The sequence below is a fragment of the Saimiri boliviensis genome, chromosome X (genome assembly GCF_048565385.1).
Source record: "Saimiri boliviensis isolate mSaiBol1 chromosome X, mSaiBol1.pri, whole genome shotgun sequence".
In the NCBI taxonomy this organism is placed as follows: domain Eukaryota; kingdom Metazoa; phylum Chordata; class Mammalia; order Primates; family Cebidae; genus Saimiri; species Saimiri boliviensis.
Window position 1 is genome coordinate 80832906 of NC_133470.1, and position 144179 is coordinate 80977084.

Genomic DNA, 144179 nt, shown 5'->3' on the forward strand with positions numbered 1-144179 from the left:
TGATTTCGAGAATTTTAAACTGGTCTAAATTCCGGAATCTTAGCATGTATGAGTTCTAGAATACTAAAAAGGTCCGAATTCTAGAATCCTAGAATGTATGAATTCTAGAATCCTATACAGGTCTGAATTCTGGAATCCTAGAATGTATGAATTCTAAAAGCCTAACCTATATGAATTCTAGAATCCTAGAAGGTACGCACTCTAGAATCCTAAGACAGGATTGGACTTTAGAATCCTGGAATGTGTGAATTTCTGGAATCCCAAAATGTCTGTGTTCTAGAATTGTAGAAAGTCTGAAATCTGTACTCCAACCATATCTGAATTCTAGAGCTTTAGAATATCTGAATTCTAGAATCACAAAATGTCTAAATTCTAGAATACGAGAACGGTTGAATTCGGGAATTACAATAAAGGATGTATTCCAGAATCCTAGAACAGATGAACTTTAGAATCATTAGGTCTATGAATGGAAGAATGATAGAATGTCTGAATACTAGAATCCTGAAATGTATGAATCCTAGAATCTTAAAAAGGTCTGAATTCTACAGTTCTGAACTGTATGAATCCTAAAATCATAAAATGTCTGAATTCTAGAATATGAGGATGTCCATATTCTAGAATTCTACAATGATAAAATGTCTCAATTCTAAAACCCTAAAAAGTGTTAGTCCTAGAATTGTGGAAAGTGTTAATTTTAGAATCCAACGATGATGTCTGAATTCTAGAATTTTAGAATGACTGAATACTAGCATCAAGAAATGTCTGAATTCTAGAATCCTAGAGCGTGTGAATTCTGGAATCCTACAAGGCACACATTCTAGAATCCTAAAGAAGTCTGAATTCTAGCATCTTCAAAACGTCTAAACTCCAGAACCTAGAATGTATAAATTTCCGAATCCTAAAATGTCTGTATTCTAGAATCCCAGAATGTATGAATTCTAGAATCATAAAATGCCTCAATTCTAGAATCCGAAAATGTATGAATTGTGGAATCGTTAAAATGTCAAAATTTTCGAATTCTAAAATGTGTGAATTCTACCATGGAAGAAAGGCTGAATTCTAGAATGCAAGCATGTCGGAACTATCGAATGGTAGTATATCTGAATTCTAGGACCATAAAAAGTCTTAGTTCTAGAATCCTAAAATGAATGAATTCTAGAATCCTAGGGTGTATGAATTCTAGAATCTGAAAAAGGTCTCAATTCCAGAATCTTAGAATGCATGAACTCTAGAATACTAGAAAAGTCTGAATTCTAGAATCCAAGAATGTATGATTTCCAGAATCCTAAAAAGTATGAATTTTAGGTGCCTATAATGTATGAATTCTGGCATCCAAAAAAGATCCGGATTTTGGTATCTTCGAATTCATGAATTCTAGAATCCTAAAATGTCTGAATTCTAAAATTTAAAAAAAAAATGTGAGAATTCTAGAAGCTCCGGATGTCTAAATTCTAGAATTGTAGAATCATAAGACGTCTGATTCCGAGAATCTGAAAATGTGTGTGTTCTAGAATTGTAGAATGTTAAATTTCCAGAATCTAACGATGTCTGAATTCTAGAATTTTAGCAGGTGTATATTCTAGAATCTTGGAATGTATGCATTCTAGAATCTTAAACGGGTCTGCATTCTACAATGTAAAAATGTCGAAATCCTAGAATCATAACATGTCTGAATCCTAGATTCCTAGAATGTATGAATTCTAGAATCTGCAAAGAGTGCGAATTCTAGAATCCTAGAAGGTCTGAATTCTAGGATCATAAGATGTCTGAATGTGGGAATCATCGAATGTCTGAATGCAAGACTCCTAAAATGTGTGTTGTAGAGGGTCTCAATTCTAGAATCCAACAATGGCTGAATTCTAGAATTTCAGAATGTCTGAATTCTAGAAACAGAAAATGTCTGAATTCTAGAATCATAGAATGTCTGAATTCTAGTATCCTATCATGTATAAATTCTAGAATCCTAACAAGACCTGAATTCTAGAATTTTAGAATGTATGTATTCTAGTGTCTTAAATATGTCTAAATCCTAGAATCCTAGAATGCATGAATTCTACCATTGTAAAAAACGTCTGAATTTTGGAATCCTAGAAAGAATGGCTTCTACGATGTTAAGAAGGCGTGTATTCTAGAATTCTGGAATGTGTGACTTTTATAATTTGAGAATGCATGAATTCCAGAATCCTAGAATGTGTGAGTTCTAGATTCCAAGAATGTATGAATTCTAGAATCCCAAATATTTCTGAAATCTAGAATCATCGAATGTCAGATTTCTGGAATCATAAAGGGTCTGAATTCTAGAATCCAAAAATGAATGGATTGTAGAATCATAAAACGCTGGAATTCCAGAATCTGCACATGTCCAAATTACAGAATTGTAAAACGATAAAACATCTGAATTCTAGAATCAGAAAATGTGTGAGTTCTAGAATTGTAGACAGTTAGAATTCTAGAATCCAAAGATGTCTCAATTCTAGAATTTTAGTATGTGTGAATTCCAGAATCTCGGAATGTATGCATTCTAGAATCTTCAACAGGTCTGAATTCTCCAATGTGAAAATGTCGAAAACCTAGACTCAGAAGATGTCTGAATTATGGATTCCTAGAATGTATGGACTCTAGAATCTTTAAAAGGTCCGAATTCTAGAATCTTCCAATGTCTGAATTCTAGAATCCTAAAACGTCTGAATTCTAGAATCCTAAAATGTCTGAATTCTAGAGTCATAAAATGTTAGAATTCTAGAGTCTCCGGACGTCTAATTTCCGGAATGGTAGAATCAAGAAACGTCTGAGTTCTGGAATCTTAGGACAGTGTGAATTCCAGAATCCCGGAAGGAACGATTCCATGAATCATAGGATATCTGAATGCGAGATTCACAGAATGTCTGAACGCAAGACTACTAAAATGTGTGTTGCAGAATGTCTCCGTTCCAGAAACCCACGATGTCTGAATTCTAGAATTTTAGAACGTCTGAATGCCAGAAACAATGTCTGAATTCTAGACTCACAGAATGGGTGAATTCCAGTATCCCATAATGTATGCATTCTAGAATCCTAACAAGATCTGGGTTCCAGAATTTTAGAATGTATGAATTCTAGAATCTTAAATGTGTCCAAATCCTAGAATCCTAGAATCCTAGAATGTATGAATTCAAGAACTTTAAGAAGGCCTGAATTTTAGAATCCTCGAAAGAATGGATTCCACAATGTTAGAAAGGTGTGTACCCTAGAATTGTAGAATGCATAAAATTTGCAAGTTTAGAACGTATGGATTCCAGAATGCCCAAACGTATGAATTCCAGAATCCTAACTAGGTCTGAATTCTAGAATCTTAGAATGTATGAATTCTAGAATCCTAAATAGATCTGAATTCTAGAATCTTTTAATGCATGAGTTCTAGAATGAACAAAGTCTGAATTCTGGAATCCTAAAGAGGTCTGAATTCTAGAATCCGAGAAGGTGTGAATTCTAGAATCACCAAATACATGAATTTTAGAATTTTTAAATGCGAGAATGGCATAAATGAAGAAATTCGGAATTCCAGAATTCAAGCAATGTGGAAATTGTAGAATTATAGTATGTCCGAATCCCAGAACCTTAAAAAGTCTGAATTTTAGAATCCTAGAACGTAGGCATTCTAGAATTTTAGAGTGTATGAATTCTAGAATCTTAAACTGGTCTAAATTCCGGAATCTTAGCATGTATGAGTTCTAGAATCCTAAAAAGGTCCGGATTCTAGAATCCTTGAATGAATTAATTCTAGAATCCTATAAAGGTTTGAATTCTGGAATCCTAGAATGTATGAATTCTAGAACCCCAACCTGTATGAATTCCAGAATCCTAGAAGGTACGCATTCTAGAATCCTAAGACAGGATTGAACTTTAGAATCCTGGAATGTGTGAAATTCTGGAAACACAAAATATCTGAGTTCTAGAATTGTAGAAAGTCTGAAATCTGGACTCCAACCATATCTGAATTCTAGAGCTTTAGAATATCTGAATTCTAGAATCACAAAATGTCTAAATTCTAGAATACAGGAACGTTTGAAATTGGGAATTATAATATAGGATGAGTTCCAGAATCCTAGAAGAGATGAATTGTAGAATCATAAGGTCTATGAATGGAAGAATGATAGAATGTCTGAATACTAGAATCCTGAAATGTATGAATTCTAGAATCTTAAAAAGGTCTGAATTCTATAGTGCTAAACTGTATGAATCCTAAAATCATAAAATGTCTGAATTCTAGAATATGAGGATGTCCATATTCTAGAATTCTACAGTGATAAAATGTCTCAATTCTAAAACCCTAAAAAATGTTAGTCCTAGAATTGTGGAAAGTCTTAATTTCAGAATCCAGCGATGATGTCTGAATTCTAGAATTTTACAATGACTGAATTCTAGCATCAAGAAATATCTGAATTCTAGAATGCTAGAAAGTGTGAATTCTGGAATCCTACAAGGCACAAATTCTAGAATCCTAAAGAAGTCTGAATTCTAGCATCTTTAAAACGTCTAACCTCTAAAATCGTAGAATGTATAAATTTCTGAATCCTAAAAAGTCTGTATTCTAGAATTCCGGAATGTATGAATTCTAGAATCATAAAATGCCTCAATTCTAGAATCCGAAAAATGTATGAATTGTGGAATCGTTAAAATGTCAAAATTTTCGAATTCTAAAATGTGTGAATTCTACCATGGAAGAAATGCTGAATTCTAGAATGCAAGCATGTCGGAACTGTCGAATGGTAGTATGTCTGAATTCTAGGACCATAAAAAGTCTTAGTTCTAGAATCCTAAAATGAATGAATGCTAGAATCCCAGGGTGTATGAATTCTAGTATCTGAAAAAGGTCTCAATTCCAGAATATAAGAATACTTGAATTCTAGAATAATAGAAAAGTCTGAAATCTAGAATCCTAGAATGAATGAACTCCAGAATCCTCTAAAGGTCTGAATTCTGGAATTCCAGAATCCTAGAATGTATGATTTCCAGAAACCTAAAAAGTAGGAAACCTAGGTCCCTAGAATATATGAATTCTGGCATCCAAAAAAAGATCCGGATTTCAGAATCTTCAAATGCATGAATTCTAGAATCCTAAAATGTCTGAGTTCTAGAACCAAAAAAAAAAAAAAGGTGAGAATTTAGAAGTTCCGGATGTCTAAATTCTAGAATTGTAGAATCATAACACGTCTGAATTCGAGAATCTGAAAATGTGTGTGTTCTAGAATTGTAGAATGTTAAATTTCCAGAATCCAACGATGTCTGAATTCTAGAATTTTAGCAGGTTTGAATTCTAGAATCTTGGAATGTATGCATTCTAGAATCTTAAACGGCTCTGAATTCTACAATGTAAAAATGTCAAAATCCTAGAATCATAACATGACTGAATCATAGATTCCTTGAATGTATGAATTCTAGAATCTGTAAATAGTGCAAATTCTAGAATCCTAGAAGGTCTGAATTCTAGGATGATAAGATGTCTGAATATGGGAATCATGGAATGTCTGAATGCAAGACTCCTAAAATGTGTGTTGCAGAGGGTCTCAATTCTAGAATCCAACAATGGCTGAATTCCAGAATTTCAGAATGTCTGAATTCTAGAAACATAAAATGTCTGAATTCTAGAATCATAGCATATGTGAATTCTAGTATCCTATCATGTATAAATTCTAGAATCCTAACAAGACCTGAATTCTAGAATTTTAGAATGTATGTATTCTAGAGTCTTAAATATGTCTATATCCTAGAATCCTAGAACGCATGAATTCTACCATTGTAAAAACGTCTGAATTTTGGAATCCTAGAAAGAATGGCTTCTACAATGTTAAGAAGGCATGTATTCTAGAATTCTGGAATGTGTGACTTTTTTAAATTTGGGAATGCATGAATTCCAGAATCGTAGAATGTATGAATTCTAGATTTCAAGAGTGTATGAATTCTAGAATCCCAAATATTTCTGAAATCTAGAATCATCGAATGTCAGATTTCTAGAATCATAAAGGGTCTGAACTCTAGAATTCAAAAAAATGAATGGAATCTAGAATCATAAAACGCTGGAATCCTGAATCTGCACATGTCCAAATTACAGAATTGTAAAACGATAAGACATCTGAATTCTAGAATCAGAAAATGTATGAGTTCTAGAATTGTAGACAGATACAATTCTAGAATCCAAAGATGTCTCAATTCTAGAATTTTAGTATGTGTGAATTCCAGAATCTCGGAATGTATGCATTCTAGTATCTTCAACAGGTCTGAATTCTCCAATGTGAAAATGTCGAAAACCTAGACTCAGAAGATGTCTGAATTATGGATTCCTAGAATGTATGGACTCTAGAATCTTTAAAAGGTCCGAATTCTAGAATCTTCCAGTGTCTGAATTCTAGAATCCTAAAACGTCTGAATTCTAGATTCCCAAAATGTCTGAATTCTAGAGTCATAAAATTTTAGAATTCTAGAGTCTCCGGATGTATAATTTCCGGAATGGTAGAATCAAAAAACGTCTGAGTTCTGGAATCTTAGGACAGTGTGAATTCCAAAATCCCGGAAGGAACGATTCCATGAATCATAGGATATCTGAATGAGAGATTCACGGAATGTCTGAACACAAGGTGACTAAAATGTGTGTTGCAGAACGTCTCTGTTCCAGAAACCCACAATGTCTGAATTCTAGAATTTTAGAACGTCTGAATGCCAGAAACAATGTCTGAATTCTAGATTCACAGAATGCGTGAATTCCAGTATCCCATAATGTATGCATTCTAGAATGCTAACAAGATGTGGGTTCCAGAATTTTAGAATGTACGAATTCTAGGATCTTTAATGTGTCCAAATCCTAGAATCCCAGAACCTTAGAATGTATGAATTCAAGAAATTTAAGAAGGCCTGAATTTTAGAATCCTCGAAAAAATGGATTCCACAATGTTAAAAAGGTGTGTACTCCAGAATTGTAGAATGCATGAAATTTGCAAGTTTAGAAAGTATGGATTCCAGAATGCCCAAACGTATGAACTCTAGAATCCTAACTAGGTCTGAATTCCAGAATCTTAGAGTGTATGATTTCTAGAATCCTAAATAGATCCGAATTCTAGAATCTTTGAATGCATGAGTTCTAGAAGGATAAAAAGTCTGAATTCTGGAATCCTAAAGAGGTCTGAATTCTAGAATCCGAGAAGGTGTGAATTCTAGAATCACCACATACATGAATTTTAGAATTTTTGAATGCGAGAATGGTATAAATGAAGAAATTCGGAATTCCAGAATGCAAGCAATGTGGAAATTGAAGAATTATAGTATGTCCGAATCCTAGAACCTTAAAAAGTCTGAATTTTAGAATCGTAGAACGTAGGAATTCTAGAATTTTAGAGTGCATGATTTCTAGAATCTTAAACTGGTCTAAATTCCGGAATCTTAGCATGTATGAGTTCTAGAATACTAAAAAGGTCCGAATTCTAGAATCCTAGAATGTATGAATTCTAGAATCCTATACAGGTCTGAATTCTGGAATCCTAGAATGTATGAATTCTAAAAGCCTAACCTATATGAATTCTAGAATCCTAGAAGGTACGCATTCTAGAATCCTAAGACAGGATTGGACTTTAGAATCCTGGAATGTGTGAATTTCTGGAATCCCAAAATGTCTGTGTTCTAGAATTGTAGAAAGTCTGAAATCTGTACTCCAACCATATCTGAATTCTAGAGCTTTAGAATATCTGAATTCTAGAATCACAAAATGTCTAAATTCTAGAATACGAGAACGGTTGAATTCGGGAATTACAATAAAGGATGTATTCCAGAATCCTAGAACAGATGAACTTTAGAATCATAAGGTCTATGAATGGAAGAATGATAGAATGTCTGAATACTAGAATCCTGAAATGTATGAATCCTAGGATCTTAAAAAAGGTCTGAATTCTACAGTTCTGAACTGTATGAATCCTAAGATCATAAAATGTCTGAATTCTAGAATATGAGGATGTCCATATTCTAGAATTCTACAATGATAAAATGTCTCAATTCTAAAACCCTAAAAAGTGTTAGTCCTAGAATTGTGGAAAGTGTTAATTTTAGAATCCAACGATGATGTCTGAATTCTAGAATTTTAGAATGACTGAATACTAGCATCAAGAAATGTCTGAATTCTAGAATCCTAGAACGTATGACTTCTGGAATCCTACAAGGCACACATTCTAGTATCCTAAAGAAGTCTGAATTCTAGCATCTTCAAAACGTCTAAACTCCAGAACCTAGAATGTATAAATTTCCGAATCCTAAAATGTCTGTATTCTAGAATCCCAGAATGTATGAATTCTAGAATCATAAAATGCCTCAATTCTAGAATCCGAAAATGTATGAATTGTGGAATCGTTAAAATGTCAAAATTTTCGAATTCTAAAATGTGTGAATTCTACCATGGAAGAAAGGCTGAATTCTAGAATGCAAGCATGTCGGAACTATCGAATGGTAGTATAACTGAATTCTAGGACCATAAAAAGTCTTAGTTCTAGAATCCTAAAATGAATGAATTCTAGAATCCTAGGGTGTATGAATTCTAGAATCTGAAAAAGGTCTCAATTCCAGAATCTTAGAATGCATGAACTCTAGAATACTAGAAAAGTCTGAATTCTAGAATCCAAGAATGTATGATTTCCAGAATCCTAAAAAGTATGAATTTTAGGTGCCTATAATGTATGAATTCTGGCATCCAAAAAAGATCCGGATTTTGGAATCTTCGAATTCAAGAATTCTAGAATCCTAAAATGTCTGAATTCTAAAATTAAAAAAAAAAAAATGTGAGAATTCTAGAAGCTCCGGATGTCTAAATTCTAGAATTGTAGAATCATAAGACGTCTGATTCCGAGAATCTGAAAATGTGTGTGTTCAAGAATTGTAGAATGTTAAATTTCCAGAATCTAACGATGTCTGAATTCTAGAATTTTAGCAGGTGTATATTCTAGAATCTTGGAATGTATGCATTCTAGAATCTTAAACGGGTCTGCATTCTACAATGTAAAAATGTCGAAATCCTAGAATCATAACATGTCTGAATCCTAGATTCCTAGAATGTATGAATTCTAGAATCTGCAAAGAGTGCGAATTCTAGAATCCTAGAAGGTCTGAATTCTAGGATCATAAGATGTCTGAATGTGGGAATCATCGAATGTCTGAATGCAAGTCTCCTAAAATGTGTGTTGTAGAGGGTCTCAATTCTAGAATCCAACAATGGCTGAATTCTAGAATTTCAGAATGTCTGAATTCTAGAAACAGAAAATGTCTGAATTCTAGAATCATAGAATGTCTGAATTCTAGTATCCTATCATGTATAAATTCTAGAATCCTAACAAGACCTGAATTCTAGAATTTTAGAATGTATGTATTCTAGTGTCTTAAATATGTCTAAATCCTAGAATCCTAGAATGCATGAATTCTACCATTGTAAAAAACGTCTGAATTTTGGAATCCTAGAAAGAATGGCTTCTACGATGTTAAGAAGGCGTGTATTCTAGAATTCTGGAATGTGTGACTTTTATAATTTGAGAATGCATGAATTCCAGAATCCTAGAATGTGTGAGTTCTAGATTCCAAGAATGTATGAATTATAGAATCCCAAATATTTCTGAAATCTAGAATCATCGAATGTCAGATTTCTGGAATCATAAAGGGTCTGAATTCTAGAATCCAAAAATGAATGGATTGTAGAATCATAAAACGCTGGAATTCCAGAATCTGCACATGTCCAAATTACAGAATTGTAAAACGATAAAACATCTGAATTCTAGAATCAGAAAATATGTGAGTTCTAGAATTGTAGACAGTTAGAATTCTAGAATCCAAAGATGTCTCAATTCTAGAATTTTAGTATGTGTGAATTCCAGAATCTCGGAATGTATGCATTCTAGAATCTTCAACAGGTCTGAATTCTCCAATGTGAAAATGTCGAAAACCTAGACTCAGAAGATGTCTGAATTATGGATTCCTAGAATGTATGGACTCTAGAATCTTTAAAAGGTCCGAATTCTAGAATCTTCCAATGTCTGAATTCTAGAATCCTAAAACGTCTGAATTCTAGAATCCTAAAATGTCTGAATTCTAGAGTCATAAAATGTTAGAATTCTAGAGTCTCCGGACGTCTAATTTCCGGAATGGTAGAATCAAGAAACGTCTGAGTTCTGGAATCTTAGGACAGTGTGAATTCCAGAATCCCGGAAGGTACGATTCCATGAATCATAGGATATCTGAATGCGAGATTCACAGAATGTCTGAACGCAAGACTACTAAAATGTGTGTTGCAGAATGTCTCCGTTCCAGAAACCCACGATGTCTGAATTCTAGAATTTTAGAACGTCTGAATGCCAGAAACAATGTCTGAATTCTAGACTCACAGAATGGGTGAATTCCAGTATCCCATAATGTATGCATTCTAGAATCCTAACAAGATCTGGGTTCCAGAATTTTAGAATGTATGAATTCTAGAATCTTAAATGTGTCCAAATCCTAGAATCCTAGAATCCTAGAATGTATGAATTCAAGAACTTTAAGAAGGCCTGAATTTTAGAATCCTCGAAAGAATGGATTCCACAATGTTAGAAAGGTGTGTACCCTAGAATTGTAGAATGCATAAAATTTGCAAGTTTAGAACGTATGGATTCCAGAATGCCCAAACGTATGAATTCCAGAATCCTAACTAGGTCTGAATTCTAGAATCTTAGAATGTATGAATTCTAGAATCCTAAATAGATCTGAATTCTAGAATCTTTTAATGCATGAGTTCTAGAATGAACAAAGTCTGAATTCTGGAATCCTAAAGAGGTCTGAATTCTAGAATCCGAGAAGGTGTGAATTCTAGAATCACCAAATACATGAATTTTAGAATTTTTAAATGCGAGAATGGCATAAATGAAGAAATTCGGAATTCCAGAATTCAAGCAATGTGGAAATTGTAGAATTATAGTATGTCCGAATCCCAGAACCTTAAAACGTCTGAACTTTAGAATCCTAGAACGTAGGCATTCTAGAAATTTACAGTGTATGAATTCTAGAATCTTAAACTGGTCTAAATTCCGGAATCTTAGCATGTATGAGTTCTAGAATCCTAAAAAGGTCCGGATTCTAGAATCCTTGAATGAATTAATTCTAGAATCCTATAAAGGTTTGAATTCTGGAATCCTAGAATGTATGAATTCTAGAACCCCAACCTGTATGAATTCCAGAATCCTAGAAGGTACGCATTCTAGAATCCTAAGACAGGATTGAACTTTAGAATCCTGGAATGTGTGAAATTCTGGAAACACAAAATATCTGAGTTCTAGAATTGTAGAAAGTCTGAAATCTGGACTCCAACCATATCTGAATTCTAGAGCTTTAGAATATCTGAATTCTAGAATCACAAAATGTCTAAGTTCTAGAATACAGGAACGTTTGAAATTGGGAATTATAATATAGGATGAGTTCCAGAATCCTAGAAGAGATGAATTGTAGAATCATAAGGTCTATGAATGGAAGAATGATAGAATGTCTGAATACTAGAATCCTGAAATGTATGAATTCTAGAATCTTAAAAAGGTCTGAATTCTATAGTGCTAAACTGTATGAATCCTAAAATCATAAAATGTCTGAATTCTAGAATATGAGGATGTCCATATTCTAGAATTCTACAATGATAAAATGTCTCAATTCTAAAACCCTAAAAAATGTTAGTCCTAGAATTGTGGAAAGTCTTAATTTTAGAATCCAGCGATGATGTCTGAATTCTAGAATTTTACAATGACTGAATTCTAGCATCAAGAAATATCTGAATTCTAGAATGCTAGAAAGTGTGAATTCTGGAATCCTACAAGGCACAAATTCTAGAATCCTAAAGAAGTCTGAATTCTAGCATCTTTAAAACGTCTAACCTCTAAAATCGTAGAATGTATAAATTTCTGAATCCTAAAAAGTCTGTATTCTAGAATTCCGGAATGTATGAATTCTAGAATCATAAAATGCCTCAATTCTAGAATCCGAAAAATGTATGAATTGTGGAATCGTTAAAATGTCAAAATTTTCGAATTCTAAAATGTGTGAATTCTACCATGGAAGAAATGCTGAATTCTAGAATGCAAGCATGTCGGAACTGTCGAATGGTAGTATGTCTGAATTCTAGGACCATAAAAAGTCTTAGTTCTAGAATCCTAAAATGAATGAATGCTAGAATCCCAGGGTGTATGAATTCTAGAATCTGAAAAAGGTCTCAATTCCAGAATATAAGAATACATGAATTCTAGAATACTAGAAAAGTCTGAAATCTAGAATCCTAGAATGAATGAACTCCAGAATCCTCTAAAGGTCTGAATTCTGGAATTCCAGAATCCTAGAATGTATGATTTCCAGAAACCTAAAAAGTAGGAAACCTAGGTCCCTGGAATATATGAATTCTGGCATCCAAAAAAAGATCCGGATTTCAGAATCTTCAAATGCATGAATTCTAGAATCCTAAAATGTCTGAATTCTAGAACCAAAAAAAAAAAAGGTGAGAATTTAGAAGTTCCGGATGTCTAAATTCTAGAATTGTAGAATCATAACACGTCTGAATTCGAGAATCTGAAAATGTGTGTGTTCTAGAATTGTAGAATGTTAAATTTCCAGAATCCAACGATGTCTGAATTCTAGAATTTTAGCAGGTTTGAATTCTAGAATCTTGGAATGTATGCATTCTAGAATCTTAAACGGCTCTGAATTCTACAATGTAAAAATGTCAAAATCCTAGAATCATAACATGACTGAATCATAGATTCCTTGAATGTATGAATTCTAGAATCTGTAAATAGTGCAAATTCTAGAATCCTAGAAGGTCTGAATTCTAGGATGATAAGATGTCTGAATATGGGAATCATGGAATGTCTGAATGCAAGACTCCTAAAATGTGTGTTGCAGAGGGTCTCAATTCTAGAATCCAACAATGGCTGAATTCCAGAATTTCAGAATGTCTGAATTCTAGAAACATAAAATGTCTGAATTCTAGAATCATAGAATATGTGAATTCTAGTATCCTATCATGTATAAATTCTAGAATCCTAACAAGACCTGAATTCTAGAATTTTAGAATGTATGTATTCTAGAGTCTTAAATATGTCTATATCCTAGAATCCTAGAACGCATGAATTCTACCATTGTAAAAACGTCTGAATTTTGGAATCCTAGAAAGAATGGCTTCTACAATGTTAAGAAGGCATGTATTCTAGAATTCTGGAATGTGTGACTTTTTTTAATTTGAGAATGCATGAATTCCAGAATCCTAGAATGTATGAATTCTAGATTTCAAGAGTGTATGAATTCTAGAATCCCAAATATTTCTGAAATGTAGAATCATCGAATGTCAGATTTCTAGAATCCTAAAGGGTCTGTACTCTAGAATCCAAAAATGAATGGAATCTAGAATCATAAAACGCTGGAATCCTGAATCTGCACATGTCCAAATTACAGAATTGTAAAACGATAAAACATCTGAATTCTAGAATCAGAAAATGTATGAGTTCTAGAATTGTAGACAGATACAATTCTAGAATCCAAAGATGTCTCAATTCTAGAATTTTAGTATGTGTGAATTCCAGAATCTCGGAATGTATGCATTCTAGAATCTTCAACAGGTCTGAATTCTCCAATGTGAAAATGTCGAAAACCTAGACTCAGAAGATGTCTGAATTATGGATTCCTAGAATGTATGGACTCTAGAATCTTTAAAAGGTCCGAATTCTAGAATCTTCCAATGTCTGAATTCTAGAATCCTAAAACGTCTGAATTCTAGAATCCTAAAATGTCTGAATTCTAGAGTCATAAAATGTTAGAATTCTAGAGTCTCCGGACGTCTAATATCCGGAATGGTAGAATCAAGAAACGTCTGAGTTCTGGAATCTTAGGACAGTGTGAATTCCAGAATCCCGGAAGGTACGATTCCATGAATCATAGGATATCTGAATGCGAGATTCACAGAATGTCTGAACGCAAGACTACTAAAATGTGTGTTGCAGAATGTCTCCGTTCCAGAAACCCACGATGTCTGAATTCTAGAATTGTAGAACGTCTGAATGCCAGAAACAATGTCTGAATTCTAGACTCACAGAATGGGTGAATTCCAGTATCCCATAATGTATGCATTCTAGAATCCTAACAAGATCTGGGTTCCAGAATTTTAGAATGTATGAATTCTAGAATCTTAAATGTGTCCAAATCCTAGAATCCTAGAATCCTAGAATGTATGAATTCAAGAACTTTAAGAAGGCCTGAATTTTAGAATCCTCGAAAGAATGGATTCCACAATGTTAGAAAGGTGTGTAGCCTAGAATTGTAGAATGCATAAAATTTGCAAGTTTAGAACGTATGGATTCCAGAATGCCCAAACGTATGAATTCTAGAATCCTAACTAGGTTTGAATTCTAGAATCTTAGAATGTATGAATTCTAGAATCCTAAATAGATCTGAATTCTAGAATCTTTTAATGCATGAGTTCTAGAATGAACAAAGTCTGAATTCTGGAATCCTAAAGAGGTCTGAATTCTAGAATCCGAGAAGGTGTGAATTCTAGAATCACCGAATACATGAATTTTAGAATTTTTAAATGCGAGAATGGTATAAATGAAGAAATTCGGAATTCCAGAATTCAAGCAATGTGGAAATTGTAGAATTATAGTATGTCCGAATCCTAGAACCTTAAAAAGTCTGAATTTTAGAATCCTAGAACGTAGGCATTCTAGAATTTTAGAGTGTATGAATTCTAGAATCTTAAACTGGTCTAAATTCCGGAATCTTAGCATGTATGAGTTCTAGAATCCTAAAAAGGTCCGGATTCTAGAATCCTTGAATGAATTAATTCTAGAATCCTATAAAGGTTTGAATTCTGGAATCCTAGAATGTATGAATTCTAGAACCCCAACCTGTATGAATTCCAGAATCCTAGAAGGTACGCATTCTAGAATCCTAAGACAGGATTGAACATTAGAATCCTGGAATGTGTGAAATTCTGGAAACACAAAATATCTGAGTTCTAGAATTGTAGAAAGTCTGAAATCTGGACTCCAACCATATCTGAATTCTAGAGCTTTAGAATATCTGAATTCTAGAATCACAAAATGTCTAAATTCTAGAATACAGGAACGATTGAAATTGGGAATTATAATATAGGATGAGTAAATGTATGAATTCTAGAATCTTAAAAAGGTCTGAATTCTATAGTGCTAAACTGTATGAATCCTAAAATCATAAAATGTCTGAATTCTAGAATATGAGGATGTCCATATTCTAGAATTCTACAATGATAAAATGTCTCAATTCTAAAACCCTAAAAAATGTTAGTCCTAGAATTGTGGAAAATCTTAATTTCAGAATCCAGCGATGATGTCTGAATTCTAGAATTTTCCAATGACTGAATTCTAGCATCAAGAAATATCTGAATTCTAGAATGCTAGAAAGTGTGAATTCTGGAATCCTACAAGGCACAAATTCTAGAATCCTAAAGAAGTCTGAATTCTAGCATCTTTAAAACGTCTAACCTCTAAAATCGTAGAATGTATAAATTTCTGAATCCTAAAAAGTCTGTATTCTAGAATTCCGGAATGTATGAATTCTAGAATCATAAAATGCCTCAATTCTAGAATCCGAAAAATGTATGAATTGTGGAATCGTTAAAATGTCAAAATTTTCGAATTCTAAAATGTGTGAATTCTACCATGGAAGAAATGCTGAATTCTAGAATGCAAGCATGTCGGAACTGTCGAATGGTAGTATGTCTGAATTCTAGGACCATAAAAAGTCTTAGTTCTAGAATCCTAAAATGAATGAATGCTAGAATCCCAGGGTGTATGGATTCGAGAATCTGAAAAAGGTCTCAATTCCAGAATATAAGAATACATGAATTCTAGAATACTAGAAAAGTCTGAAACCTAGAAACCTAGAATGAATGAACTCCAGAATCCTCTAAAGGTCTGAATTCTGGAATTCCAGAATCCTAGAATGTATGATTTCCAGAAACCTAAAAAGTAGGAAACCTAGGTCCCTAGAATATATGAATTCTGGCATCCAAAAAAAGATCCGGATTTCAGAATCTTCAATTGCATGAATTCTAGAATCCTAAAATGTCTGAATTCTAGAACCAAAAAAAAAAAAAAGGTGAGAATTTAGAAGTTCCGGATGTCTAAATTCTAGAATTGTAGAATCATAACACGTCTGAATTCGAGAATCTGAAAATGTGTGTGTTCTAGAATTGTAGAATGTTAAATTTCCAGAATCCAACGATGTCTGAATTCTAGAATTTTAGCAGGTTTGAATTCTAGAATCTTGGAATGTATGCATTCTAGAATCTTAAACGGCTCTGAATTCTACAATGTAAAAATGTCAAAATCCTAGAATCATAACATGACTGAATCATAGATTCCTTGAATGTATGAATTCTAGAATCTGTAAATAGTGCAAATTCTAGAATCCTAGAAGGCCTGAATTCTAGGATGATAAGATGTCTGAATATGGGAATCATGGAATGTCTGAATGCAAGACTCCTAAAATGTGTGTTGCAGAGGGTCTCAATTCTAGAATCCAACAATGGCTGAATTCCAGAATTTCAGAATGTCTGAATTCTAGAAACATAAAATGTCTGAATTCTAGAATCATAGAATATGTGAATTCTAGTATCCTATCATGTATAAATTCTAGAATCCTAACAAGACCTGAATTCTAGAATTTTAGAATGTATGTATTCTAGAGTCTTAAATATGTCTATATCCTAGAATCCTAGAACGCATGAATTCTACCATTGTAAAAACGTCTGAATTTTGGAATCCTAGAAAGAATGGCTTCTACAATGTTAAGAAGGCATGTATTCTAGAATTCTGGAATGTGTGACTTTTTTAATTTGAGAATGCATGAATTCCAGAATCCTAGAATGTATGAATTCTAGATTTCAAGAGTGTCTGAATTCTAGAATCCCAAATATTTCTGAAATCTAGAATCATCGAATGTCAGATTTCTAGAATCATAAAGGGTCTGAACTCTAGAATCCAAAAATGAATGGAATCTAGAATCATAAAACGCTGGAATCCTGAATCTGCACATGTCCAAATTACAGAATTGTAAAACGATAAGACATCTGAATTCTAGAATCAGAAAATGTATGAGTTCTAGAATTGTAGACAGATACAATTCTAGAATCCAAAGATGTCTCAATTCTAGAATTTTAGTATGTGTGAATTCCAGAATCTCGGAATGTATGCATTCTAGAATCTTCAACAGGTCTGAATTCTCCAATGTGAAAATGTCGAAAACCTAGACTCAGAAGATGTCTGAATTATGGATTCCTAGAATGTATGGACTCTGGAATCTTTAAAAGGTCCGAATTCTAGAATCTTCCAATGTCTGAATTCTAGAATCCTAAAACGTCTGAATTCTAGAATCCTAAAATGTCTGAATTCTAGAGTCATAAAATGTTAGAATTCTAGAGTCTCCGGACTTCTAATTTCCGGAATGGTAGAATCAAGAAACGTCTGAGTTCTGGAATCTTAGGACAGTGTGAATTCCAGAATCCCGGAAGGTACGATTCCATGAATCATAGGATATCTGAATGCGAGATTCACAGAATGTCTGAACGCAAGACTACTAAAATGTGTGTTGCAGAATGTCTCCGTTCCAGAAACCCACGATGTCTGAATTCTAGAATTGTAGAACGTCTGAATGCCAGAAACAATGTCTGAATTCTAGACTCACAGAATGGGTGAATTCCAGTATCCCATAATGTATGCATTCTAGAATCCTAACAAGATCTGGGTTCCAGAATTTTAGAATGTATGAATTCTAGAATCTTAAATGTGTCCAAATCCTAGAATCCTAGAATCCTAGAATGTATGAATTCAAGAACTTTAAGAAGGCCTGAATTTTAGAATCCTCGAAAGAATGGATTCCACAATGTTAGAAAGGTGTGTAGCCTAGAATTGTAGAATGCATAAAATTTGCAAGTTTAGAACGTATGGATTCCAGAATGCCCAAACGTATGAATTCTAGAATCCTAACTAGGTTTGAATTCTAGAATCTTAGAATGTATGAATTCTAGAATCCTAAATAGATCTGAATTCTAGAATCTTTTAATGCATGAGTTCTAGAATGAACAAAGTCTGAATTCTGGAATCCTAAAGAGGTCTGAATTCTAGAATCCGAGAAGGTGTGAATTCTAGAATCACCGAATACATGAATTTTAGAATTTTTAAATGCGAGAATGGTATAAGTGAAGAAATTCGGAATTCCAGAATTCAAGCAATGTGGAAATTGTAGAATTATAGTATGTCCGAATCCTAGAACCTTAAAAAGTCTGAATTTTAGAATCCTAGAACGTAGGCATTCTAGAATTTTAGAGTGTATGAATTCTAGAATCTTAAACTGGTCTAAATTCCGGAATCTTAGCATGTATGAGTTCTAGAATCCTAAAAAGGTCCGGATTCTAGAATCCTTGAATGAATTAATTCTAGAATCCTATAAAGGTTTGAATTCTGGAATCCTAGAATGTATGAATTCTAGAACCCCAACCTGTATGAATTCCAGAATCCTAGAAGGTACGCATTCTAGAATCCTAAGACAGGATTGAACTTTAGAATCCTGGAATGTGTGAAATTCTGGAAACACAAAATATCTGAGTTCTAGAATTGTAGAAAGTCTGAAATCTGGACTCCAACCATATCTGAATTCTAGAGCTTTAGAATATCTGAATTCTAGAATCACAAAATGTCTAAATTCTAGAATACAGGAACGTTTGAAATTGGGAATTATAATATAGGATGAGTTCCAGAATCCTAGAAGAGATGAATTGTAGAATCATAAGGTCTATGAATGGAAGAATGATAGAATGTCTGAATACTAGAATCCTGAAATGTATGAATTCTAGAATCTTAAAAAGGTCTGAATTCTATAGTGCTAAACTGTATGAATCCTAAAATCATAAAATGTCTGAATTCTAGAATATGAGGATGTCCATATTCTAGAATTCTACAATGATAAAATGTCTCAATTCTAAAACCCTAAAAAATGTTAGTCCTAGAATTGTGGAAAGTCTTAATTTCAGAATCCAGCGATGATGTCTGAATTCTAGAATTTTACAATGACTGAATTCTAGCATCAAGAAATATCTGAATTCTAGAATGCTAGAAAGTGTGAATTCTGGAATCCTACAAGGCACAAATTCTAGAATCCTAAAGAAGTCTGAATTCTAGCATCTTTAAAACGTCTAACCTCTAAAATCGTAGAATGTATAAATTTCTGAATCCTAAAAAGTCTGTATTCTAGAATTCCGGAATGTATGAATTCTAGAATCATAAAATGCCTCAATTCTAGAATCCGAAAAATGTATGAATTGTGGAATCGTTAAAATGTCAAAATTTTCGAATTCTAAAATGTGTGAATTCTACCATGGAAGAAATGCTGAATTCTAGAATGCAAGCATGTCGGAACTGTCGAATGGTAGTATGTCTGAATTCTAGGACCATAAAAAGTCTTAGTTCTAGAATCCTAAAATGAATGAATGCTAGAATCCCAGGGTGTATGAATTCTAGAATCTGAAAAAGGTCTCAATTCCAGAATATAAGAATACATGAATTCTAGAATACTAGAAAAGTCTGAAATCTAGAATCCTAGAGTGAATGAACTCCAGAATCCTCTAAAGGTCTGAATTCTGGAATTCCAGAATCCTAGAATGTATGATTTCCAGAAACCTAAAAAGTAGGAAACCTAGGTCCCTAGAATATATGAATTCTGGCATCCAAAAAAAGATCCGGATTTCAGAATCTTCAATTGCATGAATTCTAGAATCCTAAAATGTCTGAATTCTAGAACCAAAAAAAAAAAAAAAAAGGTGAGAATTTAGAAGTTCCGGATGTCTAAATTCTAGAATTGTAGAATCATAACACGTCTGAATTCGAGAATCTGAAAATGTGTGTGTTCTAGAATTGTAGAATGTTAAATTTCCAGAATCCAACGATGTCTGAATTCTAGAATTTTAGCAGGTTTGAATTCTAGAATCTTGGAATGTATGCATTCTAGAATCTTAAACGGCTCTGAATTCTACAATGTAAAAATGTCAAAATCCTAGAATCATAACATGACTGAATCATAGATTCCTTGAATGTATGAATTCTAGAATCTGTAAATAGTGCAAATTCTAGAATCCTAGAAGGTCTGAATTCTAGGATGATAAGATGTCTGAATATGGGAATCATGGAATGTCTGAATGCAAGACTCCTAAAATGTGTGTTGCAGAGGGTCTCAATTCTAGAATCCAACAATGGCTGAATTCCAGAATTTCAGAATGTCTGAATTCTAGAAACATAAAATGTCTGAATTCTAGAATCATAGAATATGTGAATTCTAGTATCCTATCATGTATAAATTCTAGAATCCTAACAAGACCTGAATTCTAGAATTTTAGAATGTATGTATTCTAGAGTCTTAAATATGTCTATATCCTAGAATCCTAGAACGCATGAATTCTACCATTGTAAAAACGTCTGAATTTTGGAATCCTAGAAAGAATGGCTTCTACAATGTTAAGAAGGCATGTATTCTAGAATTCTGGAATGTGTGACTTTTTTTAATTTGAGAATGCATGAATTCCAGAATCCTAGAATGTATGAATTCTAGATTTCAAGAGTGTATGAATTCTAGAATCCCAAATATTTCTGAAATCTAGAATCATCGAATGTCAGATTTCTAGAATCATAAAGGGTCTGAACTCTAGAATCCAAAAATGAATGGAATCTAGAATCATAAAACGCTGGAATCCTGAATCTGCACATGTCCAAATTACAGAATTGTAAAACGATAAAACATCTGAATTCTAGAATCAGAAAATGTATGAGTTCTAGAATTGTAGACAGATACAATTCTAGAATCCAAAGATGTCTCAATTCTAGAATTTTAGTATGTGTGAATTCCAGAATCTCGGAATGTATGCATTCTAGAATCTTCAACAGGTCTGAATTCTCCAATGTGAAAATGTCGAAAACCTAGACTCAGAAGATGTCTGAATTATGGATTCCTAGAATGTATGGACTCTAGAATCTTTAAAAGGTCCGAATTCTAGAATCTTCCAATGTCTGAATTCTAGAATCCTAAAACGTCTGAATTCTAGAATCCTAAAATGTCTGAATTCTAGAGTCATAAAATGTTAGAATTCTAGAGTCTCCGGACGTCTAATTTCCGGAATGGTAGAATCAAGAAACGTCTGAGTTCTGGAATCTTAGGACAGTGTGAATTCCAGAATCCCGGAAGGTACGATTCCATGAATCATAGGATATCTGAATGCGAGATTCACAGAATGTCTGAACGCAAGACTACTAAAATGTGTGTTGCAGAATGTCTCCGTTCCAGAAACCCACGATGTCTGAATTCTAGAATTGTAGAACGTCTGAATGCCAGAAACAATGTCTGAATTCTAGACTCACAGAATGGGTGAATTCCAGTATCCCATAATGTATGCATTCTAGAATCCTAACAAGATCTGGGTTCCAGAATTTTAGAATGTATGAATTCTAGAATCTTAAATGTGTCCAAATCCTAGAATCCTAGAATCCTAGAATGTATGAATTCAAGAACTTTAAGAAGGCCTGAATTTTAGAATCCTCGAAAGAATGGATTCCACAATGTTAGAAAGGTGTGTAGCCTAGAATTGTAGAATGCATAAAATTTGCAAGTTTAGAACGTATGGATTCCAGAATGCCCAAACGTATGAATTCTAGAATCCTAACTAGGTCTGAATTCTAGAATCTTAGAATGTATGAATTCTAGAATCCTAAATAGATCTGAATTCTAGAATCTTTTAATGCATGAGTTCTAGAATGAACAAAGTCTGAATTCTGGAATCCTAAAGAGGTCTGAATTCTAGAATCCGAGAAGGTGTGAATTCTAGAATCACCGAATACATGAATTTTAGAATTTTTAAATGCGAGAATGGTATAAGTGAAGAAATTCGGAATTCCAGAATTCAAGCAATGTGGAAATTGTAGAATTATAGTATGTCCGAATCCTAGAACCTTAAAAAGTCTGAATTTTAGAATCCTAGAACGTAGGCATTCTAGAATTTTAGAGTGTATGAATTCTAGAATCTTAAACTGGTCTAAATTCCGGAATCTTAGCATGTATGAGTTCTAGAATCCTAAAAAGGTCCGGATTCTAGAATCCTTGAATGAATTAATTCTAGAATCCTATAAAGGTTTGAATTCTGGAATCCTAGAATGTATGAATTCTAGAACCCCAACCTGTATGAATTCCAGAATCCTAGAAGGTACGCATTCTAGAATCCTAAGACAGGATTGAACTTTAGAATCCTGGAATGTGTGAAATTCTGGAAACACAAAATATCTGAGTTCTAGAATTGTAGAAAGTCTGAAATCTGGACTCCAACCATATCTGAATTTTAGAGCTTTAGAATATCTGAATTCTAGAATCACAAAATGTCTAAATTCTAGAATACAGGAACGATTGAAATTGGGAATTATAATATAGGATGTGTAAATGTATGAATTCTAGAATCTTAAAAAGGTCTGAATTCTATAGTGCTAAACTGTATGAATCCTAAAATCATAAAATGTCTGAATTCTAGAATATGAGGATGTCCATATTCTAGAATTCTACAATGATAAAATGTCTCAATTCTAAAACCCTAAAAAATGTTAGTCCTAGAATTGTGGAAAGTCTTAATTTTAGAATCCAGCAATGATGTCTGAATTCTAGAATTTTACAACGACTGAATTCTAGCATCAAGAAATATCTGAATTCTAGAATGCTAGAAAGTGTGAATTCTGGAATCCTACAAGGCACAAATTCTAGAATCCTAAAGAAGTCTGAATTCTAGCATCTTTAAAACGTCTAACCTCTACAATCGTAGAATGTATAAATTTCTGAATCCTAAAAAGTCTGTATTCTAGAATTCCGGAATGTATGAATTCTAGAATCATAAAATGCCTCAATTCTAGAATCCGAAAAATGTATGAATTGTGGAATCGTTAAAATGTCAAAATTTTCGAATTCTAAAATGTGTGAATTCTACCATGGAAGAAATGCTGAATTCTAGAATGCAAGCATGTCGGAACTGTCGAATGGTAGTATGTCTGAATTCTAGGACCATAAAAAGTCTTAGTTCTAGAATCCTAAAATGAATGAATGCTAGAATCCCAGGGTGTATGAATTCTAGAATCTGAAAAAGGTCTCAATTCCAGAATATAAGAATACATGAATTCTAGAATACTAGAAAAGTCTGAAATCTAGAATCCTAGAATGAATGAACTCCAGAATCCTCTAAAGGTCTGAATTCTGGAATTCCAGAATCCTAGAATGTATGATTTCCAGAATCCTAAAAAGTAGGAAACCTAGGTCCCTAGAATATCTGAATTCTGGCATCCAAAAAAAGATCCGGATTTCAGAATCTTCAAATGCATGAATTCTAGAATCCTAAAATGTCTGAATTCCAGAACCAAAAAAAAAAAAAAAGGTGAGAATTTAGAAGTTCCGGATGTCTAAATTCTAGAATTGTAGAATCATAACACGTCTGAATTCGAGAATCTGAAAATGTGTGTGTTCTAGAATTGTAGAATGTTAAATTTCCAGAATCCAACGATGTCTGAATTCTAGAATTTTAGCAGGTGTGAATTCTAGAATCTTGGAATGTATGCATTCTAGAATCTTAAACGGCTCTGAATTCTACAATGTAAAAATGTCAAAATCCTAGAATCATAACATGACTGAATCATAGATTCCTTGAATGTATGAATTCTAGAATCTGTAAATAGTGCAAATTCTAGAATCCTAGAAGGTCTGAATTCTAGGATGATAAGATGTCTGAATATGGGAATCATGGAATGTCTGAATGCAAGACTCCTAAAATGTGTGTTGCAGAGGGTCTCAATTCTAGAATCCAACAATGGCTGAATTCCAGAATTTCGGAATGTCTGAATTCTAGAAACATAAAATGTCTGAATTCTAGAATCATAGAATATGTGAATTCTAGTATCCTATCATGTATAAATTCTAGAATCCTAACAAGACCTGAATTCTAGAATTTTAGAATGTATGTATTCTAGAGTCTTAAATATGTCTATATCCTAGAATCCTAGAACGCATGAATTCTACCATTGTAAAAACGTCTGAATTTTGGAATCCTAGAAAGAATGGCTTCTACGATGTTAAGAAGGCATGTATTCTAGAATTCTGGAATGTGTGACTTTTTTAATTTGAGAATGCATGAATTCCAGAATCCTAGAATGTATGAATTCTAGATTTCAAGAGTGTCTGAATTCTAGAATCCCAAATATTTCTGAAATCTAGAATCATCGAATGTCAGATTTCTAGAATCATAAAGGGTCTGAACTCTAGAATCCAAAAATGAATGGAATCTAGAATCATGAAACGCTGGAATCCTGAATCTGCACATGTCCAAATTACAGAATTGTGAAACGATAAGACATCTGAATTCTAGAATCAGAAAATGTATGAGTTCTAGAATTGTAGACAGATACAATTCTAGAATCCAAAGATGTCTCAATTCTAGAATTTTAGTATGTGTGAATTCCAGAATCTCGGAATGTATGCATTCTAGAATCTTCAACAGGTCTGAATTCTCCAATGTGAAAATGTCGAAAACCTAGACTCAGAAGATGTCTGAATTATGGATTCCTAGAATGTATGGACTCTGGAATCTTTAAAAGGTCCGAATTCTAGAATCTTCCAATGTCTGAATTCTAGAATCCTAAAACGTCTGAATTCTAGAATCCTAAAATGTCTGAATTCTAGAGTCATAAAATGTTAGAATTCTAGAGTCTCCGGACGTCTAATTTCCGGAATGGTAGAATCAAGAAACGTCTGAGTTCTGGAATCTTAGGACAGTGTGAATTCCAGAATCCCGGAAGGTACGATTCCATGAATCATAGGATATCTGAATGCGAGATTCACAGAATGTCTGAACGCAAGACTACTAAAATGTGTGTTGCAGAATGTCTCCGTTCCAGAAACCCACGATGTCTGAATTCTAGAATTTTAGAACGTCTGAATGCCAGAAACAATGTCTGAATTCTAGACTCACAGAATGGGTGAATTCCAGTATCCCATAATGTATGCATTCTAGAATCCTAACAAGATCTGGGTTCCAGAATTTTAGAATATATGAATTCTAGAATCTTAAATGTGTCCAAATCCTAGAATCCTAGAATCCTAGAATGTATGAATTCAAGAACTTTAAGAAGGCCTGAATTTTAGAATCCTCGAAAGAATGGATTCCACAATGTTAGAAAGGTGTGTAGCCTAGAATTGTAGAATGCATAAAATTTGCAAGTTTAGAACGTATGGATTCCAGAATGCCCAAACGTATGAATTCTAGAATCCTAACTAGGTCTGAATTCTAGAATCTTAGAATGTATGAATTCTAGAATCCTAAATAGATCTGAATTCTAGAATCTTTTAATGCATGAGTTCTAGAATGAACAAAGTCTGAATTCTGGAATCCTAAAGAGGTCTGAATTCTAGAATCCGAGAAGGTGTGAATTCTAGAATCACCGAATACATGAATTTTAGAATTTTTAAATGCGAGAATGGTATAAATGAAGAAATTCGGAATTCCAGAATTCAAGCAGTGTGGAAATTGTAGAATTATAGTATGTCCGAATCCTAGAACCTTAAAAAGTCTGAATTTTAGAATCCTAGAACGTAGGCATTCTAGAATCTAAGAGTGTATGAATTCTAGAATCTTAAACTGGTCTAAATTCCGGAATCTTAGCATGTATGAGTTCTAGAATCCTAAAAAGGTCCGGATTCCAGAATCCTTGAATGAATTAATTCTAGAATCCTATAAAGGTTTGAATTCTGGAATCCTAGAATGTATGAATTCTAGAACCCCAACCTGTATGAATTCCAGAATCCTAGAAGGTACGCATTCTAGAATCCTAAGACAGGATTGAACTTTAGAATCCTGGAATGTGTGAAATTCTGGAAACACAAAATATCTGAGTTCTAGAATTGTAGAAAGTCTGAAATCTGGACTCCAACCATATCTGAATTCTAGAGCTTTAGAATATCTGAATTCTAGAATCACAAAATGTCTAAGTTCTAGAATACAGGAACGTTTGAAATTGGGAATTATAATATAGGATGAGTTCCAGAATCCTAGAAGAGATGAATTGTAGAATCATAAGGTCTATGAATGGAAGAATGATAGAATGTCTGAATACTAGAATCCTGAAATGTATGAATTCTAGAATCTTAAAAAGGTCTGAATTCTATAGTGCTAAACTGTATGAATCCTAAAATCATAAAATGTCTGAATTCTAGAATATGAGGATGTCCATATTCTAGAATTCTACAATGATAAAATGTCTCAATTCTAAAACCCTAAAAAATGTTAGTCCTAGAATTGTGGAAAGTCTTAATTTCAGAATCCAGCGATGATGTCTGAATTCTAGAATTTTACAACGACTGAATTCTAGCATCAAGAAATATCTGAATTCTAGAATGCTAGAAAGTGTGAATTCTGGAATCCTACAAGGCACAAATTCTAGAATCCTAAAGAAGTCTGAATTCTAGCATCTTTAAAACGTCTAACCTCTAAAATCGTAGAATGTATAAATTTCTGAATCCTAAAAAGTCTGTATTCTAGAATTCCGGAATGTATGAATTCTAGAATCATAAAATGCCTCAATTCTAGAATCCGAAAAATGTATGAATTGTGGAATCGTTAAAATGTCAAAATTTTCGAATTCTAAAATGTGTGAATTCTACCATGGAAGAAATGCTGAATTCTAGAATGCAAGCATGTCGGAACTGTCGAATGGTAGTATGTCTGAATTCTAGGACCATAAAAAGTCTTAGTTCTAGAATCCTAAAATGAATGAATGCTAGAATCCCAGGGTGTATGAATTCTAGAATCTGAAAAAGGTCTCAATTCTAGAATATAAGAATACATGAATTCTAGAATACTAGAAAAGTCTGAAATCTAGAATCCTAGAGTGAATGAACTCCAGAATCCTCTAAAGGTCTGAATTCTGGAATTCCAGAATCCTAGAATGTATGATTTCCAGAAAACTAAAAAGTAGGAAACCTAGGTCCCTAGAATATATGAATTCTGGCATCCAAAAAAAGATCCGGATTTCAGAATCTTCAAATGCATGAATTCTAGAATCCTAAAATGTCTGAATTCTAGAACCAAAAAAAAAAAAAAGGTGAGAATTTAGAAGTTCAGGATGTCTAAATTCTAGAATTGTAGAATCATAACACGTCTGAATTCGAGAATCTGAAAATGTGTGTGTTCTAGAATTGTAGAATGTTAAATTTCCAGAATCCAACGATGTCTGAATTCTAGAATTTTAGCAGGTTTGAATTCTAGAATCTTGGAATGTATGCATTCTAGAATCTTAAACGGCTCTGAATTCTACAATGTAAAAATGTCAAAATCCTAGAATCATAACATGACTGAATCATAGATTCCTTGAATGTATGAATTCTAGAATCTGTAAATAGTGCAAATTCTAGAATCCTAGAAGGTCTGAATTCTAGGATGATAAGATGTCTGAATATGGGAATCATGGAATGTCTGAATGCAAGACTCCTAAAATGTGTGTTGCAGAGGGTCTCAATTCTAGAATCCAACAATGGCTGAATTCCAGAATTTCAGAATGTCTGAATTCTAGAAACATAAAATGTCTGAATTCTAGAATCATAGAATATGTGAATTCTAGTATCCTATTATGTATAAATTCTAGAATCCTAACAAGACCTGAATTCTAGAATTTTAGAATGTATGTATTCTAGAGTCTTAAATATGTCTATATCCTAGAATCCTAGAACGCATGAATTCTACCATTGTAAAAACGTCTGAATTTTGGAATCCTAGAAAGAATGGCTTCTACAATGTTAAGAAGGCATGTATTCTAGAATTCTGGAATGTGTGACTTTTTTAATTTGAGAATGCATGAATTCCAGAATCCTAGAATGTATGAATTCTAGATTTCAAGAGTGTCTGAATTCTAGAATCCCAAATATTTCTGAAATCTAGAATCATCGAATGTCAGATTTCTAGAATCATAAAGGGTCTGAACTCTAGAATCCAAAAATGAATGGAATCTAGAATCATGAAACGCTGGAATCCTGAATCTGCACATGTCCAAATTACAGAATTGTGAAACGATAAGACATCTGAATTCTAGAATCAGAAAATGTATGAGTTCTAGAATTGTAGACAGATACAATTCTAGAATCCAAAGATGTCTCAATTCTAGAATTTTAGTATGTGTGAATTCCAGAATCTCGGAATGTATGCATTCTAGAATCTTCAACAGGTCTGAATTCTCCAATGTGAAAATGTCGAAAACCTAGACTCAGAAGATGTCTGAATTATGGATTCCTAGAATGTATGGACTCTGGAATCTTTAAAAGGTCCGAATTCTAGAATCTTCCAATGTCTGAATTCTAGAATCCTAAAACGTCTGAATTCTAGAATCCTAAAATGTCTGAATTCTAGAGTCATAAAATGTTAGAATTCTAGAGTCTCCGGACGTCTAATTTCCGGAATGGTAGAATCAAGAAACGTCTGAGTTCTGGAATCTTAGGACAGTGTGAATTCCAGAATCCCGGAAGGTACGATTCCATGAATCATAGGATATCTGAATGCGAGATTCACAGAATGTCTGAACGCAAGACTACTAAAATGTGTGTTGCAGAATGTCTCCGTTCCAGAAACCCACGATGTCTGAATTCTAGAATTTTAGAACGTCTGAATGCCAGAAACAATGTCTGAATTCTAGACTCACAGAATGGGTGAATTCCAGTATCCCATAATGTATGCATTCTAGAATCCTAACAAGATCTGGGTTCCAGAATTATAGAATATATGAATTCTAGAATCTTAAATGTGTCCAAATCCTAGAATCCTAGAATCCTAGAATGTATGAATTCAAGAACTTTAAGAAGGCCTGAATTTTAGAATCCTCGAAAGAATGGATTCCACAATGTTAGAAAGGTGTGTAGCCTAGAATTGTAGAATGCATAAAATTTGCAAGTTTAGAACGTATGGATTCCAGAATGCCCAAACGTATGAATTCGAGAATCCTAACTAGGTCTGAATTCTAGAATCTTAGAATGTATGAATTCTAGAATCCTAAATAGATCTGAATTCTAGAATCTTTTAATGCATGAGTTCTAGAATGAACAAAGTCTGAATTCTGGAATCCTAAAGAGGTCTGAATTCTAGAATCCGAGAAGGTGTGAATTCTAGAATCACCAAATACATGAATTTTAGAATTTTTAAATGCGAGAATGGTATAAATGAAGAAATTCGGAATTCCAGAATTCAAGCAGTGTGGAAATTGTAGAATTATAGTATGTCCGAATCCTAGAACCTTAAAAAGTCTGAATTTTAGAATCCTAGAACGTAGGCATTCTAGAATCTAAGAGTGTATGAATTCTAGAATCTTAAACTGGTCTAAATTCCGGAATCTTAGCATGTATGAGTTCTAGAATCCTAAAAAGGTCCGGATTCCAGAATCCTTGAATGAATTAATTCTAGAATCCTATAAAGGTTTGAATTCTGGAATCCTAGAATGTATGAATTCTAGAACCCCAACCTGTATGAATTCCAGAATCCTAGAAGGTACGCATTCTAGAATCCTAAGACAGGATTGAACTTTAGAATCCTGGAATGTGTGAAATTCTGGAAACACAAAATATCTGAGTTCTAGAATTGTAGAAAGTCTGAAATCTGGACTCCAACCATATCTGAATTCTAGAGCTTTAGAATATCTGAATTCTAGAATCACAAAATGTCTAAGTTCTAGAATACAGGAACGTTTGAAATTGGGAATTATAATATAGGATGAGTTCCAGAATCCTAGAAGAGATGAATTGTAGAATCATAAGGTCTATGAATGGAAGAATGATAGAATGTCTGAATACTAGAATCCTGAAATGTATGAATTCTAGAATCTTAAAAAGGTCTGAATTCTATAGTGCTAAACTGTATGAATCCTAAAATCATAAAATGTCTGAATTCTAGAATATGAGGATGTCCATATTCTAGAATTCTACAATGATAAAATGTCTCAATTCTAAAACCCTAAAAAATGTTAGTCCTAGAATTGTGGAAAGTCTTAATTTCAGAATCCAGCGATGATGTCTGAATTCTAGAATTTTACAACGACTGAATTCTAGCATCAAGAAATATCTGAATTCTAGAATGCTAGAAAGTGTGAATTCTGGAATCCTACAAGGCACAAATTCTAGAATCCTAAAGAAGTCTGAATTCTAGCATCTTTAAAACGTCTAACCTCTAAAATCGTAGAATGTATAAATTTCTGAATCCTAAAAAGTCTGTATTCTAGAATTCCGGAATGTATGAATTCTAGAATCATAAAATGCCTCAATTCTAGAATCCGAAAAATGTATGAATTGTGGAATCGTTAAAATGTCAAAATTTTCGAATTCTAAAATGTGTGAATTCTACCATGGAAGAAATGCTGAATTCTAGAATGCAGGCATGTCGGAACTGTCGAATGGTAGTATGTCTGAATTCTAGGACCATAAAAAGTCTTAGTTCTAGAATCCTAAAATGAATGAATGCTAGAATCCCAGGGTGTATGAATTCTAGAATCTGAAAAAGGTCTCAATTCTAGAATATAAGAATACATGAATTCTAGAATACTAGAAAAGTCTGAAATCTAGAATCCTAGAGTGAATGAACTCCAGAATCCTCTAAAGGTCTGAATTCTGGAATTCCAGAATCCTAGAATGTATGATTTCCAGAAAACTAAAAAGTAGGAAACCTAGGTCCCTAGAATATATGAATTCTGGCATCCAAAAAAAGATCCGGATTTCAGAATCTTCAAATGCATGAATTCTAGAATCCTAAAATGTCTGAATTCTAGAACCAAAAAAAAAAAAAAGGTGAGAATTTAGAAGTTCCGGATGTCTAAATTCTAGAATTGTAGAATCATAACACGTCTGAATTCGAGAATCTGAAAATGTGTGTGTTCTAGAATTGTAGAATGTTAAATTTCCAGAATCCAACGATGTCTGAATTCTAGAATTTTAGCAGGTTTGAATTCTAGAATCTTGGAATGTATGCATTCTAGAATCTTAAACGGCTCTGAATTCTACAATGTAAAAATGTCAAAATCCTAGAATCATAACATGACTGAATCATAGATTCCTTGAATGTATGAATTCTAGAATCTGTAAATAGTGCAAATTCTAGAATCCTAGAAGGTCTGAATTCTAGGATGATAAGATGTCTGAATATGGGAATCATGGAATGTCTGAATGCAAGACTCCTAAAATGTGTGTTGCAGAGGGTCTCAATTCTAGAATCCAACAATGGCTGAATTCCAGAATTTCAGAATGTCTGAATTCTAGAAACATAAAATGTCTGAATTCTAGAATCATAGAATATGTGAATTCTAGTATCCTATCATGTATAAATTCTAGAATCCTAACAAGACCTGAATTCTAGAATTTTAGAATGTATGTATTCTAGAGTCTTAAATATGTCTATATCCTAGAATCCTAGAACGCATGAATTCTACCATTGTAAAAACGTCTGAATTTTGGAATCCTAGAAAGAATGGCTTCTACAATGTTAAGAAGGCATGTATTCTAGAATTCTGGAATGTGTGACTTTTTTAATTTGAGAATGCATGAATTCCAGAATCCTAGAATGTATGAATTCTAGATTTCAAGAGTGTCTGAATTCTAGAATCCCAAATATTTCTGAAATCTAGAATCATCGAATGTCAGATTTCTAGAATCATAAAGGGTCTGAACTCTAGAATCCAAAAATGAATGGAATCTAGAATCATGAAACGCTGGAATCCTGAATCTGCACATGTCCAAATTACAGAATTGTGAAACGATAAGACATCTGAATTCTAGAATCAGAAAATGTATGAGTTCTAGAATTGTAGACAGATACAATTCTAGAATCCAAAGATGTCTCAATTCTAGAATTTTAGTATGTGTGAATTCCAGAATCTCGGAATGTATGCATTCTAGAATCTTCAACAGGTCTGAATTCTCCAATGTGAAAATGTCGAAAACCTAGACTCAGAAGATGTCTGAATTATGGATTCCTAGAATGTATGGACTCTGGAATCTTTAAAAGGTCCGAATTCTAGAATCTTCCAATGTCTGAATTCTAGAATCCTAAAACGTCTGAATTCTAGAATCCTAAAATGTCTGAATTCTAGAGTCATAAAATGTTAGAATTCTAGAGTCTCCGGACGTCTAATTTCCGGAATGGTAGAATCAAGAAACGTCTGAGTTCTGGAATCTTAGGACAGTGTGAATTCCAGAATCCCGGAAGGTACGATTCCATGAATCATAGGATATCTGAATGCGAGATTCACAGAATGTCTGAACGCAAGACTACTAAAATGTGTGTTGCAGAATGTCTCCGTTCCAGAAACCCACGATGTCTGAATTCTAGAATTTTAGAACGTCTGAATGCCAGAAACAATGTCTGAATTCTAGACTCACAGAATGGGTGAATTCCAGTATCCCATAATGTATGCATTCTAGAATCCTAACAAGATCTGGGTTCCAGAATTTTAGAATGTATGAATTCTAGAATCTTAAATGTGTCCAAATCCTAGAATCCTAGAATCCTAGAATGTATGAATTCAAGAACTTTAAGAAGGCCTGAATTTTAGAATCCTCGAAAGAATGGATTCCACAATGTTAGAAAGGTGTGTAGCCTAGAATTGTAGAATGCATAAAATTTGCAAGTTTAGAACGTATGGATTCCAGAATGCCCAAACGTATGAATTCTAGAATCCTAACTAGGTATGATTTCTAGAATCTTAGAATGTATGAATTCTAGAATCCTAAATAGATCTGAATTCTAGAATCTTTTAATGCATGAGTTCTAGAATGAACAAAGTCTGAATTCTGGAATCCTAAAGAGGTCTGAATTCTAGAATCCGAGAAGGTGTGAATTCTAGAATCACCAAATACATGAATTTTAGAATTTTTAAATGCGAGAATGGTATAAATGAAGAAATTCGGAATTCCAGAATTCAAGCAATGTGGAAATTGTAGAATTATAGTATGTCCGAATCCTAGAACCTTAAAAAGTCTGAATTTTAGAATCCTAGAACGTAGGCATTCTAGAATCTAAGAGTGTATGAATTCTAGAATCTTAAACTGGTCTAAATTCCGGAATCTTAGCATGTATGAGTTCTAGAATCCTAAAAAGGTCCGGATTCCAGAATCCTTGAATGAATTAATTCTAGAATCCTATAAAGGTTTGAATTCTGGAATCCTAGAATGTATGAATTCTAGAACCCCAACCTGTATGAATTCCAGAATCCTAGAAGGTACGCATTCTAGAATCCTAAGACAGGATTGAACTTTAGAATCCTGGAATGTGTGAAATTCTGGAAACACAAAATATCTGAGTTCTAGAATTGTAGAAAGTCTGAAATCTGGACTCCAACCATATCTGAATTCTAGAGCTTTAGAATATCTGAATTCTAGAATCACAAAATGTCTAAGTTCTAGAATACAGGAACGTTTGAAATTGGGAATTATAATATAGGATGAGTTCCAGAATCCTAGAAGAGATGAATTGTAGAATCATAAGGTCTATGAATGGAAGAATGATAGAATGTCTGAATACTAGAATCCTGAAATGTATGAATTCTAGAATCTTAAAAAGGTCTGAATTCTATAGTGCTAAACTGTATGAATCCTAAAATCATAAAATGTCTGAATTCTAGAATATGAGGATGTCCATATTCTAGAATTCTACAATGATAAAATGTCTCAATTCTAAAACCCTAAAAAATGTTAGTCCTAGAATTGTGGAAAGTCTTAATTTCAGAATCCAGCGATGATATCTGAATTCTAGAATTTTACAACGACTGAATTCTAGCATCAAGAAATATCTGAATTCTAGAATGCTAGAAAGTGTGAATTCTGGAATCCTACAAGGCACAAATTCTAGAATCCTAAAGAAGTCTGAATTCTAGCATCTTTAAAACGTCTAACCTCTAAAATCGTAGAATGTATAAATTTCTGAATCCTAAAAAGTCTGTATTCTAGAATTCCGGAATGTATGAATTCTAGAATCATAAAATGCCTCAATTCTAGAATCCGAAAAATGTATGAATTGTGGAATCGTTAAAATGTCAAAATTTTCGAATTCTAAAATGTGTGAATTCTACCATGGAAGAAATGCTGAATTCTAGAATGCAAGCATGTCGGAACTGTCGAATGGTAGTATGTCTGAATTCTAGGACCATAAAAAGTCTTAGTTCTAGAATCCTAAAATGAATGAATGCTAGAATCCCAGGGTGTATGAATTCTAGAATCTGAAAAAGGTCTCAATTCTAGAATATAAGAATACATGAATTCTAGAATACTAGAAAAGTCTGAAATCTAGAATCCTAGAGTGAATGAACTCCAGAATCCTCTAAAGGTCTGAATTCTGGAATTCCAGAATCCTAGAATGTATGATTTCCAGAAAACTAAAAAGTAGGAAACCTAGGTCCCTAGAATATATGAATTCTGGCATCCAAAAAAAGATCCGGATTTCAGAATCTTCAAATGCATGAATTCTAGAATCCTAAAATGTCTGAGTTCTAGAACCAAAAAAAAAAAAAGGTGAGAATTTAGAAGTTCCGGATGTCTAAATTCTAGAATTGTAGAATCATAACACGTCTGAATTCGAGAATCTGAAAATGTGTGTGTTCTAGAATTGTAGAATGTTAAATTTCCAGAATCCAACGATGTCTGAATTCTAGAATTTTAGCAGGTTTGAATTCTAGAATCTTGGAATGTATGCATTCTAGAATCTTAAACGGCTCTGAATTCTACAATGTAAAAATGTCAAAATCCTAGAATCATAACATGACTGAATCATAGATTCCTTGAATGTATGAATTCTAGAATCTGTAAATAGTGCAAATTCTAGAATCCTAGAAGGTCTGAATTCTAGGATGATAAGATGTCTGAATATGGGAATCATGGAATGTCTGAATGCAAGACTCCTAAAATGTGTGTTGCAGAGGGTCTCAATTCTAGAATCCAACAATGGCTGAATTCCAGAATTTCAGAATGTCTGAATTCTAGAAACATAAAATGTCTGAATTCTAGAATCATAGAATATGTGAATTCTAGTATCCTATCATGTATAAATTCTAGAATCCTAACAAGACCTGAATTCTAGAATTTTAGAATGTATGTATTCTAGAGTCTTAAATATGTCTATATCCTAGAATCCTAGAACGCATGAATTCTACCATTGTAAAAACGTCTGAATTTTGGAATCCTAGAAAGAATGGCTTCTACAATGTTAAGAAGGCATGTATTCTAGAATTCTGGAATGTGTGACTTTTTTAATTTGAGAATGCATGAATTCCAGAATCCTAGAATGTATGAATTCTAGATTTCAAGAGTGTCTGAATTCTAGAATCCCAAATATTTCTGAAATCTAGAATCATCGAATGTCAGATTTCTAGAATCATAAAGGGTCTGAACTCTAGAATCCAAAAATGAATGGAATCTAGAATCATGAAACGCTGGAATCCTGAATCTGCACATGTCCAAATTACAGAATTGTGAAACGATAAGACATCTGAATTCTAGAATCAGAAAATGTATGAGTTCTAGAATTGTAGACAGATACAATTCTAGAATCCAAAGATGTCTCAATTCTAGAATTTTAGTATGTGTGAATTCCAGAATCTCGGAATGTATGCATTCTAGAATCTTCAACAGGTCTGAATTCTCCAATGTGAAAATGTCGAAAACCTAGACTCAGAAGATGTCTGAATTATGGATTCCTAGAATGTATGGACTCTGGAATCTTTAAAAGGTCCGAATTCTAGAATCTTCCAATGTCTGAATTCTAGAATCCTAAAACGTCTGAATTCTAGAATCCTAAAATGTCTGAATTCTAGAGTCATAAAATGTTAGAATTCTAGAGTCTCCGGACGTCTAATTTCCGGAATGGTAGAATCAAGAAACGTCTGAGTTCTGGAATCTTAGGACAGTGTGAATTCCAGAATCCCGGAAGGTACGATTCCATGAATCATAGGATATCTGAATGCGAGATTCACAGAATGTCTGAACGCAAGACTACTAAAATGTGTGTTGCAGAATGTCTCCGTTCCAGAAACCCACGATGTCTGAATTCTAGAATTTTAGAACGTCTGAATGCCAGAAACAATGTCTGAATTCTAGACTCACAGAATGGGTGAATTCCAGTATCCCATAATGTATGCATTCTAGAATCCTAACAAGATCTGGGTTCCAGAATTATAGAATATATGAATTCTAGAATCTTAAATGTGTCCAAATCCTAGAATCCTAGAATCCTAGAATGTATGAATTCAAGAACTTTAAGAAGGCCTGAATTTTAGAATCCTCGAAAGAATGGATTCCACAATGTTAGAAAGGTGTGTACCCTAGAATTGTAGAATGCATAAAATTTGCAAGTTTAGAACGTATGGATTCCAGAATGCCCAAACGTATGAATTCCAGAATCCTAACTAGGTCTGAATTCTAGAATCTTAGAATGTATGAATTCTAGAATCCTAAATAGATCTGAATTCTAGAATCTTTTAATGCATGAGTTCTAGAATGAACAAAGTCTGAATTCTGGAATCCTAAAGAGGTCTGAATTCTAGAATCCGAGAAGGTGTGAATTCTAGAATCACCAAATACATGAATTTTAGAATTTTTAAATGCGAGAATGGTATAAATGAAGAAATTCGGAATTCCAGAATTCAAGCAGTGTGGAAATTGTAGAATTATAGTATGTCCGAATCCTAGAACCTTAAAAAGTCTGAATTTTAGAATCCTAGAACGTAGGCATTCTAGAATCTAAGAGTGTATGAATTCTAGAATCTTAAACTGGTCTAAATTCCGGAATCTTAGCATGTATGAGTTCTAGAATCCTAAAAAGGTCCGGATTCCAGAATCCTTGAATGAATTAATTCTAGAATCCTATAAAGGTTTGAATTCTGGAATCCTAGAATGTATGAATTCTAGAACCCCAACCTGTATGAATTCCAGAATCCTAGAAGGTACGCATTCTAGAATCCTAAGACAGGATTGAACTTTAGAATCCTGGAATGTGTGAAATTCTGGAAACACAAAATATCTGAGTTCTAGAATTGTAGAAAGTCTGAAATCTGGACTCCAACCATATCTGAATTCTAGAGCTTTAGAATATCTGAATTCTAGAATCACAAAATGTCTAAGTTCTAGAATACGGGAACGTTTGAAATTGGGAATTATAATATAGGATGAGTTCCAGAATCCTAGAAGAGATGAATTGTAGAATCATAAGGTCTATGAATGGAAGAATGATAGAATGTCTGAATACTAGAATCCTGAAATGTATGAATTCTAGAATCTTAAAAAGGTCTGAATTCTATAGTGCTAAACTGTATGAATCCTAAAATCATAAAATGTCTGAATTCTAGAATATGAGGATGTCCATATTCTAGAATTCTACAATGATAAAATGTCTCAATTCTAAAACCCTAAAAAATGTTAGTCCTAGAATTGTGGAAAGTCTTAATTTCAGAATCCAGCGATGATGTCTGAATTCTAGAATTTTACAATGACTGAATTCTAGCATCAAGAAATATCTGAATTCTAGAATGCTAGAAAGTGTGAATTCTGGAATCCTACAAGGCACAAATTCTAGAATCCTAAAGAAGTCTGAATTCTAGCATCTTTAAAACGTCTAACCTCTAAAATCGTAGAATGTATAAATTTCTGAATCCTAAAAAGTCTGTATTCTAGAATTCCGGAATGTATGAATTCTAGAATCATAAAATGCCTCAATTCTAGAATCCGAAAAATGTATGAATTGTGGAATCGTTAAAATGTCAAAATTTTCGAATTCTAAAATGTGTGAATTCTACCATGGAAGAAATGCTGAATTCTAGAATGCAAGCATGTCGGAACTGTCGAATGGTAGTATGTCTGAATTCTAGGACCATAAAAAGTCTTAGTTCTAGAATCCTAAAATGAATGAATGCTAGAATCCCAGGGTGTATGAATTCTAGAATCTGAAAAAGGTCTCAATTCTAGAATATAAGAATACATGAATTCTAGAATACTAGAAAAGTCTGAAATCTAGAATCCTAGAGTGAATGAACTCCAGAATCCTCTAAAGGTCTGAATTCTGGAATTCCAGAATCCTAGAATGTATGATTTCCAGAAAACTAAAAAGTAGGAAACCTAGGTCCCTAGAATATATGAATTCTGGCATCCAAAAAAAGATCCGGATTTCAGAATCTTCAAATGCATGAATTCTAGAATCCTAAAATGTCTGAATTCTAGAACCAAAAAAAAAAAAAAAAGGTGAGAATTTAGAAGTTCCGGATGTCTAAATTCTAGAATTGTAGAATCATAACACGTCTGAATTCGAGAATCTGAAAATGTGTGTGTTCTAGAATTGTAGAATGTTAAATTTCCAGAATCCAACGATGTCTGAATTCTAGAATTTTAGCAGGTTTGAATTCTAGAATCTTGGAATGTATGCATTCTAGAATCTTAAACGGCTCTGAATTCTACAATGTAAAAATGTCAAAATCCTAGAATCATAACATGACTGAATCATAGATTCCTTGAATGTATGAATTCTAGAATCTGTAAATAGTGCAAATTCTAGAATCCTAGAAGGTCTGAATTCTAGGATGATAAGATGTCTGAATATGGGAATCATGGAATGTCTGAATGCAAGACTCCTAAAATGTGTGTTGCAGAGGGTCTCAATTCTAGAATCCAACAATGGCTGAATTCCAGAATTTCAGAATGTCTGAATTCTAGAAACATAAAATGTCTGAATTCTAGAATCATAGAATATGTGAATTCTAGTATCCTATCATGTATAAATTCTAGAATCCTAACAAGACCTGAATTCTAGAATTTTAGAATGTATGTATTCTAGAGTCTTAAATATGTCTATATCCTAGAATCCTAGAACGCATGAATTCTACCATTGTAAAAACGTCTGAATTTTGGAATCCTAGAAAGAATGGCTTCTACAATGTTAAGAAGGCATGTATTCTAGAATTCTGGAATGTGTGACTTTTTTAATTTGAGAATGCATGAATTCCAGAATCCTAGAATGTATGAATTCTAGATTTCAAGAGTGTCTGAATTCTAGAATCCCAAATATTTCTGAAATCTAGAATCATCGAATGTCAGATTTCTAGAATCATAAAGGGTCTGAACTCTAGAATCCAAAAATGAATGGAATCTAGAATCATGAAACGCTGGAATCCTGAATCTGCACATGTCCAAATTACAGAATTGTGAAACGATAAGACATCTGAATTCTAGAATCAGAAAATGTATGAGTTCTAGAATTGTAGACAGATACAATTCTAGAATCCAAAGATGTCTCAATTCTAGAATTTTAGTATGTGTGAATTCCAGAATCTCGGAATGTATGCATTCTAGAATCTTCAACAGGTCTGAATTCTCCAATGTGAAAATGTCGAAAACCTAGACTCAGAAGATGTCTGAATTATGGATTCCTAGAATGTATGGACTCTGGAATCTTTAAAAGGTCCGAATTCTAGAATCTTCCAATGTCTGAATTCTAGAATCCTAAAACGTCTGAATTCTAGAATCCTAAAATGTCTGAATTCTAGAGTCATAAAATGTTAGAATTCTAGAGTCTCCGGACGTCTAATTTCCGGAATGGTAGAATCAAGAAACGTCTGAGTTCTGGAATCTTAGGACAGTGTGAATTCCAGAATCCCGGAAGGTACGATTCCATGAATCATAGGATATCTGAATGCGAGATTCACAGAATGTCTGAACGCAAGACTACTAAAATGTGTGTTGCAGAATGTCTCCGTTCCAGAAACCCACGATGTCTGAATTCTAGAATTTTAGAACGTCTGAATGCCAGAAACAATGTCTGAATTCTAGACTCACAGAATGGGTGAATTCCAGTATCCCATAATGTATGCATTCTAGAATCCTAACAAGATCTGGGTTCCAGAATTTTAGAATGTATGAATTCTAGAATCTTAAATGTGTCCAAATCCTAGAATCCTAGAATCCTAGAATGTATGAATTCAAGAACTTTAAGAAGGCCTGAATTTTAGAATCCTCGAAAGAATGGATTCCACAATGTTAGAAAGGTGTGTAGCCTAGAATTGTAGAATGCATAAAATTTGCAAGTTTAGAACGTATGGATTCCAGAATGCCCAAACGTATGAATTCGAGAATCCTAACTAGGTCTGAATTCTAGAATCTTAGAATGTATGAATTCTAGAATCCTAAATAGATCTGAATTCTAGAATCTTTTAATGCATGAGTTCTAGAATGAACAAAGTCTGAATTCTGGAATCCTAAAGAGGTCTGAATTCTAGAATCCGAGAAGGTGTGAATTCTAGAATCACCGAATACATGAATTTTAGAATTTTTAAATGCGAGAATGGTATAAATGAAGAAATTCGGAATTCCAGAATTCAAGCAGTGTGGAAATTGTAGAATTATAGTATGTCCGAATCCTAGAACCTTAAAAAGTCTGAATTTTAGAATCCTAGAACGTAGGCATTCTAGAATCTAAGAGTGTATGAATTCTAGAATCTTAAACTGGTCTAAATTCCGGAATCTTAGCATGTATGAGTTCTAGAATCCTAAAAAGGTCCGGATTCCAGAATCCTTGAATGAATTAATTCTAGAATCCTATAAAGGTTTGAATTCTGGAATCCTAGAATGTATGAATTCTAGAACCCCAACCTGTATGAATTCCAGAATCCTAGAAGGTACGCATTCTAGAATCCTAAGACAGGATTGAACTTTAGAATCCTGGAATGTGTGAAATTCTGGAAACACAAAATATCTGAGTTCTAGAATTGTAGAAAGTCTGAAATCTGGACTCCAACCATATCTGAATTCTAGAGCTTTAGAATATCTGAATTCTAGAATCACAAAATGTCTAAGTTCTAGAATACAGGAACGTTTGAAATTGGGAATTATAATATAGGATGAGTTCCAGAATCCTAGAAGAGATGAATTGTAGAATCATAAGGTCTATGAATGGAAGAATGATAGAATGTCTGAATACTAGAATCCTGAAATGTATGAATTCTAGAATCTTAAAAAGGTCTGAATTCTATAGTGCTAAACTGTATGAATCCTAAAATCATAAAATGTCTGAATTCTAGAATATGAGGATGTCCATATTCTAGAATTCTACAATGATAAAATGTCTCAATTCTAAAACCCTAAAAAATGTTAGTCCTAGAATTGTGGAAAGTCTTAATTTCAGAATCCAGCGATGATGTCTGAATTCTAGAATTTTACAACGACTGAATTCTAGCATCAAGAAATATCTGAATTCTAGAATGCTAGAAAGTGTGAATTCTGGAATCCTACAAGGCACAAATTCTAGAATCCTAAAGAAGTCTGAATTCTAGCATCTTTAAAACGTCTAACCTCTAAAATCGTAGAATGTATAAATTTCTGAATCCTAAAAAGTCTGTATTCTAGAATTCCGGAATGTATGAATTCTAGAATCATAAAATGCCTCAATTCTAGAATCCGAAAAATGTATGAATTGTGGAATCGTTAAAATGTCAAAATTTTCGAATTCTAAAATGTGTGAATTCTACCATGGAAGAAATGCTGAATTCTAGAATGCAAGCATGTCGGAACTGTCGAATGGTAGTATGTCTGAATTCTAGGACCATAAAAAGTCTTAGTTCTAGAATCCTAAAATGAATGAATGCTAGAATCCCAGGGTGTATGAATTCTAGAATCTGAAAAAGGTCTCAATTCTAGAATATAAGAATACATGAATTCTAGAATACTAGAAAAGTCTGAAATCTAGAATCCTAGAGTGAATGAACTCCAGAATCCTCTAAAGGTCTGAATTCTGGAATTCCAGAATCCTAGAATGTATGATTTCCAGAAAACTAAAAAGTAGGAAACCTAGGTCCCTAGAATATATGAATTCTGGCATCCAAAAAAAGATCCGGATTTCAGAATCTTCAAATGCATGAATTCTAGAATCCTAAAATGTCTGAATTCTAGAACCAAAAAAAAAAAAAAGGTGAGAATTTAGAAGTTCAGGATGTCTAAATTCTAGAATTGTAGAATCATAACACGTCTGAATTCGAGAATCTGAAAATGTGTGTGTTCTAGAATTGTAGAATGTTAAATTTCCAGAATCCAACGATGTCTGAATTCTAGAATTTTAGCAGGTTTGAATTCTAGAATCTTGGAATGTATGCATTCTAGAATCTTAAACGGCTCTGAATTCTACAATGTAAAAATGTCAAAATCCTAGAATCATAACATGACTGAATCATAGATTCCTTGAATGTATGAATTCTAGAATCTGTAAATAGTGCAAATTCTAGAATCCTAGAAGGTCTGAATTCTAGGATGATAAGATGTCTGAATATGGGAATCATGGAATGTCTGAATGCAAGACTCCTAAAATGTGTGTTGCAGAGGGTCTCAATTCTAGAATCCAACAATGGCTGAATTCCAGAATTTCAGAATGTCTGAATTCTAGAAACATAAAATGTCTGAATTCTAGAATCATAGAATATGTGAATTCTAGTATCCTATTATGTATAAATTCTAGAATCCTAACAAGACCTGAATTCTAGAATTTTAGAATGTATGTATTCTAGAGTCTTAAATATGTCTATATCCTAGAATCCTAGAACGCATGAATTCTACCATTGTAAAAACGTCTGAATTTTGGAATCCTAGAAAGAATGGCTTCTACAATGTTAAGAAGGCATGTATTCTAGAATTCTGGAATGTGTGACTTTTTTAATTTGAGAATGCATGAATTCCAGAATCCTAGAATGTATGAATTCTAGATTTCAAGAGTGTCTGAATTCTAGAATCCCAAATATTTCTGAAATCTAGAATCATCGAATGTCAGATTTCTAGAATCATAAAGGGTCTGAACTCTAGAATCCAAAAATGAATGGAATCTAGAATCATGAAACGCTGGAATCCTGAATCTGCACATGTCCAAATTACAGAATTGTGAAACGATAAGACATCTGAATTCTAGAATCAGAAAATGTATGAGTTCTAGAATTGTAGACAGATACAATTCTAGAATCCAAAGATGTCTCAATTCTAGAATTTTAGTATGTGTGAATTCCAGAATCTCGGAATGTATGCATTCTAGAATCTTCAACAGGTCTGAATTCTCCAATGTGAAAATGTCGAAAACCTAGACTCAGAAGATGTCTGAATTATGGATTCCTAGAATGTATGGACTCTGGAATCTTTAAAAGGTCCGAATTCTAGAATCTTCCAATGTCTGAATTCTAGAATCCTAAAACGTCTGAATTCTAGAATCCTAAAATGTCTGAATTCTAGAGTCATAAAATGTTAGAATTCTAGAGTCTCCGGACGTCTAATTTCCGGAATGGTAGAATCAAGAAACGTCTGAGTTCTGGAATCTTAGGACAGTGTGAATTCCAGAATCCCGGAAGGTACGATTCCATGAATCATAGGATATCTGAATGCGAGATTCACAGAATGTCTGAACGCAAGACTACTAAAATGTGTGTTGCAGAATGTCTCCGTTCCAGAAACCCACGATGTCTGAATTCTAGAATTTTAGAACGTCTGAATGCCAGAAACAATGTCTGAATTCTAGACTCACAGAATGGGTGAATTCCAGTATCCCATAATGTATGCATTCTAGAATCCTAACAAGATCTGGGTTCCAGAATTATAGAATATATGAATTCTAGAATCTTAAATGTGTCCAAATCCTAGAATCCTAGAATCCTAGAATGTATGAATTCAAGAACTTTAAGAAGGCCTGAATTTTAGAATCCTCGAAAGAATGGATTCCACAATGTTAGAAAGGTGTGTAGCCTAGAATTGTAGAATGCATAAAATTTGCAAGTTTAGAACGTATGGATTCCAGAATGCCCAAACGTATGAATTCGAGAATCCTAACTAGGTCTGAATTCTAGAATCTTAGAATGTATGAATTCTAGAATCCTAAATAGATCTGAATTCTAGAATCTTTTAATGCATGAGTTCTAGAATGAACAAAGTCTGAATTCTGGAATCCTAAAGAGGTCTGAATTCTAGAATCCGAGAAGGTGTGAATTCTAGAATCACCAAATACATGAATTTTAGAATTTTTAAATGCGAGAATGGTATAAATGAAGAAATTCGGAATTCCAGAATTCAAGCAGTGTGGAAATTGTAGAATTATAGTATGTCCGAATCCTAGAACCTTAAAAAGTCTGAATTTTAGAATCCTAGAACGTAGGCATTCTAGAATCTAAGAGTGTATGAATTCTAGAATCTTAAACTGGTCTAAATTCCGGAATCTTAGCATGTATGAGTTCTAGAATCCTAAAAAGGTCCGGATTCCAGAATCCTTGAATGAATTAATTCTAGAATCCTATAAAGGTTTGAATTCTGGAATCCTAGAATGTATGAATTCTAGAACCCCAACCTGTATGAATTCCAGAATCCTAGAAGGTACGCATTCTAGAATCCTAAGACAGGATTGAACTTTAGAATCCTGGAATGTGTGAAATTCTGGAAACACAAAATATCTGAGTTCTAGAATTGTAGAAAGTCTGAAATCTGGACTCCAACCATATCTGAATTCTAGAGCTTTAGAATATCTGAATTCTAGAATCACAAAATGTCTAAGTTCTAGAATACAGGAACGTTTGAAATTGGGAATTATAATATAGGATGAGTTCCAGAATCCTAGAAGAGATGAATTGTAGAATCATAAGGTCTATGAATGGAAGAATGATAGAATGTCTGAATACTAGAATCCTGAAATGTATGAATTCTAGAATCTTAAAAAGGTCTGAATTCTATAGTGCTAAACTGTATGAATCCTAAAATCATAAAATGTCTGAATTCTAGAATATGAGGATGTCCATATTCTAGAATTCTACAATGATAAAATGTCTCAATTCTAAAACCCTAAAAAATGTTAGTCCTAGAATTGTGGAAAGTCTTAATTTCAGAATCCAGCGATGATGTCTGAATTCTAGAATTTTACAACGACTGAATTCTAGCATCAAGAAATATCTGAATTCTAGAATGCTAGAAAGTGTGAATTCTGGAATCCTACAAGGCACAAATTCTAGAATCCTAAAGAAGTCTGAATTCTAGCATCTTTAAAACGTCTAACCTCTAAAATCGTAGAATGTATAAATTTCTGAATCCTAAAAAGTCTGTATTCTAGAATTCCGGAATGTATGAATTCTAGAATCATAAAATGCCTCAATTCTAGAATCCGAAAAATGTATGAATTGTGGAATCGTTAAAATGTCAAAATTTTCGAATTCTAAAATGTGTGAATTCTACCATGGAAGAAATGCTGAATTCTAGAATGCAAGCATGTCGGAACTGTCGAATGGTAGTATGTCTGAATTCTAGGACCATAAAAAGTCTTAGTTCTAGAATCCTAAAATGAATGAATGCTAGAATCCCAGGGTGTATGAATTCTAGAATCTGAAAAAGGTCTCAATTCTAGAATATAAGAATACATGAATTCTAGAATACTAGAAAAGTCTGAAATCTAGAATCCTAGAGTGAATGAACTCCAGAATCCTCTAAAGGTCTGAATTCTGGAATTCCAGAATCCTAGAATGTATGATTTCCAGAAAACTAAAAAGTAGGAAACCTAGGTCCCTAGAATATATGAATTCTGGCATCCAAAAAAAGATCCGGATTTCAGAATCTTCAAATGCATGAATTCTAGAATCCTAAAATGTCTGAATTCTAGAACCAAAAAAAAAAAAAAGGTGAGAATTTAGAAGTTCCGGATGTCTAAATTCTAGAATTGTAGAATCATAACACGTCTGAATTCGAGAATCTGAAAATGTGTGTGTTCTAGAATTGTAGAATGTTAAATTTCCAGAATCCAACGATGTCTGAATTCTAGAATTTTAGCAGGTTTGAATTCTAGAATCTTGGAATGTATGCATTCTAGAATCTTAAACGGCTCTGAATTCTACAATGTAAAAATGTCAAAATCCTAGAATCATAACATGACTGAATCATAGATTCCTTGAATGTATGAATTCTAGAATCTGTAAATAGTGCAAATTCTAGAATCCTAGAAGGTCTGAATTCTAGGATGATAAGATGTCTGAATATGGGAATCATGGAATGTCTGAATGCAAGACTCCTAAAATGTGTGTTGCAGAGGGTCTCAATTCTAGAATCCAACAATGGCTGAATTCCAGAATTTCAGAATGTCTGAATTCTAGAAACATAAAATGTCTGAATTCTAGAATCATAGAATATGTGAATTCTAGTATCCTATCATGTATAAATTCTAGAATCCTAACAAGACCTGAATTCTAGAATTTTAGAATGTATGTATTCTAGAGTCTTAAATATGTCTATATCCTAGAATCCTAGAACGCATGAATTCTACCATTGTAAAAACGTCTGAATTTTGGAATCCTAGAAAGAATGGCTTCTACAATGTTAAGAAGGCATGTATTCTAGAATTCTGGAATGTGTGACTTTTTTAATTTGAGAATGCATGAATTCCAGAATCCTAGAATGTATGAATTCTAGATTTCAAGAGTGTCTGAATTCTAGAATCCCAAATATTTCTGAAATCTAGAATCATCGAATGTCAGATTTCTAGAATCATAAAGGGTCTGAACTCTAGAATCCAAAAATGAATGGAATCTAGAATCATGAAACGCTGGAATCCTGAATCTGCACATGTCCAAATTACAGAATTGTGAAACGATAAGACATCTGAATTCTAGAATCAGAAAATGTATGAGTTCTAGAATTGTAGACAGATACAATTCTAGAATCCAAAGATGTCTCAATTCTAGAATTTTAGTATGTGTGAATTCCAGAATCTCGGAATGTATGCATTCTAGAATCTTCAACAGGTCTGAATTCTCCAATGTGAAAATGTCGAAAACCTAGACTCAGAAGATGTCTGAATTATGGATTCCTAGAATGTATGGACTCTGGAATCTTTAAAAGGTCCGAATTCTAGAATCTTCCAATGTCTGAATTCTAGAATCCTAAAACGTCTGAATTCTAGAATCCTAAAATGTCTGAATTCTAGAGTCATAAAATGTTAGAATTCTAGAGTCTCCGGACGTCTAATTTCCGGAATGGTAGAATCAAGAAACGTCTGAGTTCTGGAATCTTAGGACAGTGTGAATTCCAGAATCCCGGAAGGTACGATTCCATGAATCATAGGATATCTGAATGCGAGATTCACAGAATGTCTGAACGCAAGACTACTAAAATGTGTGTTGCAGAATGTCTCCGTTCCAGAAACCCACGATGTCTGAATTCTAGAATTTTAGAACGTCTGAATGCCAGAAACAATGTCTGAATTCTAGACTCACAGAATGGGTGAATTCCAGTATCCCATAATGTATGCATTCTAGAATCCTAACAAGATCTGGGTTCCAGAATTTTAGAATGTATGAATTCTAGAATCTTAAATGTGTCCAAATCCTAGAATCCTAGAATCCTAGAATGTATGAATTCAAGAACTTTAAGAAGGCCTGAATTTTAGAATCCTCGAAAGAATGGATTCCACAATGTTAGAAAGGTGTGTAGCCTAGAATTGTAGAATGCATAAAATTTGCAAGTTTAGAACGTATGGATTCCAGAATGCCCAAACGTATGAATTCTAGAATCCTAACTAGGTATGATTTCTAGAATCTTAGAATGTATGAATTCTAGAATCCTAAATAGATCTGAATTCTAGAATCTTTTAATGCATGAGTTCTAGAATGAACAAAGTCTGAATTCTGGAATCCTAAAGAGGTCTGAATTCTAGAATCCGAGAAGGTGTGAATTCTAGAATCACCAAATACATGAATTTTAGAATTTTTAAATGCGAGAATGGTATAAATGAAGAAATTCGGAATTCCAGAATTCAAGCAATGTGGAAATTGTAGAATTATAGTATGTCCGAATCCTAGAACCTTAAAAAGTCTGAATTTTAGAATCCTAGAACGTAGGCATTCTAGAATCTAAGAGTGTATGAATTCTAGAATCTTAAACTGGTCTAAATTCCGGAATCTTAGCATGTATGAGTTCTAGAATCCTAAAAAGGTCCGGATTCCAGAATCCTTGAATGAATTAATTCTAGAATCCTATAAAGGTTTGAATTCTGGAATCCTAGAATGTATGAATTCTAGAACCCCAACCTGTATGAATTCCAGAATCCTAGAAGGTACGCATTCTAGAATCCTAAGACAGGATTGAACTTTAGAATCCTGGAATGTGTGAAATTCTGGAAACACAAAATATCTGAGTTCTAGAATTGTAGAAAGTCTGAAATCTGGACTCCAACCATATCTGAATTCTAGAGCTTTAGAATATCTGAATTCTAGAATCACAAAATGTCTAAGTTCTAGAATACAGGAACGTTTGAAATTGGGAATTATAATATAGGATGAGTTCCAGAATCCTAGAAGAGATGAATTGTAGAATCATAAGGTCTATGAATGGAAGAATGATAGAATGTCTGAATACTAGAATCCTGAAATGTATGAATTCTAGAATCTTAAAAAGGTCTGAATTCTATAGTGCTAAACTGTATGAATCCTAAAATCATAAAATGTCTGAATTCTAGAATATGAGGATGTCCATATTCTAGAATTCTACAATGATAAAATGTCTCAATTCTAAAACCCTAAAAAATGTTAGTCCTAGAATTGTGGAAAGTCTTAATTTCAGAATCCAGCGATGATATCTGAATTCTAGAATTTTACAACGACTGAATTCTAGCATCAAGAAATATCTGAATTCTAGAATGCTAGAAAGTGTGAATTCTGGAATCCTACAAGGCACAAATTCTAGAATCCTAAAGAAGTCTGAATTCTAGCATCTTTAAAACGTCTAACCTCTAAAATCGTAGAATGTATAAATTTCTGAATCCTAAAAAGTCTGTATTCTAGAATTCCGGAATGTATGAATTCTAGAATCATAAAATGCCTCAATTCTAGAATCCGAAAAATGTATGAATTGTGGAATCGTTAAAATGTCAAAATTTTCGAATTCTAAAATGTGTGAATTCTACCATGGAAGAAATGCTGAATTCTAGAATGCAAGCATGTCGGAACTGTCGAATGGTAGTATGTCTGAATTCTAGGACCATAAAAAGTCTTAGTTCTAGAATCCTAAAATGAATGAATGCTAGAATCCCAGGGTGTATGAATTCTAGAATCTGAAAAAGGTCTCAATTCTAGAATATAAGAATACATGAATTCTAGAATACTAGAAAAGTCTGAAATCTAGAATCCTAGAGTGAATGAACTCCAGAATCCTCTAAAGGTCTGAATTCTGGAATTCCAGAATCCTAGAATGTATGATTTCCAGAAAACTAAAAAGTAGGAAACCTAGGTCCCTAGAATATATGAATTCTGGCATCCAAAAAAAGATCCGGATTTCAGAATCTTCAAATGCATGAATTCTAGAATCCTAAAATGTCTGAGTTCTAGAACCAAAAAAAAAAAAAGGTGAGAATTTAGAAGTTCCGGATGTCTAAATTCTAGAATTGTAGAATCATAACACGTCTGAATTCGAGAATCTGAAAATGTGTGTGTTCTAGAATTGTAGAATGTTAAATTTCCAGAATCCAACGATGTCTGAATTCTAGAATTTTAGCAGGTTTGAATTCTAGAATCTTGGAATGTATGCATTCTAGAATCTTAAACGGCTCTGAATTCTACAATGTAAAAATGTCAAAATCCTAGAATCATAACATGACTGAATCATAGATTCCTTGAATGTATGAATTCTAGAATCTGTAAATAGTGCAAATTCTAGAATCCTAGAAGGTCTGAATTCTAGGATGATAAGATGTCTGAATATGGGAATCATGGAATGTCTGAATGCAAGACTCCTAAAATGTGTGTTGCAGAGGGTCTCAATTCTAGAATCCAACAATGGCTGAATTCCAGAATTTCAGAATGTCTGAATTCTAGAAACATAAAATGTCTGAATTCTAGAATCATAGAATATGTGAATTCTAGTATCCTATCATGTATAAATTCTAGAATCCTAACAAGACCTGAATTCTAGAATTTTAGAATGTATGTATTCTAGAGTCTTAAATATGTCTATATCCTAGAATCCTAGAACGCATGAATTCTACCATTGTAAAAACGTCTGAATTTTGGAATCCTAGAAAGAATGGCTTCTACAATGTTAAGAAGGCATGTATTCTAGAATTCTGGAATGTGTGACTTTTTTAATTTGAGAATGCATGAATTCCAGAATCCTAGAATGTATGAATTCTAGATTTCAAGAGTGTCTGAATTCTAGAATCCCAAATATTTCTGAAATCTAGAATCATCGAATGTCAGATTTCTAGAATCATAAAGGGTCTGAACTCTAGAATCCAAAAATGAATGGAATCTAGAATCATGAAACGCTGGAATCCTGAATCTGCACATGTCCAAATTACAGAATTGTGAAACGATAAGACATCTGAATTCTAGAATCAGAAAATGTATGAGTTCTAGAATTGTAGACAGATACAATTCTAGAATCCAAAGATGTCTCAATTCTAGAATTTTAGTATGTGTGAATTCCAGAATCTCGGAATGTATGCATTCTAGAATCTTCAACAGGTCTGAATTCTCCAATGTGAAAATGTCGAAAACCTAGACTCAGAAGATGTCTGAATTATGGATTCCTAGAATGTATGGACTCTGGAATCTTTAAAAGGTCCGAATTCTAGAATCTTCCAATGTCTGAATTCTAGAATCCTAAAACGTCTGAATTCTAGAATCCTAAAATGTCTGAATTCTAGAGTCATAAAATGTTAGAATTCTAGAGTCTCCGGACGTCTAATTTCCGGAATGGTAGAATCAAGAAACGTCTGAGTTCTGGAATCTTAGGACAGTGTGAATTCCAGAATCCCGGAAGGTACGATTCCATGAATCATAGGATATCTGAATGCGAGATTCACAGAATGTCTGAACGCAAGACTACTAAAATGTGTGTTGCAGAATGTCTCCGTTCCAGAAACCCACGATGTCTGAATTCTAGAATTTTAGAACGTCTGAATGCCAGAAACAATGTCTGAATTCTAGACTCACAGAATGGGTGAATTCCAGTATCCCATAATGTATGCATTCTAGAATCCTAACAAGATCTGGGTTCCAGAATTATAGAATATATGAATTCTAGAATCTTAAATGTGTCCAAATCCTAGAATCCTAGAATCCTAGAATGTATGAATTCAAGAACTTTAAGAAGGCCTGAATTTTAGAATCCTCGAAAGAATGGATTCCACAATGTTAGAAAGGTGTGTACCCTAGAATTGTAGAATGCATAAAATTTGCAAGTTTAGAACGTATGGATTCCAGAATGCCCAAACGTATGAATTCCAGAATCCTAACTAGGTCTGAATTCTAGAATCTTAGAATGTATGAATTCTAGAATCCTAAATAGATCTGAATTCTAGAATCTTTTAATGCATGAGTTCTAGAATGAACAAAGTCTGAATTCTGGAATCCTAAAGAGGTCTGAATTCTAGAATCCGAGAAGGTGTGAATTCTAGAATCACCAAATACATGAATTTTAGAATTTTTAAATGCGAGAATGGTATAAATGAAGAAATTCGGAATTCCAGAATTCAAGCAGTGTGGAAATTGTAGAATTATAGTATGTCCGAATCCTAGAACCTTAAAAAGTCTGAATTTTAGAATCCTAGAACGTAGGCATTCTAGAATCTAAGAGTGTATGAATTCTAGAATCTTAAACTGGTCTAAATTCCGGAATCTTAGCATGTATGAGTTCTAGAATCCTAAAAAGGTCCGGATTCCAGAATCCTTGAATGAATTAATTCTAGAATCCTATAAAGGTTTGAATTCTGGAATCCTAGAATGTATGAATTCTAGAACCCCAACCTGTATGAATTCCAGAATCCTAGAAGGTACGCATTCTAGAATCCTAAGACAGGATTGAACTTTAGAATCCTGGAATGTGTGAAATTCTGGAAACACAAAATATCTGAGTTCTAGAATTGTAGAAAGTCTGAAATCTGGACTCCAACCATATCTGAATTCTAGAGCTTTAGAATATCTGAATTCTAGAATCACAAAATGTCTAAGTTCTAGAATACGGGAACGTTTGAAATTGGGAATTATAATATAGGATGAGTTCCAGAATCCTAGAAGAGATGAATTGTAGAATCATAAGGTCTATGAATGGAAGAATGATAGAATGTCTGAATACTAGAATCCTGAAATGTATGAATTCTAGAATCTTAAAAAGGTCTGAATTCTATAGTGCTAAACTGTATGAATCCTAAAATCATAAAATGTCTGAATTCTAGAATATGAGGATGTCCATATTCTAGAATTCTACAATGATAAAATGTCTCAATTCTAAAACCCTAAAAAATGTTAGTCCTAGAATTGTGGAAAGTCTTAATTTCAGAATCCAGCGATGATGTCTGAATTCTAGAATTTTACAATGACTGAATTCTAGCATCAAGAAATATCTGAATTCTAGAATGCTAGAAAGTGTGAATTCTGGAATCCTACAAGGCACAAATTCTAGAATCCTAAAGAAGTCTGAATTCTAGCATCTTTAAAACGTCTAACCTCTAAAATCGTAGAATGTATAAATTTCTGAATCCTAAAAAGTCTGTATTCTAGAATTCCGGAATGTATGAATTCTAGAATCATAAAATGCCTCAATTCTAGAATCCGAAAAATGTATGAATTGTGGAATCGTTAAAATGTCAAAATTTTCGAATTCTAAAATGTGTGAATTCTACCATGGAAGAAATGCTGAATTCTAGAATGCAAGCATGTCGGAACTGTCGAATGGTAGTATGTCTGAATTCTAGGACCATAAAAAGTCTTAGTTCTAGAATCCTAAAATGAATGAATGCTAGAATCCCAGGGTGTATGAATTCTAGAATCTGAAAAAGGTCTCAATTCTAGAATATAAGAATACATGAATTCTAGAATACTAGAAAAGTCTGAAATCTAGAATCCTAGAGTGAATGAACTCCAGAATCCTCTAAAGGTCTGAATTCTGGAATTCCAGAATCCTAGAATGTATGATTTCCAGAAAACTAAAAAGTAGGAAACCTAGGTCCCTAGAATATATGAATTCTGGCATCCAAAAAAAGATCCGGATTTCAGAATCTTCAAATGCATGAATTCTAGAATCCTAAAATGTCTGAATTCTAGAACCAAAAAAAAAAAAAAAAGGTGAGAATTTAGAAGTTCCGGATGTCTAAATTCTAGAATTGTAGAATCATAACACGTCTGAATTCGAGAATCTGAAAATGTGTGTGTTCTAGAATTGTAGAATGTTAAATTTCCAGAATCCAACGATGTCTGAATTCTAGAATTTTAGCAGGTTTGAATTCTAGAATCTTGGAATGTATGCATTCTAGAATCTTAAACGGCTCTGAATTCTACAATGTAAAAATGTCAAAATCCTAGAATCATAACATGACTGAATCATAGATTCCTTGAATGTATGAATTCTAGAATCTGTAAATAGTGCAAATTCTAGAATCCTAGAAGGTCTGAATTCTAGGATGATAAGATGTCTGAATATGGGAATCATGGAATGTCTGAATGCAAGACTCCTAAAATGTGTGTTGCAGAGGGTCTCAATTCTAGAATCCAACAATGGCTGAATTCCAGAATTTCAGAATGTCTGAATTCTAGAAACATAAAATGTCTGAATTCTAGAATCATAGAATATGTGAATTCTAGTATCCTATCATGTATAAATTCTAGAATCCTAACAAGACCTGAATTCTAGAATTTTAGAATGTATGTATTCTAGAGTCTTAAATATGTCTATATCCTAGAATCCTAGAACGCATGAATTCTACCATTGTAAAAACGTCTGAATTTTGGAATCCTAGAAAGAATGGCTTCTACAATGTTAAGAAGGCATGTATTCTAGAATTCTGGAATGTGTGACTTTTTTAATTTGAGAATGCATGAATTCCAGAATCCTAGAATGTATGAATTCTAGATTTCAAGAGTGTCTGAATTCTAGAATCCCAAATATTTCTGAAATCTAGAATCATCGAATGTCAGATTTCTAGAATCATAAAGGGTCTGAACTCTAGAATCCAAAAATGAATGGAATCTAGAATCATGAAACGCTGGAATCCTGAATCTGCACATGTCCAAATTACAGAATTGTGAAACGATAAGACATCTGAATTCTAGAATCAGAAAATGTATGAGTTCTAGAATTGTAGACAGATACAATTCTAGAATCCAAAGATGTCTCAATTCTAGAATTTTAGTATGTGTGAATTCCAGAATCTCGGAATGTATGCATTCTAGAATCTTCAACAGGTCTGAATTCTCCAATGTGAAAATGTCGAAAACCTAGACTCAGAAGATGTCTGAATTATGGATTCCTAGAATGTATGGACTCTGGAATCTTTAAAAGGTCCGAATTCTAGAATCTTTCAATGTCTGAATTCTAGAATCCTAAAACGTCTGAATTCTAGAATCCTAAAATGTCTGAATTCTAGAGTCATAAAATGTTAGAATTCTAGAATCTCCGGACGTCTAATTTCCGGAATGGTAGAATCAAGAAACGTCTGAGTTCTGGAATCTTAGGACAGTGTGAATTCCAGAATCCCGGAAGGTACGATTCCATGAATCATAGGATATCTGAATGCGAGATTCACAGAATGTCTGAACGCAAGACTACTAAAATGTGTGTTGCAGAATGTCTCCGTTCCAGAAACCCACGATGTCTGAATTCTAGAATTTTAGAACGTCTGAATGCCAGAAACAATGTCTGAATTCTAGACTCACAGAATGGGTGAATTCCAGTATCCCATAATGTATGCATTCTAGAATCCTAACAAGATCTGGGTTCCAGAATTTTAGAATGTATGAATTCTAGAATCTTAAATGTGTCCAAATCCTAGAATCCTAGAATCCTAGAATGTATGAATTCAAGAACTTTAAGAAGGCCTGAATTTTAGAATCCTCGAAAGAATGGATTCCACAATGTTAGAAAGGTGTGTAGCCTAGAATTGTAGAATGCATAAAATTTGCAAGTTTAGAACGTATGGATTCCAGAATGCCCAAACGTATGAATTCGAGAATCCTAACTAGGTCTGAATTCTAGAATCTTAGAATGTATGAATTCTAGAATCCTAAATAGATCTGAATTCTAGAATCTTTTAATGCATGAGTTCTAGAATGAACAAAGTCTGAATTCTGGAATCCTAAAGAGGTCTGAATTCTAGAATCCGAGAAGGTTTGAATTCTAGAATCACCAAATACATGAATTTTAGAATTTTTAAATGCGAGAATGGTATAAATGAAGAAATTCGGAATTCCAGAATTCAAGCAGTGTGGAAATTGTAGAATTATAGTATGTCCGAATCCTAGAACCTTAAAAAGTCTGAATTTTAGAATCCTAGAACGTAGGCATTCTAGAATCTAAGAGTGTATGAATTCTAGAATCTTAAACTGGTCTAAATTCCGGAATCTTAGCATGTATGAGTTCTAGAATCCTAAAAAGGTCCGGATTCCAGAATCCTTGAATGAATTAATTCTAGAATCCTATAAAGGTTTGAATTCTGGAATCCTAGAATGTATGAATTCTAGAACCCCAACCTGTATGAATTCCAGAATCCTAGAAGGTACGCATTCTAGAATCCTAAGACAGGATTGAACTTTAGAATCCTGGAATGTGTGAAATTCTGGAAACACAAAATATCTGAGTTCTAGAATTGTAGAAAGTCTGAAATCTGGACTCCAACCATATCTGAATTCTAGAGCTTTAGAATATCTGAATTCTAGAATCACAAAATGTCTAAGTTCTAGAATACAGGAACGTTTGAAATTGGGAATTATAATATAGGATGAGTTCCAGAATCCTAGAAGAGATGAATTGTAGAATCATAAGGTCTATGAATGGAAGAATGATAGAATGTCTGAATACTAGAATCCTGAAATGTATGAATTCTAGAATCTTAAAAATGTCTGAATTCTATAGTGCTAAACTGTATGAATCCTAAAATCATAAAATGTCTGAATTCTAGAATATGAGGATGTCCATATTCTAGAATTCTACAATGATAAAATGTCTCAATTCTAAAACCCTAAAAAATGTTAGTCCTAGAATTGTGGAAAGTCTTAATTTCAGAATCCAGCGATGATGTCTGAATTCTAGAATTTTACAACGACTGAATTCTAGCATCAAGAAATATCTGAATTCTAGAATGCTAGAAAGTGTGAATTCTGGAATCCTACAAGGCACAAATTCTAGAATCCTAAAGAAGTCTGAATTCTAGCATCTTTAAAACGTCTAACCTCTAAAATCGTAGAATGTATAAATTTCTGAATCCTAAAAAGTCTGTATTCTAGAATTCCGGAATGTATGAATTCTAGAATCATAAAATGCCTCAATTCTAGAATCCGAAAAATGTATGAATTGTGGAATCGTTAAAATGTCAAAATTTTCGAATTCTAAAATGTGTGAATTCTACCATGGAAGAAATGCTGAATTCTAGAATGCAAGCATGTCGGAACTGTCGAATGGTAGTATGTCTGAATTCTAGGACCATAAAAAGTCTTAGTTCTAGAATCCTAAAATGAATGAATGCTAGAATCCCAGGGTGTATGAATTCTAGAATCTGAAAAAGGTCTCAATTCCAGAATATAAGAATACATGAATTCTAGAATACTAGAAAAGTCTGAAATCTAGAATCCTAGAGTGAATGAACTCCAGAATCCTCTAAAGGTCTGAATTCTGGAATTCCAGAATCCTAGAATGTATGATTTCCAGAAACCTAAAAAGTAGGAAACCTAGGTCCCTAGAATATATGAATTCTGGCATCCAAAAAAAGATCCGGATTTCAGAATCTTCAAATGCATGAATTCTAGAATCCTAAAATGTCTGAATTCTAGAACCAAAAAAAAAAAAAAAGGTGAGAATTTAGAAGTTCCGGATGTCTAAATTCTAGAATTGTAGAATCATAACACGTCTGAATTCGAGAATCTGAAAATGTGTGTGTTCTAGAATTGTAGAATGTTAAATTTCCAGAATCCAACGATGTCTGAATTCTAGAATTTTAGCAGGTTTGAATTCTAGAATCTTGGAATGTATGCATTCTAGAATCTTAAACGGCTCTGAATTCTACAATGTAAAAATGTCAAAATCCTAGAATCATAACATGACTGAATCATAGATTCCTTGAATGTATGAATTCTAGAATCTGTAAATAGTGCAAATTCTAGAATCCTAGAAGGTCTGAATTCTAGGATGATAAGATGTCTGAATATGGGAATCATGGAATGTCTGAATGCAAGACTCCTAAAATGTGTGTTGCAGAGGGTCTCAATTCTAGAATCCAACAATGGCTGAATTCCAGAATTTCGGAATGTCTGAATTCTAGAAACATAAAATGTCTGAATTCTAGAATCATAGAATATGTGAATTCTAGTATCCTATCATGTATAAATTCTAGAATCCTAACAAGACCTGAATTCTAGAATTTTAGAATGTATGTATTCTAGAGTCTTAAATATGTCTATATCCTAGAATCCTAGAACGCATGAATTCTACCATTGTAAAAACGTCTGAATTTTGGAATCCTAGAAAGAATGGCTTCTACAATGTTAAGAAGGCATGTATTCTAGAATTCTGGAATGTGTGACTTTTTTAATTTGAGAATGCATGAATTCCAGAATCCTAGAATGTATGAATTCTAGATTTCAAGAGTGTCTGAATTCTAGAATCCCAAATATTTCTGAAATCTAGAATCATCGAATGTCAGATTTCTAGAATCATAAAGGGTCTGAACTCTAGAATCCAAAAATGAATGGAATCTAGAATCATGAAACGCTGGAATCCTGAATCTGCACATGTCCAAATTACAGAATTGTAAAACGATAAGACATCTGAATTCTAGAATCAGAAAATGTATGAGTTCTAGAATTGTAGACAGATACAATTCTAGAATCCAAAGATGTCTCAATTCTAGAATTTTAGTATGTGTGAATTCCAGAATCTCGGAATGTATGCATTCTAGAATCTTCAACAGGTCTGAATTCTCCAATGTGAAAATGTCGAAAACCTAGACTCAGAAGATGTCTGAATTATGGATTCCTAGAATGTATGGACTCTGGAATCTTTAAAAGGTCCGAATTCTAGAATCTTCCAATGTCTGAATTCTAGAATCCTAAAACGTCTGAATTCTAGAATCCTAAAATGTCTGAATTCTAGAGTCATAAAATGTTAGAATTCTAGAGTCTCCGGACGTCTAATTTCCGGAATGGTAGAATCAAGAAACGTCTGATTTCTGGAATCTTAGGACAGTGTGAATTCCAGAATCCCGGAAGGTACGATTCCATGAATCATAGGATATCTGAATGCGAGATTCACTGAATGTCTGAACGCAAGACTACTAAAATGTGTGTTGCAGAATGTCTCCGTTCCAGAAACCCACGATGTCTGAATTCTAGAATTTTAGAACGTCTGAATGCCAGAAACAATGTCTGAATTCTAGACTCACAGAATGGGTGAATTCCAGTATCCCATAATGTATGCATTCTAGAATCCTAACAAGATCTGGGTTCCAGAATTTTAGAATGTATGAATTCTAGAATCTTAAATGTGTCCAAATCCTAGAATCCTAGAATCCTAGAATGTATGAATTCAAGAACTTTAAGAAGGCCTGAATTTTAGAATCCTCGAAAGAATGGATTCCACAATGTTAGAAAGGTGTGTAGCCTAGAATTGTAGAATGCATAAAATTTGCAAGTTTAGAACGTATGGATTCCAGAATGCCCAAACGTATGAATTCGAGAATCCTAACTAGGTCTGAATTCTAGAATCTTAGAATGTATGAATTCTAGAATCCTAAATAGATCTGAATTCTAGAATCTTTTAATGCATGAGTTCTAGAATGAACAAAGTCTGAATTCTGGAATCCTAAAGAGGTCTGAATTCTAGAATCCGAGAAGGTGTGAATTCTAGAATCACCAAATACATGAATTTTAGAATTTTTAAATGCGAGAATGGTATAAATGAAGAAATTCGGAATTCCAGAATTCAAGCAATGTGGAAATTGTAGAATTATAGTATGTCCGAATCCTAGAACCTTAAAAAGTCTGAATTTTAGAATCCTAGAACGTAGGCATTCTAGAATTTTAGAGTGTATGAATTCTAGAATCTTAAACTGGTCTAAATTCCGGAATCTTAGCATGTATGAGTTCTAGAATCCTAAAAAGGTCCGGATTCAAGAATCCTTGAATGAATTAATTCTAGAATCCTATAAAAGTTTGAATTCTGGAATCCTAGAATGTATGAATTCTAGAACCCCAACCTGTATGAATTCCAGAATCCTAGAAGGTACGCATTCTAGAATCCTAAGACAGGATTGAACTTTAGAATCCTGGAATGTGTGAAATTCTGGAAACACAAAATATCTGAGTTCCAGAATTGTAGAAAGTCTGAAATCTGGACTCCAATCATATCTGAATTCTAGAGCTTTAGAATATCTGAATTCTAGAATCACAAAATGTCTAAATTCTAGAATACAGGAACGTTTGAAATTGGGAATTATAATATAGGATGAGTTCCAGAATCCTAGAAGAGATGAATTGTAGAATCATAAGGTCTATGAATGGAAGAATGATAGAATGTCTGAATACTAGAATCCTGAAATGTATGAATTCTAGAATCTTAAAAAGGTCTGAATTCTATAGTGCTAAACTGTATGAATCCTAAAATCATAAAATGTCTGAATTCTAGAATATGAGGATGTCCATATTCTAGAATTCTACAATGATAAAATGTCTCAATTCTAAAACCCTAAAAAATGTTAGTCCTAGAATTGTGGAAAGTCTTAATTTTAGAATCCAGCGATGATGTCTGAATTCTAGAATTTTACAACGACTGAATTCTAGCATCAAGAAATATCTGAATTCTAGAATGCTAGAAAGTGTGAATTCTGGAATCCTACAAGGCACAAATTCTAGAATCCTAAAGAAGTCTGAATTCTAGCATCTTTAAAACGTCTAACCTCTAAAATCGTAGAATGTATAAATTTCTGAATCCTAAAAAGTCTGTATTCTAGAATTCCGGAATGTATGAATTCTAGAATCATAAAATGCCTCAATTCTAGAATCCGAAAAATGTATGAATTGTGGAATCGTTAAAATGTCAAAATTTTCGAATTCTAAAATGTGTGAATTCTACCATGGAAGAAATGCTGAATTCTAGAATGCAAGCATGTCGGAACTGTCGAATGGTAGTATGTCTGAATTCTAGGACCATAAAAAGTCTTAGTTCTAGAATCCTAAAATGAATGAATGCTAGAATCCCAGGGTGTATGAATTCTAGAATCTGAAAAAGGTCTCAATTCCAGAATATAAGAATACATGAATTCTAGAATACTAGAAAAGTCTGAAATCTAGAATCCTAGAATGAATGAACTCCAGAATCCTCTAAAGGTCTGAATTCTGGAATTCCAGAATCCTAGAATGTATGATTTCCAGAAACCTAAAAAGTAGGAAACCTAGGTCCCTAGAATATATGAATTCTGGCATCCAAAAAAAGATCCGGATTTCATAATCTTCAAATGCATGAATTCTAGAATCCTAAAATGTCTGAATTCCAGAACCAAAAAAAAAAAAAAAAGGTGAGAATTTAGAAGTTCCGGATGTCTAATTTCTAGAATTGTAGAATCATAACACGTCTGAATTCGAGAATCTGAAAATGTGTGTGTTCTAGAATTGTAGAATGCTAAATTTCCAGAATCCAACGATGTCTGAATTCTAGAATTTTAGCAGGTGTGAATTCTAGAATCTTGGAATGTATGCATTCTAGAATCTTAAACGGCTCTGAATTCTACAATGTAAAAATGTCAAAATCCTAGAATCATAACATGACTGAATCATAGATTCCTTGAATGTATGAATTCTAGAATCTGTAAATAGTGCAAATTCTAGAATCCTAGAAGGTCTGAATTCTAGGATGATAAGATGTCTTAATATGGGAATCATGGAATGTCTGAATGCAAGACTCCTAAAATGTGTGTTGCAGAGGGTCTCAATTCTAGAATCCAACAATGGCTGAATTCCAGAATTTCAGAATGTCTGAATTCTAGAAACATAAAATGTCTGAATTCTAGAATCATAGAATATGTGAATTCTAGTATCCTATCATGTATAAATTCTAGAATCCTAACAAGACCTGAATTCTAGAATTTTAGAATGTATGTATTCTAGAGTCTTAAATATGTCTATATCCTAGAATCCTAGAACGCATGAATTCTACCATTGTAAAAACGTCTGAATTTTGGAATCCTAGAAAGAATGGCTTCTACAATGTTAAGAAGGCATGTATTCTAGAATTCTGGAATGTGTGACTTTTTTAATTTGAGAATGCATGAATTCCAGAATCCTAGAATGTATGAATTCTAGATTTCAAGAGTGTATGAATTCTAGAATCCCAAATATTTCTGAAATCTAGAATCATCGAATGTCAGATTTCTAGAATCATAAAGGGTCTGAACTCTAGAATCCAAAAATGAATGGAATCTAGAATCATGAAAGGCTGGAATCCTGAATCTGCACATGTCCAAATTACAGAATTGTAAAACGATAAGACATCTGAATTCTAGAATCAGAAAATGTATGAGTTCTAGAATTGTAGACAGATACAATTCTAGAATCCAAAGATGTCTCAATTCTAGAATTTTAGTATGTGTGAATTCCAGAATCTCGGAATGTATGCATTCTAGAATCTTCAACAGGTCTGAATTCTCCAATGTGAAAATGTCGAAAACCTAGACTCAGAAGATGTCTGAATTATGGATTCCTAGAATGTATGGACTCTGGAATCTTTAAAAGGTCCGAATTCTAGAATCTTCCAATGTCTGAATTCTAGAATCCTAAAACGTCTGAATTCTAGAATCCTAAAATGTCTGAATTCTAGAGTCATAAAATGTTAGAATTCTAGAGTCTCCGGACGTCTAATTTCCGGAATGGTAGAATCAAGAAACGTCTGATTTCTGGAATCTTAGGACAGTGTGAATTCCAGAATCCCGGAAGGTACGATTCCATGAATCATAGGATATCTGAATGCGAGATTCACTGAATGTCTGAACGCAAGACTACTAAAATGTGTGTTGCAGAATGTCTCCGTTCCAGAAACCCACGATGTCTGAATTCTAGAATTTTAGAACGTCTGAATGCCAGAAACAATGTCTGAATTCTAGACTCACAGAATGGGTGAATTCCAGTATCCCATAATGTATGCATTCTAGAATCCTAACAAGATCTGGGTTCCAGAATTTTAGAATGTATGAATTCTAGAATCTTAAATGTGTCCAAATCCTAGAATCCTAGAATCCTAGAATGTATGAATTCAAGAACTTTAAGAAGGCCTGAATTTTAGAATCCTCGAAAGAATGGATTCCACAATGTTAGAAAGGTGTGTAGCCTAGAATTGTAGAATGCATAAAATTTGCAAGTTTAGAACGTATGGATTCCAGAATGCCCAAACGTATGAATTCTAGAATCCTAACTAGGTCTGAATTCTAGAATCTTAGAATGTATGAATTCTAGAATCCTAAATAGATCTGAATTCTAGAATCTTTTAATGCATGAGTTCTAGAATGAACAAAGTCTGAATTCTGGAATCCTAAAGAGGTCTGAATTCTAGAATCCGAGAAGGTGTGAATTCTAGAATCACCAAATACATGAATTTTAGAATTTTTAAATGCGAGAATGGTATAAATGAAGAAATTCGGAATTCCAGAATTCAAGCAATGTGGAAATTGTAGAATTATAGTATGTCCGAATCCTAGAACCTTAAAAAGTCTGAATTTTAGAATCCTAGAACGTAGGCATTCTAGAATTTTAGAGTGTATGAATTCTAGAATCTTAAACTGGTCTAAATTCCGGAATCTTAGCATGTATGAGTTCTAGAATCCTAAAAAGGTCCGGATTCTAGAATCCTTGAATGAATTAATTCTAGAATCCTATAAAAGTTTGAAAACTGGAATCCTAGAATGTATGAATTCTAGAACCCCAACCTGTATGAATTCCAGAATCCTAGAAGGTACGCATTCTAGAATCCTAAGACAGGATTGAACTTTAGAATCCTGGAATGTGTGAAATTCTGGAAACACAAAATATCTGAGTTCCAGAATTGTAGAAAGTCTGAAATCTGGACTCCAATCATATCTGAATTCTAGAGCTTTAGAATATCTGAATTCTAGAATCACAAAATGTCTAAATTCTAGAATACAGGAACGTTTGAAATTGGGAATTATAATATAGGATGAGTTCCAGAATCCTAGAAGAGATGAATTGTAGAATCATAAGGTCTATGAATGGAAGAATGATAGAATGTCTGAATACTAGAATCCTGAAATGTATGAATTCTAGAATCTTAAAAAGGTCTGAATTCTATAGTGCTAAACTGTATGAATCCTAAAATCATAAAATGTCTGAATTCTAGAATATGAGGATGTCCATATTCTAGAATTCTACAATGATAAAATGTCTCAATTCTAAAACCCTAAAAAATGTTAGTCCTAGAATTGTGGAAAGTCTTAATTTCAGAATCCAGCGATGATGTCTGAATTCTAGAATTTTACAACGACTGAATTCTAGCATCAAGAAATATCTGAATTCTAGAATGCTAGAAAGTGTGAATTCTGGAATCCTACAAGGCACAAATTCTAGAATCCTAAAGAAGTCTGAATTCTAGCATCTTTAAAACGTCTAACCTCTAAAATCGTAGAATGTATAAATTTCTGAATCCTAAAAAGTCTGTATTCTAGAATTCCGGAATGTATGAATTCTAGAATCATAAAATGCCTCAATTCTAGAATCCGAAAAATGTATGAATTGTGGAATCGTTAAAATGTCAAAATTTTCGAATTCTAAAATGTGTGAATTCTACCATGGAAGAAATGCTGAATTCTAGAATGCAAGCATGTCGGAACTGTCGAATGGTAGTATGTCTGAATTCTAGGACCATAAAAAGTCTTAGTTCTAGAATCCTAAAATGAATGAATGCTAGAATCCCAGGGTGTATGAATTCTAGAATCTGAAAAAGGTCTCAATTCCAGAATATAAGAATACATGAATTCTAGAATACTAGAAAAGTCTGAAATCTAGAATCCTAGAATGAATGAACTCCAGAATCCTCTAAAGGTCTGAATTCTGGAATTCCAGAATCCTAGAATGTATGATTTCCAGAAACCTAAAAAGTAGGAAACCTAGGTCCCTAGAATATATGAATTCTGGCATCCAAAAAAAGATCCGGATTTCATAATCTTCAAATGCATGAATTCTAGAATCCTAAAATGTCTGAATTCCAGAACCAAAAAAAAAAAAAAAAGGTGAGAATTTAGAAGTTCCGGATGTCTAAATTCTAGAATTGTAGAATCATAACACGTCTGAATTCGAGAAGCTGAAAATGTGTGTGTTCTAGAATTGTAGAATGTTAAATTTCCAGAATCCAACGATGTCTGAATTCTAGAATTTTAGCAGGTGTGAATTCTAGAATCTTGGAATGTATGCATTCTAGAATCTTAAACGGCTCTGAATTCTACAATGTAAAAATGTCAAAATCCTAGAATCATAACATGACTGAATCATAGATTCCTTGAATGTATGAATTCTAGAATCTGTAAATAGTGCAAATTCTAGAATCCTAGAAGGTCTGAATTCTAGGATGATAAGATGTCTGAATATGGGAATCATGGAATGTCTGAATGCAAGACTCCTAAAATGTGTGTTGCAGAGGGTCTCAATTCTAGAATCCAACAATGGCTGAATTCCAGAATTTCGGAATGTCTGAATTCTAGAAACATAAAATGTCTGAATTCTAGAATCATAGAATATGTGAATTCTAGTATCCTATCATGTATAAATTCTAGAATCCTAACAAGACCTGAATTCTAGAATTTTAGAATGTATGTATTCTAGAGTCTTAAATATGTCTATATCCTAGAATCCTAGAACGCATGAATTCTACCATTGTAAAAACGTCTGAATTTTGGAATCCTAGAAAGAATGGCTTCTACGATGTTAAGAAAGCATGTATTCTAGAATTCTGGAATGTGTGACATTTTTAATTTGGGAATGCATGAATTCCAGAATCCTAGAATGTATGAATTCTAGATTTCAAGAATGTATGAATTCTAGACTCCCAAATATTTCTGAAATCTAGAATCATCGAATGTCAGATTTCTAGAATCATAAAGGGTCTGAACTCTAGAATCCAAAAATGAATGGAATCTAGAATCATAAAACGCTGGAATCCTGAATCTGCACATGTCCAAATTACAGAATTGTAAAACGATAAAACATCTGAATTCTAGAATCAGAAAATGTATGAGTTCTAGAATTGTAGACAGATACAATTCTAGAATCCAAAGATGTCTCAATTCTAGAATTTTAGTATGTGTGAATTCCAGAATCTCGGAATGTATGCATTCTAGAATCTTCAACAGGTCTGAATTCTCCAATGTGAAAATGTCGAAAACCTAGACTCAGAAGTTGTCTGAATTATGGATTCCTAGAATGTATGGACTCTAGAATCTTTAAAAGGTCCGAATTCTAGAATCTTCCAATGTCTGAATTCTAGAATCCTAAAACGTCTGAATTCTAGGATCCTAAAATGTCTGAATTCTAGAGTCATAAAATGTTAGAATTCTAGAATCTCCGGACGTCTAATTTCCGGAATGGTAGAATCAAGAAACGTCTGATTTCTGGAATCTTAGGACAGTGTGAATTCCAGAATCCCGGAAGGTACGATTCCATGAATCATAGGATATCTGAATGCGAGATTCACAGAATGTCTGAACGCAAGACTACTAAAATGTGTGTTGCAGAATGTCTCCGTTCCAGAAACCCACGATGTCTGAATTCTAGAATTTTAGAACGTCTGAATGCCAGAAACAATGTCTGAATTCTAGACTCACAGAATGGGTGAATTCCAGTATCCCATAATGTATGCATTCTAGAATCCTAACAAGATCTGGGTTCCAGAATTTTAGAATGTATGAATTCTAGAATCTTAAATGTGTCCAAATCCTAGAATCCTAGAATCCTAGAATGTATGAATTCAAGAACTTTAAGAAGGCCTGAATTTTAGAATCCTCGAAAGAATGGATTCCACAATGTTAGAAAGGTGTGTAGCCTAGAATTGTAGAATGCATAAAATTTGCAAGTTTAGAACGTATGGATTCCAGAATGCCCAAACGTATGAATTCTAGAATCCTAACTAGGTCTGAATTCTAGAATCTTAGAATGTATGAATTCTAGAATCCTAAATAGATCTGAATTCTAGAATCTTTTAATGCATGAGTTCTAGAATGAACAAAGTCTGAATTCTGGAATCCTAAAGAGGTCTGAATTCTAGAATCCGAGAAGGTGTGAATTCTAGAATCACCAAATACATGAATTTTAGAATTTTTAAATGCGAGAATGGTATAAATGAAGAAATTTGGAATTCCAGAATTCAAGCAATGTGGAAATTGTAGAATTATAGTATGTCCGAATCCTAGAACCTTAAAAAGTCTGAATTTTAGAATCCTAGAACGTAGGCATTCTAGAATTTTAGAGTGTATGAATTCTAGAATCTTAAACTGGTCTAAATTCCGGAATCTTAGCATGTATGTGTTCTAGAATCCTAAAAAGGTCCGGATTCTAGAATCCTTGAATGAATTAATTCTAGAATCCTATAAAGGTTTGAATTCTGGAATCCTAGAATGTATGATTTCTAGAACCCCAACCTGTATGAATTCCAGAATCCTAGAAGGTACGCATTCTAGAATCCTAAGACAGGATTGAACTTTAGAATCCTGGAATGTGTGAAATTCTGGAAACACAAAATATCTGAGTTCTAGAATTGTAGAAAGTCTGAAATCTGGACTCCAACCATATCTGAATTCTAGAGCTTTAGAATATCTGAATTCTAGAATCACAAAATGTCTAAGTTCTAGAATACAGGAACGTTTGAAATTGGGAATTATAATATAGGATGAGTTCCAGAATCCTAGAAGAGATGAATTGTAGAATCATAAGGTCTATGAATGGAAGAATGATAGAATGTCTGAATACTAGAATCCTGAAATGTATGAATTCTAGAATCTTAAACAGGTCTGAATTCTATAGTGCTAAACTGTATGAATCCTAAAATCATAAAATGTCTGAATTCTAGAATATGAGGATGTCCATATTCTAGAATTCTACAACGATAAAATGTCTCAATTCTAAAACCCTAAAAAATGTTAGTCCTAGAATTGTGGAAAGTCTTAATTTCAGAACCCAGCGATGATGTCTGAATTCTAGAATTTTACAACGACTGAATTCTAGCATCAAGAAATATCTGAATTCTAGAATGCTAGAAAGTGTGAATTCTGGAATCCTACAAGGCACAAATTCTAGAATCCTAAAGAAGTCTGAATTCTAGCATCTTTAAAACGTCTAACCTCTAAAATCGTAGAATGTATAAATTTCTGAATCCTAAAAAGTCTGTATTCTAGAATTCCGGAATGTATGAATTCTAGAATCATAAAATGCCTCAATTCTAGAATCCGAAAAATGTATGAATTGTGGAATCGTTAAAATGTCAAAATTTTCGAATTCTAAAATGTGTGAATTCTACCATGGAAGAAATGCTGAATTCTAGAATGCAAGCATGTCGGAACTGTCGAATGGTAGTATGTCTGAATTCTAGGACCATAAAAAGTCTTAGTTCTAGAATCCTAAAATGAATGAATGCTAGAATCCCAGGGTGTATGAATTCTAGAATCTGAAAAAGGTCTCAATTCCAGAATATAAGAATACATGAATTCTAGAATACTAGAAAAGTCTGAAATCTAGAATCCTAGAATGAATGAACTCCAGAATCCTCTAAAGGTCTGAATTCTGGAATTCCAGAATCCTAGAATGTATGATTTCCAGAAACCTAAAAAGTAGGAAACCTAGGTCCCTAGAATATATGAATTCTGGCATCCAAAAAAAGATCCGGATTTCAGAATCTTCAAATGTATGAATTCTAGAATCCTAAAATGTCTGAATTCCAGAACCAAAAAAAAAAAAAAAAGGTGAGAATTTAGAAGTTCCGGATGTCTAAATTCTAGAATTGTAGAATCATAACACGTCTGAATTCGAGAATCTGAAAATGTGTGTGTTCTAGAATTGTAGAATGTTAAATTTCCAGAATCCAACGATGTCTGAATTCTAGAATTTTAGCAGGTGTGAATTCTAGAATCTTGGAATGTATGCATTCTAGAATCTTAAACGGCTCTGAATTCTACAATGTAAAAATGTCAAAATCCTAGAATCATAACATGACTGAATCATAGATTCCTTGAATGTATGAATTCTAGAATCTGTAAATAGTGCAAATTCTAGAATCCTAGAAGGTCTGAATTCTAGGATGATAAGATGTCTGAATATGGGAATCATGGAATGTCTGAATGCAAGACTCCTAAAATGTGTGTTGCAGAGGGTCTCAATTCTAGAATCCAACAATGGCTGAATTCCAGAATTTCGGAATGTCTGAATTCTAGAAACATAAAATGTCTGAATTCTAGAATCATAGAATATGTGAATTCTAGTATCCTATCATGTATAAATTCTAGAATCCTAACAAGACCTGAATTCTAGAATTTTAGAATGTATGTATTCTAGAGTCTTAAATATGTCTATATCCTAGAATCCTAGAACGCATGAATTCTACCATTGTAAAAACGTCTGAATTTTGGAATCCTAGAAAGAATGGCTTCTACGATGTTAAGAAGGCATGTATTCTAGAATTCTGGAATGTGTGACATTTTTAATTTGAGAATGCATGAATTCCAGAATCCTAGAATGTATGAATTCTAGATTTCAAGAATGTATGAATTCTAGACTCCCAAATATTTCTGAAATCTAGAATCATCGAATGTCAGATTTCTAGAATCATAAAGGGTCTGAACTCTAGAATCCAAAAATGAATGGAATCTAGAATCATAAAACGCTGGAATCCTGAATCTGCACATGTCCAAATTACAGAATTGTAAAACGATAAAACATCTGAATTCTAGAATCAGAAAATGTATGAGTTCTAGAATTGTAGACAGATACAATTCTAGAATCCAAAGATGTCTCAATTCTAGAATTTTAGTATGTGTGAATTCCAGAATCTCGGAATGTATGCATTCTAGAATCTTCAACAGGTCTGAATTCTCCAATGTGAAAATGTCGAAAACCTAGACTCAGAAGATGTCTGAATTATGGATTCCTAGAATGTATGGACTCTAGAATCTTTAAAAGGTCCGAATTCTAGAATCTTCCAATGTCTGAATTCTAGAATCCTAAAACGTCTGAATTCTAGGATCCTAAAATGTCTGAATTCTAGAGTCATAAAATGTTAGAATTCTAGAATCTCCGGACGTCTAATTTCCGGAATGGTAGAATCAAGAAACGTCTGATTTCTGGAATCTTAGGACAGTGTGAATTCCAGAATCCCGGAAGGTACGATTCCATGAATCATAGGATATCTGAATGCGAGATTCACAGAATGTCTGAACGCAAGACTACTAAAATGTGTGTTGCAGAATGTCTCCGTTCCAGAAACCCACGATGTCTGAATTCTAGAATTTTAGAACGTCTGAATGCCAGAAACAATGTCTGAATTCTAGACTCACAGAATGGGTGAATTCCAGTATCCCATAATGTATGCATTCTAGAATCCTAACAAGATCTGGGTTCCAGAATTTTAGAATGTATGAATTCTAGAATCTTAAATGTGTCCAAATCCTAGAATCCTAGAATCCTAGAATGTATGAATTCAAGAACTTTAAGAAGGCCTGAATTTTAGAATCCTCGAAAGAATGGATTCCACAATGTTAGAAAGGTGTGTAGCCTAGAATTGTAGAATGCATAAAATTTGCAAGTTTAGAACGTATGGATTCCAGAATGCCCAAACGTATGAATTCTAGAATCCTAACTAGGTCTGAATTCTAGAATCTTAGAATGTATGAATTCTAGAATCCTAAATAGATCTGAATTCTAGAATCTTTAAATGCATGAGTTCTAGAATGAACAAAGTCTGAATTCTGGAATCCTAAAGAGGTCTGAATTCTAGAATCCGAGAAGGTGTGAATTCTAGAATCACCAAATACATGAATTTTAGAATTTTTAAATGCGAGAATGGTATAAATGAAGAAATTCGGAATTCCAGAATTCAAGCAATGTGGAAATTGTAGAATTATAGTATGTCCGAATCCTAGAACCTTAAAAAGTCTGAATTTTAGAATCCTAGAACGTAGGCATTCTAGAATTTTAGAGTGTATGAATTCTAGAATCTTAAACTGGTCTAAATTCCGGAATCTTAGCATGAATGAGTTCTAGAATCCTAAAAAGGTCCGGATTCTAGAATCCTTGAATGAATTAATTCTAGAATCCTATAAAGGTTTGAATTCTGGAATCCTAGAATGTATGATTTCTAGAACCCCAACCTGTATGAATTCCAGAATCCTAGAAGGTACGCATTCTAGAATCCTAAGACAGGATTGAACTTTAGAATCCTGGAATGTGTGAAATTCTGGAAACACAAAATATCTGAGTTCTAGAATTGTAGAAAGTCTGAAATCTGGACTCCAACCATATCTGAATTCTAGAGCTTTAGAATATCTGAATTCTAGAATCACAAAATGTCTAAGTTCTAGAATACAGGAACGTTTGAAATTGGGAATTATAATATAGGATGAGTTCCAGAATCCTAGAAGAGATGAATTGTAGAATCATAAGGTCTATGAATGGAAGAATGATAGAATGTCTGAATACTAGAATCCTGAAATGTATGAATTCTAGAATCTTAAACAGGTCTGAATTCTATAGTGCTAAACTGTATGAATCCTAAAATCATAAAATGTCTGAATTCTAGAATATGAGGATGTCCATATTCTAGAATTCTACAACGATAAAATGTCTCAATTCTAAAACCCTAAAAAATGTTAGTCCTAGAATTGTGGAAAGTCTTAATTTTAGAATCCAGCGATGATGTCTGAATTCTAGAATTTTACAATGACTGAATTCTAGCATCAAGAAATATCTGAATTCTAGAATGCTAGAAAGTGTGAATTCTGGAATCCTACAAGGCACAAATTCTAGAATCCTAAAGAAGTCTGAATTCTAGCATCTTTAAAACGTCTAACCTCTAAAATCGTAGAATGTATAAATTTCTGAATCCTAAAAAGTCTGTATTCTAGAATTCCGGAATGTAAGAATACTAGAATCATAAAATGCCTCAATTCTAGAATCCGAAAAATGTATGAATTGTGGAATCGTTAAAATGTCAAAATTTTCGAATTCTAAAATGTGTGAATTCTACCATGGAAGAAATGCTGAATTCTAGAATGCAAGCATGTCGGAACTGTCGAATGGTAGTATGTCTGAATTCTAGGACCATAAAAAGTCTTAGTTCTAGAATCCTAAAATGAATGAATGCTAGAATCCCAGGGTGTATGAATTCTAGAATCTGAAAAAGGTCTCAATTCCAGAATATAAGAATACATGAATTCTAGAATACTAGAAAAGTCTGAAATCTAGAATCCTAGAATGAATGAACTCCAGAATCCTCTAAAGGTCTGAATTCTGGAATTCCAGAATCCTAGAATGTATGATTTCCAGAAACCTAAAAAGTAGGAAACCTAGGTCCCTAGAATATATGAATTCTGGCATCCAAAAAAAGATCCGGATTTCAGAATCTTCAAATGCATGAATTCTAGAATCCTAAAATGTCTGAATTCCAGAACCAAAAAAAAAAAAAAAAAAGGTGAGAATTTAGAAGTTCCGGATGTCTAAATTCTAGAATTGTAGAATCATAACACGTCTGAATTCGAGAATCTGAAAATGTGTGTGTTCTAGAATTGTAGAATGTTAAATTTCCAGAATCCAACGATGTCTGAATTCTAGAATTTTAGCAGGTGTGAATTCTAGAATCTTGGAATGTATGCATTCTAGAATCTTAAACGGCTCTGAATTCTACAATGTAAAAATGTCAAAATCCTAGAATCATAACATGACTGAATCATAGATTCCTTGAATGTATGAATTCTAGAATCTGTAAATAGTGCAAATTCTAGAATCCTAGAAGGTCTGAATTCTAGGATGATAAGATGTCTGAATATGGGAATCATGGAATGTCTGAATGCAAGACTCCTAAAATGTGTGTTGCAGAGGGTCTCAATTCTAGAATCCAACAATGGCTGAATTCCAGAATTTCGGAATGTCTGAATTCTAGAAACATAAAATGTCTGAATTCTAGAATCATAGAATATGTGAATTCTAGTATCCTATCATGTATAAATTCTAGAATCCTAACAAGACCTGAATTCTAGAATTTTAGAATGTATGTATTCTAGAGTCTTAAATATGTCTATATCCTAGAATCCTAGAACGCATGAATTCTACCATTGTAAAAACGTCTGAATTTTGGAATCCTAGAAAGAATGGCTTCTACGATGTTAAGAAGGCATGTATTCTAGAATTCTGGAATGTGTGACATTTTTAATTTGAGAATGCATGAATTCCAGAATCCTAGAATGTATGAATTCTAGATTTCAAGAATGTATGAATTCTAGACTCCCAAATATTTCTGAAATCTAGAATCATCGAATGTCAGATTTCTAGAATCATAAAGGGTCTGAACTCTAGAATCCAAAAATGAATGGAATCTAGAATCATAAAACGCTGGAATCCTGAATCTGCACATGTCCAAATTACAGAATTGTAAAACGATAAAACATCTGAATTCTAGAATCAGAAAATGTATGAGTTCTAGAATTGTAGACAGATACAATTCTAGAATCCAAAGATGTCTCAATTCTAGAATTTTAGTATGTGTGAATTCCAGAATCTCGGAATGTATGCATTCTAGAATCTTCAACAGGTCTGAATTCTCCAATGTGAAAATGTCGAAAACCTAGACTCAGAAGATGTCTGAATTATGGATTCCTAGAATGTATGGACTCTAGAATCTTTAAAAGGTCCGAATTCTAGAATCTTCCAATGTCTGAATTCTAGAATCCTAAAACGTCTGAAATCTAGGATCCTAAAATGTCTGAATTCTAGAGTCATAAAATGTTAGAATTCTAGAATCTCCGGACGTCTAATTTCCGGAATGGTAGAATCAAGAAACGTCTGATTTCTGGAATCTTAGGACAGTGTGAATTCCAGAATCCCGGAAGGTACGATTCCATGAATCATAGGATATCTGAATGCGAGATTCACAGAATGTCTGAACGCAAGACTACTAAAATGTGTGTTGCAGAATGTCTCCGTTCCAGAAACCCACGATGTCTGAATTCTAGAATTTTAGAACGTCTGAATGCCAGAAACAATGTCTGAATTCTAGACTCACAGAATGGGTGAATTCCAGTATCCCATAATGTATGCATTCTAGAATCCTAACAAGATCTGGGTTCCAGAATTTTAGAATGTATGAATTCTAGAATCTTAAATGTGTCCAAATCCTAGAATCCTAGAATCCTAGAATGTATGAATTCAAGAACTTTAAGAAGGCCTGAATTTTAGAATCCTCGAAAGAATGGATTCCACAATGTTAGAAAGGTGTGTAGCCTAGAATTGTAGAATGCATAAAATTTGCAAGTTTAGAACGTATGGATTCCAGAATGCCCAAACGTATGAATTCGAGAATCCTAACTAGGTCTGAATTCTAGAATCTTAGAATGTATGAATTCTAGAATCCTAAATAGATCTGAATTCTAGAATCTTTAAATGCATGAGTTCTAGAATGAACAAAGTCTGAATTCTGGAATCCTAAAGAGGTCTGAATTCTAGAATCCGAGAAGGTGTGAATTCTAGAATCACCAAATACATGAATTTTAGAATTTTTAAATGCGAGAATGGTATAAATGAAGAAATTCGGAATTCCAGAATTCAAGCAATGTGGAAATTGTAGAATTATAGTATGTCCGAATCCTAGAACCTTAAAAAGTCTGAATTTTAGAATCCTAGAACGTAGGCATTCTAGAATTTTAGAGTGTATGAATTCTAGAATCTTAAACTGGTCTAAATTCCGGAATCTTAGCATGTATGAGTTCTAGAATCCTAAAAAGGTCCGGATTCTAGAATCCTTGAATGAATTAATTCTAGAATCCTATAAAGGTTTGAATTCTGGAATCCTAGAATGTATGATTTCTAGAACCCCAACCTGTATGAATTCCAGAATCCTAGAAGGTACGCATTCTAGAATCCTAAGACAGGATTGAACTTTAGAATCCTGGAATGTGTGAAATTCTGGAAACACAAAATATCTGAGTTCTAGAATTGTAGAAAGTCTGAAATCTGGACTCCAACCATATCTGAATTCTAGAGCTTTAGAATATCTGAATTCTAGAATCACAAAATGTCTAAGTTCTAGAATACAGGAACGTTTGAAATTGGGAATTATAATATAGGATGAGTTCCAGAATCCTAGAAGAGATGAATTGTAGAATCATAAGGTCTATGAATGGAAGAATGATAGAATGTCTGAATACTAGAATCCTGAAATGTATGAATTCTAGAATCTTAAACAGGTCTGAATTCTATAGTGCTAAACTGTATGAATCCTAAAATCATAAAATGTCTGAATTCTAGAATATGAGGATGTCCATATTCTAGAATTCTACAACGATAAAATGTCTCAATTCTAAAACCCTAAAAAATGTTAGTCCTAGAATTGTGGAAAGTCTTAATTTTAGAATCCAGCGATGATGTCTGAATTCTAGAATTTTACAATGACTGAATTCTAGCATCAAGAAATATCTGAATTCTAGAATGCTAGAAAGTGTGAATTCTGGAATCCTACAAGGCACAAATTCTAGAATCCTAAAGAAGTCTGAATTCTAGCATCTTTAAAACGTCTAACCTCTAAAATCGTAGAATGTATAAATTTCTGAATCCTAAAAAGTCTGTATTCTAGAATTCCGGAATGTAAGAATACTAGAATCATAAAATGCCTCAATTCTAGAATCCGAAAAATGTATGAATTGTGGAATCGTTAAAATGTCAAAATTTTCGAATTCTAAAATGTGTGAATTCTACCATGGAAGAAATGCTGAATTCTAGAATGCAAGCATGTCGGAACTGTCGAATGGTAGTATGTCTGAATTCTAGGACCATAAAAAGTCTTAGTTCTAGAATCCTAAAATGAATGAATGCTAGAATCCCAGGGTGTATGAATTCTAGAATCTGAAAAAGGTCTCAATTCCAGAATATAAGAATACATGAATTCTAGAATACTAGAAAAGTCTGAAATCTAGAATCCTAGAATGAATGAACTCCAGAATCCTCTAAAGGTCTGAATTCTGGAATTCCAGAATCCTAGAATGTATGATTTCCAGAAACCTAAAAAGTAGGAAACCTAGGTCCCTAGAATATATGAATTCTGGCATCCAAAAAAAGATCCGGATTTCAGAATCTTCAAATGCATGAATTCTAGAATCCTAAAATGTCTGAATTCCAGAACCAAAAAAAAAAAAAAAAAAGGTGAGAATTTAGAAGTTCCGGATGTCTAAATTCTAGAATTGTAGAATCATAACACGTCTGAATTCGAGAATCTGAAAATGTGTGTGTTCTAGAATTGTAGAATGTTAAATTTCCAGAATCCAACGATGTCTGAATTCTAGAATTTTAGCAGGTGTGAATTCTAGAATCTTGGAATGTATGCATTCTAGAATCTTAAACGGCTCTGAATTCTACAATGTAAAAATGTCAAAATCCTAGAATCATAACATGACTGAATCATAGATTCCTTGAATGTATGAATTCTAGAATCTGTAAATAGTGCAAATTCTAGAATCCTAGAAGGTCTGAATTCTAGGATGATAAGATGTCTGAATATGGGAATCATGGAATGTCTGAATGCAAGACTCCTAAAATGTGTGTTGCAGAGGGTCTCAATTCTAGAATCCAACAATGGCTGAATTCCAGAATTTCGGAATGTCTGAATTCTAGAAACATAAAATGTCTGAATTCTAGAATCATAGAATATGTGAATTCTAGTATCCTATCATGTATAAATTCTAGAATCCTAACAAGACCTGAATTCTAGAATTTTAGAATGTATGTATTCTAGAGTCTTAAATATGTCTATATCCTAGAATCCTAGAACGCATGAATTCTACCATTGTAAAAACGTCTGAATTTTGGAATCCTAGAAAGAATGGCTTCTACGATGTTAAGAAGGCATGTATTCTAGAATTCTGGAATGTGTGACATTTTTAATTTGAGAATGCATGAATTCCAGAATCCTAGAATGTATGAATTCTAGATTTCAAGAATGTATGAATTCTAGACTCCCAAATATTTCTGAAATCTAGAATCATCGAATGTCAGATTTCTAGAATCATAAAGGGTCTGAACTCTAGAATCCAAAAATGAATGGAATCTAGAATCATAAAACGCTGGAATCCTGAATCTGCACATGTCCAAATTACAGAATTGTAAAACGATAAAACATCTGAATTCTAGAATCAGAAAATGTATGAGTTCTAGAATTGTAGACAGATACAATTCTAGAATCCAAAGATGTCTCAATTCTAGAATTTTAGTATGTGTGAATTCCAGAATCTCGGAATGTATGCATTCTAGAATCTTCAACAGGTCTGAATTCTCCAATGTGAAAATGTCGAAAACCTAGACTCAGAAGATGTCTGAATTATGGATTCCTAGAATGTATGGACTCTAGAATCTTTAAAAGGTCCGAATTCTAGAATCTTCCAATGTCTGAATTCTAGAATCCTAAAACGTCTGAAATCTAGGATCCTAAAATGTCTGAATTCTAGAGTCATAAAATGTTAGAATTCTAGAATCTCCGGACGTCTAATTTCCGGAATGGTAGAATCAAGAAACGTCTGATTTCTGGAATCTTAGGACAGTGTGAATTCCAGAATCCCGGAAGGTACGATTCCATGAATCATAGGATATCTGAATGCGAGATTCACAGAATGTCTGAACGCAAGACTACTAAAATGTGTGTTGCAGAATGTCTCCGTTCCAGAAACCCACGATGTCTGAATTCTAGAATTTTAGAACGTCTGAATGCCAGAAACAATGTCTGAATTCTAGACTCACAGAATGGGTGAATTCCAGTATCCCATAATGTATGCATTCTAGAATCCTAACAAGATCTGGGTTCCAGAATTTTAGAATGTATGAATTCTAGAATCTTAAATGTGTCCAAATCCTAGAATCCTAGAATCCTAGAATGTATGAATTCAAGAACTTTAAGAAGGCCTGAATTTTAGAATCCTCGAAAGAATGGATTCCACAATGTTAGAAAGGTGTGTAGCCTAGAATTGTAGAATGCATAAAATTTGCAAGTTTAGAACGTATGGATTCCAGAATGCCCAAACGTATGAATTCGAGAATCCTAACTAGGTCTGAATTCTAGAATCTTAGAATGTATGAATTCTAGAATCCTAAATAGATCTGAATTCTAGAATCTTTTAATGCATGAGTTCTAGAATGAACAAAGTCTGAATTCTGGAATCCTAAAGAGGTCTGAATTCTAGAATCCGAGAAGGTGTGAATTCTAGAATCACCAAATACATGAATTTTAGAATTTTTAAATGCGAGAATGGTATAAATGAAGAAATTCGGAATTCCAGAATTCAAGCAATGTGGAAATTGTAGAATTATAGTATGTCCGAATCCTAGAACCTTAAAAAGTCTGAATTTTAGAATCCTAGAACGTAGGCATTCTAGAATTTTAGAGTGTATGAATTCTAGAATCTTAAACTGGTCTAAATTCCGGAATCTTAGCATGTATGAGTTCTAGAATCCTAAAAAGGTCCGGATTCTAGAATCCTTGAATGAATTAATTCTAGAATCCTATAAAGGTTTGAATTCTGGAATCCTAGAATGTATGAATTCTAGAACCCCAACCTGTATGAATTCCAGAATCCTAGAAGGTACGCATTCTAGAATCCTAAGACAGGATTGAACTTTAGAATCCTGGAATGTGTGAAATTCTGGAAACACAAAATATCTGAGTTCTAGAATTGTAGAAAGTCTGAAATCTGGACTCCAACCATATCTGAATTCTAGAGCTTTAGAATATCTGAATTCTAGAATCACAAAATGTCTAAGTTCTGGAATACAGGAACGTTTGAAATTGGGAATTATAATATAGGATGAGTTCCAGAATCCTAGAAGAGATGAATTGTAGAATCATAAGGTCTATGAATGGAAGAATGATAGAATGTCTGAATACTAGAATCCTGAAATGTATGAATTCTAGAATCTTAAAAAGGTCTGAATTCTATAGTGCTAAACTGTATGAATCCTAAAATCATAAAATGTCTGAATTCTAGAATATGAGGATGTCCATATTCTAGAATTCTACAATGATAAAATGTCTCAATTCTAAAACCCTAAAAAATGTTAGTCCTAGAATTGTGGAAAGTCTTAATTTTAGAATCCAGCGATGATGTCTGAATTCTAGAATTTTACAATGACTGAATTCTAGCATCAAGAAATATCTGAATTCTAGAATGCTAGAAAGTGTGAATTCTGGAATCCTACAAGGCACAAATTCTAGAATCCTAAAGAAGTCTGAATTCTAGCATCTTTAAAACGTCTAACCTCTAAAATCGTAGAATGTATAAATTTCTGAATCCTAAAAAGTCTGTATTCTAGAATTCCGGAATGTAAGAATACTAGAATCATAAAATGCCTCAATTCTAGAATCCGAAAAATGTATGAATTGTGGAATCGTTAAAATGTCAAAATTTTCGAATTCTAAAATGTGTGAATTCTACCATGGAAGAAATGCTGAATTCTAGAATGCAAGCATGTCGGAACTGTCGAATGGTAGTATGTCTGAATTCTAGGACCATAAAAAGTCTTAGTTCTAGAATCCTAAAATGAAAGAATGCTAGAATCCCAGGGTGTATGAATTCTAGAATCTGAAAAAGGTCTCAATTCCAGAATATAAGAATACATGAATTCTAGAATACTAGAAAAGTCTGAAATCTAGAATCCTAGAATGAATGAACTCCAGAACCCTCTAAAGGTCTGAATTCTGGAATTCCAGAATCCTAGAATGTATGATTTCCAGAAACCTAAAAAGTAGGAAACCTAGGTCCCTAGAATATATGAATTCTGGCATCCAAAAAAAGATCCGGATTTCAGAATCTTCAAATGCATGAATTCTAGAATCCTAAAATGTCTGAATTCTAGAACCAAAAAAAAAAAAAAAAAAAAAGGTGAGAATTTAGAAGTTCCGGATGTCTAAATTCTAGAATTGTAGAATCATAACACGTCTGAATTCGAGAATCTGAAAATGTGTGTGTTCTAGAATTGTAGAATGTTAAATTTCCAGAATCCAACGATGTCTGAATTCTAGAATTTTAGCAGGTTTGAATTCTAGAATCTTGGAATGTATGCATTCTAGAATCTTAAACGGCTCTGAATTCTACAATGTAAAGATGTCAAAATCCTAGAATCATAACATGACTGAATCATAGATTCCTTGAATGTATGAATTCTAGAATCTGTAAATAGTGCAAATTCTAGAATCCTAGAAGGTCTGAATTCTAGGATGATAAGATGTCTGAATATGGGAATCATGGAATGTCTGAATGCAAGACTCCTAAAATGTGTGTTGCAGAGGGTCTCAATTCTAGAATCCAACAATGGCTGAATTCCAGAATTTCGGAATGTCTGAATTCTAGAAACATAAAATGTCTGAATTCTAGAATCATAGAATATGTGAATTCTAGTATCCTATCATGTATAAATTCTAGAATCCTAACAAGACCTGAATTCTAGAATTTTAGAATGTATGTATTCTAGAGTCTTAAATATGTCTATATCCTAGAATCCTAGAAAGCATGAATTCTACCATTGTAAAAACGTCTGAATTTTGGAATCCTAGAAAGAATGGCTTCTACGATGTTAAGAAGGCATGTATTCTAGAATTCTGGAATGTGTGACTTTTTTAATTTGAGAACGCATGAATTCCAGAATCCTAGAATGTATGAATTCTAGATTTCAAGAGTGTATGAATTCTAGACTCCCAAATATTTCTGAAATCTAGAATCATCGAATGTCAGATTTCTAGAATCATAAAGGGTCTGAACTCTAGAATCCAAAAATGAATGGAATCTAGAATCATGAAACGCTGGAATCCTGAATCTGCACATGTCCAAATTACAGAATTGTAAAACGATAAGACATCTGAATTCTAGAATCAGAAAATGTATGAGTTCTAGAATTGTAGACAGATACAATTCTAGAATCCAAAGATGTCTCAATTCTAGAATTTTAGTATGTGTGAATTCCAGAATCTCGGAATGTATGCATTCTAGAATCTTCAACAGGTCTGAATTCTCCAATGTGAAAATGTCGAAAACCTAGACTCAGAAGATGTCTGAATTATGGATTCCTAGAATGTATGGACTCTGGAATCTTTAAAAGGTCCGAATTCTAGAATCTTTCAATGTCTGAATTCTAGAATCCTAAAACGTCTGAATTCTAGAATCCTAAAATGTCTGAATTCTAGAGTCATAAAATGTTAGAATTCTAGAGTCTCCGGACGTCTAATTTCCGGAATGGTAGAATCAAGAAACGTCTGAGTTCTGGAATCTTAGGACAGTGTGAATTCCAGAATCCCGGAAGGTACGATTCCATGAATCATAGGATATCTGAATGCGAGATTCACAGAATGTCTGAACGCAAGACTACTAAAATGTGTGTTGCAGAATGTCTCCGTTCCAGAAACCCACGATGTCTGAATTCTAGAATTTTAGAACGTCTGAATGCCAGAAACAATGTCTGAATTCTAGACTCACAGAATGGGTGAATTCCAGTATCCCATAATGTATGCATTCTAGAATCCTAACAAGATCTGGGTTCCAGAATTTTAGAATGTATGAATTCTAGAATCTTAAATGTGTCCAAATCCTAGAATCCTAGAATCCTAGAATGTATGAATTCAAGAACTTTAAGAAGGCTTGAATTTTAGAATCCTCGAAAGAATGGATTCCACAATGTTAGAAAGGTGTGTAGCCTAGAATTGTAGAATGCATAAAATTTGCAAGTTTAGAACGTATGGATTCCAGAATGCCCAAACGTATGAATTCGAGAATCCTAACTAGGTCTGAATTCTAGAATCTTAGAATGTATGAATTCTAGAATCCTAAATAGATCTGAATTCTAGAATCTTTTAATGCATGAGTTCTAGAATGAACAAAGTCTGAATTCTGGAATCCTAAAGAGGTCTGAATTCTAGAATCCGAGAAGGTGTGAATTCTAGAATCACCAAATACATGAAGTTTAGAATTTTTAAATGCGAGAATGGTATAAATGAAGAAATTCGGAATTCCAGAATTCAAGCAGTGTGGAAATTGTAGAATTATAGTATGTCCGAATCCTAGAACCTTAAAAAGTCTGAATTTTAGAATCCTAGAACGTAGGAATTCTAGAATCTAAGAGTGTATGAATTCTAGAATCTTAAACTGGTCTAAATTCCGGAATCTTAGCATGTATGACTTCTAGAATCCTAAAAAGGTCCGGATTCCAGAATCCTTGAATGAATTAATTCTAGAATCCTATAAAGGTTTGAATTCTGGAATCCTAGAATGTATGAATTCTAGAACCCCAACCTGTATGAATTCCAGAATCCTAGAAGGTACGCATTCTAGAATCCTAAGACAGGATTGAACTTTAGAATCCTGGAATGTGTGAAATTCTGGAAACACAAAATATCTGAGTTCTAGAATTGTAGAAAGTCTGAAATCTGGACTCCAACCATATCTGAATTCTAGAGCTTTAGAATATCTGAATTCTAGAATCACAAAATGTCTAAATTCTAGAATACAGGAACGTTTGAAATTGGGAATTATAATATAGGATGAGTTCCAGAATCTTAGAAGAGATGAATTGTAGAATCATAAGGTCTATGAATGGAAGAATGATAGAATGTCTGAATACTAGAATCCTGAAATGTATGAATTCTAGAATCTTAAAAAGGTCTGAATTCTATAGTGCTAAACTGTATGAATCCTAAAATCATAAAATGTCTGAATTCTAGAATATGAGGATGTCCATATTCTAGAATTCTACAATGATAAAATGTCTCAATTCTAAAACCCTAAAAAATGTTAGTCCTAGAATTGTGGAAAGTCTTAATTTTAGAATCCAGCGATGATGTCTGAATTCTAGAATTTTACAATGACTGAATTCTAGCATCAAGAAATATCTGAATTCTAGAATGCTAGAAAGTGTGAATTCTGGAATCCTACAAGGCACAAATTCTAGAATCCTAAAGAAGTCTGAATTCTAGCATCTTTAAAACGTCTAACCTCTAAAATCGTAGAATGTATAAATTTCTGAATCCTAAAAAGTCTGTATTCTAGAATTCCGGAATGTAAGAATACTAGAATCATAAAATGCCTCAATTCTAGAATCCGAAAAATGTATGAATTGTGGAATCGTTAAAATGTCAAAATTTTCGAATTCTAAAATGTGTGAATTCTACCATGGAAGAAATGCTGAATTCTAGAATGCAAGCATGTCGGAACTGTCGAATGGTAGTATGTCTGAATTCTAGGACCATAAAAAGTCTTAGTTCTAGAATCCTAAAATGAAAGAATGCTAGAATCCCAGGGTGTATGAATTCTAGAATCTGAAAAAGGTCTCAATTCCAGAATATAAGAATACATGAATTCTAGAATACTAGAAAAGTCTGAAATCTAGAATCCTAGAATGAATGAACTCCAGAACCCTCTAAAGGTCTGAATTCTGGAATTCCAGAATCCTAGAATGTATGATTTCCAGAAACCTAAAAAGTAGGAAACCTAGGTCCCTAGAATATATGAATTCTGGCATCCAAAAAAAGATCCGGATTTCAGAATCTTCAAATGCATGAATTCTAGAATCCTAAAATGTCTGAATTCTAGAACCAAAAAAAAAAAAAAGGTGAGAATTTAGAAGTTCCGGATGTCTAAATTCTAGAATTGTAGAATCATAACACGTCTGAATTCGAGAATCTGAAAATGTGTGTGTTCTAGAATTGTAGAATGTTAAATTTCCAGAATCCAACGATGTCTGAATTCTAGAATTTTAGCAGGTTTGAATTCTAGAATCTTGGAATGTATGCATTCTAGAATCTTAAACGGCTCTGAATTCTACAATGTAAAGATGTCAAAATCCTAGAATCATAACATGACTGAATCATAGATTCCTTGAATGTATGAATTCTAGAATCTGTAAATAGTGCAAATTCTAGAATCCTAGAAGGTCTGAATTCTAGGATGATAAGATGTCTGAATATGGGAATCATGGAATGTCTGAATGCAAGACTCCTAAAATGTGTGTTGCAGAGGGTCTCAATTCTAGAATCCAACAATGGCTGAATTCCAGAATTTCGGAATGTCTGAATTCTAGAAACATAAAATGTCTGAATTCTAGAATCATAGAATATGTGAATTCTAGTATCCTATCATGTATAAATTCTAGAATCCTAACAAGACCTGAATTCTAGAATTTTAGAATGTATGTATTCTAGAGTCTTAAATATGTCTATATCCTAGAATCCTAGAAAGCATGAATTCTACCATTGTAAAAACGTCTGAATTTTGGAATCCTAGAAAGAATGGCTTCTACGATGTTAAGAAGGCATGTATTCTAGAATTCTGGAATGTGTGACTTTTTTAATTTGAGAACGCATGAATTCCAGAATCCTAGAATGTATGAATTCTAGATTTCAAGAGTGTATGAATTCTAGACTCCCAAATATTTCTGAAATCTAGAATCATCGAATGTCAGATTTCTAGAATCATAAAGGGTCTGAACTCTAGAATCCAAAAATGAATGGAATCTAGAATCATGAAACGCTGGAATCCTGAATCTGCACATGTCCAAATTACAGAATTGTAAAACGATAAGACATCTGAATTCTAGAATCAGAAAATGTATGAGTTCTAGAATTGTAGACAGATACAATTCTAGAATCCAAAGATGTCTCAATTCTAGAATTTTAGTATGTGTGAATTCCAGAATCTCGGAATGTATGCATTCTAGAATCTTCAACAGGTCTGAATTCTCCAATGTGAAAATGTCGAAAACCTAGACTCAGAAGATGTCTGAATTATGGATTCCTAGAATGTATGGACTCTGGAATCTTTAAAAGGTCCGAATTCTAGAATCTTTCAATGTCTGAATTCTAGAATCCTAAAACGTCTGAATTCTAGAATCCTAAAATGTCTGAATTCTAGAGTCATAAAATGTTAGAATTCTAGAGTCTCCGGACGTCTAATTTCCGGAATGGTAGAATCAAGAAACGTCTGAGTTCTGGAATCTTAGGACAGTGTGAATTCCAGAATCCCGGAAGGTACGATTCCATGAATCATAGGATATCTGAATGCGAGATTCACAGAATGTCTGAACGCAAGACTACTAAAATGTGTGTTGCAGAATGTCTCCGTTCCAGAAACCCACGATGTCTGAATTCTAGAATTTTAGAACGTCTGAATGCCAGAAACAATGTCTGAATTCTAGACTCACAGAATGGGTGAATTCCAGTATCCCATAATGTATGCATTCTAGAATCCTAACAAGATCTGGGTTCCAGAATTTTAGAATGTATGAATTCTAGAATCTTAAATGTGTCCAAATCCTAGAATCCTAGAATCCTAGAATGTATGAATTCAAGAACTTTAAGAAGGCTTGAATTTTAGAATCCTCGAAAGAATGGATTCCACAATGTTAGAAAGGTGTGTAGCCTAGAATTGTAGAATGCATAAAATTTGCAAGTTTAGAACGTATGGATTCCAGAATGCCCAAACGTATGAATTCGAGAATCCTAACTAGGTCTGAATTCTAGAATCTTAGAATGTATGAATTCTAGAATCCTAAATAGATCTGAATTCTAGAATCTTTTAATGCATGAGTTCTAGAATGAACAAAGTCTGAATTCTGGAATCCTAAAGAGGTCTGAATTCTAGAATCCGAGAAGGTGTGAATTCTAGAATCACCAAATACATGAAGTTTAGAATTTTTAAATGCGAGAATGGTATAAATGAAGAAATTCGGAATTCCAGAATTCAAGCAGTGTGGAAATTGTAGAATTATAGTATGTCCGAATCCTAGAACCTTAAAAAGTCTGAATTTTAGAATCCTAGAACGTAGGAATTCTAGAATCTAAGAGTGTATGAATTCTAGAATCTTAAACTGGTCTAAATTCCGGAATCTTAGCATGTATGACTTCTAGAATCCTAAAAAGGTCCGGATTCCAGAATCCTTGAATGAATTAATTCTAGAATCCTATAAAGGTTTGAATTCTGGAATCCTAGAATGTATGAATTCTAGAACCCCAACCTGTATGAATTCCAGAATCCTAGAAGGTACGCATTCTAGAATCCTAAGACAGGATTGAACTTTAGAATCCTGGAATGTGTGAAATTCTGGAAACACAAAATATCTGAGTTCTAGAATTGTAGAAAGTCTGAAATCTGGACTCCAACCATATCTGAATTCTAGAGCTTTAGAATATCTGAATTCTAGAATCACAAAATGTCTAAATTCTAGAATACAGGAACGTTTGAAATTGGGAATTATAATATAGGATGAGTTCCAGAATCCTAGAAGAGATGAATTGTAGAATCATAAGGTCTATGAATGGAAGAATGATAGAATGTCTGAATACTAGAATCCTGAAATGTATGAATTCTAGAATCTTAAAAAGGTCTGAATTCTATAGTGCTAAACTGTATGAATCCTAAAATCATAAAATGTCTGAATTCTAGAATATGAGGATGTCCATATTCTAGAATTCTACAATGATAAAATGTCTCAATTCTAAAACCCTAAAAAATGTTAGTCCTAGAATTGTGGAAAGTCTTAATTTTAGAATCCAGCGATGATGTCTGAATTCTAGAATTTTACAATGACTGAATTCTAGCATCAAGAAATATCTGAATTCTAGAATGCTAGAAAGTGTGAATTCTGGAATCCTACAAGGCACAAATTCTAGAATCCTAAAGAAGTCTGAATTCTAGCATCTTTAAAACGTCTAACCTCTAAAATCGTAGAATGTATAAATTTCTGAATCCTAAAAAGTCTGTATTCTAGAATTCCGGAATGTAAGAATACTAGAATCATAAAATGCCTCAATTCTAGAATCCGAAAAATGTATGAATTGTGGAATCGTTAAAATGTCAAAATTTTCGAATTCTAAAATGTGTGAATTCTACCATGGAAGAAATGCTGAATTCTAGAATGCAAGCATGTCGGAACTGTCGAATGGTAGTATGTCTGAATTCTAGGACCATAAAAAGTCTTAGTTCTAGAATCCTAAAATGAAAGAATGCTAGAATCCCAGGGTGTATGAATTCTAGAATCTGAAAAAGGTCTCAATTCCAGAATATAAGAATACATGAATTCTAGAATACTAGAAAAGTCTGAAATCTAGAATCCTAGAATGAATGAACTCCAGAACCCTCTAAAGGTCTGAATTCTGGAATTCCAGAATCCTAGAATGTATGATTTCCAGAAACCTAAAAAGTAGGAAACCTAGGTCCCTAGAATATATGAATTCTGGCATCCAAAAAAAGATCCGGATTTCAGAATCTTCAAATGCATGAATTCTAGAATCCTAAAATGTCTGAATTCTAGAACCAAAAAAAAAAAAAAGGTGAGAATTTAGAAGTTCCGGATGTCTAAATTCTAGAATTGTAGAATCATAACACGTCTGAATTCGAGAATCTGAAAATGTGTGTGTTCTAGAATTGTAGAATGTTAAATTTCCATAATCCAACGATGTCTGAATTCTAGAATTTTAGCAGGTTTGAATTCTAGAATCTTGGAATGTATGCATTCTAGAATCTTAAACGGCTCTGAATTCTACAATGTAAAGATGTCAAAATCCTAGAATCATAACATGACTGAATCATAGATTCCTTGAATGTATGAATTCTAGAATCTGTAAATAGTGCAAATTCTAGAATCCTAGAAGGTCTGAATTCTAGGATGATAAGATGTCTGAATATGGGAATCATGGAATGTCTGAATGCAAGACTCCTAAAATGTGTGTTGCAGAGGGTCTCAATTCTAGAATCCAACAATGGCTGAATTCCAGAATTTCGGAATGTCTGAATTCTAGAAACATAAAATGTCTGAATTCTAGAATCATAGAATATGTGAATTCTAGTATCCTATCATGTATAAATTCTAGAATCCTAACAAGACCTGAATTCTAGAATTTTAGAATGTATGTATTCTAGAGTCTTAAATATGTCTATATCCTAGAATCCTAGAAAGCATGAATTCTACCATTGTAAAAACGTCTGAATTTTGGAATCCTAGAAAGAATGGCTTCTACGATGTTAAGAAGGCATGTATTCTAGAATTCTGGAATGTGTGACTTTTTTAATTTGAGAACGCATGAATTCCAGAATCCTAGAATGTATGAATTCTAGATTTCAAGAGTGTATGAATTCTAGACTCCCAAATATTTCTGAAATCTAGAATCATCGAATGTCAGATTTCTAGAATCATAAAGGGTCTGAACTCTAGAATCCAAAAATGAATGGAATCTAGAATCATGAAACGCTGGAATCCTGAATCTGCACATGTCCAAATTACAGAATTGTAAAACGATAAGACATCTGAATTCTAGAATCAGAAAATGTATGAGTTCTAGAATTGTAGACAGATACAATTCTAGAATCCAAAGATGTCTCAATTCTAGAATTTTAGTATGTGTGAATTCCAGAATCTCGGAATGTATGCATTCTAGAATCTTCAACAGGTCTGAATTCTCCAATGTGAAAATGTCGAAAACCTAGACTCAGAAGATGTCTGAATTATGGATTCCTAGAATGTATGGACTCTGGAATCTTTAGAAGGTCCGAATTCTAGAATCTTTCAATGTCTGAATTCTAGAATCCTAAAACGTCTGAATTCTAGAATCCTAAAATGTCTGAATTCTAGAGTCATAAAATGTTAGAATTCTAGAGTCTCCGGACGTCTAATTTCCGGAATGGTAGAATCAAGAAACGTCTGAGTTCTGGAATCTTAGGACAGTGTGAATTCCAGAATCCCGGAAGGTACGATTCCATGAATCATAGGATATCTGAATGCGAGATTCACAGAATGTCTGAACGCAAGACTACTAAAATGTGTGTTGCAGAATGTCTCCGTTCCAGAAACCCACGATGTCTGAATTCTAGAATTTTAGAACGTCTGAATGCCAGAAACAATGTCTGAATTCTAGACTCACAGAATGGGTGAATTCCAGTATCCCATAATGTATGCATTCTAGAATCCTAACAAGATCTGGGTTCCAGAATTTTAGAATGTATGAATTCTAGAATCTTAAATGTGTCCAAATCCTAGAATCCTAGAATCCTAGAATGTATGAATTCAAGAACTTTAAGAAGGCTTGAATTTTAGAATCCTCGAAAGAATGGATTCCACAATGTTAGAAAGGTGTGTAGCCTAGAATTGTAGAATGCATAAAATTTGCAAGTTTAGAACGTATGGATTCCAGAATGCCCAAACGTATGAATTCGAGAATCCTAACTAGGTCTGAATTCTAGAATCTTAGAATGTATGAATTCTAGAATCCTAAATAGATCTGAATTCTAGAATCTTTTAATGCATGAGTTCTAGAATGAACAAAGTCTGAATTCTGGAATCCTAAAGAGGTCTGAATTCTAGAATCCGAGAAGGTGTGAATTCTAGAATCACCAAATACATGAAGTTTAGAATTTTTAAATGCGAGAATGGTATAAATGAAGAAATTCGGAATTCCAGAATTCAAGCAGTGTGGAAATTGTAGAATTATAGTATGTCCGAATCCTAGAACCTTAAAAAGTCTGAATTTTAGAATCCTAGAACGTAGGAATTCTAGAATCTAAGAGTGTATGAATTCTAGAATCTTAAACTGGTCTAAATTCCGGAATCTTAGCATGTATGACTTCTAGAATCCTAAAAAGGTCCGGATTCCAGAATCCTTGAATGAATTAATTCTAGAATCCTATAAAGGTTTGAATTCTGGAATCCTAGAATGTATGAATTCTAGAACCCCAACCTGTATGAATTCCAGAATCCTAGAAGGTACGCATTCTAGAATCCTAAGACAGGATTGAACTTTAGAATCCTGGAATGTGTGAAATTCTGGAAACACAAAATATCTGAGTTCTAGAATTGTAGAAAGTCTGAAATCTGGACTCCAACCATATCTGAATTCTAGAGCTTTAGAATATCTGAATTCTAGAATCACAAAATGTCTAAATTCTAGAATACAGGAACGTTTGAAATTGGGAATTATAATATAGGATGAGTTCCAGAATCCTAGAAGAGATGAATTGTAGAATCATAAGGTCTATGAATGGAAGAATGATAGAATGTCTGAATACTAGAATCCTGAAATGTATGAATTCTAGAATCTTAAAAAGGTCTGAATTCTATAGTGCTAAACTGTATGAATCCTAAAATCATAAAATGTCTGAATTCTAGAATATGAGGATGTCCATATTCTAGAATTCTACAATGATAAAATGTCTCAATTCTAAAACCCTAAAAAATGTTAGTCCTAGAATTGTGGAAAGTCTTAATTTTAGAATCCAGCGATGATGTCTGAATTCTAGAATTTTACAATGACTGAATTCTAGCATCAAGAAATATCTGAATTCTAGAATGCTAGAAAGTGTGAATTCTGGAATCCTACAAGGCACAAATTCTAGAATCCTAAAGAAGTCTGAATTCTAGCATCTTTAAAACGTCTAACCTCTAAAATCGTAGAATGTATAAATTTCTGAATCCTAAAAAGTCTGTATTCTAGAATTCCGGAATGTAAGAATACTAGAATCATAAAATGCCTCAATTCTAGAATCCGAAAAATGTATGAATTGTGGAATCGTTAAAATGTCAAAATTTTCGAATTCTAAAATGTGTGAATTCTACCATGGAAGAAATGCTGAATTCTAGAATGCAAGCATGTCGGAACTGTCGAATGGTAGTATGTCTGAATTCTAGGACCATAAAAAGTCTTAGTTCTAGAATCCTAAAATGAAAGAATGCTAGAATCCCAGGGTGTATGAATTCTAGAATCTGAAAAAGGTCTCAATTCCAGAATATAAGAATACATGAATTCTAGAATACTAGAAAAGTCTGAAATCTAGAATCCTAGAATGAATGAACTCCAGAACCCTCTAAAGGTCTGAATTCTGGAATTCCAGAATCCTAGAATGTATGATTTCCAGAAACCTAAAAAGTAGGAAACCTAGGTCCCTAGAATATATGAATTCTGGCATCCAAAAAAAGATCCGGATTTCAGAATCTTCAAATGCATGAATTCTAGAATCCTAAAATGTCTGAATTCTAGAACCAAAAAAAAAAAAAAGGTGAGAATTTAGAAGTTCCGGATGTCTAAATTCTAGAATTGTAGAATCATAACACGTCTGAATTCGAGAATCTGAAAATGTGTGTGTTCTAGAATTGTAGAATGTTAAATTTCCAGAATCCAACGATGTCTGAATTCTAGAATTTTAGCAGGTTTGAATTCTAGAATCTTGGAATGTATGCATTCTAGAATCTTAAACGGCTCTGAATTCTACAATGTAAAGATGTCAAAATCCTAGAATCATAACATGACTGAATCATAGATTCCTTGAATGTATGAATTCTAGAATCTGTAAATAGTGCAAATTCTAGAATCCTAGAAGGTCTGAATTCTAGGATGATAAGATGTCTGAATATGGGAATCATGGAATGTCTGAATGCAAGACTCCTAAAATGTGTGTTGCAGAGGGTCTCAATTCTAGAATCCAACAATGGCTGAATTCCAGAATTTCGGAATGTCTGAATTCTAGAAACAGAAAATGTCTGAATTCTAGAATCATAGAATATGTGAATTCTAGTATCCTATCATGTATAAATTCTAGAATCCTAACAAGACCTGAATTCTAGAATTTTAGAATGTATGTATTCTAGAGTCTTAAATATGTCTATATCCTAGAATCCTAGAAAGCATGAATTCTACCATTGTAAAAACGTCTGAATTTTGGAATCCTAGAAAGAATGGCTTCTACGATGTTAAGAAGGCATGTATTCTAGAATTCTGGAATGTGTGACTTTTTTAATTTGAGAACGCATGAATTCCAGAATCCTAGAATGTATGAATTCTAGATTTCAAGAGTGTATGAATTCTAGATTCCCAAATATTTCTGAAATCTAGAATCATCGAATGTCAGATTTCTAGAATCATAAAGGGTCTGAACTCTAGAATCCAAAAATGAATGGAATCTAGAATCATGAAACGCTGGAATCCTGAATCTGCACATGTCCAAATTACAGAATTGTAAAACGATAAGACATCTGAATTCTAGAATCAGAAAATGTATGAGTTCTAGAATTGTAGACAGATACAATTCTAGAATCCAAAGATGTCTCAATTCTAGAATTTTAGTATGTGTGAATTCCAGAATCTCGGAATGTATGCATTCTAGAATCTTCAACAGGTCTGAATTCTCCAATGTGAAAATGTCGAAAACCTAGACTCAGAAGATGTCTGAATTATGGATTCCTAGAATGTATGGACTCTGGAATCTTTAAAAGGTCCGAATTCTAGAATCTTTCAATGTCTGAATTCTAGAATCCTAAAACGTCTGAATTCTAGAATCCTAAAATGTCTGAATTCTAGAGTCATAAAATGTTAGAATTCTAGAGTCTCCGGACGTCTAATTTCCGGAATGGTAGAATCAAGAAACGTCAGAGTTCTGGAATCTTAGGACAGTGTGAATTCCAGAATCCCGGAAGGTACGATTCCATGAATCATAGGATATCTGAATGCGAGATTCACAGAATGTCTGAACGCAAGACTACTAAAATGTGTGTTGCAGAATGTCTCCGTTCCAGAAACCCACGATGTCTGAATTCTAGAATTTTAGAACGTCTGAATGCCAGAAACAATGTCTGAATTCTAGACTCACAGAATGGGTGAATTCCAGTATCCCATAATGTATGCATTCTAGAATCCTAACAAGATCTGGGTTCCAGAATTTTAGAATGTATGAATTCTAGAATCTTAAATGTGTCCAAATCCTAGAATCCTAGAATCCTAGAATGTATGAATTCAAGAACTTTAAGAAGGCTTGAATTTTAGAATCCTCGAAAGAATGGATTCCACAATGTTAGAAAGGTGTGTAGCCTAGAATTGTAGAATGCATAAAATTTGCAAGTTTAGAACGTATGGATTCCAGAATGCCCAAACGTATGAATTCGAGAATCCTAACTAGGTCTGAATTCTAGAATCTTAGAATGTATGAATTCTAGAATCCTAAATAGATCTGAATTCTAGAATCTTTTAATGCATGAGTTCTAGAATGAACAAAGTCTGAATTCTGGAATCCTAAAGAGGTCTGAATTCTAGAATCCGAGAAGGTGTGAATTCTAGAATCACCAAATACATGAAGTTTAGAATTTTTAAATGCGAGAATGGTATAAATGAAGAAATTCGGAATTCCAGAATTCAAGCAGTGTGAAAATTGTAGAATTATAGTATGTCCGAATCCTAGAACCTTAAAAAGTCTGAATTTTAGAATCCTAGAACGTAGGAATTCTAGAATCTAAGAGTGTATGAATTCTAGAATCTTAAACTGGTCTAAATTCCGGAATCTTAGCATGTATGAGTTCTAGAATCCTAAAAAGGTCCGGATTCCAGAATCCTTGAATGAATTAATTCTAGAATCCTATAAAGGTTTGAATTCTGGAATCCTAGAATGTATGAATTCTAGAACCCCAACCTGTATGAATTCCAGAATCCTAGAAGGTACGCATTCTAGAATCCTAAGACAGGATTGAACTTTAGAATCCTGGAATGTGTGAAATTCTGGAAACACAAAATATCTGAGTTCTAGAATTGTAGAAAGTCTGAAATCTGGACTCCAACCATATCTGAATTCTAGAGCTTTAGAATATCTGAATTCTAGAATCACAAAATGTCTAAATTCTAGAATACAGGAACGTTTGAAATTGGGAATTATAATATAGGATGAGTTCCAGAATCCTAGAAGAGATGAATTGTAGAATCATAAGGTCTATGAATGGAAGAATGATAGAATGTCTGAATACTAGAATCCTGAAATGTATGAATTCTAGAATCTTAAAAAGGTCTGAATTCTATAGTGCTAAACTGTATGAATCCTAAAATCATAAAATGTCTGAATTCTAGAATATGAGGATGTCCATATTCTAGAATTCTACAGTGATAAAATGTCTCAATTCTAAAACCCTAAAAAATGTTAGTCCTAGAATTGTGGAAAGTCTTAATTTTAGAATCCAGCGATGATGTCTGAATTCTAGAATTTTACAATGACTGAATTCTAGCATCAAGAAATATCTGAATTCTAGAATGCTAGAAAGTGTGAATTCTGGAATCCTACAAGGCACAAATTCTAGAATCCTAAAGAAGTCTGAATTCTAGCATCTTTAAAACGTCTAACCTCTAAAATCGTAGAATGTATAAATTTCTGAATCCTAAAAAGTCTGTATTCTAGAATTCCGGAATGTATGAATTCTAGAATCATAAAATGCCTCAATTCTAGAATCCGAAAAATGTATGAATTGTGGAATCGTTAAAATGTCAAAATTTTCGAATTCTAAAATGTGTGAATTCTACCATGGAAGAAATGCTGAATTCTAGAATGCAAGCATGTCGGAACTGTCGAATGGTAGTATGTCTGAATTCTAGGACCATAAAAAGTCTTAGTTCTAGAATCCTAAAATGAATGAATGCTAGAATCCCAGGGTGTATGAATTCTAGAATCTGAAAAAGGTCTCAATTCCAGAATATAAGAATACATGAATTCTAGAATACTAGAAAAGTCTGAAATCTAGAATCCTAGAGTGAATGAACTCCAGAATCCTCTAAAGGTCTGAATTCTGGAATTCCAGAATCCTAGAATGTATGATTTCCAGAAACCTAAAAAGTAGGAAACCTAGGTCCCTAGAATATATGAATTCTGGCATCCAAAAAAAAGATCCGGATTTCAGAATCTTCAAATGCATGAATTCTAGAATCCTAAAATGTCTGAATTCTAGAACCAAAAAAAAAAAAAAAAAAAAAAAAAAAGATGAGAATTTAGAAGTTCCGGATGTCTAAATTCTAGAATTGTAGAATCATAACACGTCTGAATTCGAGAATCTGAAAATGTGTGTGTTCTAGAATTGTAGAATGTTAAATTTCCAGAATCCAACGATGTCTGAATTCTAGAATTTTAGCAGGTGTGAATTCTAGAATCTTGGAATGTATGCATTCTAGAATCTTAAACGGCTCTGAATTCTACAATGTAAAAATGTCAAAATCCTAGAATCATAACATGACTGAATCATAGATTCCTTGAATGTATGAATTCTAGAATCTGTAAATAGTGCAAATTCTAGAATCCTAGAAGGTCTGAATTCTAGGATGATAAGATGTCTGAATATGGGAATCATGGAATGTCTGAATGCAAGACTCCTAAAATGTGTGTTGCAGAGGGTCTCAATTCTAGAATCCAACAATGGCTGAATTCCAGAATTTCGGAATGTCTGAATTCTAGAAACATAAAATGTCTGAATTCTAGAATCATAGAATATGTGAATTCTAGTATCCTATCATGTATAAATTCTAGAATCCTAACAAGACCTGAATTCTAGAATTTTAGAATGTATGTATTCTAGAGTCTTAAATATGTCTATATCCTAGAATCCTAGAACGCATGAATTCTACCATTGTAAAAACGTCTGAATTTTGGAATCCTAGAAAGAATGGCTTCTACAATGTTAAGAAGGCATGTATTCTAGAATTCTGGAATGTGTGAATTTTTTTAATTTGAGAATGCATGAATTCCAGAATCCTAGAATGTATGAATTCTAGATTTCAAGAGTGTCTGAATTCTAGAATCCCAAATATTTCTGAAATCTAGAATCATCGAATGTCAGATTTCTAGAATCATAAAGGGTCTGAACTCTAGAATCCAAAAATGAATGGAATCTAGAATCATGAAACGCTGGAATCCTGAATCTGCACATGTCCAAATTACAGAATTGTAAAACGATAAGACATCTGAATTCTAGAATCAGAAAATGTATGAGTTCTAGAATTGTAGACAGATACAATTCTAGAATCCAAAGATGTCTCAATTCTAGAATTTTAGTATGTGTGAATTCCAGAATCTCGGAATGTATGCATTCTAGAATCTTCAACAGGTCTGAATTCTCCAATGTGAAAATGTCGAAAACCTAGACTCAGAAGATGTCTGAATTATGGATTCCTAGAATGTATGGACTCTGGAATCTTTAAAAGGTCCGAATTCTAGAATCTTCCAATGTCTGAATTCTAGAATCCTAAAACGTCTGAATTCTAGAATCCTAAAATGTCTGAATTCTAGAGTCATAAAATGTTAGAATTCTAGAGTCTCCGGATGTCTAATTTCCGGAATGGTAGAATCAAGAAACGTCTGAGTTCTGGAATCTTAGGACAGTGTGAATTCCAGAATCCCGGAAGGTACGATTCCATGAATCATAGGATATCTGAATGCGAGATTCACAGAATGTCTGAACGCAAGACTACTAAAATGTGTGTTGCAGAATGTCTCCGTTCCAGAAACCCACGATGTCTGAATTCTAGAATTTTAGAACGTCTGAATGCCAGAAACAATGTCTGAATTCTAGACTCACAGAATGGGTGAATTCCAGTATCCCATAATGTATGCATTCTAGAATCCTAACAAGATCTGGGTTCCAGAATTTTAGAATGTATGAATTCTAGAATCTTAAATGTGTCCAAATCCTAGAATCCTAGAATCCTAGAATGTATGAATTCAAGAACTTTAAGAAGGCCTGAATTTTAGAATCCTAAAAAGAATGGATTCCACAATGTTAGAAAGGTGTGTAGCCTAGAATTGTAGAATGCATAAAATTTGCAAGTTTAGAACGTATGGATTCCAGAATGCCCAAACGTATGAATTCGAGAATCCTAACTAGGTCTGAATTCTAGAATCTTAGAATGTATGAATTCTAGAATCCTAAATAGATCTGAATTCTAGAATCTTTTAATGCATGAGTTCTAGAATGAACAAAGTCTGAATTCTGGAATCCTAAAGAGGTCTGAATTCTAGAATCCGAGAAGGTGTGAATTCTAGAATCACCAAATACATGAAGTTTAGAATTTTTAAATGCGAGAATGGTATAAATGAAGAAATTCGGAATTCCAGAATTCAAGCAGTGTGGAAATTGTAGAATTATAGTATGTCCGAATCCTAGAACCTTAAAAAGTCTGAATTTTAGAATCCTAGAACGTAGGAATTCTAGAATCTAAGAGTGTATGAATTCTAGAATCTTAAACTGGTCTAAATTCCGGAATCTTAGCATGTATGAGTTCTAGAATCCTAAAAAGGTCCGGATTCTAGAATCCTTGAATGAATTAATTCTAGAATCCTATAAAGGTTTGAATTCTGGAATCCTAGAATGTATGATTTCTAGAACCCCAACCTGTATGAATTCCAGAATCCTAGAAGGTACGCATTCTAGAATCCTAAGACAGGATTGAACTTTAGAATCCTGGAATGTGTGAAATTCTGGAAACACAAAATATCTGAGTTCTAGAATTGTAGAAAGTCTGAAATCTGGACTCCAACCATATCTGAATTCTAGAGCTTTAGAATATCTGAATTCTAGAATCACAAAATGTCTAAGTTCTAGAATACAGGAACGTTTGAAATTGGGAATTATAATATAGGATGAGTTCCAGAATCCTAGAAGAGATGAATTGTAGAATCATAAGGTCTATGAATGGAAGAATGATAGAATGTCTGAATACTAGAATCCTGAAATGTATGAATTCTAGAATCTTAAAAAGGTCTGAATTCTATAGTGCTAAACTGTATGAATCCTAAAATCATAAAATGTCTGAATTCTAGAATATGAGGATGTCCATATTCTAGAATTCTACAATGATAAAATGTCTCAATTCTAAAACCCTAAAAAATGTTAGTCCTAGAATTGTGGAAAGTCTTAATTTCAGAATCCAGCGATGATGTCTGAATTCTAGAATTTTACAATGACTGAATTCTAGCATCAAGAAATATCTGAATTCTAGAATGCTAGAAAGTGTGAATTCTGGAATCCTACAAGGCACAAATTCTAGAATCCTAAAGAAGTCTGAATTCTAGCATCTTTAAAACGTCTAACCTCTAAAATCGTAGAATGTATAAATTTCTGAATCCTAAAAAGTCTGTATTCTAGAATTCCGGAATGTATGAATTCTAGAATCATAAAATGCCTCAATTCTAGAATCCGAAAAATGTATGAATTGTGGAATCGTTAAAATGTCAAAATTTTCGAATTCTAAAATGTGTGAATTCTACCATGGAAGAAATGCTGAATTCTAGAATGCAAGCATGTCGGAACTGTCGAATGGTAGTATGTCTGAATTCTAGGACCATAAAAAGTCTTAGTTCTAGAATCCTAAAATGAATGAATGCTAGAATCCCAGGGTGTATGAATTCTAGAATCTGAAAAAGGTCTCAATTCCAGAATATAAGAATACATGAATTCTAGAATACTAGAAAAGTCTGAAATCTAGAATCCTAGAGTGAATGAACTCCAGAATCCTCTAAAGGTCTGAATTCTGGAATTCCAGAATCCTAGAATGTATGATTTCCAGAAACCTAAAAAGTAGGAAACCTAGGTCCCTAGAATATATGAATTCTGGCATCCAAAAAAAAGATCCGGATTTCAGAATCTTCAAATGCATGAATTCTAGAATCCTAAAATGTCTGAATTCTAGAACCAAAAAAAAAAAAAAAAAAAAAAAAAAAAAAAGATGAGAATTTAGAAGTTCCGGATGTCTAAATTCTAGAATTGTAGAATCATAACACGTCTGAATTCGAGAATCTGAAAATGTGTGTGTTCTAGAATTGTAGAATGTTAAATTTCCAGAATCCAACGATGTCTGAATTCTAGAATTTTAGCAGGTTTGAATTCTAGAATCTTGGAATGTATGCATTCTAGAATCTTAAACGGCTCTGAATTCTACAATGTAAAAATGTCAAAATCCTAGAATCATAACATGACTGAATCATAGATTCCTTGAATGTATGAATTCTAGAATCTGTAAATAGTGCAAATTCTAGAATCCTAGAAGGTCTGAATTCTAGGATGATAAGATGTCTGAATATGGGAATCATGGAATGTCTGAATGCAAGACTCCTAAAATGTGTGTTGCAGAGGGTCTCAATTCTAGAATCCAACAATGGCTGAATTCCAGAATTTCAGAATGTCTGAATTCTAGAAACATAAAATGTCTGAATTCTAGAATCATAGAATATGTGAATTCTAGTATCCTATCATGTATAAATTCTAGAATCCTAACAAGACCTGAATTCTAGAATTTTAGAATGTATGTATTCTAGAGTCTTAAATATGTCTATATCCTAGAATCCTAGAACGCATGAATTCTACCATTGTAAAAACGTCTGAATTTTGGAATCCTAGAAAGAATGGCTTCTACAATGTTAAGAAGGCATGTATTCTAGAATTCTGGAATGTGTGACTTTTTTAATTTGAGAATGCATGAATTCCAGAATCCTAGAATGTATGAATTCTAGATTTCAAGAGTGTCTGAATTCTAGAATCCCAAATATTTCTGAAATCTAGAATCATCGAATGTCAAATTTCTAGAATCATAAAGGGTCTGAACTCTAGAATCCAAAAATGAATGGAATCTAGAATCATGAAAGGCTGGAATCCTGAATCTGCACATGTCCAAATTACAGAATTGTAAAACGATAAGACATCTGAATTCTAGAATCAGAAAATGTATGAGTTCTAGAATTGTAGACAGATACAATTCTAGAATCCAAAGATGTCTCAATTCTAGAATTTTAGTATGTGTGAATTCCAGAATCTCGGAATGTATGCATTCTAGAATCTTCAACAGGTCTGAATTCTCCAATGTGAAAATGTCGAAAACCTAGACTCAGAAGATGTCTGAATTATGGATTCCTAGAATGTATGGACTCTGGAATCTTTAAAAGGTCCGAATTCTAGAATCTTCCAATGTCTGAATTCTAGAATCCTAAAACGTCTGAATTCTAGAATCCTAAAATGTCTGAATTCTAGAGTCATAAAATGTTAGAATTCTAGAGTCTCCGGACGTCTAATTTCCGGAATGGTAGAATCAAGAAACGTCTGATTTCTGGAATCTTAGGACAGTGTGAATTCCAGAATCCCGGAAGGTACGATTCCATGAATCATAGGATATCTGAATGCGAGATTCACAGAATGTCTGAACGCAAGACTACTAAAATGTGTGTTGCAGAATGTCTCCGTTCCAGAAACCCACGATGTCTGAATTCTAGAATTTTAGAACGTCTGAATGCCAGAAACAATGTCTGAATTCTAGACTCACAGAATGGGTGAATTCCAGTATCCCATAATGTATGCATTCTAGAATCCTAACAAGATCTGGGTTCCAGAATTTTAGAATGTATGAATTCTAGAATCTTAAATGTGTCCAAATCCTAGAATCCTAGAATCCTAGAATGTATGAATTCAAGAACATTAAGAAGGCCTGAATTTTAGAATCCTCGAAAGAATGGATTCCACAATGTTAGAAAGGTGTGTAGCCTAGAATTGTAGAATGCATAAAATTTGCAAGTTTAGAACGTATGGATTCCAGAATGCCCAAACGTATGAATTCTAGAATCCTAACTAGGTCTGAATTCTAGAATCTTAGAATGTATGAATTCTAGAATCCTAAATAGATCTGAATTCTAGAATCTTTTAATGCATGAGTTCTAGAATGAACAAAGTCTGAATTCTGGAATCCTAAAGAGGTCTGAATTCTAGAATCCGAGAAGGTGTGAATTCTAGAATCACCAAATACATGAAGTTTAGAATTTTTAAATGCGAGAATGGTATAAATGAAGAAATTCGGAATTCCAGAATTCAAGCAGTGTGGAAATTGTAGAATTATAGTATGTCCGAATCCTAGAACCTTAAAAAGTCTGAATTTTAGAATCGTAGAACGTAGGAATTCTAGAATCTAAGAGTGTATGAATTCTAGAATCTTAAACTGGTCTAAATTCCGGAATCTTAGCATGTATGAGTTCTAGAATCCTAAAAAGGTCCGGATTCCAGAATCCTTGAATGAATTAATTCTAGAATCCTATAAAGGTTTGAATTCTGGAATCCTAGAATGTATGAATTCTAGAACCCCAACCTGTATGAATTCCAGAATCCTAGAAGGTACGCATTCTAGAATCCTAAGACAGGATTGAACTTTAGAATCCTGGAATGTGTGAAATTCTGGAAACACAAAATATCTGAGTTCTAGAATTGTAGAAAGTCTGAAATCTGGACTCCAACCATATCTGAATTCTAGAGCTTTAGAATATCTGAATTCTAGAATCACAAAATGTCTAAATTCTAGAATACAGGAACGTTTGAAATTGGGAATTATAATATAGGATGAGTTCCAGAATCCTAGAAGAGATGAATTGTAGAATCATAAGGTCTATGAATGGAAGAATGATAGAATGTCTGAATACTAGAATCCTGAAATGTATGAATTCTAGAATCTTAAAAAGGTCTGAATTCTATAGTGCTAAACTGTATGAATCCTAAAATCATAAAATGTCTGAATTCTAGAATATGAGGATGTCCATATTCTAGAATTCTACAGTGATAAAATGTCTCAATTCTAAAACCCTAAAAAATGTTAGTCCTAGAATTGTGGAAAGTCTTAATTTCAGAATCCAGCGATGATGTCTGAATTCTAGAATTTTACAATGACTGAATTCTAGCATCAAGAAATATCTGAATTCTAGAATGCTAGAAAGTGTGAATTCTGGAATCCTACAAGGCACAAATTCTAGAATCCTAAAGAAGTCTGAATTCTAGCATCTTTAAAACGTCTAACCTCTAAAATCGTAGAATGTATAAATTTCTGAATCCTAAAAAGTCTGTATTCTAGAATTCCGGAATGTATGAATTCTAGAATCATAAAATGCCTCAATTCTAGAATCCGAAAAATGTATGAATTGTGGAATCGTTAAAATGTCAAAATTTTCGAATTCTAAAATGTGTGAATTCTACCATGGAAGAAATGCTGAATTCTAGAATGCAAGCATGTCGGAACTGTCGAATGGTAGTATGTCTGAATTCTAGGACCATAAAAAGTCTTAGTTCTAGAATCCTAAAATGAATGAATGCTAGAATCCCAGGGTGTATGAATTCTAGAATCTGAAAAAGGTCTCAATTCCAGAATATAAGAATACATGAATTCTAGAATACTAGAAAAGTCTGAAATCTAGAATCCTAGAGTGAATGAACTCCAGAATCCTCTAAAGGTTTGAATTCTGGAATTCCAGAATCCTAGAATGTATGATTTCCAGAAACCTAAAAAGTAGGAAACCTAGGTCCCTAGAATATATGAATTCTGGCATCCAAAAAAAAGATCCGGATTTCAGAATCTTCAAATGCATGAATTCTAGAATCCTAAAATGTCTGAATTATAGAACCAAAAAAAAAAAAAAAAAAAAAAAAGGTGAGAATTTAGAAGTTCCGGATGTCTAAATTCTAGAATTATAGAATCATAACACGTCTGAATTCGAGAATCTGAAAATGTGTGTGTTCTAGAATTGTAGAATGTTAAATTTCCAGAATCCAACGATGTCTGAATTCTAGAATTTTAGCAGGTTTGAATTCTAGAATCTTGGAATGTATGCATTCTAGAATCTTAAACGGCTCTGAATTCTACAATGTAAAAATGTCAAAATCCTAGAATCATAACATGACTGAATCATAGATTCCTTGAATGTATGAATTCTAGAATCTGTAAATAGTGCAAATTCTAGAATCCTAGAAGGTCTGAATTCTAGGATGATAAGATGTCTGAATATGGGAATCATGGAATGTCTGAATGCAAGACTCCTAAAATGTGTGTTGCAGAGGGTCTCAATTCTAGAATCCAACAATGGCTGAATTCCAGAATTTCAGAATGTCTGAATTCTAGAAACATAATATGTCTGAATTCTAGAATCATAGAATATGTGAATTCTAGTATCCTATCATGTATAAATTCTAGAATCCTAACAAGACCTGAATTCTAGAATTTTAGAATGTATGTATTCTAGAGTCTTAAATATGTCTATATCCTAGAATCCTAGAACGCATGAATTCTACCATTGTAAAAACGTCTGAATTTTGGAATCCTAGAAAGAATGGCTTCTACAATGTTAAGAAGGCATGTATTCTAGAATTCTGGAATGTGTGACTTTTTTAATTTGAGAATGCATGAATTCCAGAATCCTAGAATGTATGAATTCTAGATTTCAAGAGTGTCTGAATTCTAGAATCCCAAATATTTCTGAAATCTAGAATCATCGAATGTCAGATTTCTAGAATCATAAAGGGTCTGAACTCTAGAATCCAAAAATGAATGGAATCTAGAATCATGAAACGCTGGAATCCTGAATCTGCACATGTCCAAATTACAGAATTGTAAAACGATAAGACATCTGAATTCTAGAATCAGAAAATGTATGAGTTCTAGAATTGTAGACAGATACAATTCTAGAATCCAAAGATGTCTCAATTCTAGAATTTTAGTATGTGTGAATTCCAGAATCTCGGAATGTATGCATTCTAGAATCTTCAACAGGTCTGAATTCTCCAATGTGAAAATGTCGAAAACCTAGACTCAGAAGATGTCTGAATTATGGATTCCTAGAATGTATGGACTCTGGAATCTTTAAAAGGTCCGAATTCTAGAATCTTCCAATGTCTGAATTCTAGAATCCTAAAACGTCTGAATTCTAGAATCCTAAAATGTCTGAATTCTAGAGTCATAAAATGTTAGAATTCTAGAGTCTCCGGACGTCTAATTTCCGGAATGGTAGAATCAAGAAACGTCTGAGTTCTGGAATCTTAGGACAGTGTGAATTCCAGAATCCCGGAAGGTACGATTCCATGAATCATAGGATATCTGAATGCGAGATTCACAGAATGTCTGAACGCAAGACTACTAAAATGTGTGTTGCAGAATGTCTCCGTTCCAGAAACCCACGATGTCTGAATTCTAGAATTTTAGAACGTCTGAATGCCAGAAACAATGTCTGAATTCTAGACTCACAGAATGGGTGAATTCCAGTATCCCATAATGTATGCATTCTAGAATCCTAACAAGATCTGGGTTCCAGAATTTTAGAATGTATGAATTCTAGAATCTTAAATGTGTCCAAATCCTAGAATCCTAGAATCCTAGAATGTATGAATTCAAGAACTTTAAGAAGGCTTGAATTTTAGAATCCTCGAAAGAATGGATTCCACAATGTTAGAAAGGTGTGTAGCCTAGAATTGTAGAATGCATAAAATTTGCAAGTTTAGAACGTATGGATTCCAGAATGCCCAAACGTATGAATTCTAGAATCCTAACTAGGTCTGAATTCTAGAATCTTAGAATGTATGAATTCTAGAATCCTAAATAGATCTGATTTCTGGAATCTTTTAATGCATGAGTTCTAGAATGAACAAAGTCTGAATTCTGGAATCCTAAAGAGGTCTGAATTCTAGAATCCGAGAAGGTGTGAATTCTAGAATCACCAAATACATGAAGTTTAGAATTTTTAAATGCGAGAATGGTATAAATGAAGAAATTCGGAATTCCAGAATTCAAGCAGTGTGAAAATTGTAGAATTATAGTATGTCCGAATCCTAGAACCTTAAAAAGTCTGAATTTTAGAATCCTAGAACGTAGGAATTCTAGAATCTAAGAGTGTATGAATTCTAGAATCTTAAACTGGTCTAAATTCCGGAATCTTAGCATGTATGACTTCTAGAATCCTAAAAAGGTCCGGATTCCAGAATCCTTGAATGAATTAATTCTAGAATCCTATAAAGGTTTGAATTCTGGAATCCTAGAATGTATGAATTCTAGAACCCCAACCTGTATGAATTCCAGAATCCTAGAAGGTACGCATTCTAGAATCCTAAGACAGGATTGAACTTTAGAATCCTGGAATGTGTGAAATTCTGGAAACACAAAATATCTGAGTTCTAGAATTGTAGAAAGTCTGAAATCTGGACTCCAACCATATCTGAATTCTAGAGCTTTAGAATATCTGAATTCTAGAATCACAAAATGTCTAAATTCTAGAATACAGGAACGTTTGAAATTGGGAATTATAATATAGGATGGGTTCCAGAATCCTAGAAGAGATGAATTGTAGAATCATAAGGTCTATGAATGGAAGAATGATAGAATGTCTGAATACTAGAATCCTGAAATGTATGAATTCTAGAATCTTAAAAAGGTCTGAATTCTATAGTGCTAAACTGTATGAATCCTAAAATCATAAAATGTCTGAATTCTAGAATATGAGGATGTCCATATTCTAGAATTCTACAGTGATAAAATGTCTCAATTCTAAAACCCTAAAAAATGTTAGTCCTAGAATTGTGGAAAGTCTTAATTTTAGAATCCAGCGATGATGTCTGAATTCTAGAATTTTACAATGACTGAATTCTAGCATCAAGAAATATCTGAATTCTAGAATGCTAGAAAGTGTGAATTCTGGAATCCTACAAGGCACAAATTCTAGAATCCTAAAGAAGTCTGAATTCTAGCATCTTTAAAACGTCTAACCTCTAAAATCGTAGAATGTATAAATTTCTGAATCCTAAAAAGTCTGTATTCTAGAATTCCGGAATGTATGAATTCTAGAATCATAAAATGCCTCAATTCTAGAATCCGAAAAATGTATGAATTGTGGAATCGTTAAAATGTCAAAATTTTCGAATTCTAAAATGTGTGAATTCTACCATGGAAGAAATGCTGAATTCTAGAATGCAAGCATGTCGGAACTGTCGAATGGTAGTATGTCTGAATTCTAGGACCATAAAAAGTCTTAGTTCTAGAATCCTAAAATGAATGAATGCTAGAATCCCAGGGTGTATGAATTCTAGAATCTGAAAAAGGTCTCAATTCCAGAATATAAGAATACATGAATTCTAGAATACTAGAAAAGTCTGAAATCTAGAATCCTAGAATGAATGAAATCCAGAATCCTCTAAAGGTCTGAATTCTGGAATTCCAGAATCCTAGAATGTATGATTTCCAGAAACCTAAAAAGTAGGAATCCTAGGTCCCTAGAATATATGAATTCTGGCATCCAAAAAAAGATCCGGATTTCAGAATCTTCAAATGCATGAATTCTAGAATCCTAAAATGTCTGAATTCTAGAACCAAAAAAAAAAAAAAAAAAAAAAAAAAAAAAAAGATGAGAATTTAGAAGTTCCGGATGTCTAAATTCTAGAATTGTAGAATCATAACACGTCTGAATTCGAGAATCTGAAAATGTGTGTGTTCTAGAATTGTAGAATGTTAAATTTCCAGAATCCAACGATGTCTGAATTCTAGAATTTTAGCAGGTGTGAATTCTAGAATCTTGGAATGTATGCATTCTAGAATCTTAAACGGCTCTGAATTCTACAATGTAAAAATGTCAAAATCCTAGAATCATAACATGACTGAATCATAGATTCCTTGAATGTATGAATTCTAGAATCTGTAAATAGTGCAAATTCTAGAATCCTAGAAGGTCTGAATTCTAGGATGATAAGATGTCTGAATATGGGAATCATGGAATGTCTGAATGCAAGACTCCTAAAATGTGTGTTGCAGAGGGTCTCAATTCTAGAATCCAACAATGGCTGAATTCCAGAATTTCAGAATGTCTGAATTCTAGAAACATAAAATGTCTGAATTCTAGAATCATAGAATATGTGAATTCTAGTATCCTATCATGTATAAATTCTAGAATCCTAACAAGACCTGAATTCTAGAATTTTAGAATGTATGTATTCTAGAGTCTTAAATATGTCTATATCCTAGAATCCTAGAACGCATGAATTCTACCATTGTAAAAACGTCTGAATTTTGGAATCCTAGAAAGAATGGCTTCTACAATGTTAAGAAGGCATGTATTCTAGAATTCTGGAATGTGTGACTTTTTTAATTTGAGAATGCATGAATTCCAGAATCCTAGAATGTATGAATTCTAGATTTCAAGAGTGTCTGAATTCTAGAATCCCAAATATTTCTGAAATCTAGAATCATCGAATGTCAGATTTCTAGAATCATAAAGGGTCTGAACTCTAGAATCCAAAAATGAATGGAATCTAGAATCATGAAACGCTGGAATCCTGAATCTGCACATGTCCAAATTACAGAATTGTAAAACGATAAGACATCTGAATTCTAGAATCAGAAAATGTATGAGTTCTAGAATTGTAGACAGATACAATTCTAGAATCCAAAGATGTCTCAATTCTAGAATTTTAGTATGTGTGAATTCCAGAATCTCGGAATGTATGCATTCTAGAATCTTCAACAGGTCTGAATTCTCCAATGTGAAAATGTCGAAAACCTAGACTCAGAAGATGTCTGAATTATGGATTCCTAGAATGTATGGACTCTGGAATCTTTAAAAGGTCCGAATCTAGAATCTTCCAATGTCTGAATTCTAGAATCCTAAAACGTCTGAATTCTAGAATCCTAAAATGTCTGAATTCTAGAGTCATAAAATGTTAGAATTCTAGAGTCTCCGGACGTCTAATTTCCGGAATGGTAGAATCAAGAAACGTCTGATTTCTGGAATCTTAGGACAGTGTGAATTCCAGAATCCCGGAAGGTACGATTCCATGAATCATAGGATATCTGAATGCGAGATTCACAGAATGTCTGAACGCAAGACTACTAAAATGTGTGTTGCAGAATGTCTCCGTTCCAGAAACCCACGATGTCTGAATTCTAGAATTTTAGAACGTCTGAATGCCAGAAACAATGTCTGAATTCTAGACTCACAGAATGGGTGAATTCCAGTATCCCATAATGTATGCATTCTAGAATCCTAACAAGATCTGGGTTCCAGAATTTTAGAATGTATGAATTCTAGAATCTTAAATGTGTCCAAATCCTAGAATCCTAGAATCCTAGAATGTATGAATTCAAGAACTTTAAGAAGGCTTGAATTTTAGAATCCTCGAAAGAATGGATTCCACAATGTTAGAAAGGTGTGTAGCCTAGAATTGTAGAATGCATAAAATTTGCAAGTTTAGAACGTATGGATTCCAGAATGCCCAAACGTATGAATTCGAGAATCCTAACTAGGTCTGAATTCTAGAATCTTAGAATGTATGAATTCTAGAATCCTAAATAGATCTGAATTCTAGAATCTTTTAATGCATGAGTTCTAGAATGAACAAAGTCTGAATTCTGGAATCCTAAAGAGGTCTGAATTCTAGAATCCGAGAAGGTGTGAATTCTAGAATCACCAAATACATGAAGTTTAGAATTTTTAAATGCGAGAATGGTATAAATGAAGAAATTCGGAATTCCAGAATTCAAGCAGTGTGGAAATTGTAGAATTATAGTATGTCCGAATCCTAGAACCTTAAAAAGTCTGAATTTTAGAATCCTAGAACGTAGGAATTCTAGAATCTAAGAGTGTATGAATTCTAGAATCTTAAACTGGTCTAAATTCCGGAATCTTAGCATGTATGAGTTCTAGAATCCTAAAAAGGTCCGGATTCCAGAATCCTTGAATGAATTAATTCTAGAATCCTATAAAGGTTTGAATTCTGGAATCCTAGAATGTATGAATTCTAGAACCCCAACCTGTATGAATTCCAGAATCCTAGAAGGTACGCATTCTAGAATCCTAAGACAGGATTGAACTTTAGAATCCTGGAATGTGTGAAATTCTGGAAACACAAAATATCTGAGTTCTAGAATTGTAGAAAGTCTGAAATCTGGACTCCAACCATATCTGAATTCTAGAGCTTTAGAATATCTGAATTCTAGAATCACAAAATGTCTAAATTCTAGAATACAGGAACGTTTGAAATTGGGAATTATAATATAGGATGAGTTCCAGAATCCTAGAAGAGATGAATTGTAGAATCATAAGGTCTATGAATGGAAGAATGATAGAATGTCTGAATACTAGAATCCTGAAATGTATGAATTCTAGAATCTTAAAAAGGTCTGAATTCTATAGTGCTAAACTGTATGAATCCTAAAATCATAAAATGTCTGAATTCTAGAATATGAGGATGTCCATATTCTAGAATTCTACAGTGATAAAATGTCTCAATTCTAAAACCCTAAAAAATGTTAGTCCTAGAATTGTGGAAAGTCTTAATTTCAGAATCCAGCGATGATGTCTGAATTCTAGAATTTTACAATGACTGAATTCTAGCATCAAGAAATATCTGAATTCTAGAATGCTAGAAAGTGTGAATTCTGGAATCCTACAAGGCACAAATTCTAGAATCCTAAAGAAGTCTGAATTCTAGCATCTTTAAAACGTCTAACCTCTAAAATCGTAGAATGTATAAATTTCTGAATCCTAAAAAGTCTGTATTCTAGAATTCCGGAATGTATGAATTCTAGAATCATAAAATGCCTCAATTCTAGAATCCGAAAAATGTATGAATTGTGGAATCGTTAAAATGTCAAAATTTTCGAATTCTAAAATGTGTGAATTCTACCATGGAAGAAATGCTGAATTCTAGAATGCAAGCATGTCGGAACTGTCGAATGGTAGTATGTCTGAATTCTAGGACCATAAAAAGTCTTAGTTCTAGAATCCTAAAATGAATGAATGCTAGAATCCCAGGGTGTATGAATTCTAGAATCTGAAAAAGGTCTCAATTCCAGAATATAAGAATACATGAATTCTAGAATACTAGAAAAGTCTGAAATCTAGAATCCTAGAGTGAATGAACTCCAGAATCCTCTAAAGGTTTGAATTCTGGAATTCCAGAATCCTAGAATGTATGATTTCCAGAAACCTAAAAAGTAGGAAACCTAGGTCCCTAGAATATATGAATTCTGGCATCCAAAAAAAAGATCCGGATTTCAGAATCTTCAAATGCATGAATTCTAGAATCCTAAAATGTCTGAATTATAGAACCAAAAAAAAAAAAAAAAAAAAAAAAAAAGGTGAGAATTTAGAAGTTCCGGATGTCTAAATTCTAGAATTATAGAATCATAACACGTCTGAATTCGAGAATCTGAAAATGTGTGTGTTCTAGAATTGTAGAATGTTAAATTTCCAGAATCCAACGATGTCTGAATTCTAGAATTTTAGCAGGTTTGAATTCTAGAATCTTGGAATGTATGCATTCTAGAATCTTAAACGGCTCTGAATTCTACAATGTAAAAATGTCAAAATCCTAGAATCATAACATGACTGAATCATAGATTCCTTGAATGTATGAATTCTAGAATCTGTAAATAGTGCAAATTCTAGAATCCTAGAAGGTCTGAATTCTAGGATGATAAGATGTCTGAATATGGGAATCATGGAATGTCTGAATGCAAGACTCCTAAAATGTGTGTTGCAGAGGGTCTCAATTCTAGAATCCAACAATGGCTGAATTCCAGAATTTCAGAATGTCTGAATTCTAGAAACATAAAATGTCTGAATTCTAGAATCATAGAATATGTGAATTCTAGTATCCTATCATGTATAAATTCTAGAATCCTAACAAGACCTGAATTCTAGAATTTTAGAATGTATGTATTCTAGAGTCTTAAATATGTCTATATCCTAGAATCCTAGAACGCATGAATTCTACCATTGTAAAAACGTCTGAATTTTGGAATCCTAGAAAGAATGGCTTCTACAATGTTAAGAAGGCATGTATTCTAGAATTCTGGAATGTGTGACTTTTTTAATTTGAGAATGCATGAATTCCAGAATCCTAGAATGTATGAATTCTAGATTTCAAGAGTGTCTGAATTCTAGAATCCCAAATATTTCTGAAATCTAGAATCATCGAATGTCAGATTTCTAGAATCATAAAGGGTCTGAACTCTAGAATCCAAAAATGAATGGAATCTAGAATCATGAAACGCTGGAATCCTGAATCTGCACATGTCCAAATTACAGAATTGTAAAACGATAAGACATCTGAATTCTAGAATCAGAAAATGTATGAGTTCTAGAATTGTAGACAGATACAATTCTAGAATCCAAAGATGTCTCAATTCTAGAATTTTAGTATGTGTGAATTCCAGAATCTCGGAATGTATGCATTCTAGAATCTTCAACAGGTCTGAATTCTCCAATGTGAAAATGTCGAAAACCTAGACTCAGAAGATGTCTGAATTATGGATTCCTAGAATGTATGGACTCTGGAATCTTTAAAAGGTCCGAATTCTAGAATCTTCCAATGTCTGAATTCTAGAATCCTAAAACGTCTGAATTCTAGAATCCTAAAATGTCTGAATTCTAGAGTCATAAAATGTTAGAATTCTAGAGTCTCCGGACGTCTAATTTCCGGAATGGTAGAATCAAGAAACGTCTGAGTTCTGGAATCTTAGGACAGTGTGAATTCCAGAATCCCGGAAGGTACGATTCCATGAATCATAGGATATCTGAATGCGAGATTCACAGAATGTCTGAACGCAAGACTACTAAAATGTGTGTTGCAGAATGTCTCCGTTCCAGAAACCCACGATGTCTGAATTCTAGAATTTTAGAACGTCTGAATGCCAGAAACAATGTCTGAATTCTAGACTCACAGAATGGGTGAATTCCAGTATCCCATAATGTATGCATTCTAGAATCCTAACAAGATCTGGGTTCCAGAATTTTAGAATGTATGAATTCTAGAATCTTAAATGTGTCCAAATCCTAGAATCCTAGAATCCTAGAATGTATGAATTCAAGAACTTTAAGAAGGCTTGAATTTTAGAATCCTCGAAAGAATGGATTCCACAATGTTAGAAAGGTGTGTAGCCTAGAATTGTAGAATGCATAAAATTTGCAAGTTTAGAACGTATGGATTCCAGAATGCCCAAACGTATGAATTCTAGAATCCTAACTAGGTCTGAATTCTAGAATCTTAGAATGTATGAATTCTAGAATCCTAAATAGATCTGATTTCTGGAATCTTTTAATGCATGAGTTCTAGAATGAACAAAGTCTGAATTCTGGAATCCTAAAGAGGTCTGAATTCTAGAATCCGAGAAGGTGTGAATTCTAGAATCACCAAATACATGAAGTTTAGAATTTTTAAATGCGAGAATGGTATAAATGAAGAAATTCGGAATTCCAGAATTCAAGCAGTGTGAAAATTGTAGAATTATAGTATGTCCGAATCCTAGAACCTTAAAAAGTCTGAATTTTAGAATCGTAGAACGTAGGCATTCTAGAATTTTAGAGTGTATGAATTCTAGAATCTTAAACTGGTCTAAATTCCGGAATCTTAGCATGTATGAGTTCTAGAATCCTAAAAAGGTCCGGATTCTAGAATCCTTGAATGAATTAATTCTAGAATCCTATAAAGGTTTGAATTCTGGAATCCTAGAATGTATGAATTCTAGAACCCCAACCTGTATGAATTCCAGAATCCTAGAAGGTACGCATTCTAGAATCCTAAGACAGGATTGAACTTTAGAATCCTGGAATGTGTGAAATTCTGGAAACACAAAATATCTGAGTTCTAGAATTGTAGAAAGTCTGAAATCTGGACTCCAACCATATCTGAATTCTAGAGCTTTAGAATATCTGAATTCTAGAATCACAAAAAGTCTAAATTCTAGAATACAGGAACGTTTGAAATTGGGAATTATAATATAGGATGAGTTCCAGAATCCTAGAAGAGATGAATTGTAGAATCATAAGGTCTATGAATGGAAGAATGATAGAATGTCTGAATACTAGAATCCTGAAATGTATGAATTCTAGAATCTTAAAAAGGTCTGAATTCTATAGTGCTAAACTGTATGAATCCTAAAATCATAAAATGTCTGAATTCTAGAATATGAGGATGTCCATATTCTAGAATTCTACAATGATAAAATGTCTCAATTCTAAAACCCTAAAAAATGTTAGTCCTAGAATTGTGGAAAGTCTTAATTTCAGAATCCAGCGATGATGTCTGAATTCTAGAATTTTACAATGACTGAATACTAGCATCAAGAAATGTCTGAATTCTAGAATCCTAGAACGTGTGAATTCTGGAATCCTACAAGGCACACATTCTAGAATCCTAAAGAAGTCTGAATTCTAGCATCTTCAAAACGTCTAAACTCCAGAACCTAGAATGTATAAATTTCCGAATCCTAAAATGTCTGTATTCTAGAATCCCAGAATGTATGAATTCTAGAATCATAAAATGCCTCAATTCTAGAATCCGAAAAATGTATGAATTGTGGAATCGTTAAAATGTCAAAATTTTCGAATTCTAAAATGTGTGAATTCTACCATGGAGGAAATGCTGAATTCTAGAATGCAAGCATGTCGGAACTGTCGAATGGTAGTATATCTGAATTCTAGGACCATAAAAAGTCTTAGTTCTAGAATCCTAAAATGAATGAATGCTAGAATCCCAGGGTGTATGAATTCTAGAATCTGAAAAAGGTCTCAATTCCAGAATATAAGAATACATGAATTCTAGAATACTAGAAAAGTCTGAAATCTAGAATCCTAGAGTGAATGAACTCCAGAATCCACTAAAGGTCTGAATTCTGGAATTCCAGAATCCTAGAATGTATGATTTCCAGAAACCTAAAAAGTAGGAAACCTAGGTCCCTAGAATATATGAATTCTGGCATCCAAAAAAAGATCCGGATTTCAGAATCTTCAAATGCATGAATTCTAGAATCCTAAAATGTCTGAATTCTAGAACCAAAAAAAAAAAAAAAAAGGTGAGAATTTAGAAGTTCCGGATGTCTAAATTCTAGAATTGTAGAATCATAACACGTCTGAATTCGAGAATCTGAAAATGTGTGTGTTCTAGAATTGTAGAATGTTAAATTTCCAGAATCCAACGATGTCTGAATTCTAGAATTTTAGCAGGTTTGAATTCTAGAATCTTGGAATGTATGCATTCTAGAATCTTAAACGGCTCTGAATGCTACAATTATAAAAATGTCAAAATCCTAGAATCATAACATGACTGAATCATAGATTCCTTGAATGTATGAATTCTAGAATCTGTAAATAGTGCAAATTCTAGAATCCTAGAAGGTCTGAATTCTAGGATGATAAGATGTCTGAACATGGGAATCATGGAATGTCTGAATGCAAGACTCCTAAAATGTGTGTTGCAGAGGGTCTCAATTCTAGAATCCAACAATGGCTGAATTCCAGAATTTCAGAATGTCTGAATTCTAGAAACATAAAATGTCTGAATTCTAGAATCATAGAATATGTGAATTCTAGTATCCTATCATGTATAAATTCTAGAATCCTAACAAGACCTCAATTCTAGAATTTTAGAATGTATGTATTCTAGAGTCTTAAATATGTCTATATCCTAGAATCCTAGAACGCATGAATTCTACCATTGTAAAAACGTCTGAATTTTGGAATCCTAGAAAGAATGGCTTCTACGATGTTAAGAAGGCATGTATTCTAGAATTCTGGAATGTGTGACATTTTTAATTTGTGAATGCATGAATTCCAGAATCCTAGAATGTATGAATTCTAGATTTCAAGAATGTATGAATTCTAGAATCCCAAATATTTCTGAAATCTAGAATCATCGAATGTCAGATTTCTAGAATCATAAAGGGTCTGAACTCTAGAATTCAAAAATGAATGGAATCTAGAATCATAAAACGCTGGAATCCTGAATCTGCACATGTCCAAATTACAGAATTGTAAAACGATAAGACATCTGAATTCTAGAATCAGAAAATGTATGAGTTCTAGAATTGTAGACAGATACAATTCTAGAATCCAAAGATGTCTCAATTCTAGAATTTTAGTATGTGTGAATTCCAGAATCTCGGAATGTATGCATTCTAGTATCTTCAACAGGTCTGAATTCTCCAATGTGAAAATGTCGAAAACCTAGACTCAGAAGATGTCTGAATTATGGATTCCTAGAATGTATGGACTCTGGAATCTTTAAAAGGTCCGAATTCTAGAATCTTCCAATGTCTGAATTCTATAATCCTAAAACGTCTGAATTCTAGAACCCTAAAATGTCTGAATTCTAGAGTCATAAAATGTTAGAATTCTAGAGTCTCCGGACGTCTAATTTCCGGAATGGTAGAATCAAGAAACGTCTGAGTTCTGGAATCTTAGGACAGTGTGAATTCCAGAATCCCGGAAGGTACGATTCCATGAATCATAGGATATCTGAATGCGAGATTCACAGAATGTCTGAACGCAAGACTACTAAAATGTGTGTTGCAGAATGTCTCCGTTCCAGAAACCCACGATGTCTGAATTCTAGAATTTTAGAACGTCTGAATGCCAGAAACAATGTCTGAATTCTAGACTCACAGAATGGGTGAATTCCAGTATCCCATAATGTATGCATTCTAGAATCCTAACAAGATCTGGGTTCCAGAATTTTAGAATGTATGAATTCTAGAATCTTAAATGTGTCCAAATCCTAGAATCCTAGAATCCTAGAATGTATGAATTCAAGAACTTTAAGAAGGCCTGAATTTTAGAATCCTCGAAAGAATGGATTCCACAATGTTAGAAAGGTGTGTACCCTAGAATTGTAGAATGCATAAAATTTGCAAGTTTAGAACGTATGGATTCCAGAATGCCCAAACGTATGAATTCGAGAATCCTAACTAGGTCTGAATTCTAGGATCTTAGAATGTATGAATTCTAGAATCTTAAATAGATCTGAATTCTAGAATCTTTTAATGCATGAGTTCTAGAATGAACAAAGTCTGAATTCTGGAATCCTAAAGAGGTCTGAATTCTAGAATCCGAGAAGGTGTGAATTCTAGAATCACCAAATACATGAATTTTAGAATTTTTAAATGCGAGAATGGTATAAATGAAGAAATTCGGAATTCCAGAATTCAAGCAATGTGGAAATTGTAGAATTATAGTATGTCCGAATCCTAGAACCTTAAAAAGTCTGAATTTTAGAATCCTAGAACGTAGGCATTCTAGAATTTTAGAGTGTATGAATTCTAGAATCTTAAACTGTTCTAAATTCCGGAATCTTAGCATGTATGAGTTCTAGAATACTAAAAAGGTCCGGATTCTAGAATCCTTGAATGAATTAATTCTAGAATCCTATAAAGGTTTGAATTCTGGAATCCTAGAATGGATGAATTCCAAAAGCCTAACCTATATGAATTCTAGAATCCTAGAAGGTACGCATTCTAGAATCCTAAGACAGGATTGAACTTTAGAATCCTGGAATGTGTGAAATTCTGGAAACACAAAATATCTGAGTTCTAGAATTGTAGAAAGTCTGAAATCTGGACTCCAACCATATCTGAATTCTAGAGCTTTAGAATATCTGAATTCTAGAATCACAAAATGTCTAAATTCTAGAATACAGGAACGTTTGAAATTGGGAATTATAATATAGGATGAGTTCCAGAATCCTAGAAGAGATGAATTGTAGAATCATAAGGTCTATGAATGGAAGAATGATAGAATGTCTGAATACTAGAATCCTGAAATGTATGAATTCTAGAATCTTAAAAAGGTCTGAATTCTATAGTGCTAAACTGTATGAATCCTAAAATCATAAAATGTCTGAATTCTAGAATATGAGGATGTCCATATTCTAGAATTCTACAATGATAAAATGTCTCAATTCTAAAACCCTAAAAAATGTTAGTCCTAGAATTGTGGAAAGTCTTAATTTTAGAATCCAGCGATGATGTCTGAATTCTAGAATTTTACAATGACTGAATTCTAGCATCAAGAAATATCTGAATTCTAGAATGCTAGAAAGTGTGAATTCTGGAATCCTACAAGGCACAAATTCTAGAATCCTAAAGAAGTCTGAATTCTAGCATCTTTAAAACGTCTAACCTCTAAAATCGTAGAATGTATAAATTTCTGAATCCTAAAAAGTCTGTATTCTAGAATTCCGGAATGTATGAATTCTAGAATCATAAAATGCCTCAATTCTAGAATCCGAAAAATGTATGAATTGTGGAATCGTTAAAATGTCAAAATTTTCGAATTCTAAAATGTGTGAATTCTACCATGGAAGAAATGCTGAATTCTAGAATGCAAGCATGTCGGAACTGTCGAATGGTAGTATGTCTGAATTCTAGGACCATAAAAAGTCTTAGTTCTAGAATCCTAAAATGAATGAATGCTAGAATCCCAGGGTGTATGAATTCTAGAATCTGAAAAACGTCTCAATTCCAGAATATAAGAATACATGAATTCTAGAATACTAGAAAAGTCTGAAATCTAGAATCCTAGAATGAATGAACTCCAGAATCCTCTAAAGGTCTGAATTCTGGAATTCCAGAATCCTAGAATGTACGATTTCCAGAAACCTAAAAAGTAGGAAACCTAGGTCCCTAGAATATATGAATTCTGGCATCCAAAAAAAGATCCGGATTTCAGAATCTTCAAATGCATGAATTCTAGAATCCTAAAATGTCTGAATTCTAGAACCAAAAAAAAAAAAAAGGTGAGAATTTAGAAGTTCCGGATGTCTAAATTCTAGAATTGTAGAATCAAAAAACGTCTGAGTTCTGGAATCTTAGGACAGTGTGAATTCCAAAATCCCGGAAGGAACGATTGCATGAATCATAGGATATCTGAATGAGAGATTCACGGAATGTCTGAGCACAAGGTGACTAAAATGTGTGTTGCAGAACGTCTCTGTTCCAGAAACCCACAATGTCTGAATTCTAGAATTTTAGAACGTCTAAATGCCAGAAACAATGTCTGAATTCTAGATTCACAGAATGCGTGAATTCCAGAATCCCATAATGTATGCATTCTAGAATGCTAACAAGATGTGGGTTCCAGAATTTTAGAATGTACGAATTCTAGAATCTTTAATGTGTCCAAATTCTAGAATCCCAGAACCTTAGAATGTATGAATTCAAGAACTTTAAGAAGGCCTGAATTTTAGAATCCACGAAAGAATGGATTCCACAATGTTAGAAAGGTGTATATTCCAGAATTGTAGAATGCATGAAATTTGCAAGTTGAGAACGTAGGGATTCCAGAATGCCCAAACGTATGAATTCTAGAATCCTAACTAGGTCTGAATTCCAGAATCTTAGAGTGTATGATTTCTAGAATCCTAAATAGATCCGAATTCTAGAATCTTTGAATGCATGAGTTCTAGAAGGATAAAAAGTCTGAATTCTGGAATTTTAAAGAGGTCTGAATTCTAGAATCCGAGAAGGTGTGAATTCTAGAATCACCACATACATGAATTTTAGAATTTTTGAATGCGAGAATGGTATAAATGAAGAAATTCGGAATTCCAGAATTCAAGCAATGTGGAAATTGTAGAATTATAGTATGTCCGAATCCTAGAACCTTAAAAAGTCTGAATTTTAGAATCCTAGAACGTAGGCATTCTAGAATTTTAGAGTGCATGATTTCTAGAATCTTAAACTGGTCTAAATTCCGGAATCTTAGCATGTATGAGTTCTAGAATACTAAAAAGGTCCGAATTCTAGAATCCTAGAATGTATGAATTCTAAAATCCTATACAGGTCTGAATTCTGGAATCCTAGAATGTATGAATTCCAAAAGCCTAACCTATATGAATTCTAGAATCCTAGAAGGTACGCATTCTAGAATCCTAAGACAGGATTGGACTTTAGAATCCTGGAATGTGTGAATTTCTGGAATCCCAAAATGTCTGAGTTCTAGAATTGTAGAAAGTCTGAAATCTGGACTCCAACCATATCTGAATTCTAGAGCTTTAGAATATCTGAATTCTAGAATCACAAAATGTCTAAATTCTAGAATACGAGAACGGTTGAATTCGGGAATTACAATAAAGGATGTATTCCAGAATCCTAGAACAGATGAACTTTAGCATCATAAGGTCTATGAATGGAAGAATGATAGAATGTCTGAATACTAGAATCCTGAAATGTATGAATTCTAGAATCTTAAAAAGGTCTGAATTCTACAGTTCTGAACTGTATGAATCCTAAAATCATAAAATGTCTGAATTCTAGAATATGAGGATGTCCATATTCTAGAATTCTACAATGATAAAATGTCTCAATTCTAAAACCCTAAAAAGTGTTAGTCCTAGAATTGTGGAAAGTGTTAATTTTAGAATCCAACGATGATGTCTGAATTCTAGAATTTTAGAATGACTGAATACTAGCATCAAGAAATGTCTGAATTCTAGAATCCTAGAACGTGTGAATTCTGGAATCCTACAAGGCACACATTCTAGAATCCTAAAGAAGTCTGAATTCTAGCATCTTCAAAACGTCTAAACTCCAGAACCTAGAATGTATAAATTTCCGAATCCTAAAATGTCTGTATTCTAGAATCCCAGAATGTATGAATTCTAGAATCATAAAATGCCTCAATTCTAGAATCCGAAAATGTATGAATTGTGGAATCGTTAAAATGTCAAAATTTTCGAATTCTAAAATGTGTGAATTCTACCATGGAAGAAAGGCTGAATTCTAGAATGCAAGCATGTCGGAACTATCGAATGGTAGTATATCTGAATTCTAGGACCATAAAAAGTCTTAGTTCTAGAATCCTAAAATGAATGAATTCTAGAATCCTAGGGTGTATGAATTCTAGAATCTGAAAAAGGTCTCAATTCCAGAATCTTAGAATGCATGAACTCTAGAATACTAGAAAAGTCTGAATTCTAGAATCCAAGAATGTATGATTTCCAGAATCCTAAAAAGTATGAATTTTAGGTGCCTATAATGTATGAATTCTGGCATCCAAAAGAGATCCGGATTTTGGAATCTTCGAATTCATGAATTCTAGAATCCTAAAATGTCTGAATTCTAAAATTAAAAAAAAAAATGTGAGAATTCTAGAAGCTCCGGATGTCTAAATTCTAGAATTGTAGAATCATAAGACGTCTGATTCCGAGAATCTGAAAATGTGTGTGTTCTAGAATTGTAGAATGTTAAATTTCCAGAATCTAACGATGTCTGAATTCTAGAATTTTAGCAGGTGTATATTCTAGAATCTTGGAATGTATGCATTCTAGAATCTTAAACGGGTCTGCATTCTACAATGTAAAAATGTCGAAATCCTAGAATCATAACATGTCTGAATCCTAGATTCCTAGAATATCTGAATTCTAGAATCTGCAAATAGTGCGAATTCTAGAATCCTAGAAGGTCTGAATTCTAGGATCATAAGATGTCTGAATGTGGGAATCATCGAATGTCTGAATGCAAGACTCCTAAAATGTGTGTTGTAGAGGGTCTCAATTCTAGAATCCAACAATGGCTGAATTCTAGAATTTCAGAATGTCTGAATTCTAGAAACAGAAAATGTCTGAATTCTAGAATCATAGAATGTCTGAATTCTAGTATCCTATCATGTATAAATTCTAGAATCCTAACAAGACCTGAATTCTAGAATTTTAGAATGTATGTATTCTAGTGTCTTAAATATGTCTAAATCCTAGAATCCTAGAATGCATGAATTCTACCATTGTAAAAACGTCTGAATTTTGGAATCCTAGAAAGAATGGCTTCTACGATGTTAAGAAGGTGTGTATTCTAGAATTCTGGAATGTGTGACTTTTATAATTTGAGAATGCATGAATTCCAGAATCCTAGAATGTGTGAGTTCTAGATTCCAAGAATGTATGAATTATAGAATCCCAAATATTTCTGAAATCTAGAATCATCGAATGTCAGATTTCTGGAATCATAAAGGGTCTGAATTCTAGAATCCAAAAATGAATGGATTGTAGAATCATAAAACGCTGGAATTCCAGAATCTGCACATGTCCAAATTACAGAATTGTAAAACGATAAAACATCTGAATTCTAGAATCAGAAAATGTGTGAGTTCTAGAATTGTAGACAGTTAGAATTCTAGAATCCAAAGATGTCTCAATTCTAGAATTTTAGTATGTGTGAATTCCAGAATCTCGGAATGTATGCATTCTGGAATCTTCAACAGGTCTGAATTCTCCAATGTGAAAATGTCGAAAACCTAGACTCAGAAGATGTCTGAATTATGGATTCCTAGAATGTATGGACTCTGGAATCTTTAAAAGGTCCGAATTCTAGAATCTTCCAGTGTCTGAATTCTAGAATCCTAAAACGTCTGAATTCTAGATTCCCAAAATGTCTGAATTCTAGAGTCATAAAATTTTAGAATTCTAGAGTCTCCGGATGTATAATTTCCGGAATGGTAGAATCAAGAAACGTCTGAGTTCTGGAATCTTAGGACAGTGTGAATTCCAAAATCCCGGAAGGAACGATTGCATGAATCATAGGATATCTGAATGAGAGATTCACGGAATGTCTGAGCACAAGGTGACTAAAATGTGTGTTGCAGAACGTCTCTGTTCCAGAAACCCACAATGTCTGAATTCTAGAATTTTAGAACGTCTGAATGCCAGAAACAATGTCTGAATTCTAGATTCACAGAATGCGTGAATTCCAGAATCCCATAATGTATGCATTCTAGAATGCTAACAAGATGTGGGTTCCAGAATTTTAGAATGTACGAATTCTAGAATCTTTAATGTGTCCAAATCCTAGAATCCCAGAACCTTAGAATGTATGAATTCAAGAACTTTAAGAAGGCCTGAATTTTAGAATCCTCGAAAGAATGGATTCCACAATGTTAGAAAGGTGTGTATTCCAGAATTGTAGAATGCATGAAATTTGCAAGTTTAGAACGTATGGATTCCAGAATGCCCAAACGTATGAATTCTAGAATCCTAACTAGGTCTGAATTCCAGAATCTTAGAGTGTATGATTTCTAGAATCCTAAATAGATCCGAATTCTAGAATCTTTGAATGCATGAGTTCTAGAAGGATAAAAAGTCTGAATTCTGGAATTTTAAAGAGGTCTGAATTCTAGAATCCGAGAAGGTGTGAATTCTAGAATCACCACATACATGAATTTTAGAATTTTTGAATGCGAGAATGGTATAAATGAAGAAATTCGGAATTCCAGAATTCAAGCAATGTGGAAATTGTAGAATTATAGTATGTCCGAATCCTAGAACCTTAAAAAGTCTGAATTTTAGAATCGTAGAACGTAGGCATTCTAGAATTTTAGAGTGCATGATTTCTAGAATCTTAAACTGGTCTAAATTCCGGAATCTTAGCATGTATGAGTTCTAGAATACTAAAAAGGTCCGAATTCTAGAATCCTAGAATGTATGAATTCTAGAATCCTATACAGGTCTGAATTCTGGAATCCTAGAATGTATGAATTCCAAAAGCCTAACCTATATGAATTCTAGAATCCTAGAAGGTACGCATTCTAGAATCCTAAGACAGGATTGGACTTTAGAATCCTGGAATGTGTGAATTTCTGGAATCCCAAAATGTCTGAGTTCTAGAATTGTAGAAAGTCTGAAATCTGGACTCCAACCATATCTGAATTCTAGAGCTTTAGAATATCTGAATTCTAGAATCACAAAATGTCTAAATTCTAGAATACGAGAACGGTTGAATTCGGGAATTACAATAAAGGATGTATTCCAGAATCCTAGAACAGATGAACTTTAGCATCATAAGGTCTATGAATGGAAGAATGATAGAATGTCTGAATACTAGAATCCTGAAATGTATGAATTCTAGAATCTTAAAAAGGTCTGAATTCTACAGTTCTGAACTGTATGAATCCTAAAATCATAAAATGTCTGAATTCTAGAATATGAGGATGTCCATATTCTAGAATTCTACAATGATAAAATGTCTCAATTCTAAAACCCTAAAAAGTGTTAGTCCTAGAATTGTGGAAAGTGTTAATTTTAGAATCCAACGATGATGTCTGAATTCTAGAATTTTAGAATGACTGAATACTAGCATCAAGAAATGTCTGAATTCTAGAATCCTAGAACGTGTGAATTCTGGAATCCTACAAGGCACACATTCTAGAATCCTAAAGAAGTCTGAATTCTAGCATCTTCAAAACGTCTAAACTCCAGAACCTAGAATGTATAAATTTCCGAATCCTAAAATGTCTGTATTCTAGAATCCCAGAATGTATGAATTCTAGAATCATAAAATGCCTCAATTCTAGAATCCGAAAATGTATGAATTGTGGAATCGTTAAAATGTCAAAATTTTCGAATTCTAAAATGTGTGAATTCTACCATGGAAGAAAGGCTGAATTCTAGAATGCAAGCATGTCGGAACTATCGAATGGTAGTATATCTGAATTCTAGGACCATAAAAAGTCTTAGTTCTAGAATCCTAAAATGAATGAATTCTAGAATCCTAGGGTGTATGAATTCTAGAATCTGAAAAAGGTCTCAATTCCAGAATCTTAGAATGCATGAACTCTAGAATACTAGAAAAGTCTGAATTCTAGAATCCAAGAATGTATGATTTCCAGAATCCTAAAAAGTATGAATTTTAGGTGCCTATAATGTATGAATTCTGGCATCCAAAAGAGATCCGGATTTTGGAATCTTCGAATTCATGAATTCTAGAATCCTAAAATGTCTGAATTCTAAAATTAAAAAAAAAAATGTGAGAATTCTAGAAGCTCCGGATGTCTAAATTCTAGAATTGTAGAATCATAAGACGTCTGATTCCGAGAATCTGAAAATGTGTGTGTTCTAGAATTGTAGAATGTTAAATTTCCAGAATCTAACGATGTCTGAATTCTAGAATTTTAGCAGGTGTATATTCTAGAATCTTGGAATGTATGCATTCTAGAATCTTAAACGGGTCTGCATTCTACAATGTAAAAATGTCGAAATCCTAGAATCATAACATGTCTGAATCCTAGATTCCTAGAATATCTGAATTCTAGAATCTGCAAATAGTGCGAATTCTAGAATCCTAGAAGGTCTGAATTCTAGGATCATAAGATGTCTGAATGTGGGAATCATCGAATGTCTGAATGCAAGACTCCTAAAATGTGTGTTGTAGAGGGTCTCAATTCTAGAATCCAACAATGGCTGAATTCTAGAATTTCAGAATGTCTGAATTCTAGAAACAGAAAATGTCTGAATTCTAGAATCATAGAATGTCTGAATTCTAGTATCCTATCATGTATAAATTCTAGAATCCTAACAAGACCTGAATTCTAGAATTTTAGAATGTATGTATTCTAGTGTCTTAAATATGTCTAAATCCTAGAATCCTAGAATGCATGAATTCTACCATTGTAAAAACGTCTGAATTTTGGAATCCTAGAAAGAATGGCTTCTACGATGTTAAGAAGGCGTGTATTCTAGAATTCTGGAATGTGTGACTTTTATAATTTGAGAATGCATGAATTCCAGAATCCTAGAATGTGTGAGTTCTAGATTCCAAGAATGTATGAATTATAGAATCCCAAATATTTCTGAAATCTAGAATCATCGAATGTCAGATTTCTGGAATCATAAAGGGTCTGAATTCTAGAATCCAAAAATGAATGGATTGTAGAATCATAAAACGCTGGAATTCCAGAATCTGCACATGTCCAAATTACAGAATTGTAAAACGATAAAACATCTGAATTCTAGAATCAGAAAATGTGTGAGTTCTAGAATTGTAGACAGTTAGAATTCTAGAATCCAAAGATGTCTCAATTCTAGAATTTTAGTATGTGTGAATTCCAGAATCTCGGAATGTATGCATTCTGGAATCTTCAACAGGTCTGAATTCTCCAATGTGAAAATGTCGAAAACCTAGACTCAGAAGATGTCTGAATTATGGATTCCTAGAATGTATGGACTCTGGAATCTTTAAAAGGTCCGAATTCTAGAATCTTCCAGTGTCTGAATTCTAGAATCCTAAAACGTCTGAATTCTAGATTCCCAAAATGTCTGAATTCTAGAGTCATAAAATTTTAGAATTCTAGAGTCTCCGGATGTATAATTTCCGGAATGGTAGAATCAAAAAACGTCTGAGTTCTGGAATCTTAGGACAGTGTGAATTCCAAAATCCCGGAAGGAACGATTGCATGAATCATAGGATATCTGAATGAGAGATTCACGGAATGTCTGAGCACAAGGTGACTAAAATGTGTGTTGCAGAACGTCTCTGTTCCAGAAACCCACAATGTCTGAATTCTAGAATTTTAGAACGTCTGAATGCCAGAAACAATGTCTGAATTCTAGATTCACAGAATGCGTGAATTCCAGAATCCCATAATGTATGCATTCTAGAATGCTAACAAGATGTGGGTTCCAGAATTTTAGAATGTACGAATTCTAGAATCTTTAATGTGTCCAAATCCTAGAATCCCAGAACCTTAGAATGTATGAATTCAAGAACTTTAAGAAGGCCTGAATTTTAGAATCCTCGAAAGAATGGATTCCACAATGTTAGAAAGGTGTGTATTCCAGAATTGTAGAATGCATGAAATTTGCAAGTTTAGAACGTATGGATTCCAGAATGCCCAAACGTATGAATTCTAGAATCCTAACTAGGTCTGAATTCCAGAATCTTAGAGTGTATGATTTCTAGAATCCTAAATAGATCCGAATTCTAGAATCTTTGAATGCATGAGTTCTAGAAGGATAAAAAGTCTGAATTCTGGAATTTTAAAGAGGTCTGAATTCTAGAATCCGAGAAGGTGTGAATTCTAGAATCACCACATACATGAATTTTAGAATTTTTGAATGCGAGAATGGTATAAATGAAGAAATTCGGAATTCCAGAATTCAAGCAATGTGGAAATTGTAGAATTATAGTATGTCCGAATCCTAGAACCTTAAAAAGTCTGAATTTTAGAATCGTAGAACGTAGGCATTCTAGAATTTTAGAGTGCATGATTTCTAGAATCTTAAACTGGTCTAAATTCCGGAATCTTAGCATGTATGAGTTCTAGAATACTAAAAAGGTCCAAATTCTAGAATCCTAGAATGTATGAATTCTAGAATCCTATACAGGTCTGAATTCTGGAATCCTAGAATGTATGAATTCTAAAAGCCTAACCTATATGAATTCTAGAATCCTAGAAGGTACGCATTCTAGAATCCTAAGACAGGATTGGACTTTAGAATCCTGGAATGTGTGAATTTCTGGAATCCCAAAATGTCTGAGTTCTAGAATTGTAGAAAGTCTGAAATCTGGACTCCAACCATATCTGAATTCTAGAGCTTTAGAATATCTGAATTCTAGAATCACAAAATGTCTAAATTCTAGAATACGAGAACGGTTGAATTCGGGAATTACAATAAAGGATGTATTCCAGAATCCTAGAACAGATGAACTTTAGCATCATAAGGTCTATGAATGGAAGAATGATAGAATGTCTGAATACTAGAATCCTGAAATGTATGAATTCTAGAATCTTAAAAAGGTCTGAATTCTACAGTTCTGAACTGTATGAATCCTAAAATCATAAAATGTCTGAATTCTAGAATATGAGGATGTCCATATTCTAGAATTCTACAATGATAAAATGTCTCAATTCTAAAACCCTAAAAAGTGTTAGTCCTAGAATTGTGGAAAGTGTTAATTTTAGAATCCAACGATGATGTCTGAATTCTAGAATTTTAGAATGACTGAATACTAGCATCAAGAAATGTCTGAATTCTAGAATCCTAGAACGTGTGAATTCTGGAATCCTACAAGGCACACATTCTAGAATCCTAAAGAAGTCTGAATTCTAGCATCTTCAAAACGTCTAAACTCCAGAACCTAGAATGTATAAATTTCCGAATCCTAAAATGTCTGTATTCTAGAATCCCAGAATGTATGAATTCTAGAATCATAAAATGCCTCAATTCTAGAATCCGAAAATGTATGAATTGTGGAATCGTTAAAATGTCAAAATTTTCGAATTCTAAAATGTGTGAATTCTACCATGGAAGAAAGGCTGAATTCTAGAATGCAAGCATGTCGGAACTATCGAATGGTAGTATATCTGAATTCTAGGACCATAAAAAGTCTTAGTTCTAGAATCCTAAAATGAATGAATTCTAGAATCCTAGGGTGTATGAATTCTAGAATCTGAAAAAGGTCTCAATTCCAGAATCTTAGAATGCATGAACTCTAGAATACTAGAAAAGTCTGAATTCTAGAATCCAAGAATGTATGATTTCCAGAATCCTAAAAAGTATGAATTTTAGGTGCCTATAATGTATGAATTCTGGCATCCAAAAGAGATCCGGATTTTGGAATCTTCGAATTCATGAATTCTAGAATCCTAAAATGTCTGAATTCTAAAATTAAAAAAAAAAAATGTGAGAATTCTAGAAGCTCCGGATGTCTAAATTCTAGAATTGTAGAATCATAAGACGTCTGATTCCGAGAATCTGAAAATGTGTGTGTTCTAGAATTGTAGAATGTTAAATTTCCAGAATCTAACGATGTCTGAATTCTAGAATTTTAGCAGGTGTATATTCTAGAATCTTGGAATGTATGCATTCTAGAATCTTAAACGGGTCTGCATTCTACAATGTAAAAATGTCGAAATCCTAGAATCATAACATGTCTGAATCCTAGATTCCTAGAATATATGAATTCTAGAATCTGCAAATAGTGCGAATTCTAGAATCCTAGAAGGTCTGAATTCTAGGATCATAAGATGTCTGAATGTGGGAATCATCGAATGTCTGAATGCAAGTCTCCTAAAATGTGTGTTGTAGAGGGTCTCAATTCTAGAATCCAACAATGGCTGAATTCTAGAATTTCAGAATGTCTGAATTCTAGAAACAGAAAATGTCTGAATTCTAGAATCATAGAATGTCTGAATTCTAGTATCCTATCATGTATAAATTCTAGAATCCTAACAAGACCTGAATTCTAGAATTTTAGAATGTATGTATTCTAGTGTCTTAAATATGTCTAAATCCTAGAATCCTAGAATGCATGAATTCTACCATTGTAAAAACGTCTGAATTTTGGAATCCTAGAAAGAATGGCTTCTACGATGTTAAGAAGGCGTGTATTCTAGAATTCTGGAATGTGTGACTTTTATAATTTGAGAATGCATGAATTCCAGAATCCTAGAATGTGTGAGTTCTAGATTCCAAGAATGTATGAATTATAGAATCCCAAATATTTCTGAAATCTAGAATCATCGAATGTCAGATTTCTGGAATCATAAAGGGTCTGAATTCTAGAATCCAAAAATGAATGGATTGTAGAATCATAAAACGCTGGAATTCCAGAATCTGCACATGTCCAAATTACAGAATTGTAAAACGATAAAACATCTGAATTCTAGAATCAGAAAATGTGTGAGTTCTAGAATTGTAGACAGTTAGAATTCTAGAATCCAAAGATGTCTCAATTCTAGAATTTTAGTATGTGTGAATTCCAGAATCTCGGAATGTATGCATTCTGGAATCTTCAACAGGTCTGAATTCTCCAATGTGAAAATGTCGAAAACCTAGACTCAGAAGATGTCTGAATTATGGATTCCTAGAATGTATGGACTCTGGAATCTTTAAAAGGTCCGAATTCTAGAATCTTCCAGTGTCTGAATTCTAGAATCCTAAAACGTCTGAATTCTAGATTCCCAAAATGTCTGAATTCTAGAGTCATAAAATTTTAGAATTCTAGAGTCTCCGGATGTATAATTTCCGGAATGGTAGAATCAAAAAACGTCTGAGTTCTGGAATCTTAGGACAGTGTGAATTCCAAAATCCCGGAAGGAACGATTGCATGAATCATAGGATATCTGAATGAGAGATTCACGGAATGTCTGAGCACAAGGTGACTAAAATGTGTGTTGCAGAACGTCTCTGTTCCAGAAACCCACAATGTCTGAATTCTAGAATTTTAGAACGTCTGAATGCCAGAAACAATGTCTGAATTCTAGATTCACAGAATGCGTGAATTCCAGAATCCCATAATGTATGCATTCTAGAATGCTAACAAGATGTGGGTTCCAGAATTTTAGAATGTACGAATTCTAGAATCTTTAATGTGTCCAAATCCTAGAATCCCAGAACCTTAGAATGTATGAATTCAAGAACTTTAAGAAGGCCTGAATTTTAGAATCCTCGAAAGAATGGATTCCACAATGTTAGAAAGGTGTGTATTCCAGAATTGTAGAATGCATGAAATTTGCAAGTTTAGAACGTATGGATTCCAGAATGCCCAAACGTATGAATTCTAGAATCCTAACTAGGTCTGAATTCCAGAATCTTAGAGTGTATGATTTCTAGAATCCTAAATAGATCCGAATTCTAGAATCTTTGAATGCATGAGTTCTAGAAGGATAAAAAGTCTGAATTCTGGAATTTTAAAGAGGTCTGAATTCTAGAATCCGAGAAGGTGTGAATTCTAGAATCACCACATACATGAATTTTAGAATTTTTGAATGCGAGAATGGTATAAATGAAGAAATTCGGAATTCCAGAATTCAAGCAATGTGGAAATTGTAGAATTATAGTATGTCCGAATCCTAGAACCTTAAAAAGTCTGAATTTTAGAATCCTAGAACGTAGGCATTCTAGAATTTTAGAGTGCATGATTTCTAGAATCTTAAACTGGTCTAAATTCCGGAATCTTAGCATGTATGAGTTCTAGAATACTAAAAAGGTCCGAATTCTAGAATCCTAGAATGTATGAATTCTAGAATCCTATACAGGTCTGAATTCTGGAATCCTAGAATGTATGAATTCTAAAAGCCTAACCTATATGAATTCTAGAATCCTAGAAGGTACGCATTCTAGAATCCTAAGACAGGATTGGACTTTAGAATCCTGGAATGTGTGAATTTCTGGAATCCCAAAATGTCTGAGTTCTAGAATTGTAGAAAGTCTGAAATCTGGACTCCAACCATATCTGAATTCTAGAGCTTTAGAATATCTGAATTCTAGAATCACAAAATGTCTAAATTCTAGAATACGAGAACGGTTGAATTCGGGAATTACAATAAAGGATGTATTCCAGAATCCTAGAACAGATGAACTTTAGCATCATAAGGTCTATGAATGGAAGAATGATAGAATGTCTGAATACTAGAATCCTGAAATGTATGAATTCTAGAATCTTAAAAAGGTCTGAATTCTACAGTTCTGAACTGTATGAATCCTAAAATCATAAAATGTCTGAATTCTAGAATATGAGGATGTCCATATTCTAGAATTCTACAATGATAAAATGTCTCAATTCTAAAACCCTAAAAAGTGTTAGTCCTAGAATTGTGGAAAGTGTTAATTTTAGAATCCAACGATGATGTCTGAATTCTAGAATTTTAGAATGACTGAATACTAGCATCAAGAAATGTCTGAATTCTAGAATCCTAGAACGTGTGAATTCTGGAATCCTACAAGGCACACATTCTAGAATCCTAAAGAAGTCTGAATTCTAGCATCTTCAAAACGTCTAAACTCCAGAACCTAGAATGTATAAATTTCCGAATCCTAAAATGTCTGTATTCTAGAATCCCAGAATGTATGAATTCTAGAATCATAAAATGCCTCAATTCTAGAATCCGAAAATGTATGAATTGTGGAATCGTTAAAATGTCAAAATTTTCGAATTCTAAAATGTGTGAATTCTACCATGGAAGAAAGGCTGAATTCTAGAATGCAAGCATGTCGGAACTATCGAATGGTAGTATATCTGAATTCTAGGACCATAAAAAGTCTTAGTTCTAGAATCCTAAAATGAATGAATTCTAGAATCCTAGGGTGTATGAATTCTAGAATCTGAAAAAGGTCTCAATTCCAGAATCTTAGAATGCATGAACTCTAGAATACTAGAAAAGTCTGAATTCTAGAATCCAAGAATGTATGATTTCCAGAATCCTAAAAAGTATGAATTTTAGGTGCCTATAATGTATGAATTCTGGCATCCAAAAGAGATCCGGATTTTGGAATCTTCGAATTCATGAATTCTAGAATCCTAAAATGTCTGAATTCTAAAATTAAAAAAAAAATGTGAGAATTCTAGAAGCTCCGGATGTCTAAATTCTAGAATTGTAGAATCATAAGACGTCTGATTCCGAGAATCTGAAAATGTGTGTGTTCTAGAATTGTAGAATGTTAAATTTCCAGAATCTAACGATGTCTGAATTCTAGAATTTTAGCAGGTGTATATTCTAGAATCTTGGAATGTATGCATTCTAGAATCTTAAACGGGTCTGCATTCTACAATGTAAAAATGTCGAAATCCTAGAATCATAACATGTCTGAATCCTAGATTCCTAGAATATCTGAATTCTAGAATCTGCAAATAGTGCGAATTCTAGAATCCTAGAAGGTCTGAATTCTAGGATCATAAGATGTCTGAATGTGGGAATCATCGAATGTCTGAATGCAAGACTCCTAAAATGTGTGTTGTAGAGGGTCTCAATTCTAGAATCCAACAATGGCTGAATTCTAGAATTTCAGAATGTCTGAATTCTAGAAACAGAAAATGTCTGAATTCTAGAATCATAGAATGTCTGAATTCTAGTATCCTATCATGTATAAATTCTAGAATCCTAACAAGACCTGAATTCTAGAATTTTAGAATGTATGTATTCTAGTGTCTTAAATATGTCTAAATCCTAGAATCCTAGAATGCATGAATTCTACCATTGTAAAAACGTCTGAATTTTGGAATCCTAGAAAGAATGGCTTCTACGATGTTAAGAAGGCGTGTATTCTAGAATTCTGGAATGTGTGACTTTTATAATTTGAGAATGCATGAATTCCAGAATCCTAGAATGTGTGAGTTCTAGATTCCAAGAATGTATGAATTATAGAATCCCAAATATTTCTGAAATCTAGAATCATCGAATGTCAGATTTCTGGAATCATAAAGGGTCTGAATTCTAGAATCCAAAAATGAATGGATTGTAGAATCATAAAACGCTGGAATTCCAGAATCTGCACATGTCCAAATTACAGAATTGTAAAACGATAAAACATCTGAATTCTAGAATCAGAAAATGTGTGAGTTCTAGAATTGTAGACAGTTAGAATTCTAGAATCCAAAGATGTCTCAATTCTAGAATTTTAGTATGTGTGAATTCCAGAATCTCGGAATGTATGCATTCTGGAATCTTCAACAGGTCTGAATTCTCCAATGTGAAAATGTCGAAAACCTAGACTCAGAAGATGTCTGAATTATGGATTCCTAGAATGTATGGACTCTGGAATCTTTAAAAGGTCCGAATTCTAGAATCTTCCAGTGTCTGAATTCTAGAATCCTAAAACGTCTGAATTCTAGATTCCCAAAATGTCTGAATTCTAGAGTCATAAAATTTTAGAATTCTAGAGTCTCCGGATGTATAATTTCCGGAATGGTAGAATCAAAAAACGTCTGAGTTCTGGAATCTTAGGACAGTGTGAATTCCAAAATCCCGGAAGGAACGATTGCATGAATCATAGGATATCTGAATGAGAGATTCACGGAATGTCTGAGCACAAGGTGACTAAAATGTGTGTTGCAGAACGTCTCTGTTCCAGAAACCCACAATGTCTGAATTCTAGAATTTTAGAACGTCTGAATGCCAGAAACAATGTCTGAATTCTAGATTCACAGAATGCGTGAATTCCAGAATCCCATAATGTATGCATTCTAGAATGCTAACAAGATGTGGGTTCCAGAATTTTAGAATGTACGAATTCTAGAATCTTTAATGTGTCCAAATCCTAGAATCCCAGAACCTTAGAATGTATGAATTCAAGAACTTTAAGAAGGCCTGAATTTTAGAATCCTCGAAAGAATGGATTCCACAATGTTAGAAAGGTGTGTATTCCAGAATTGTAGAATGCATGAAATTTGCAAGTTTAGAACGTATGGATTCCAGAATGCCCAAACGTATGAATTCTAGAATCCTAACTAGGTCTGAATTCCAGAATCTTAGAGTGTATGATTTCTAGAATCCTAAATAGATCCGAATTCTAGAATCTTTGAATGCATGAGTTCTAGAAGGATAAAAAGTCTGAATTCTGGAATTTTAAAGAGGTCTGAATTCTAGAATCCGAGAAGGTGTGAATTCTAGAATCACCACATACATGAATTTTAGAATTTTTGAATGCGAGAATGGTATAAATGAAGAAATTTGGAATTCCAGAATTCAAGCAATGTGGAAATTGTAGAATTATAGTATGTCCGAATCCTAGAACCTTAAAAAGTCTGAATTTTAGAATCGTAGAACGTAGGCATTCTAGAATTTTAGAGTGCATGATTTCTAGAATCTTAAACTGGTCTAAATTCCGGAATCTTAGCATGTATGAGTTCTAGAATACTAAAAAGGTCCGAATTCTAGAATCCTAGAATGTATGAATTCTAGAATCCTATACAGGTCTGAATTCTGGAATCCTAGAATGTATGAATTCTAAAAGCCTAACCTATATGAATTCTAGAATCCTAGAAGGTACGCATTCTAGAATCCTAAGACAGGATTGGACTTTAGAATCCTGGAATGTGTGAATTTCTGGAATCCCAAAATGTCTGAGTTCTAGAATTGTAGAAAGTCTGAAATCTGTACTCCAACCATATCTGAATTCTAGAGCTTTAGAATATCTGAATTCTAGAATCACAAAATGTCTAAATTCTAGAATACGAGAACGGTTGAATTCGGGAATTACAATAAAGGATGTATTCCAGAATCCTAGAACAGATGAACTTTAGCATCATAAGGTCTATGAATGGAAGAATGATAGAATGTCTGAATACTAGAATCCTGAAATGTATGAATTCTAGAATCTTAAAAAGGTCTGAATTCTACAGTTCTGAACTGTATGAATCCTAAAATCATAAAATGTCTGAATTCTAGAATATGAGGATGTCCATATTCTAGAATTCTACAATGATAAAATGTCTCAATTCTAAAACCCTAAAAAGTGTTAGTCCTAGAATTGTGGAAAGTGTTAATTTTAGAATCCAACGATGATGTCTGAATTCTAGAATTTTAGAATGACTGAATACTAGCATCAAGAAATGTCTGAATTCTAGAATCCTAGAACGTGTGAATTCTGGAATCCTACAAGGCACACATTCTAGAATCCTAAAGAAGTCTGAATTCTAGCATCTTCAAAACGTCTAAACTCCAGAACCTAGAATGTATAAATTTCCGAATCCTAAAATGTCTGTATTCTAGAATCCCAGAATGTATGAATTCTAGAATCATAAAATGCCTCAATTCTAGAATCCGAAAATGTATGAATTGTGGAATCGTTAAAATGTCAAAATTTTCGAATTCTAAAATGTGTGAATTCTACCATGGAAGAAAGGCTGAATTCTAGAATGCAAGCATGTCGGAACTATCGAATGGTAGTATATCTGAATTCTAGGACCATAAAAAGTCTTAGTTCTAGAATCCTAAAATGAATGAATTCTAGAATCCTAGGGTGTATGAATTCTAGAATCTGAAAAAGGTCTCAATTCCAGAATCTTAGAATGCATGAACTCTAGAATACTAGAAAAGTCTGAATTCTAGAATCCAAGAATGTATGATTTCCAGAATCCTAAAAAGTATGAATTTTAGGTGCCTATAATGTATGAATTCTGGCATCCAAAAGAGATCCGGATTTTGGAATCTTCGAATTCATGAATTCTAGAATCCTAAAATGTCTGAATTCTAAAATTAAAAAAAAAAATGTGAGAATTCTAGAAGCTCCGGATGTCTAAATTCTAGAATTGTAGAATCATAAGACGTCTGATTCCGAGAATCTGAAAATGTGTGTGTTCTAGAATTGTAGAATGTTAAATTTCCAGAATCTAACGATGTCTGAATTCTAGAATTTTAGCAGGTGTATATTCTAGAATCTTGGAATGTATGCATTCTAGAATCTTAAACGGGTCTGCATTCTACAATGTAAAAATGTCGAAATCCTAGAATCATAACATGTCTGAATCCTAGATTCCTAGAATATATGAATTCTAGAATCTGCAAATAGTGCGAATTCTAGAATCCTAGAAGGTCTGAATTCTAGGATCATAAGATGTCTGAATGTGGGAATCATCGAATGTCTGAATGCAAGACTCCTAAAATGTGTGTTGTAGAGGGTCTCAATTCTAGAATCCAACAATGGCTGAATTCTAGAATTTCAGAATGTCTGAATTCTAGAAACAGAAAATGTCTGAATTCTAGAATCATAGAATGTCTGAATTCTAGTATCCTATCATGTATAAATTCTAGAATCCTAACAAGACCTGAATTCTAGAATTTTAGAATGTATGTATTCTAGTGTCTTAAATATGTCTAAATCCTAGAATCCTAGAATGCATGAATTCTACCATTGTAAAAACGTCTGAATTTTGGAATCCTAGAAAGAATGGCTTCTACGATGTTAAGAAGGCGTGTATTCTAGAATTCTGGAATGTGTGACTTTTATAATTTGAGAATGCATGAATTCCAGAATCCTAGAATGTGTGAGTTCTAGATTCCAAGAATGTATGAATTATAGAATCCCAAATATTTCTGAAATCTAGAATCATCGAATGTCAGATTTCTGGAATCATAAAGGGTCTGAATTCTAGAATCCAAAAATGAATGGATTGTAGAATCATAAAACGCTGGAATTCCAGAATCTGCACATGTCCAAATTACAGAATTGTAAAACGATAAAACATCTGAATTCTAGAATCAGAAAATGTGTGAGTTCTAGAATTGTAGACAGTTAGAATTCTAGAATCCAAAGATGTCTCAATTCTAGAATTTTAGTATGTGTGAATTCCAGAATCTCGGAATGTATGCATTCTGGAATCTTCAACAGGTCTGAATTCTCCAATGTGAAAATGTCGAAAACCTAGACTCAGAAGATGTCTGAATTATGGATTCCTAGAATGTATGGACTCTGGAATCTTTAAAAGGTCCGAATTCTAGAATCTTCCAGTGTCTGAATTCTAGAATCCTAAAACGTCTGAATTCTAGATTCCCAAAATGTCTGAATTCTAGAGTCATAAAATTTTAGAATTCTAGAGTCTCCGGATGTATAATTTCCGGAATGGTAGAATCAAAAAACGTCTGAGTTCTGGAATCTTAGGACAGTGTGAATTCCAAAATCCCGGAAGGAACGATTGCATGAATCATAGGATATCTGAATGAGAGATTCACGGAATGTCTGAGCACAAGGTGACTAAAATGTGTGTTGCAGAACGTCTCTGTTCCAGAAACCCACAATGTCTGAATTCTAGAATTTTAGAACGTCTGAATGCCAGAAACAATGTCTGAATTCTAGATTCACAGAATGCGTGAATTCCAGAATCCCATAATGTATGCATTCTAGAATGCTAACAAGATGTGGGTTCCAGAATTTTAGAATGTACGAATTCTAGAATCTTTAATGTGTCCAAATCCTAGAATCCCAGAACCTTAGAATGTATGAATTCAAGAACTTTAAGAAGGCCTGAATTTTAGAATCCTCGAAAGAATGGATTCCACAATGTTAGAAAGGTGTGTATTCCAGAATTGTAGAATGCATGAAATTTGCAAGTTTAGAACGTATGGATTCCAGAATGCCCAAACGTATGAATTCTAGAATCCTAACTAGGTCTGAATTCCAGAATCTTAGAGTGTATGATTTCTAGAATCCTAAATAGATCCGAATTCTAGAATCTTTGAATGCATGAGTTCTAGAAGGATAAAAAGTCTGAATTCTGGAATTTTAAAGAGGTCTGAATTCTAGAATCCGAGAAGGTGTGAATTCTAGAATCACCACATACATGAATTTTAGAATTTTTGAATGCGAGAATGGTATAAATGAAGAAATTCGGAATTCCAGAATTCAAGCAATGTGGAAATTGTAGAATTATAGTATGTCCGAATCCTAGAACCTTAAAAAGTCTGAATTTTAGAATCGTAGAACGTAGGCATTCTAGAATTTTAGAGTGCATGATTTCTAGAATCTTAAACTGGTCTAAATTCCGGAATCTTAGCATGTATGAGTTCTAGAATACTAAAAAGGTCCGAATTCTAGAATCCTAGAATGTATGAATTCTAGAATCCTATACAGGTCTGAATTCTGGAATCCTAGAATGTATGAATTCTAAAAGCCTAACCTATATGAATTCTAGAATCCTAGAAGGTACGCATTCTAGAATCCTAAGACAGGATTGGACTTTAGAATCCTGGAATGTGTGAATTTCTGGAATCCCAAAATGTCTGAGTTCTAGAATTGTAGAAAGTATGAAATCTGGACTCCAACCATATCTGAATTCTAGAGCTTTAGAATATCTGAATTCTAGAATCACAAAATGTCTAAATTCTAGAATACGAGAACGGTTGAATTCGGGAATTACAATAAAGGATGTATTCCAGAATCCTAGAACAGATGAACTTTAGCATCATAAGGTCTATGAATGGAAGAATGATAGAATGTCTGAATACTAGAATCCTGAAATGTATGAATTCTAGAATCTTAAAAAGGTCTGAATTCTACAGTTCTGAACTGTATGAATCCTAAAATCATAAAATGTCTGAATTCTAGAATATGAGGATGTCCATATTCTAGAATTCTACAATGATAAAATGTCTCAATTCTAAAACCCTAAAAAGTGTTAGTCCTAGAATTGTGGAAAGTGTTAATTTTAGAATCCAACGATGATGTCTGAATTCTAGAATTTTAGAATGACTGAATACTAGCATCAAGAAATGTCTGAATTCTAGAATCCTAGAACGTGTGAATTCTGGAATCCTACAAGGCACACATTCTAGAATCCTAAAGAAGTCTGAATTCTAGCATCTTCAAAACGTCTAAACTCCAGAACCTAGAATGTATAAATTTCCGAATCCTAAAATGTCTGTATTCTAGAATCCCAGAATGTATGAATTCTAGAATCATAAAATGCCTCAATTCTAGAATCCGAAAATGTATGAATTGTGGAATCGTTAAAATGTCAAAATTTTCGAATTCTAAAATGTGTGAATTCTACCATGGAAGAAAGGCTGAATTCTAGAATGCAAGCATGTCGGAACTATCGAATGGTAGTATATCTGAATTCTAGGACCATAAAAAGTCTTAGTTCTAGAATCCTAAAATGAATGAATTCTAGAATCCTAGGGTGTATGAATTCTAGAATCTGAAAAAGGTCTCAATTCCAGAATCTTAGAATGCATGAACTCTAGAATACTAGAAAAGTCTGAATTCTAGAATCCAAGAATGTATGATTTCCAGAATCCTAAAAAGTATGAATTTTAGGTGCCTATAATGTATGAATTCTGGCATCCAAAAGAGATCCGGATTTTGGAATCTTCGAATTCATGAATTCTAGAATCCTAAAATGTCTGAATTCTAAAATTAAAAAAAAAAAATGTGAGAATTCTAGAAGCTCCGGATGTCTAAATTCTAGAATTGTAGAATCATAAGACGTCTGATTCCGAGAATCTGAAAATGTGTGTGTTCTAGAATTGTAGAATGTTAAATTTCCAGAATCTAACGATGTCTGAATTCTAGAATTTTAGCAGGTGTATATTCTAGAATCTTGGAATGTATGCATTCTAGAATCTTAAACGGGTCTGCATTCTACAATGTAAAAATGTCGAAATCCTAGAATCATAACATGTCTGAATCCTAGATTCCTAGAATATATGAATTCTAGAATCTGCAAATAGTGCGAATTCTAGAATCCTAGAAGGTCTGAATTCTAGGATCATAAGATGTCTGAATGTGGGAATCATCGAATGTCTGAATGCAAGACTCCTAAAATGTGTGTTGTAGAGGGTCTCAATTCTAGAATCCAACAATGGCTGAATTCTAGAATTTCAGAATGTCTGAATTCTAGAAACAGAAAATGTCTGAATTCTAGAATCATAGAATGTCTGAATTCTAGTATCCTATCATGTATAAATTCTAGAATCCTAACAAGACCTGAATTCTAGAATTTTAGAATGTATGTATTCTAGTGTCTTAAATATGTCTAAATCCTAGAATCCTAGAATGCATGAATTCTACCATTGTAAAAACGTCTGAATTTTGGAATCCTAGAAAGAATGGCTTCTACGATGTTAAGAAGGCGTGTATTCTAGAATTCTGGAATGTGTGACTTTTATAATTTGAGAATGCATGAATTCCAGAATCCTAGAATGTGTGAGTTCTAGATTCCAAGAATGTAAGAATTATAGAATCCCAAATATTTCTGAAATCTAGAATCATCGATTGTCAGATTTCTGGAATCATAAAGGGTCTGAATTCTAGAATCCAAAAATGAATGGATTGTAGAATCATAAAACGCTGGAATTCCAGAATCTGCACATGTCCAAATTACAGAATTGTAAAACGATAAAACATCTGAATTCTAGAATCAGAAAATGTGTGAGTTCTAGAATTGTAGACAGTTAGAATTCTAGAATCCAAAGATGTCTCAATTCTAGAATTTTAGTATGTGTGAATTCCAGAATCTCGGAATGTATGCATTCTGGAATCTTCAACAGGTCTGAATTCTCCAATGTGAAAATGTCGAAAACCTAGACTCAGAAGATGTCTGAATTATGGATTCCTAGAATGTATGGACTCTGGAATCTTTAAAAGGTCCGAATTCTAGAATCTTCCAGTGTCTGAATTCTAGAATCCTAAAACGTCTGAATTCTAGATTCCCAAAATGTCTGAATTCTAGAGTCATAAAATTTTAGAATTCTAGAGTCTCCGGATGTATAATTTCCGGAATGGTAGAATCAAAAAACGTCTGAGTTCTGGAATCTTAGGACAGTGTGAATTCCAAAATCCCGGAAGGAACGATTGCATGAATCATAGGATATCTGAATGAGAGATTCACGGAATGTCTGAGCACAAGGTGACTAAAATGTGTGTTGCAGAACGTCTCTGTTCCAGAAACCCACAATGTCTGAATTCTAGAATTTTAGAACGTCTGAATGCCAGAAACAATGTCTGAATTCTAGATTCACAGAATGCGTGAATTCCAGAATCCCATAATGTATGCATTCTAGAATGCTAACAAGATGTGGGTTCCAGAATTTTAGAATGTACGAATTCTAGAATCTTTAATGTGTCCAAATCCTAGAATCCCAGAACCTTAGAATGTATGAATTCAAGAACTTTAAGAAGGCCTGAATTTTAGAATCCTCGAAAGAATGGATTCCACAATGTTAGAAAGGTGTGTATTCCAGAATTGTAGAATGCATGAAATTTGCAAGTTTAGAACGTATGGATTCCAGAATGCCCAAACGTATGAATTCTAGAATCCTAACTAGGTCTGAATTCCAGAATCTTAGAGTGTATGATTTCTAGAATCCTAAATAGATCCGAATTCTAGAATCTTTGAATGCATGAGTTCTAGAAGGATAAAAAGTCTGAATTCTGGAATTTTAAAGAGGTCTGAATTCTAGAATCCGAGAAGGTGTGAATTCTAGAATCACCACATACATGAATTTTAGAATTTTTGAATGCGAGAATGGTATAAATGAAGAAATTCGGAATTCCAGAATTCAAGCAATGTGGAAATTGTAGAATTATAGTATGTCCGAATCCTAGAACCTTAAAAAGTCTGAATTTTAGAATCCTAGAACGTAGGCATTCTAGAATTTTAGAGTGCATGATTTCTAGAATCTTAAACTGGTCTAAATTCCGGAATCTTAGCATGTATGAGTTCTAGAATACTAAAAAGGTCCGAATTCTAGAATCCTAGAATGTATGAATTCTAGAATCCTATACAGGTCTGAATTCTGGAATCCTAGAATGTATGAATTCTAAAAGCCTAACCTATATGAATTCTAGAATCCTAGAAGGTACGCATTCTAGAATCCTAAGACAGGATTGGACTTTAGAATCCTGGAATGTGTGAATTTCTGGAATCCCAAAATGTCTGAGTTCTAGAATTGTAGAAAGTCTGAAATCTGGACTCCAACCATATCTGAATTCTAGAGCTTTAGAATATCTGAATTCTAGAATCACAAAATGCCTAAATTCTAGAATACGCGAACGGTTGAATTCGGGAATTACAATAAAGGATGTATTCCAGAATCCTAGAACAGATGAACTTTAGCATCATAAGGTCTATGAATGGAAGAATGATAGAATGTCTGAATACTAGAATCCTGAAATGTATGAATTCTAGAATCTTAAAAAGGTCTGAATTCTACAGTTCTGAACTGTATGAATCCTAAAATCATAAAATGTCTGAATTCTAGAATATGAGGATGTCCATATTCTAGAATTCTACAATGATAAAATGTCTCAATTCTAAAACCCTAAAAAGTGTTAGTCCTAGAATTGTGGAAAGTGTTAATTTTAGAATCCAACGATGATGTCTGAATTCTAGAATTTTAGAATGACTGAATACTAGCATCAAGAAATGTCTGAATTCTAGAATCCTAGAACGTGTGAATTCTGGAATCCTACAAGGCACACATTCTAGAATCCTAAAGAAGTCTGAATTCTAGCATCTTCAAAACGTCTAAACTCCAGAACCTAGAATGTATAAATTTCCGAATCCTAAAATGTCTGTATTCTAGAATCCCAGAATGTATGAATTCTAGAATCATAAAATGCCTCAATTCTAGAATCCGAAAATGTATGAATTGTGGAATCGTTAAAATGTCAAAATTTTCGAATTCTAAAATGTGTGAATTCTACCATGGAAGAAAGGCTGAATTCTAGAATGCAAGCATGTCGGAACTATCGAATGGTAGTATATCTGAATTCTAGGACCATAAAAAGTCTTAGTTCTAGAATCCTAAAATGAATGAATTCTAGAATCCTAGGGTGTATGAATTCTAGAATCTGAAAAAGGTCTCAATTCCAGAATCTTAGAATGCATGAACTCTAGAATACTAGAAAAGTCTGAATTCTAGAATCCAAGAATGTATGATTTCCAGAATCCTAAAAAGTATGAATTTTAGGTGCCTATAATGTATGAATTCTGGCATCCAAAAGAGATCCGGATTTTGGAATCTTCGAATTCATGAATTCTAGAATCCTAAAATGTCTGAATTCTAAAATTAAAAAAAAAAAATGTGAGAATTCTAGAAGCTCCGGATGTCTAAATTCTAGAATTGTAGAATCATAAGACGTCTGATTCCGAGAATCTGAAAATGTGTGTGTTCTAGAATTGTAGAATGTTAAATTTCCAGAATCTAACGATGTCTGAATTCTAGAATTTTAGCAGGTGTATATTCTAGAATCTTGGAATGTATGCATTCTAGAATCTTAAACGGGTCTGCATTCTACAATGTAAAAATGTCGAAATCCTAGAATCATAACATGTCTGAATCCTAGATTCCTAGAATATCTGAATTCTAGAATCTGCAAATAGTGCGAATTCTAGAATCCTAGAAGGTCTGAATTCTAGGATCATAAGATGTCTGAATGTGGGAATCATCGAATGTCTGAATGCAAGACTCCTAAAATGTGTGTTGTAGAGGGTCTCAATTCTAGAATCCAACAATGGCTGAATTCTAGAATTTCAGAATGTCTGAATTCTAGAAACAGAAAATGTCTGAATTCTAGAATCATAGAATGTCTGAATTCTAGTATCCTATCATGTATAAATTCTAGAATCCTAACAAGACCTGAATTCTAGAATTTTAGAATGTATGTATTCTAGTGTCTTAAATATGTCTACATCCTAGAATCCTAGAATGCATGAATTCTACCATTGTAAAAACGTCTGAATTTTGGAATCCTAGAAAGAATGGCTTCTACGATGTTAAGAAGGCGTGTATTCTAGAATTCTGGAATGTGTGACTTTTATAATTTGAGAATGCATGAATTCCAGAATCCTAGAATGTGTGAGTTCTAGATTCCAAGAATGTATGAATTCTAGAATCCCAAATATTTCTGAAATCTAGAATCATCGAATGTCAGATTTCTGGAATCATAAAGGGTCTGAATTCTAGAATCCAAAAATGAATGGATTGTAGAATCATAAAACGCTGGAATTCCAGAATCTGCACATGTCCAAATTACAGAATTGTAAAACGATAAAACATCTGAATTCTAGAATCAGAAAATGTGTGAGTTCTAGAATTGTAGACAGTTAGAATTCTAGAATCCAAAGATGTCTCAATTCTAGAATTTTAGTATGTGTGAATTCCAGAATCTCGGAATGTATGCATTCTGGAATCTTCAACAGGTCTGAATTCTCCAATGTGAAAATGTCGAAAACCTAGACTCAGAAGATGTCTGAATTATGGATTCCTAGAATGTATGGACTCTGGAATCTTTAAAAGGTCCGAATTCTAGAATCTTCCAGTGTCTGAATTCTAGAATCCTAAAACGTCTGAATTCTAGATTCCCAAAATGTCTGAATTCTAGAGTCATAAAATTTTAGAATTCTAGAGTCTCCGGATGTATAATTTCCGGAATGGTAGAATCAAAAAACGTCTGAGTTCTGGAATCTTAGGACAGTGTGAATTCCAAAATCCCGGAAGGAACGATTGCATGAATCATAGGATATCTGAATGAGAGATTCACGGAATGTCTGAGCACAAGGTGACTAAAATGTGTGTTGCAGAACGTCTCTGTTCCAGAAACCCACAATGTCTGAATTCTAGAATTTTAGAACGTCTGAATGCCAGAAACAATGTCTGAATTCTAGATTCACAGAATGCGTGAATTCCAGAATCCCATAATGTATGCATTCTAGAATGCTAACAAGATGTGGGTTCCAGAATTTTAGAATGTACGAATTCTAGAATCTTTAATGTGTCCAAATCCTAGAATCCCAGAACCTTAGAATGTATGAATTCAAGAACTTTAAGAAGGCCTGAATTTTAGAATCCTCGAAAGAATGGATTCCACAATGTTAGAAAGGTGTGTATTCCAGAATTGTAGAATGCATGAAATTTGCAAGTTTAGAACGTATGGATTCCAGAATGCCCAAACGTATGAATTCTAGAATCCTAACTAGGTCTGAATTCCAGAATCTTAGAGTGTATGATTTCTAGAATCCTAAATAGATCCGAATTCTAGAATCTTTGAATGCATGAGTTCTAGAAGGATAAAAAGTCTGAATTCTGGAATTTTAAAGAGGTCTGAATTCTAGAATCCGAGAAGGTGTGAATTCTAGAATCACCACATACATGAATTTTAGAATTTTTGAATGCGAGAATGGTATAAATGAAGAAATTCGGAATTCCAGAATTCAAGCAATGTGGAAATTGTAGAATTATAGTATGTCCGAATCCTAGAACCTTAAAAAGTCTGAATTTTAGAATCCTAGAACGTAGGCATTCTAGAATTTTAGAGTGCATGATTTCTAGAATCTTAAACTGGTCTAAATTCCGGAATCTTAGCATGTATGAGTTCTAGAATACTAAAAAGGTCCGAATTCTAGAATCCTAGAATGTATGAATTCTAGAATCCTATACAGGTCTGAATTCTGGAATCCTAGAATGTATGAATTCTAAAAGCCTAACCTATATGAATTCTAGAATCCTAGAAGGTACGCATTCTAGAATCCTAAGACAGGATTGGACTTTAGAATCCTGGAATGTGTGAATTTCTGGAATCCCAAAATGTCTGAGTTCTAGAATTGTAGAAAGTCTGAAATCTGGACTCCAACCATATCTGAATTCTAGAGCTTTAGAATATCTGAATTCTAGAATCACAAAATGCCTAAATTCTAGGATACGCGAACGGTTGAATTCGGGAATTACAATAAAGGATGTATTCCAGAATCCTAGAACAGATGAACTTTAGCATCATAAGGTCTATGAATGGAAGAATGATAGAATGTCTGAATACTAGAATCCTGAAATGTATGAATTCTAGAATCTTAAAAAGGTCTGAATTCTACAGTTCTGAACTGTATGAATCCTAAAATCATAAAATGTCTGAATTCTAGAATATGAGGATGTCCATATTCTAGAATTCTACAATGATAAAATGTCTCAATTCTAAAACCCTAAAAAGTGTTAGTCCTAGAATTGTGGAAAGTGTTAATTTTAGAATCCAACGATGATGTCTGAATTCTAGAATTTTAGAATGACTGAATACTAGCATCAAGAAATGTCTGAATTCTAGAATCCTAGAACGTGTGAATTCTGGAATCCTACAAGGCACACATTCTAGAATCCTAAAGAAGTCTGAATTCTAGCATCTTCAAAACGTCTAAACTCCAGAACCTAGAATGTATAAATTTCCGAATCCTAAAATGTCTGTATTCTAGAATCCCAGAATGTATGAATTCTAGAATCATAAAATGCCTCAATTCTAGAATCCGAAAATGTATGAATTGTGGAATCGTTAAAATGTCAAAATTTTCGAATTCTAAAATGTGTGAATTCTACCATGGAAGAAAGGCTGAATTCTAGAATGCAAGCATGTCGGAACTATCGAATGGTAGTATATCTGAATTCTAGGACCATAAAAAGTCTTAGTTCTAGAATCCTAAAATGAATGAATTCTAGAATCCTAGGGTGTATGAATTCTAGAATCTGAAAAAGG